This window comes from Strigops habroptila, chromosome 5 (genome assembly GCF_004027225.2).
Source record: "Strigops habroptila isolate Jane chromosome 5, bStrHab1.2.pri, whole genome shotgun sequence".
In the NCBI taxonomy this organism is placed as follows: domain Eukaryota; kingdom Metazoa; phylum Chordata; class Aves; order Psittaciformes; family Psittacidae; genus Strigops; species Strigops habroptila.
Window position 1 is genome coordinate 55,197,967 of NC_044281.2, and position 144,179 is coordinate 55,342,145.

General features: G+C 44.5%; 1 protein-coding gene across 3 annotated transcripts; it reads right to left on the reverse strand.

Annotated features, from left to right (window-relative positions):
• Positions 1 to 9,616: 9,616 nt before the first annotated feature.
• On the reverse strand, positions 9,617 to 78,869 carry GLI2 (GLI family zinc finger 2). 3 transcript variants are annotated; one of them, XM_030487423.1, is made up of 12 exons: positions 78,768 to 78,869; positions 52,030 to 52,232; positions 50,133 to 50,327; positions 39,422 to 39,623; positions 36,891 to 37,104; positions 35,179 to 35,292; positions 31,643 to 31,774; positions 27,848 to 27,997; positions 24,044 to 24,208; positions 19,303 to 19,584; positions 15,857 to 16,193; positions 9,617 to 14,823 (listed from the first exon to the last, which is right to left on the reverse strand). In XM_030487423.1, exons 1-12 carry the CDS (start codon positions 78,824 to 78,826, stop codon positions 12,467 to 12,469), a joined length of 4,410 nt encoding a protein of 1,469 aa, XP_030343283.1. In that variant the 5' UTR covers positions 78,827 to 78,869; the 3' UTR covers positions 9,617 to 12,466. The 3 variants fall into 3 exon arrangements, with proteins under 3 accessions (XP_030343283.1, XP_030343284.1, XP_030343285.1); XM_030487424.1 differs by having other exon boundaries at positions 12,331 to 14,823; positions 50,133 to 50,324; XM_030487425.1 differs by lacking the exon at positions 35,179 to 35,292 and having other exon boundaries at positions 12,331 to 14,823.
• Between the last annotated feature and the right edge of the window lie 65,310 nt (positions 78,870 to 144,179).

Here is a 144,179-nt window from a genome sequence, read left to right on the forward strand (position 1 = left end):
TCTTGCAGTGGAAATTTGAACAAGACCCAAGCGGAGCTGAGGCGCAGCAGCTGAGACAGTTAAGCAATAGTCCTACACACAGGAAACGTTCGCATAATGGTGGATGTAAGTTCCAAGAAGCTTTAGTATCTGACTGCTGGGTTTGTGCCCCTCCACCTCTTGTTTCGTTTTTCATTCAATTCCATGTTGTTCATGTCTCTTAATAGGGCATCTTTCATTATCATTATCCCTAATAGTGGTTTATTGTATTAGTTACAGTTAATTTAAATGTTACCGAAGCATTGAAAACAGATTGCAGATGTTTTGAAACAGATGTTATTTTAATGTTAAAACAAAATCATGAATATTTATGGATCATTATTGCCTGGGTTGAATTAGGCTCTTTAAATAGTAATGTATGGGCTTAACGTCTTTTGAAGGAAATACTCCAAAAAAGGTGAATGGAAAAACAGTGTCATATGGAGACATGTAAATCATTTCTTCTGGCAATACTGAGTTTTCCTTTACGAACAGTCAAAATTAATTACTGTTATATTACTAGTCCAGGTACTGTTCTTGTTCTATAACTGTAGTTAACATACGACAAATTTTTTTTAGAAACACCTTTCCAGCTCTCTATTTCATAGAGAAGGGGCCCACCAGCTCTGTGCAAGCAGACCTAAAGCCCTAGGAATATTTTGAGGCGGAGTCATCTGTATTAAAGCAAAATAAGGTGAAGATGATGCAAGCATACAGCTCACTTGGTGTCAGTCTTTCCTACAGAAACACAAAGTGAGTTTGTTAATGCCACATGCAGGCTGTCTCTGTTTGAGTCATATTTCTTTCTTTATGGAGATGAAGTTAGTCTTTAAAGCATCAGCTCAAAATGGCCTTTCATTCATTACAAAGTTATTTAGTTACGGGTAGGTAACTCTAAATGACATTTCTACATCTTGCACTTTATTAGTTGATCCTAGCTGCTAAATGACATGGAGAGATCAGCAGACTATGGCAGGGGAGTTCAGTGTGTTTTGGCCAATTTTGGATGGGATCCAACCTTCTGGAGTTGAAAATTTGCCTCTGAGATGATGAGCTTCTGTACCTTCCTCTGGGAAAGCTTGGGGGCAGGGAGGGAGAAGAGGAAAGAAAAAAGAAAGTACAGAAATAAGGTGAAAAATATAAAAAGTCTAAACACAGGGATGATTCCCCTCTCTGTAAAGAGACAAGCAAGCGCTTCTGCTGCCTTTGACAAGTTGTGTACTATTTAAGAGAGGAACAGCCTGACAGTTAGCTTGTCAGCACTGACTTGGGGGGTGATGCTGGAGTGGAAAGCAATGGGACATGTAGCCACCACCCATCTTACTGCGCTTTGCTTGTGTCTGCTGGGAAGATGTGCTCTAACCTGCAGCATTGAACATTTTTCTTTTTACCCCCTGCTCCAAATTTATTGCTTTGGAGGAAAGCCTGAGTCGTCCTGAAGCTGGCAGAACTCCTTGTCTACAGGCACAAAATCCCAGAGCAGATGGCCACACTTTTTGGCTAACTGCAGTGGCAGTTGTTGAGCATTAGGGTCTGTAATCTCATCCAGGAACATCTGAACAGCCTCCTTTGCTTCTCCCTCAGCTGAGGGGAGTGAGCATCACCCACACTGCTTGGGCTGACGTCAATCATAACATTGCTCTGCTGCCACAGTGCACAGCAGGGTTTTGCCCTGAGGCCTCATAATCTGCACTATCAGGAAAGGACAGCAGTAATATACAAGACTTTTCAGCTTCCATAGCGTGATCCAGGTATAGGGATCACATCGCATTTTGCTACCGACCTGAGAGGTGACATATGGCAGCCACAACTGCTGGGTTAGCTTGGTGGCTGAGGGACAGCCACCATCCCTGCAGGGCTTGGTTGTGTTGAGGTCCATGGAACTCTACCAATCGACTGCATTGAGGCACCTTGCAGGCTCACAGAAATGTTAGATTTTATTTTTTTTGATTTCTAGAAACTGGCCAAGGAGGTTTTCTATTGCAGTCTCATCTCTTGATTTTAAAAGCGATACAGAGAAATAACACACATCCAAGCGGAGAGGTGTTCTTTCAACAGGTTGAACTTGCACTTCCACTGCTTTCATGTCCTGAGGATCATGGAAAGTCTGGTACAGTACATTACATTCAGTAGGCTGCCAGAAAGGGAGTTCATTTAGTTTGATGACAGATTAATACTGATTCACAAATTAATTTTGTCTCTTTGTATATCAAGGGTGTCCGCAACTTATTTAATTTGTAATAAATATATAATTATAGAAATGAATGAGCTATCAAGATTTTTAAAGTATGATCCATCAATGTTGGCATGACTTGTAATACTGGTCATTATAAATAAAATGGGTCTTTTGCAATATGGAATACAATTTTCCCTGTAGTTTGTCTCATTATTTTCTGACATGTGGGTTAATATTAAATTACAATGCCTTAATTTTCAAATCAGGCTCAATTTGTAAATAAGAGGTTAATAAATAACCTTTCCAGCTGGAGGCCTTATTGTGACTTCATTAAAATAAACTTTTTTAATTGAGATATTTGCCTCTTGGTTGAAGCCTTGATGGTACCAGCATTGTCTCATTCTGTACCTTGCAAAACAAAAAAGACACTTGCATGGCTGCCAGAAAACCCTATCCAAAAAGTCATCGTGCCTCCAATATATTCATATGGTCTTTTAGATGTCCCACATAACTGGGTTATACCCTGACTTCCTCCATCTCCTGCTTCTTGACATACACAGAGCATACATCGAGCTGTTCTTCATTGTATGTGACCTTGAGCACACTGAAGGCTGCAGGTGGTTGGAGCCTGCTGTCATATATTGTGCTGTACTTCTTAGTGGTCTTTCAGGAAAGCTCTGACGCCTCCATTGAAGGCACCTCCAACCGGTGGTGTTTGGGCCCTGAACATAAACTAAGCTGTTTTGTGCTTTTCCCATTGCTGCTTGACAAGCTTGGACAAAGGGCATTTCCCTTGTAGCTGAAAGGAAAGCAACGTAATTAATATACAATTTTATTAAGAAAAAACCAACCTCAAGATAACAGCTCTAAGATACAGTAGGAAAACTCAAATAATTTTAAACAACTGGAATAATTCTAAACATCACTTAACAATGTGGTTTTTCCTGTTACAGTGAGAGATGATGCTAATCTAAAAGGCCCTCAGACCCTGACTTTTTTTCGAAGAAAAAAACCAACCTCGAGATAACAGCTCTAAGATATACAGTAGGAAAACTCAAAATCTCCCAACCCACTCTTCAAGGAAGCATGAAGTTGCTCTGTGAGACAGAAATTGAACTAAGGAGCTTGTAACAGCAAATATAGGTAATTTGAAACAGCAAATTTTCAGGCCTGAGCATTTGAGAAACTATTTCCAGAAGAGACCAGTGTGTTCATGTCTCTTTGCTTTGACCAGGTCAGATCCACATCTTTCAACACTGGCGCATAAGAAGCAGCCTTAGTCCCATGAGTGCTGTCTCTCTGTGCTTTCTTCAGCTGTGAGCAATGGTAGGCTCAAAATTTGGTGTCTTGAGAAAAAACAAACCACCACCAGAAGAAACATACAGCTCAGGACTCGCATCAAGCCTTTTTCTGGCTTAATTATATGAGCCAGGTTTAGGAAATGCTCCTAGCTGACAATGTGGTGACAAAACCCCTGGAGGGGGTCTGGTTTTGCTGACAGGGGAGAAGTTTTGCCAGATTGAAAGAGTTCAGCAGTGTGAGGAGCAGAGGGTGTGTAACAGGGAGTGTGAACAGCAGCCCTCTGCAGAGGACAGGTAGCTACAACGTGCAGGAGGAGCTCAACCTGCCATAGGCCATCAGCCACCCTGGAGAAGATAGAAAGGGATGATCATTTGCGAAGCAAGTGGGAACCTCGAGGTAACAGTCCTGTTGGCAGAGTGTCTCAACGGTTGGACCTCTACTCCATCCTTATACTCACCTTTCTCCTTCATAGTGCTGTTAAAATATGGTCTTTCCACGTTTCACCTGTTTTTCGATTCTTCATACAGCCAAAGCACTCTTGTCAGATACTCAAATGTGACTGGATGGCCATGTGGTAATATAGCTAATGAGACAAATTATGCCACCTCACTTGCTAGAGGAGAATCTTCTTCAGTTTTCAGCCTGATACCCACTTTGGTTCATTTGAGGATTTTTTTTTGCTAATGGGATTAGTTTTTGTTTGATCTAATAGAGAGCACTAGTGCATGTACACAGGACCAAGTTTACAATTCCAAACCTGATGGTTCTGTCATTATTTTTGTTCAAAAAAAAGCAATGCAGCAATGTCTGTCTTTAGTAGTAGTTAAGATGTTTGATATATCTTAAAATTAAAAAAAACTTCTCCCCACCATTTATGGGGTTTATTCTGAGGAGAAAAGACCTGCTTTGTTCACCAGTTGTTCTCCAAAATGAACCATTTCTGAGCCCTGCTGAACCTGTAGAAACATCTGTAGACCAGTGCTTTGCCTGAAATACCTTCAGCACTGAAACAAGGGCTGGGAAAGATGTTTTACCTCAGCTAATCTAATTGCAACACAGTACAATACTTTGTGTGTTAGCTGGAATAATTTTAAACAACACTTAACAATGTGGTTTTTCCTGTTACAGGGAGAGATGATGCTAATCTAAAAGGCCCTCAGACCCTGACTTTATTTCACACCTTCATCTTTTGGGAGATCTGCTCAATCCCAGCTTCTTACAAGTGGAACAACTTTGTAGGAAGAGCAGGGGTGCAAAACCGCTTCTTGTGGGCTCCTTAGAGACTTGACTTTTCCGGTACTGATTCACCCATGATGAAGCCAGCACAGCTCTCTGCATACTAATTGTTTTTTATAAAAAAAACAACATAAATGACAGCTAAAAAACATAAATGACAGCTAAAACATTAATGAAGAAATGTACTGATAATATTTTAGCTGAAAATACTTTTGATGTCACATTTACAAGACTACTTGAGAAGTCATGTCTCAGCCCCATGCTCTTCTAAATTCACGGTTTAGATCTGAAAGGTTTTTAGGCTAAACTGTTGATGTGCTACTAATATGTGTTAAATTTGGGGAAGGCCTTTTGAATGGGATCAAATTTTAAATTTCTCCTCTAATTTGGGCAGTGTCAGGCCATTTTTTGGAAGTGCTCAATGGCCACAAAGCTGGTTCTCGTCTCTAAGAAAAGCCTTCTCAACTAATTCAGTGGCATTGGTGATTTCAACACCTAGACCACTGCTGATCTGTTCAAAATGCTCCCACTTACTTTCAGTTAGTGACAGAAATGCTGGGATTTCTTTTTTTTTTTTTTTTCCAATTAAGTAGAAACCTTCACCTGGCTCAGCCCCAGTTTCAATTCCCCGAAAACATTTTTCATGTTCACTGACAAATCTCCTGACATTGCTAAGACAAGCGATCATTTCCTGAGAGCTCCTCAAGCAAGGTGAGACCTGTTCCGTTCTTGGATGGCTGCTAACAAGGGAAACTCACTGGCCTGCAGGAAGTGATTAGGATCACCATTTGGAGCACCCTTCTCAGCCTGTGCTGGTGTTGCAGGGGTGCAGCCTCTTGGACTGCAGAGCAAAACCTGTTTTCTCCTCCTTAAGATCTCTCAGATACAGTAACACCGCCCACTTTTGGTGTGCCTGAAGTGATGTTTAATCCTTTGTGCACTTCATGTAGCACTATTGAATTTCACTTATCGTCATTATTGATGAGTGACACAGAGGTTAAATGATTCGCATCAAGACATTTAGCTCAAAAAAAAAAAAAAAAAGAAAAAATTAATACATCACTTCTCAGTCAGTTGAGACACTTCATTCAGATGCCAGTCAGATGGGTAACTGCAACAGGCAGGTACCTTCTCAGAGGGCTGCTATGCCAGCCAGGAAATGGGGCCAATAAAGCCACCTGGAGATTACCAGGCTCTTGCTATATGATAACAGTGTTCAGAAAGGGAGAAGCACGTTAGTTTCCTGCAGCTTGGCTGAGGTGCAGAGGCTGGGAGCGCCTTTGCTCTGAGGTCTACAGCCAAGGGCAGGATGCTGGTGTTGCCAAAGGGTGGGGCAGCCCACCTACAGACTGTGGGCCTGGGGCTGCTTCGCCTTTTCAGTCTTGTTGAGTATCAATCAGCCCCAATGGCGCACCTTGGTCGCTGTCGCTGCCGTGGTTATTTCCATCTGGGCAGGTGACTGAAGCCCTTCATGCACCATACAACTGCTGTGCCACCAGTCACGCTGCCTTTTCAGGTGATGGCTGCTTGAGTGACTGGTCAACTGAGCAGTGGGCAAAAGAGGTAACAGATAAAAATGGTGCTTTTGTTCCCAAAAATCCTCTATGTGAAGCTCTACAGAGCTAAACTCTTCAAAAATAGATCTCTCATAGTCACATAAACATCACTATTTTGTTTTGTTTTCATCATGGCCAGTAACCCCTCATGGTCCCTGAAATTTTGCAGGTGGGAGACGCACTGGGAGACACAAAGCCATGAAGAAAGTTAGCCTTGCTTTGTGCAGAGTTTTGCTTCCTTCCCTGCCACTCTCATTTCATCTGACCTATTTTAACTACTACCACCACACTGTAGCATGAACCTTGGAACTTTGGCCAACATCCAGCTGTGAAATATGTGCTCTTCTTCTACCTGATTCCCTCTGCAGGTGTCAGGAAAGCTGTTCCTCATGCTCTAGCATCAAAAAGTATAACTGTCTGTCTGTCAAACCCTGGCAGAGAGGATGTTTGTATGCGCAGAGCGCTCTGAGGTCTTTCCCAAAGACGAACAGAAAAGTCATAGCGACAGGGGAGAGAAAAGGTATTTGTGAAGGTTGTCTTTACTATAGGCTTTCTGTAGAGTGAATGGAGAGACAAAGAAAAGGGAGATTCCTTTAGAAGACATTCAGAGCATCAGACCCAGCCTCTGCTTTGATGTCCTTCCTTAAACATCCTTTCTTTATGGAAACTAGCCTGAGCTGTACTTTATAAGAGTTAAGACTAGCCAGAGCAACCTAGACCAAAGATTAATGAAGCCCTATGCCCTGTTTCCTGGAGCAAGAGCTGCCTTTTGGGGGGTGTTGCCATGCCTGCTGCTTCTTGCTGATACAGCCCTTTAAATGATGGTAAAGGTGTGATGGCAAAATAGCCTCCAACCGACAGACATAGCAGCCAGAGTTTGCTTTTCAGTAAGCCATTGATACTTAAAGAGGCATTTCCAGCACATGCACTGTAGTTGAGTGCAGCAGCTCTTTCAAAGTTGACAGCAGACAGGCCACCTTGCCCCCTACAGATCTGCCCAACAGGCCATAGCAGGGCAAATGGAAATAGGGAGGAGAAGGGACCTGCATAATGAATCAGTGGTGCTAGTGCAATTGAAGGAAGCTACAGTAGTCACAAACCTTCAGCATGTGTGAAAGCATCACTTTGTTCTTTTTTTTATTTTTATTTTTACAGCAAACATATTTAATATAGCCATTTTAAGTTTTACATGAAACATAACTCAAGGAGAAATAAGCATATTGGCCACAACATAGGTTGTTTTGTAGCTTCTAGATTTCTGAAGTGTTAGGTCATTTTACTTACAAGTTAAATAGCTGTCTGCAAGAGGCCTTGGTTGGTCATAAATTGTCCTTCCAATAATATAAAACACACCATTTATTTACAACACGTATGCTCTTCCGAGTAGATCCAACAGCTCGTAAAGAACAGACCTCCTATGTCATCCCTACTGAGACCACTGCAATAAAGAAACATTGGAATGGCCCTGTGCAATCAGATCCAGCAACAGTAGCTTTTATGGGCTCTTTCTCCCCTCCAGGAAAACCTGAGATATTAGTGCGATATTAAAGAGCTGTGATGGTTTTACCCATAGTGGGATCTTAATCCTCCTATGCTCCCACTGGTTTTGGGAGTGGAGTGAGGTTAACACTCACTGAAGAGGGCCAGAATCAGCCCTGTTAGGATGGTTTGCTTTCATAAGGGATATGATTGTTTAAAAAGAAGGTTAATTGAATATTATGCAGCTTCCACAGTAGTATAAACTCCAATCCCTGCCTTATAAACAACATTTGCTGCAGAAGGGTTATTACCTGCTAACAATTGGAGCAATGAGCCTTTTGATCCCTCTGTATTCCAGGATGGCCAAGCAGTGAAAATGGATGTGCTGGTACCTGACCTTGTGTGGGCTCTTAAGAAATCCTAGCCCAGTTTAAGTAATAAATATGTTCGTACACAGGCAGAGGTACGCCCTGATCGAACTCTGAAGTGAAATACCTCCTAAAAGCAGCTTTTGATCTAGATTAGAAACCCACTTTAAGTGTTTAAAGTAGAAAAGCAGTAGGAGCTGATCCGAGTCCCCAAAGCCTTTTGTCAACAGAAAAGCTCTGAACAATTTCCTTTTAATAATATTACTGCATTTTTTAATGTGATTTCTGTAGGTTTTGGACAGTACAGAGGGGTGTGATATTTATCCAATGGATTTGCAGACTAACAGGATCATTAACACATTAATCAACATCTTGTTCACTGGCTCAACCTCAGACAGTGCTGAGGGTGACTAGGTTGATGCGAAATTCACAGCAGCATGAGATTCATCTCACCCTGCTGGTGAAGGTATCTAATCTAAACTGGCTATATGGTGTCTCTGTGCAATGTCTTGCAGAGGAAAAGTCACCCCATCCTATGTGTCTAAACAGGAAAGATTAATTCCGTCTTGGGATATGCCAACCTTTTGCCATGGATTATGAGAGAAATCTGATGATAGGGTGAGGATTTGTCCCAGACTCACCTGATTCTACCAAACAACTCAGCAGAAATCCTGCATGGAGGAAAGTGAAGACATCTCCTTCAGTAACTTCTGCATGAAACTGCTGGTTCCTTTGCACCAGGTGTCCATGGCTGATTCACTGGCCAACTGCTTTGCTCAACAGCTGTCTTCATTCCAAGCTCATTGCTCTGCCCACGAGGATCACCTCTGAACAACTTCCCCACCCTCTCTTAAAGCTGTAGCCCTATCTACACCAACCCACTTCTACGAAACCAAGTTGAAAATCAGTCACTTGAAACTACAAACTCTTGCTCACAACCAATCTTGATCACAACCAATGTATCTGTTGCTCACTGTATCACCGCTTCCCGTTACATACATAACGGACAGATTCATTTCTCCTTTCTCCAAATCCAATATTCAACTTGTAGCTGTCATGGCCCATCACAGCTCTGCTGATCTGTCCTATTTCTGTCTCCTTTTGGACACTGATCAAGATGGTCAGCAGCCATTTTACCATGAATCTTCTGGCTGCCAAATTTCTCCAGCCCTTGCTTTAAGCCCTTCTCCTGTGCTGTCCTTGCTGCACTGTCATCCTCAGCCTCACTGCCTCTCTTTCTGCACCTCTATCTCATTGTTGACTGGAAGCTCTTCAAGGCAAGACTGTTGCACATCCGTGCAGTGACTCACATACTAGCCCCATCAGCTCCTCACCAGCTGTTCCTAAGCATCACCAGAGTCCAACTGTGTTGGTGTGATGACAGACCAAGACCAATCACCATTACCAACAAAAAGCAGTAACAACAGACACAAGGAATTATGAAAAAAATTACTTTTTAATGTACAAAAGGTTTATATACAGGTTCAGCATGTTACCTCCATTCTTATGATGTAGAAAACAGCTAAAAATGTTCTTAAGATACAAATTTGACAGAACAATTCACCTACAGTACTTTTGGTAATGATGTCTTCTATACATAATATATACAGTGCTGGAATGGTTATTTTAATACTTTTTCAGTAAATGAAGGAAGACCACCACTGGAAAGTCTGAGAAATCTCAGGTCATTGGAGATTTGGTTTTGCTTTTGTATTTGATCTTTCGCTAATGAGATATCTGTGAAGAGGGACTCAGTAGCCATCATTGCCCTATGCAGCTGTTGAAAAAAATCAGATTAGCAGTTGAAGGACACACAAAAGCCTGATCCATCTCAGCACAAGGGATGCACAGTTGTACTCCAAGCATCCAGGACAACATACAATGTCCTAAAATATGTACTGCCCTCTTTTCATAAATGCAAAAGCAAGGGCAAGGTCAGTAACTGCAGGAGAATATATACAGCAGACTATAAAACAATCCCTTCAGACACAGCTTTCATGAGAGACACAAACAAACAGCCAGGCACCTTGCTTCGCTTTCCTGTCCTCATGCACCCTGGACATCAGCAAGAGCCATGGGGGCCTTGAGGGGTGAAGGGCAGTGGTGAGAGTGACCTGTGTGCACCCTCTGCGTTTGGGATGAGGACGGTGAGATTGCAGGATGCAGAGCAGCACCTCCCTGCAACAGCCGTACCCAGGGCTACCTGGCAGCAGCGCCGTCCCAGCCCACCACTGCCAAGCATGATTGCTGGTGTACTGTTATCACAAAGTTTGCCTGGAGGTAACACATGGCATTTTCATGCCAGCCCCTGGAAATGCTTCGAAGAGCGAGCCTGACATCAGTTTGTGCAGAAGGAAAACAGCAACACCAGAAAGCACCTCTATAGAGCTGTCCCTGTCCTGTGCAGGGGGCAGAGGCAGACGCAAGTGAGAACATCACACACATATGGGAGGAGGAGGGGAGACAAGAAGGAGAAAGTGAAGCTTGTCTAGTCAAACTCTGAGAACCTGGGGAGGGATGTCACACTTGTTCCCCGCCCTTCACCATACGTGATACGAAGCACTGGATGCTACGAAAGCAGGATGAGGAGAGCTGTCTGTCCAACGCAGTCAGAAGTTAAGCAAAGCCTCCTGCCCAAGCACATGCACCCCACCATCTATACCCTTTTGTCTAATGACAGTAAAAATAAATAATGCAACTAAGAAAGTTTTAATTCAGTGTCAGATAGGACAGGTCTGGAAACAGCTGATCATTATTACAAGCAGTTATATTTTGGTGGAAGATTTGGCTTTGGGAGGTCCTGCTCCTCCCATCTCTTCCCCAAGGACATTTCCAGGAGATTTTCACTGACCAAACTACTATTTTGACTCAAATACCTGTTTTGAGATTATCCAGATGTTTGCTTACACTGTAGACTGCAGGTGCAGTGCTACATGGAACAAGGCTGGGTACAAAGAGTATATATATACTGTAGCACAAAGCACTAGCCAAACTAATGTCCCAGGCTTTCCCCATGGCATAGTTTTTGGATAAAGCAGCTCTTTTGATGCTGACCAAAACTGTGGGACATGTTAATGTAGCACTGGGTGCATGCCAGCAAGTGTCCTTGTAGGGCAGGGTGTATTAGCTCATGCTTGGCCTTGCATCAGCGCGGCCATGCGCCTGTTGCGTGTATGGAGCCCAGTCAGAGCCCTGCATGGAGTATATTACACAGATGAACCCTGGACAGATAAACCAGCTCCCACAATGCTGCCACAGTGCAGACCGAGCTGAAACGATCATAAAATTCTCTCCATCACCATCGCTTTTGTACGTGAGCACCTCAACATGGAAAACCCAACAGAAAGCGAAGCCATTGCAAAGCTGCACAGGGATATGGTAATGCATGCTTCAGAGATCTGACATTAAAGATGCATGTGGGGCCCCCGCAGAAAGTCACTGTGCTCAGAAGGCGCAAAGTTATGCGTGTGTGTCAGTCTGCACGCCGGAGCCTTCTTGCCACGGGGGGATTATTTCCCAGTGATTGCTGTTCCCAGGCCTCTGCTCCACTCTGCACATGAGATAAACCATATTGTAAACACATCTGATCAAAGAGTGCATTCACCTTTTATGTGTCTCATCAATGTGTCTTTCCAGTGTTTTCTCAGAAACACCACTATGTTTTTATAAATGTACATTTTATATACGCTTCTGGCAATACACTATATTTGATTTTTAAAGGAAGAGAGGCCTCGGCTACTTAACAAGAAAGCATGGTAAGGCACTTTGCTGAGAAGCTGTTTGGAATCAACGCTCTTTGCAAGGTACAAAGGTATTTACGGTATAAAACAATACTGCTGGCAGAGGGCTTGTTTGAAGACGTAACTAAACCCTACTCTCATCAGAGCAGAATACGTAGTATGGCTTTTACTCTGATCAAAACCACATCCTCCCATTTCTTTCTGGGGCGGGTTGAAAACGTGAGTTTTTGCAAACATAACTAACGGAAAATGGTGGCGAGTGCTATTTACAGGGCTGCCGGGGAGGGAGGGTTTCATCTCTAACCACGCTTATGCTGTCTCCTAGCTTGGTGGTGATACCGTTCAGTGCTCTGGGAAACCAAGCCAAAAAATAATACTAGAGGTGCACCCTTGTGGTGCTGAACTGCCTGGATATAGTTTGCATACTTCTGTACAGAGACTTTAAAAAAGAATTATTTTGAACCACTTTAATGTATTTAATACTTATAAAAAAAATCTATGCTATTGAAACAGATTATTTTTGAAAAGCACATTCATAAAACTGCTTCACGCAGAGCCCCTCAGATAGCACTAAGGCTTTGTGCTTTACTGTTATGACATCATGTTTAGAAATTTACTCTCTTCTGCCAGCGTGGTTAGCATGGAGCTCATATCGCCTATTGCCATATTGCTTATTCCCGTGGGTATGGTCGGCAGTGTCAGAGAGTTTCGTGGAGTCGTCAGGCGAGAGGAGTTCTGGGAGAGGTTCTGCAGGATGCTGGGGCTCAGGGTTCCTGACATCAGGCTCGAATGGTCCCCATCGTCCATGATGGCATCAAAATCTATCTGGGGTGGTTCAAGACCTTGTGAGTCCACAGTACTGGACACCTGGTTCGCACCCGGGGAAGGCAGAGTGGCCGGCTTGCTGTTCAATGCACACTGCTGCTGTCTGACTCGGCAGTCCGTGTGATTATCGAAGCTGCTGTTCTGTTCGTACATGTGGATTTGACCATAATAGTACATCAAATTGTTTTCCCTTGCGCCATCTGTGCACTGCTGGGCTGGTGCTGACAACACGTCGCTGGTTCTTTTGTGCATGGCCTCTGCTGCCTCCTGGCCCGGGCTCACGGTGTTTGTAGGGTGGGGAGTTCTCATGTAGCCCAGCTGCTGGACGGTGCGGAGGCCTCGGGATCTGTTTGCTGGGCTGGGCTCGGGTGGAGGATGAGGCTGGACCATGCCGGGTGCATACGCCTGTGCCACTGAGCCCATCATGCTCTGCTGAGGCTCAAAGCTGGGCTGGTTGGAGGTCATGACGGGCTGATGAAAGGCCTCCTGAGCCATGGGGAAGTTCAGGTGGGTCGCCTGAGATGAGTAGTTCTGCTGACTCGGTTCGTGCATGACCTGGCCCAGCATTGTGCGCTCGCTGTTGCTGCCAACCATTAAAGAAGGGTCAGTTGCCATGTCCATTTGCTGAGGGTGAAGGTGGGGTCCAGACTTTGCTGCCATGCTACTACAAGAAGGAGCGATCTGATTTGGGTTGCCACTAATTGCACTGGGGCTCAGCATCTGATGAGGTTGGTTATACCCAGTGTGCAAGCCCAGATCAGGGTTCATACCAGTGCCTAGGCTCATTGGCTGCTGTCGCAGCTGCATACAGTTTAGCCTTTGCCCGTCCATGCCCACATTTCTTTGCATAAAGCTCTGCTGTGTTATGTTCATACTGTTCTCTGGCAACTGCATCTGCTGCTGGTTGTAGTTCTGGTACTGACCAAAGTTCTGCTTCTGCTGGATCACTGCTAAGTTCCCTTGTGAAAACTGTTGCTTTGACTGATTAGACATCATATCAACTGTACCTGAGCTGACTTCATTCCACTGGACCGGCATGTTATTTTTATTCATGTCTGAGGAAGTGTCAAAACTCATGGGACACTCTGCCATCATGGGTCCCAAGTGGCTCATGCTCACCTCAGCCACAGCCATCCTGCGCTGGCCAGGCAAGGCTGGAGGCTGCAGCTTCCCGCTTCCCTGGAAGCTCTGCATCTCGTTGCTGTACCCCATGGAAGTGCTCTCAGCTGCCATCCCATTGCTCTGGGATTTGATGTACTGCACCACGTCATCTGGCAGCATAATGTCGTCATCTCCAACAGGCGCCTCCGCCTCCCCAGACATAGCCTCCATGGCGATGTTTTCACTGATGCTCAGTGGCCGGGGCGAGTAGGTGTGCCGGGGCACGCTCCCATCCGAGCGCCCGTAGCTCTGGAGGCCAAAATTCCTCCTGTCTGCAGGGTGTGGAGGATGGAAGGGGTTCATGCTGTTGGTGCTGTTGAAGCGATGAACTCGTGCGAGGGCCTGGGGGTCTCCAGCAGGTCTCCTCACCGGGTCACTTGCCCGCCTTGTGCAGTTGCCCGCCACCTCGTGGGGAAATGCAGTAGCTGATGGGTAGCCATAGGTGTTACCATCGCTGCAACGCCTGGGTCCTGGCGGGAGGCGGACGGAGGGCAAGGTGGGGTCTGGTCCATCCATAAGTGAGATCCTGTTCTTCAGGGTCATTCTCTCCATGTTTGGCAGGGGAGTTGGAGGAGGGCCCCCAGTGGCAGCTGCATACTTGGCTTTCAGCCTGTAGTGCTGAGCTGGTGTGAGGTTCAGCAGACCTGGCATGCCGCTGCACTGGCTTGCCTCGCTCGACCGACGGGAGGCATCTGTTGAAATCGGGTCATAGGAGTCAGGAGAGCTTGTGTTATTGGGACGGTGCCCGAGCTGTGAAGCCTCGCTGGAACGGCGGCTGGAGAAGTATGGAGAGATCCCTGATGATCTGCGGCTGACAGTGTAGGCGGAGCTGATGGTGCTTGTTGTGCTATCACGGCGCTCGTTGAGTTGGTTCAGCATCGTAACCTCATTGACAGACAGCTCCATTATTCTGGGATTAGGCAGTGTAGCAGAAGAATCACCACTATTTTCTAGAATGGAGCCTGAGAGAAAGGTTACAGGGAAGGAAAAGGTTCAGTTAGCTGAGAAATTTCACTTGGTAGTATTCTTAGTGTCAAATACAGACATACAAAGCCACCTCCAAATATTTTATGGGAATGATAGTGAATTTCTTTTGCTGCCAGTGAATTCAAAGCTTCTTCTCCAGCATTGCGTCCATGTACAAAGAGCAAGAAGACTGAGGGAGAAGATAAGAAGTCCCTGCTGCAGAGTCTTTGCAATGTGTACCCCACTGATACTCAGCTGCGGAGAAAGTGCCTCCACACGGGCTTCTCTTAGTAGAAAAATGTAGGACTGGTGTGACAGAGCCACAGGGACTGCACATAGCTACAACCACAGCTGCACAGCAGTCAGGGATAGGAGGCTGAGAGCCCAAAAGTTGACATTCAAAGGCTCTTCCCAGAGTACACCAAGAAGCTCCAATATACTAAGCCCCAAGGTTTAGTATAACCCAGGCCCTATGCCTTGGGACTTCTTGGCAAAGTTAGAGGAGCACTGAAGGGATCATAAAAATGCCTTTATCAGGAATCATCAGGCAATGGGAAACTAGCATTTGAAGCTGTAGGCAACAGCCAGGAGCTCTCAAAGTGACAAAAGGCCTGTCAGAGCAAGATCAGGGATGGAGGACTTGTCTGGATTGCTGCCGTGCTCCAGCAGTCTCCCAGGAGGCACATTGGCCCTGGGGGAACTGTTACTGCTGGAACAAACCCAAACAGTCTTGCGGCTGCTACTAGGACAGTGAGGACAGATGTGGCTGTGTCCTGGGCAAGCTAAGAAACAAGGACACCAACACCTCTGCCTCCGTTCATAGCTCTGTAGCACTCAGCATCTGGGCTTCTGTTGCACATCACCAGATAGCTGTGCTTACACCCAAGCTCTGCATTTTACCTGACACCTCTATCCAGCAAGGGCTGACTCAGAGGCAATAAGAAATGATCCTCCTCCAGGGCAGACTCTTGGTTATGAAACCTGAGTCAGACTCTGGAGGGTTCCTACAACACATAGCCCAGGGCTTACCGTTTCCTGAGATGGGAGGCAGCTTGGTGTTTCTGGCTTGTGGAGCTGGGCTCACCCATGAGCAGGAATCCTTAACTGTCTTGAGTTTCTCTTTCTTCAGCTGTTCAAGTCGTTGCATCGTTGTCATGTGTTTCCTTAGGTGCAGGCTGACTGTCGAATTACCAGATGAGACTGTTGAGTCCACAACAGGAGCATTGTCATCCAATGCTGTCAGATCTCCCAGACTTCCCCCACTATGCATGTTCATTTCTACTCCACTGTCATTGTTGTTGGTGCTGCCAAGGGGTGACGGTTCACTGCTGCATGACGACTGGCCACCAGGACTGGACTGACACATCTTGGGGAAGGAAAAGAGAGGAAGTTGGGGAGGTGGAAACATGGATGGAAAGAAATCAGGAGCCCAACATCCCCAGCAGGCTCCACATGCTGGGCCCTATCCCAGGCTCTCCCCTCTCTTGTTACCCTTCCCTGCTGCAGGATCTCAGCTCTACCAGAGGGCAGGGGCACCTTCCTGGGGGGAGGAGGGCAGGGCAGCACCCCACAGCTGGAAAAACTACGGTGGGTTCAACTGGAGGATGGAGAGAATCCAAATGCTGCTGTTCCAAAAGATTAAGGACAGATGAATCTTGAAGAAAATCAGCACGTTACCTGGTTGTGCAAGGTATATTGCAGCAAGCAACGGCTTATCTAACATAAGATCAAGGCCTAAGTATTTCAGACACAACATATTTCTGTCTTTAAAATACCCTAACATATAATTAGGTTAGCTGACAAACTTCCCAGCCAGATAAAAACCTGATTCACTGTTTGCAAACTCCCACTTGCAGATTAGGCAGATAAGCACCATAAATATTTATTTCATTTACATTAGGAATTGCATATCACATTGAGTAGTTTATTTGCAGCAGACACTAAATGGTCTGAACTTGCTGCTACCAGACAGGATGCCTTGGCTTCTCTGCTCCAGGCCCATGCTCCAGCAAAAATGGGAGTGCTGGAAAGGCAACGTACTTTGCCCCAGGCCAAAGTGGGAGTGCAGGGTGATGCAGTGTTTTACTTTGCTCTGTAGCAGCCCTTATGGGCAGGGCTGACTGGCTCTGATGGCCTCACTGCCCTTAAATCGGGATGATAGAGATTGCAATCCCAGGATTTAATAGCAAGTTGTGATGCTGGAAGAAAGCTGTCAAAGGAAATCCTCAGGCACTGTGTCCTCCCCCTTTCTGCACTCAAGCAAATATCCCCTGCCCCTCCCCATTGCTCCGCATGCCTCTGCCTGCACCCTGCGAGGGTTAGCTGGAGACAGGAGGTCTGCAGGAGACCGTGCTTTATACAGCTATTTTAATACAAAGGATTTCTTTGCTCACCTTAGTACCGACTGTCCTTAGGAAGGTAGAGTAAGGAAGGGTAAGTGGGAATAAAGAACAGGTTGTTAGGACAAAGACAGCAGAAACAGAAAGGACCATGTTAGTAAAAGGAGGAAGAGGGGAGTGCAGAATACAACACACATTGCCAATATTCCCCCCCTCTCCTGTACCCCACCTTCCCTGCCTTCCCCTTTTTGGGGCCCAGATAAAAAACCCTAGGAGAGACTTCCCACCCACCTCTATGTGTCTGGGATGAGACCCAAAGATGAGTCAAAACAATGGGCCTCGGAGTGATGGGAACCAGTGAAACATCTCACCCCTCCCACCACCCTGACCTTAACCAGGAAGCAGGAGTTGGACATGGGCCTGCCAGGTCAGACGCTGCCCGTTAGATGTGCACAAGTGAAGCACGCAGCACTGGATGGGGAGAGCGGACAGGATATCTGACCCATGGCCCTGCCGCCAGAGAGACTGCTTGGCTGCAACCCCGGGAGCACAGAGCCCCAGGAAAACAACCTCACACCTTCGGGAGAAACAGGGTAGGGAGCCGTGATTGTGTCCATGTTTTCATAGGAAAAAAACCAAAAAAACACATGGAGAAAGAGTATTGGAGAGAGGTCATTCTGTCCAGTGGTTCTCACACTCAATTTTTGTAACCCAACACAGAGCCTCATCACAGTAAAACTGTTCCTTCAGTCATTTAGAGACACTTTGGATGTGAAAATCCACAACTCCTTCCCAACTGAAACATGCTGCTCATTAGTAATTTGTCCAACAACACATCCCTTAACATTTTTGAGAAAAATCTTTGTAGCTTCAGGGCATGTTGTTTCATAGGAATAACAATCTTTTATCCTGGATTCAAATCAACAAAATATGTGCTTTGGAGCTCAGAGTCCTTTCAGCAATAGTGAGAAGTCTGGGGACTATGGGAACACCCTCCTTTGCAGGTGAAGGTCTTTACTGCTTCATCCAGACCATAACCTGCCCTACTGTAAGCTGGTGCAGCAGACCAGAACTTTTGGGTATGAAGGTGAAGAAAAACATCAAAAGGCAAAAGTGACCTGTGTGCTGCAATGATCCATCTCCTCCACCAACCAGTGGTGTGCTGAGGAGCAGGTGGGCTCCCTGTATGGGGTGGAAGAGACTTGAATGTGTTTGGATCCATTACTGTACACACCTCATTAGGACCTTCGACCACACAATTGCCTACTAAGGAGGTGCTGTAATGGCCAGGAGGCTGACAAATGGTCTTTGCTTCAGCTGATGGCCACTCATGGGGCTGTAAAGCATGATGACGGCTGCCTGCAAGCCTGTACTCTGTGGGCCACAGCATTGCTCCCATGTTTAATCCTGGTTTCACTTCTCTGCCCCATTATCCCACTACAATTTTCTGTGGCAGTTGGGAGTCATGTGTTCCTGTACACTACAGTACTCCTGTACTTAGAGCAATCTGCTCTAGCTGACCTTGCTGGAGTAGGGAGGTTGGATTAGACAATCACAAGAGGTCCCTGCTAACCCTAGAGATTCTTTGTTTCTGAGTACGGAATTGAAATTGCTTTAAGATCCCAACAAAAGTAAGCCAGCTACTTTTATCCCCACTGGCTTCATCAGACAGCCCACAACAAAGCTGTGCCAGGAAAACTGCTGTGCAGTAGCAACCTGGAAAGAAAAACAGTGAAGGATACAGGGAGGAGGAGAAAAGGGACTGCTTAAGCCAGGAATTCTGCTTCAACTGTTGCTCAATTTAAAATGATGAGGTAGGTAACGCGTAAAGCTCACTTGACCACAACACTCTTGAGTTTTACCAACTTTAACAGCACAGGGAGGCCAAGCTCAACACTGGGCAGCACATGGCCCCCACGACTACAAGAGCGGGAATTTGTGATGATGGGTAGGAAGGCACAAAATGTACTGGACTGTTCTCTGACTTGCAGCTTCATCTCTGGACATGAACTCTAGGCTGTTGGCAGGTGAAGGGAAACTGCCCGGAGAGGTAAATGGCATGCAAATGCTTCATGCCCTCATTGTGTTGGAGAAACTAGGGGCCACATCATTTCTGCCAAGAGCAACTGCTCTTACCACAGAATTCTCCGTCTTTATTGTTTTGACTTGTAAGCAATCCTCCATGCTCCTTGTGGTGCTGTTGGCCTCGGGGCTCTCCTCTGAAACCTTGCTGCTCTGCTTGGCACTTGCCTCGTTGTCCCCATTTTCCTTGAGTGGAGGTGGCCTCGGGTGAACATCGTTGCGCTGCTTCTTCGTGACGTGGGCATCAGGCCCGTGCACGGTCTTGACGTGTTTCCTGAGGGAACTAGGATCTGTGTATCGCTTTGTGCAGCCAGGGATTTTACAGACGTAGGGTTTCTGTCAATATAAGCAAATCTTGAGTTATATTTAGAACACGTCCAAATATTCCAGCGTATGGGCCAAGCAAATACAATGAGCATAGCAGCTGGCAGCAGCAAAATGTGGAGCATCTGCTCTGCAGGATTCTGTAAGACTGGGATCTCTAAGATGTGATATATGGACTGCTGCTGATCCACACAGACCTGGCCAGTCATTTTATGTTGGCTAAACACCTTGTTTTCAGTTTCTGGATTAAAAGACAGCTAAGAATTCATGAAATATTTTCCTAATATTACTTTCCCATGTATGTGTTTGCTTGGGTGGCCACAGGAATGTTTCCTGATTATGGATGGGAGGGAGGTGATGTAGGGGACTGGGCATAACGCATTCTCTCTGCTAAGGTGGGGTCTACACTGAGAAAATGTGTGAGATCTTCTGGCTGATGGAATTCCAGGGAAACCAAGCCAGACTGGATTCACACTACCCAATCTATCATACCACTCCAGCACCTGTCACCTTGAAATCTGTTATTGTGCAAAACAAACCACAGGCATGGAATGCATTTTTCAGACGATAGCACTCTAGTCCCGAAATCATGAATCATTGATTGCCACAGGAAAACAAGGCTGAAGCCACGCTTCTGAAAACAGAAGTCAGCAAACAGATACTTTTCTTCTTTTACATTTTTTTTTTTTTGGAGTTTCCAATTCCAAAGTGTATTAGTGCTGCAGTTGTTTGAGCTGGTGCTGCTGCGCTGGAAGCTCTGAATTCATGACAAGTTCTGCTTTCAGCCTCACAGCTACTCCAAGTATTTTTCTGCCAATGCACTAGGATAGGTCCATGAAAAAAAACGGATGTTTTTTGAAGGCTACCCAAAATGACCATTCCTATTCTCTTTTTTTATCTGTTCTGTAATTTCATCCAGAAGCTTAAGTGTAAAAATACAAAGGATTATATATTGTTTGGAGAAAGCCAGCATCATCACATGAAAAACATTGGAAATCTGGTTTTTATTCAATAACATGCTTCATGACTGATCTTGGCACATCACTTGAACAAACTAAATCCTCATAACACTCCACTGACGTAAATATTAAATATATTTTAAAGCTGGGTATACCAAAGCATAGAAGGTAAGACAGTTCATTTATGAATCTCATGCAACCTTTTGGACAATGAATTATAGAAATATTATTGCTCCTATTAAAACCAATTCTAAAGAACAGAACCCTCATCACACATGCTAAAAAACTCTACATAAAATAGGTCAAGAATACTTTAGAAAGATCCTTTAAGCACAAAATTTCTGATTTTTCAGACACTGGTAATCAGGGTAACACAATCACTGTTGCCTGGACAGCAGACACTCTGCCTACATTACCATCCTCTTCATCAGGCCATAGCTCCTGCAAGTGAACTGAGCACAACTGCTGTTTTATTGGGATGCCTTCATATATCCCCTGAGTTATCCAGGTTTTGACATCTAATGCAGTGTATGCCCTAGTGAAGTTAACAATTTGGATATCTCAGATGCCTTCGTCCTACTCCCATACACCTACAGCATGATACTTCTTGGGCTGGGAGAACTGGAGGCACTCAGCAAAAATGAATTTCTGCTATTTTACCCATGTTTAGCTTGAATTGGAGAAAATGTCACTCTGAGTCTTTGGCTGGCTATGAATTTGTGCCACTCTTTTGTGTATGCACTGGAGACCGGTCATGAGAGGAAAGCCCTTTTCCCAGGAGAAGCTTTGAAGGTATCCCCTGAAGGGATTCGAATAGTCACTGAAAGCTTAAAATGAAATAGCACATAGGAAATTTCAGCAATCAAACAAAAGCCAGTGTGGTAATATATGACAAGCCTCGAACTGCAGCATGTTTGGACCATACACCTACATCCTATTACAGAATGATGGAGACAAATACAGGGAACCTGGAACTTCCCCCTTAGAGGACTCATGAATGACTAACTCTGGAACTGTGGTGTATCCCATGTAAACACTGCAAGCTGATGGAAATATTTAGTAGGTAGTTAGGAACCGTGATAGAGTTACTGATGGGTAATGAGAAATATTCACGGCCACAAACTCCTGCTTTGCATCCATGTGGTTTTGTGAGCCAAGGTCTCAGTGCAGTTTGCTAACCCACTTGTCATGGCCACAGCCGATTGCAGGACTCTCACCTGGGACTGCTGCCCAATGCAATAAGCTTTGCCATGAGGGATGCCATCTGTTGTAAAGGATCATTTTGTATGTTACTCAAAAAAAGGATGTCAAATATATGGCCCAGAGAACCATTACACACAGCATACAGATATCCCACAAGTCTTGAGGCATGCCTGTGTTGCATATAGGAGGGTTGAACAGCAGCAGTTCAGGAGTGAGCATGACTGCAAAATGTAAGATCATGCAGTGCCACGTAGTTCTTGCGGTAAGGCTCAGCTGATCTTGTACAAATCCTCCACTAGTGGCTATGCTGTTTCTGCATTTGAGAAGGCTTTGGCATCCTCCGGGGAAAGCAACAGCTGAGGATGAAATCTCTATCTGTCACTTGAGTCTTTAATATGTGTTGCTGGATGCAGCCTGTGCCAAGTTCAGCACGTTAGATCAGGGTCCACCATAGACAAGGAATTGGCTGCTCCTCCTACAGCCTCACCTTCTTGCACAATGGGAACACAAAGAAGCAGACCTTCAACTGTGTCCAAGCTCTGCTCAGAAAAAGTAAGGAGTCATCCCAAATCTAGTGCAGCTCCTGATCTGGATCACTTGGGAAACTGATCCCATCAAAGAAATGACGTTTAATACTACAGCCAAAGCCAAAATTCTGCATGTAGGGACATGGGGACACCAGGTGGCCCAACAAGAAGTGAAACTCTGGCCTGCCTAGGAAGAATCCTGGAAAAGCTCTAGGGAGCCATGCTCAAGTGATCTATGGGCAAAAACCAGCTCACGTACTGCTTCAGTGTGCAGAAACTGGTCAGAGTGAGTCTCTATCCAGCACTGAAAGTTGTACCAGTAGGCTTGATCCATCCACATGAGAATCCTTAAGGATGGAAGAGAGATGTAAAATTGATTTAAGGACAGGAAAAAATGCTGCAGTAATGGGAATCTTCAGTGGCTTGATTGACTTACTTAGCTTATGAGAAAGAAGATGGAGAGTGACTTAACATTGTAGTGTTATGAGGTGGAAATGGCAATGATGAGAGGGACATTGGATCCAGCACTGGAGGAAGGCAGAGAAAGCATCCAGGGCTGGAAAACAAGCAATTTATAATACCTGAAGTGTGATATTAAATCACAACTGCGTACCTTTCAGGGGAAGACGCATTAACAGAGAGCAAATGCTGTTTTAGTCGAACACCAGTTACTGGGATTGAAGGTTGCTGAGTGAACGGGAGGTTGCACACTTTGTTGGTCCCTCCTGGCCTCAAGGTTGGTGTAGCCTTAAATCAGTCCTAAATTACCCAGTGCCAGTGTGGATATGAATTAATTTTAACCTGTGTGCTGCTGGGGAAGTGGCTTACTGGTGAAGGACAATTCTGACGTTTGGGTTCATACTCAAACCAATTAAAATAACACTGGGATCTGGGTCATTCGTTGGGTACGTCTCAGCATCACACAGCATGGAAGGGTATCCTAGACTTTGAGTTCTTCTTGTGACTCTAACAGAATCTCTGAAACCTAAAGACCTTTGGTTATCACTGGTTTCCTGTTATGCCAGATATAGAAATACTTCCAACAAGTCCTTTGTAGACACAGCACCACTTTAAAAAGCTGTCATCCGTGTCAATTGCGTTTCATTCTCCAATAGTCTGTATTTAACTGTTGCAAATTAGGCTACACACTGAATTCGTCATGGCTGCAAACACTATTAGAACTTTGGAGTGTTGTTTTTTCTTCCCCTGTCAGCTAATTAGTAGTAATATAAATTTCAATTGTTGGCTGTGGTTGATTGCAACAGACCATCACATGCGCTACAATAAAGGCAATTTCCTCTGCTCCGCAGCTACTAATAGTAAGTCTTAATTAGCCAAGGTTAACAAAGCATTGCATTGTGCTCTATCATTGTACATCAAACGATGGAGGGAGTATTATTTCCAGAGCCTCAGGATCCAGGGTAGCAGTTATACTACTGCAAGTCTGCTCCACAATAATATTAAACACCACATGCACAACTGTACAATCCTATTTGCACTATTAAAAATTATAAATTTGGAAAATTCATGTTTTAATTTCCAAAGCCAATTAAAAAGTTTGCATACTTTAACATCTGTTTATGATTTCAAACATGGCTTTCATAAATATAAAGCTAACGTGGTCTGGCTCTCCAGCAAAATAAATCCCATTAAAAAATAAGAAAAAACTCTCATTACAGTAGGTTTTTTTTCACCTGAGTCCAGCATGTAAAGTGTATATTTATTGTCAGCAAAATAAAAAAACCCCAACCCTCCGCTGAGCTGCGGTGAGCCCAGGCTTACCTCATTGGAATGTGTCCTGTTCTGGTGCTTGGCTCTGTCCGAGGCATTGGAAAAGGCTTTATTGCAGCCTTCGTGTTCACAGACATAGGGTTTTTCTCCAGTGTGGGACCTCAGGTGTGTCTTTAAGTTCTCCAGGCGGGAATAGGCTTTGGAGCAACCCTCAAACTAAAATAAAAAAACGTAAGAGGAGTGATTAATTAACCAGAAAAATTTTATTTTCCCCCTGCTTAAACCCTTCTCGTCTGTTTCTCATTCTTTCTTTCTTCGTTCCCTTTAAAGGACTTGTGTTTTAGGGAACAACATTCACTTTGTTGGGAGAACTCGCTTCCCTAGGCTGGCTGAGAGTTTCAGCAGTGAGTCATATTTAAGGTGCTGCTCCTTGTTGGGTACCCACCTGACATTTCAACAAGAGACTCTTTTTTCCAGAAGGGTTGAACACCCCTCCACTCCTACAAGGGCTCTCTTAGCCCCTCCTGCCATCTGTCTGCAGCTAACACACTCAGAAACAGAGGACCTCTCCCTCCCACCAGACAACTGACAGCTTCTTGATAGTGTGACCAGCCTTGCAACCTCACTAGCACCAGCACTAGAAAGGCCAGACCATTCTCTAACACACAAGCAGAAATCTAGCAAGATTTGAAGTTTCCCGAATTAGAGCTTGGATCTACCCTTGGAGGATGCTGTGGTCATTTGGTCTGACATTACCAGTTTAAAACCCAAGACTCTCAGTCTTGAAGACAAATGATATTTGGATGACAGAACAGGCCAGGAAGCTTCCGACTGGAAGGAACCCAACTGCCCACAAAATGAGAAGGAGCAGCTTAGGAGACATGGTGAGGCTTTGGGTGATGTAAGTCCTGCCACCCTCCACTCTGGCTGGGCTGAAGGCTTCTGCCTGCACCTGACCTGTCTGCAGCATGGGAGGGTTTCACCTCAAACCAGGAAAGCCATCTTAAACACTTTCTGACCAAACAAGTGGGAACTTACAAACACTGGAAGAAGTTATAAGAAATGCAAGGCTCTCTTCCAGCTAAATGCTGCACTCACTGTTCAGCTGGGAGCATTGGAAAGTTGCACTTCCTATGCAAGCACCTTAAAACACACTTTAAACTTCAACAAGTAGTTTCTTCTGTTGTAATGTATGCAAGCCTCAAGGTATTGCATTTTAGTCAGATCAGTCAAATGTGTCTGCAAGTTCAGTCCACATGTGACAGGACTTCACATAGCTATGTTTGAGTCTTGGCCAGTGAAGAAACTGGCGTCATAGCAGGACAGGTCATGAAAAGTGTCTGATTACCCTGTTGGCAGCTGTGTGGTTCTATGGGTCCAGAGATCTGGCCCTTTTGGGCAGAGGTCACAGGCAGGTGCATGCAATAGCAACAGTACCTGTCTCTTTGTGCTCCACGGGCATAGGACTCATCTGCACCGCTAAGGCGTAAGGCAGACATGCAGCCCATGAAACCCATTAAGCATGTGGGCACAGGCTGATCCCATATAACTTTGTTGTGCTGGAAAAGAAGTAGGGTTACTTAAGCTTCATTTTAAGGTCTAAAATAGGGATGGTGGACTTAAAGCAAATTTGCTCCACTTTCTTGAGATATCCAGTTGGGTTCAATGACAGTAGGAGCATCCTGCAAGAGCTGATTTCTTCCACAGCTTTGTCAGGATGGGATGGATCCAGTATCCCTTCTTCAGATGACTTTCATTAGCCCATTTGGCCCACAGAACATGCCACAGCTTTGAGGTAGTATAGTATATCCCTTTCTTCTCTTGCCCTGTACAAAGAGTCCTTTACAACTCAAGTTGCTTACAGTTATTGAAATACATAATTCCACTTGCTGGAAAACAAAGGGAACTCAGCATGAGGCAACTTATGCGTCCATTCTCATTTTGCTAGATGCTGACATAAAAATGCACAGTTATTAAGACAAAAAGTGCAGAGGCCACATTTTCAAGTAAGATCCTCTCAGCAAAGTACCCTGTGCACGTTCAAATCAGTCGTTCCCACTCTTATGTGTGCATTTGATTATGTCAGTGGGAGTTCTGGCTGTCATCTGTTGAAATAATCCTTGACAAAATCCCAGGCTGCCATTGGGCTGATCTGTAGCTTTATGCACACCACAAACTTCTTGTCTGAAATAAACGGCACTTTGAAAAAAATCACTGACAGACTTGGACGAAGAATGCTCTGCCACAGAAGGGCACCGTCTACAGAGCTGCCATGTACTCCAGGCAATTGGAAACCAGTGGTGCTCCAGTTTGGGGAGAGTTGCTTCAACATAGTGCATGTGGAAGGACTGCAGTTCTCCAGGAGGCAGAGGATGACTTGAGACTCAAACACACACAGCCTTGTCATTGCTCCAGTGTGACACAGCTGAGGCTTGAAAGAGGCAGGATTGTGCAGCAGTGCCTTTTCCTGCTCCATTACAGCACTCAAGAGGATGCAGTCCCTGCTGCTTTTTGTCTTCTGAGTCCCTCTACCAGCAATGGCAGGGCTAGACTTTATCTCACTGCTTACTTTGTAGCACACCAATGATCAATATCCCTTGATACTTTTAAGGAAGATTGGTAACAAAAGACATAGCCCTCTGCCCCAGGGAGTTTATATTCTAAATTAAATGAACACAAGGCTGGAAGACTGATAAAGGAATCATGCAGCAAGCAAATCATACACATCCTAATATTTGTAAGCAGGAGCTGGGGCAGAGCCAGGGAGGGAGCAGGGCTGGAAGTGACTAATGGAGAAGAAGAGGAGGAAGATATGGGAGGAGGGCTCAAACATCTGCTGAGCAGAAAGACAGGCTCATCCCTGAGACTCTGGGGAGCAGAACAGCATAATGCTGACAGCAGAGGAGGTATGAAAAACTGGCAGGAGGAGAAGGCAGGAAGCAGAGGATATCAACAGACAGGGATGGACCTTCAGGAGGAAAAAGGGCAGAAGCATATACGAAAAGAGATGGTGAACACTTCAGCCACTAAACTCCACAGCTTGCTTCTCTTTTGTGTCCCCCATCAGGCATCCTTGGCTGCCCCATGTCAGCCAGGAGTGGGGTGGGAGACTCCATGTGTGAGGACAGATAAGGGCTTTAATATCTTGAGGTCGAGGTGGAGATGAGCCCTGCTCTCCCATGTGCTAGATGAATGGTACCTACAGGGCTGAGATACAAAATAGCACCTCATGCTTCTTCTCAGGTAGTGTTTAACACCAGGTGCAGTACTTCTTGCATGCAGAAGGTCTGGGGACTGAGCTCCTCTTGGGGTTTAAGCACCCAAGGGTTGACCTCACCTCTGGATTAAGAAAGCAGAGGCAGGAGATGTTGGTCCAGCATTCCAGGCTGGAAATAGGCTTGTGAGAACACTTGAGCACATGAATGAGGGAAACTTGCAGCCCCAGCAGCAGTGCTGGGTGATTCTGAGTTAGACATGACTAGGATTAGGTGGCTCGCCCCAGTGTGGTGTAACTGGATTTCCTTCTTGGACATAAGCAATTAAATTGGCTGCTTTTCCACCTTAAGTGACTTGTCTTGAGTCACTCTGGATCTCTCAGGTGAACCCATTTTTGCCAACTAACATCTTGACCACCCTCCTTCACCACTTTTCCTGTCCCCAGGGTGTAACCTGCAAGTAGCTATAACCCTCTCGCAGACCCAGACCACTGCACTGGCCCTGAGCATGGTGCTAGCAGGTACCTTGGGAGAGCCCTGCTTGCAGCCATGCCTGTGTCTGCACACACATTTTTGTGACCACCGAAGTCTAAGGTCCACTTGCCAAGCTGAGATGCACTATGTGTCCCTGCCAGCTCACCGTGCACTTGTGTGGCTTCTCTCCGGTGTGCCTTCGCATGTGCACCACCAACATGTACTGAGCCTTGAAGGGCTTCTGCTCCCGTGTGCAGTCCTGCCAGCGGCAGACAAACTCCTTCTTCTCCCCATGGATGTGATCGTTGTTGATGTGCTGGTAAGAGAGAAGGGAGAAGTAGGTCACTCCTAGAAAAGCTGATGCCAGCAAAGCACTCACAGTACAATGAAAGCCTCCACAGTGCTTGTGGTCCAGCACTGCACCTGGGTCCCAGGTGCACAGATAATACCAGGGACACAGGAGTCAGCTCTGCAGTCTGGTGTGTCCTGCAGGAGAAGGTGCACAGCACCCAGCACACCGGGCACTGGGTCCAAAGCAGCTATGAACAGGAAGTTCACAAAAACAATGGGGACCCATAGTGCCAGGGAACGAGAAGCCCTCTTGATGTCTCTGGGGCTGCCTGATGCCACTGCTGGGGAGGATGACCGAGTCATTTTTGTCTCTGCTGAACCTTCCTGTGCCACATTTATGCAGCTTGGACCCTTTCCTGGGGTGCTGCTGGAGCATGGGGGAGAGGAGGAGACAAGCTTCAGTTGGACTCATGATCTTAAAGGTCTTTTTCAACCTAAATGACTCTATGGTTCTAAACCTGCTTGTGTGTCAGCCCATACGCCGGCCCTAAGACATCCACCTGCTGCCCAGCACTGGCGGCTGGCAGGAAATGACAACATCTGCGAGCTATGCGCCAAGGAAAGCTCGGCAGCCTCAATTACAGCTAATTACTTGGGTCCCTGAAATCCTGTGCTGGGGTGTTGAAAAGCCAATCCCAGAACGGTGCCTTCCTCCATCCTGGGAGGAAGATGAGAGACACTTTTTCCCAGCCCAGGGCAGATGAAGCCCTGCTGAAAATAAACAGAGCCGGAGACGAGCCCATTAGCAGCACTGTTCCCGCGGCAGCCCTGTCTATCTGAATGGGGTCTTGCTGCCAAAAATAATGCCTGTCCTCGCTCCTGTGTTTTCAGCAGACATTCGCTGACAGGAAATCCTAAAATAAACCACTTTGGGTTTGGGTTTTGGTTTTTTTTCTTTTTTGTGCTGAGATTTTTTTCCAGCCCCTGCCTTCATCTCCCTGGCCAAGGCCAGGCACACATGTTGTGGCTTAGGATGAGACTTTCTTGGGGTGGCGAGGCAGCATGAGGACACAAAACCACATTAAAACAGAATCACTGACCTTCATGGTCCCAGCCGAATCCAGCCCTAGTATTTTGTGTGCTGTGGCACAATCCTGGGGACGGGGACCTGCTGCCTGGGGCACCAGGCCTACCCAGGGACAAGAGAAGGTGCAAGGTGATCAGCTGGTTCATCAGGCACCACGGGTAAACACCTGAGAGCCAAAGCTGCATGACGGGAGGGTCAGGGGAGGCTGGGTTTGGAGCCCAGCTGCCTACAGGTCTGGTTTTATAACATAACATTGGTGCGAGATTTTAGCCTCAGATGGTGGAAATCTGGTGAACTCCCCAGGAGACCGTGGACACACTAAACCACATCCACACCAGACTGGGAAGACACATCTCCTGTCTCTGCGTGGGAGTCAGTCTGACTTGCAACCAAGACTACACATGGCAATGCTAGCAGTTGGGGAGTACACAGGCTCACTGTTTGGTCTTGTTTGGGCCAAAGGAAGACACATTTGTGGGAGGGGGACTGCAGCCTCCCTTCAGGCTGATTAACCCACTGGGCAACATCTGCTTCCCATCACACAGTGGAGGAGCAGTTGCACAACTTACCACTCTTCAGCTATGGCTCCATAGACCCCATCAAACCCCCACCTGGCTGGAGGCTTTGCTTAGGTTTCTCTCAAATTAAGTGTGACCTTCGAGGCTGGGAGAAGCAGTGCGGCTTGCAAAAATAGGTCCTCACTCCTGCTGCTCCCTGTTGACACTCGCTTTTCTTACAAACACGTTGCCCACTGTATATGGAGAATGGACCTTCCACACCCAGGTATTTTGCTCTGCAGACAAACTAGTTTTTCCATGCATGGTGGGATGCCACCTTCTCAGAAGTTGGCCCATGACATCTGTATTTCATTTTCATGTATATTTTGGGCATCCCAAATCCACAACCCCATGTTGCTAGTAATCATAGTACAGAAGCTTCTGTTTTTATAACTTTCCAAATTTAGGAAAATCTTAGACATTCTTTCAAATATTTTTCTTTGGGTTTTCTCTGGAAATAAATTGTGCTGAGCTGCCTGGATCTGCCCTGCACTTTGCTCTGGGCAGAGTTAAAGAGTTTTTCTTATGTCTGAGAGGAAAACGCACAAATACTGCTGAACAAATATGAGCCCAGCCCATCTGACAGGGCTGCTGTGGTTTAACCCCAGAAAAGCAATGCCCTGTGGCATTCAGTATGCAACCCATTAAGCACCTTATCACTCATTTGGTCCTGAAAACCATTTCCAAATCTGTCTGTACTCAAGGACTTGTTGCACTGAACCAGTGACTTCTGGCAGAGGTGGGCAGGTGGTAGCCTTACATGGAAGAAGAGCACATGCCCCAAATTATCATTTAGAATGTGGCCGCTCTGGGCTAAGATAATGTTTGTGTGCAGAGCTTGGGGAAATGGAGACTAATGCCTACTTGGTGGTGTCTAAACATGACTAAAATGAAGATATATTAAAGAGGGTGAGAGCACACACAAGCCCTCAGGAAGAAGGCTACACATGAGCTGCGCACAGGTGGCCCCTAGCAGGCTTGGAGCCTGGCTGAGGCAAGGAGCAGAAGGCTGAAGGGAAAGGAGAAGGTAGCAGATCCTGTCACAAAATTTCCTCATTCCAAGATTTTGCTGCAAGCAGCAGCGTTGCTGGGACTGGTAAATTCCCAGCAGCTCTGGGCTGCCTTCAAACAAATGGGGCTTACAGCACAGACCCAAAATGAGGATTGGGAGGGTGCTGGGCTGGTGGCAGGATGGGGCTCAGACACAGATCATGTCTGATTTTACAGGCACTCACTCAGAGTTTGACTGATTTGTTGCCCCAGAAACCAAAGGAATCCAAACGGTGGATTCCCAGGTGAATGAGAGCACACAAAAGGTTCTTGGCATTAATTAGAACTGAAAATCTGATTAATGACTTGGTCTGGGGATCCTTCAGAAAGCAGTTCTGACACTGGTTTGCAGACATCGTTGTGATTACAGAAGCCCTATTTCCCAATTTTTTAAAAAATCAACCCACTTTCTATATTTTGTGCCCTGATACAGAGTCTGGAGCACGTCTCCAAACTCTGGAAGTGCTCTATTTTTGTGGGAGAGATGAGCTGAGCAGGTTAAGTGCCCCCAGGTGATATGGCTCCACAGTTCATGTCACAGCAGCATAAAAGACTTTCACGGCTTAGACAAGGACTAAGGACAGTATGGGCAATCCCTGACCCACAGCTAGTGTAGGTGCATGGGGAGGCTCAGCAAATACAGTCAGCAAAGAGGGAAGGGCGCAGGCCCCTTCCCCATTTTCTGATCAGGTCCTCTGCACAGAGCCTTCTGTCACTGGGTTGTGCACGAGGGAGACGAAACTGCAGGCTCAGCAGCTGAGAAGAGAGCACATCAAATAATCTATGAAAGGCTTCTTGCAGCTAAACTCGGGAGCAGTGACCTGCTTTGGCAGTGTTTACACACCGTATCTCTGATTTGCACCTTTAGTAGCTCCCAGAGTGAGCTCTGGCTGTACAGCAGCTAGTGATAAAAAATGAGGACAAGTGCACAGAAACCCAAATTTATCACTGGGGTTTCCTCCCAACCATTACTCACATGGACGAGCTGCTCTTGAGTGTCATATTCCTTTGTGCACCCTTCCCAGTGACAGTTCGTCTCATAAATAACCTCAGGCTCCTGTTTACATTCATCCTTATCTAGATCTTCTTTCAGGTCTGTCAGATGCTCCTGCAAGACACAACGGTGCATTGTATAAGGCGAACTTCTTTCATCTGAATTCCTCCGTCACTCATAGATTACAGGGCAGGTATCAACTGATCACAAAACTTTGCTCATTGTGGCAACATAACATCCTTGATTACTGTGAAATAATGAGTAACAGAGATTTGGTAGAAATGGATCAGAGTTAATGACAAGATGTGAAACACCCTGAAGCCGTGGTCTCGGCAGTGCCTGGCTCCAGCCAGGTAGTGGGCAGTCCCAGGAAAGTCTTTTGACCTTTGTGTTCTTTGCTGGAGCAAAACTTCTAATCTGGGGGGCAATGGGGAAATACGAGCATGAAGAAACCACAGAGCAGTCAGAGCTTCATGGTTACCACACTCACCTGACATGGGTTGGAGAGAGAGGTTTCTGTTTTCTGCATCTCTGAATAGATGAGAAAATTATACCTAATTCTTATCCCAAGATTTATGCCTGCAGAGTGCTCCACAGGGTAAAAGTGGTGAGCCCTCAAAGCACTCCTCTGAGACAGGGAAATTTGGGAAGCTTGAGCAAGACCCAGTGAAGAATGGGTTGCAGAGCAGAGCTCTGGGGGCTCTGGACTTATAAATGAGTTGCTTTAATGCTGGGCAGGCTGTGAGCTCTCTCCATAGCTTCTCTGTCTAGCCAGCTCCTCAGTGCTAAATGAAGCACTGAAGATTTTTGTTATGGCTGCTCTGAGGATTAAAGCATGGGCAACTACACCGTAGTATAACGTACAATGTAATTAGTACAATTCAGAGGTAAGGACAACTGTTGGCTCTGCACGCATCAGACACTTCCACTACTGTCAAGCAATCAGCATCCAATATTGGCTTAGTAATTTAGCAATACAAAACCCTGCAGATTTTGACCCCCTTCATTCCTTTTCCTCCCAATTACTACTACTGCTTATCACAGAGCATCCTGCCTCCAGGATGTGACTGACCATATCAGACGTTGTTCCTCATGATCTGCTGCTCCAGTTGGCCCCGTAAGTGTGTAGACGCAGCTAGACCTGTTTCAAACTGCTTCTGACCTGCCCAAACAGACCTATCTGGTTACCATCTCCCTCCCCACCAACACCTTTGCAATGCCTACTGAGGGGCTGCCATGACTTAATGGCATTATATGACTTGGGAAGTGAGAGGTACTGTACAAAAGTTCAACAATTTTCATTAAATAGCTCATGACATACATGCCAGCTGTTACTTTTCAATTCACAGGTTAAGATATGGAGACAAAGAGATATGTTTTAATTAGCTCTTAATTTAAAAAAAAAATAAAAAAAATGTAAGGTGGCTCTTGGGGCAGGAAACTAGTAATTTACAGAAAGACTTCTGGAGATTCAAACTGTATCAAAGCCCAGAGCAATAGCCTGAGAAAGTTCAAACAGTAATATTTTTTTTTTCCCCCCAGCAATTCCTATTTGGTTGAGCTGTGAACATTATTTGAACATTATTTTTGTTGAAACGTTTCTCTCCAGGTAAAGTGTGGTCCCTGGAAAAGAGAAATTTTCTGCTAAAGATCTTGTTTTGTTAAAATTTTTATACTTTCTTTTGGAAAAATGGTATTGAAACAGTTTGAATTTGTTGAAGAGGATTGTGTAGTTTCATTTCTGTCAAGCTCAACATTAATCTGAATCTGTACAGGAGCTATTGTGGTATCACAAGAGCACACTAACTCAGGTTTCTCATGCCTGGTGCTCCACCGTGTTCCACAAATCTTGTCTGGATTGCATTTTTTATAGCACAAGCCATCATGGGAGGTACTGTCTGGCCAAGGATTTTAAACACCCAAACCACAACTCACATGAGTCGTTTCCAGTACAGCGTTTCCAAAACAAAATACACACATGCATGCTTTTTTGGGAACGGATGAGCTTTATCCTCTGCAAAAAATGTATCAGTCAATAATTAACTGACTATAACTCAACTTTTCAGCACAGCAGAACAGGAATCCTCAAATTTAACAAGTTGCTATTGCTTAGACCAACTGAAGAGGAGACACCCACTACGTTCAGTCTTTTAACCTGTCCTCCTTGCCAAGAATGGGCTGTCTCTTACAAGGTGCTTTCCAGTAATTTCCCAGCCGATACCGAAATGCTGCAAGACGTGAAGCCTACGTTTCCCTTGGGGTATTACTTCACAGACTTCTCGTTAGGATCTATTTGACTATATCCTTCTCTTAATTTCACCTTGCTATTCTAATCAAACTTCCTTGCACCACTTTAAACTACTCCCTCCCTTCTTTCAGCATTTATTTCACATCTGACCCAGTGGATGAAACTCTGGGGCAAGGCTGCAGGGGTGGGCCAGGCTGACATTACCCAAGCACTCCCTGAGGTGGGGCACATGCCTCTTCATGTTAGAGTAGAGAACAGAGGACGACAGCCAGTGAAGAAGCAGCTGTCTGTCCCACGGCTCTTCTGCTATAGATGCTTTGAGAAAGCAAGTGATGGCTTTCAAATCTTTTTTAATTTGCTGCAAGAAATAAACATGTGGCCCTATTAGCCTGGGTGGTGACCAGATTGTTTTTACAGGACATGTGTTTTTGCAGTAGTATGTAGATGCACTCCTAAACTCAAAGCTCCAGAGAGGTGCCTCTTTGCCCTGATCGTGCTGACTACAGCATGTTTATCTTTCCCTGATATGCTATCTTCATCAATTTTACCAGCCCCCTGATGACTGCACACGTTGCTGTCCCCATGCATCATGCTGAGACCTGCTCCTGAACCAGGGCAGAAGGAGAAATTTGTCATCAACTCTTCCATTCACTTGACAATAACACGGCCTAATATTTCATGAAAATGAAGTGCCCAGAGCACTCCTGATAGTTTACAGTTGTGATAAAGGACAGTCAGATGGATACTGTCAGCCATTAAACAGTTTGCAATCACAGAGCTCCGGAAAGAAAGCAAAGGCCTTTGGGCCCTTCTTGGTGTCAAATGTTGTGTCACCAGTGTAAAGGATGTTTCTAGGAGCAATTCCTTGTTGAATCAAGAGGTCATCCCATTTTTTGCAAGCTTTCTACCTACATGCAAGATTCCCTCATAATCTGTGTTTGCTCAGAGACACTAATGCTGCTTGCTTTGCAGCACGGTAACCTCGGACATCATTTTTAAACTATCACACTTGAATTATTTCCTCTCTCCTTTTTTTCTACTTGAGCACAGCAACAGCAAGCTGAGTCCCAAGCACCCATTGAATGCTTCACTCAGCTTTGCACTGTATATTCCTGGGCTCTATGCTCCAAGAGACACCCCACCTGCCTGGCAGACTTTGATGCCTTGCTCCCACCTGCAGCAAAAAGTGACAAAAGCATCATTCCCAAAGACAACAAGACCCAGCAACTCATAGCTTCAGCCCCACGACGTCTTGCACTGGGAAGGTTACCTGTGTGGTTGGGGATGCTGGGGGCAAGCCCTCGACTTCAGTCTTTACTTTGCTGCGCTTGTTAATTACTGGATTGACTGTGCTGCTCACAGCTGACTCGCTGCTCTGTTTGCTCTAGGAAAGAAAACCAGGCAAGATATGACATCAGCGTTTTGGATGAGAGACAGACTGCAGCCCATCTCCTCATTAAAAATTCACTTAAAAATCAGTCAAGGTTGAACCTCAGGAGTGGCTGGGGACAACAGAGTATTGGCCTGCTGGCCCGGGTTTCACATGAAAATTAGCCCATGTGGGTTTGTGCAAGGCAGAGAGATGGAAAAGAGGGAAGAGTCAAGAGCAGCATCAGCTTGGTCTCGCCGCTGCTGCTCCATTTCAGAGAGATCCAGTCCCTGCCAAAGCCTTCAAAACCTTATTCAACCTCCACCAAAGCCATGATTTTATTTCCCAATATGATGAAATGATTTGTTGAGAAAATGAATTCCTGGGGGCAGAGAGGAGCTCTGGTTACATGCGAGGGCTTTGGCATGCTGGGTGCATGAAAGGCTATGTGTATATTTTACTAAGCTCTTAAAAAATCAGAACAACTTCAGGAGAAAAAACATCCCATTCTATGTGCATAAAATTGGAACATTAACATTTTAAATACACTCTTGTTAATTACTCAAGATTTGTCCTGCAAGTTATTAAACAGAGGCAAAACTCCTGCCAGCCACATTATTTTGGTAGCCAGTTTCGAAGAAGAAAACAAAGCCAATCAATCAAATAACCTTCAATAACAAACAGAGTTTGCAGCACAGCAGCCATGAGAAACCCTAAAACAATAAACCAGTCTGAAAAGTTCAGTATGATACAAGTAAAAGAGCAATTTGAAATGGGTGTGAAATGAGGTGAAATAAGTCTCTGGGGAGAAAAGCAATTGCAATTCAAACTTCCAAGGAATGAAAATGGGAAAGAAAAATGATTAAAAATGTGCTAGACATTTTCACTAGGCCTGTGCATGTGAAGGGCTTGTGCATACATGCATATGCCTGTGTGAACTCACATGTAATTGCCAGGACACCTTTGACATGTAGGATTTTGTACACGTCATAGCATTCCTAGTTTTCAAAAGCTGGCCCCTGGTTTTGCAAATCTTAACAGTAAAACCCAAAAGCAGGGATACCCCAAGAGAGAAGCTATTGAAGAAGATGGAATGATAAATGAAAAGGTTAGACATCCTAGGTAGGATGCACTTTGTTAAAGAGGAAAGAAATAAGGTGTGGAATATGGTTCACATCTGTAGAAAAAAGGAAGGAAGGATTGATTAAGGAACTGATGAAGCTTGGTTCACAGTGCTCAGGTGCTTATTTGGCAAAACACTCCAGCATGTGCTGATTTCCCTCGATTTCAATAGCACATAACATGTATTCAAGAAGATTTGCTGCCTGAGATGACCGTGCATACATTGTCAATGCTTTGATGAATCAAGGCCTTTGTTTCTTGCATGGGTAGGTACATGTATGTGCAAGGAAAGGAGGTGGGTGCAAAATTTGGCTGTGACTAATCCAGAAACGCTTTGCCAGGAGGAAGAAAAAGCAATGTAAAAGGAGAGCATGAGTAAAAAGAGAGAGGGTAGAACTCCCAAAGCCACCATGAAGGGCTCATCCCACAGAGGACATGCCTCCATTTCTCTGTGTGCCATTCAAATAGAGAGCCAGGACAGTCGTCCCTACCTGGCTGGAGTCAGAGATGCAGTTGCTATTGCTGCTGATCTGTGCTGGTGGTGGGTTGACAGAGATGACCGCCATGTGCTGCCGTGGGGCGAAGGTTGGGGATGGCTGGATCAGGGGAGGAGTGTGTCCAAAGGCTGAGCTCAGGCCTCTCTGCTGAGTCAGGATCTGCTGGTACGTCACGGGGTTAATAGGGTGGGGGAAGCTGAATGCCGGGCTGCAGCAACAAGAGGAGGAAAAATGATGAGGAATTATTTTAAACAGTATTTATCACATTAGCTAGCAACTGATTCAAGTTTGGCTTCCTGGAGGCTCCAGAAGACGGGCTGCAATGCCCCAGCTAGGTGCCTTCAATGACACAACAAGCCTGACAGCCTACTTTACTGTAAAGACAGGATTTATGCCATGTGTGCCTCAGCAAACTTGTGAATCATTTTGACCCATGTATCAGACTGATTGTAATTTCTTCCTATGTCTAAAAACAGCCAAAGCCCTTGGCAGCAACTGCAGAAGAGATGGGACTTGGACACACCTGGCTTTGCAACCCCCAAGGCTCCCAGGTTTTCCCAGGGAAGACCTATTCTGCAGACTCGCAACCTTAGGGTTATGTTTCCCTGGATATAAAAAACTAGCATCACCTGGCTCACCTGGCACAGATCACAGCAGGGATGAATAACTATCCATTTAACATTGTCCAAAACCATGCAACTTACTCTGCATTAAGGTGAGGGGAGTGTTGGCTCAGGGGACTGCTGAAGTATGTCACCCTTCGTATGTAGGCCACTGGCTCATCTCCAATCTAGGTCAACGGTGACCAGACACACAACCAGCTCCTGGCTGCTTGGAAGCTAACTGGGAGCAACAGGTCTGAGCCAGGATGCAGCAGTCAACAGCATTAAAAATGAGACTCTACTTCTGGAAAGAAGGGGTTCACTCCCAGGACTAAGTCCCCTTGGCAGAGATGGAGAAGCACAGAAGATGCTCTGTTCTCTATACTCTAGGCACGTGATGCACAAACCACAGACTCTCAGCCCAAAAATTGTATATTTGCCACCTTTAAGAGGTGGCCACCCTGAACCTTTACCCTCACGATGTTTTCTCTCTCATCACTAACGCTGCACTTGGTGTGCATTCTCAGAGAATGGGACCATAATTAGCAATATGCTTCATTTCCGATTTTGCTTTTAAGGAAAATACTTATTGCTTGTGACCATACAATTAGTATTTCTGTTCCAAACCAGTTAATGACAACTTGACCAAAAGAATAAAGGGCAAAAATCACTACAGTGTAAAAGAGCTCTGGGAGTTAAAAATGCACTGAAGCAAATGAGGTGTGATGACAGGCTGCTGCACAGATTTGTTATGTTACAGCAAAGTCTAAAAATGACTTTCTGAAGTGCCACTAGGATCTGGGTCTGAGAAGGTGAGAAAGGATTTCATTCCTGCCACTAAGACATTGTTAAAATAATAACAAAAAAGTCTTTTCACCCCAAATTTCTGACAGTTCTCCTGTTATACATGTAACCCATTTTACAATTCCTGACATTCAAGATACACCTTTAGAACACTGAGAAGAGTTTAAAATTCTTTAGTATTACTTGATTATTCCCTCAGAGGCCAGTAACTGACCATTGCATTCTACTGATTTGTTGAAAATACCTGATGCTACCCTGAAAAGTTTAAAATCTGATTATAAGACACAATAGGTATGCCCGGTTAATGACAACAGGTGAAAAGACTAGAAAAACACAATTACCAGACAAGGAGCTGTAATTTAAGTTAGCATTATGTTTGATTTCACAGTCAATTTCTAAATGATGCTGCTGGATAAAGTAACTTATAAAATTAATGTTACAGTTACTAATGGCAGTATCTCTGGTTTTCCCTACAAATTTTAGGAGTGCATGATCTTTATAAACCGTTGTTTTGCAACATCAGTGTTAATTAAATCTAACATTTTTAACAGTGAAGTAATAAAAAGAATAATAACATTGTGAAACTTGGGTGAAGCAATCATGGCAGGAATTGACAACAGTGAGCTGCCTAGTGTAAGTGCTTTTTAATTAAGATCTGAACAAAACTTCACTCAAGGGCTTAGATTTTTTTTAAATATGTTTTTAGAATTAGGCTTTTCAGTCTGCCCGGACAACATTTTTTTTAAGAATGTGGGCCAATAATTTGGAGAATACTTTGGGGCAATCTCTTAAATCAGAAGGTTTCTTAACCAGTCCAACTGCTCAGAATGAGAATTTTGTTAGATGAATTTATTCTCTGTTTCTGCTTGCAGGGAGGCATGATCATACTGCAATTACTGAAACACGTTAACCAATAACCCCAATCGAGCAACTCCCCCCACATATGCCACGAGGTACCCTTCCACATGCAAAACCACATGGAGGCTTTGATTTAATACACTACACAGCCCCAGTGCACAAAAGCAAAGGTTGTGAGGAAGAGATCTCCCTTGCTGGAGGACCACCCCCCTTTCAGGAGGGTGGTTATGCATCTGAATGGAGCTTGTCCCAGAGCTTTACCTGATTGTCCCAGCAGATAAATGGCCGTAGGAGCCACTCGCCGCTGAACTGCTTCTGGAGTTGTTGATATACGCCACGAGAGAGTTTGGGGAGGTCCTGATCATCGTCTGGAGATCAATGCTGGCATCAGATAGCGGGGAGATAGACAGGGCTCGTTTTCGGCTTAATCTCGGTGTCACCCGTGGGCTGGAAAACCGGGACACTGTAGGAAAGGGATACTTTGTCAGAAAAAAGCAGCAGGCTGCTCCCTTCCTGCAGGGGGGGTGGGAGGTGCTGAGACCTGCTGCATTCGTGACTGCTGTGGGATGTTCAGGAGCCACCGGCAGCACAAGGACCAGCTGCACTTTGATGGGAAGTTTCCTCTCTGCTGGGCGCTGAATGACAAGAGGTCAGGCAGCACCATGAACGTCTGCTTGCTTCGCTCTCCTTGAGGGATAAACAGAAGCCTGTCCATCACCCCTTTTTATCATCACTAAATTAACTTAAAATCCAAAGGGAAAAGGCCCCACAAGGTTTCCATGAGTGCAGCCATCCCTGTTGACTCAGCAGCAGGAACAGCGGGCCAGAAGAGCCGCATGTCAGAGCTGGGGCGACCCTTGGAAATGGTGTATGTGCTTGTGTGCGGAGGGAGCGGAAACCAAATGAACACAGGCACAATGCTGAACATCCAATTAATGAAGGAGGCGAGGCTCCAGGAGCCCCGAAAGTAAATGAAGAGTTTTAAGAAAACCAATTTGGCAGCTCAGGCACAAAGTTCAAGCTCTCCCCCTCCAAGGGGACCTGCCAGTGCCTGGACCCTATTAGCAATTGTCAATCATTTGGGCATGAAATCATTTCCAACTCTGTCCCATGGCAAGTTACTACTGTACAAATTTGGCCTCCTCCTCATTTCAGCACTGCTAACTGGAACAAATGACTTCATCCAGAGGAAACTCTGCCCAGGCCTGAACCACCTGCAAATCTCTGGGGTGGCATGGACAGGAGGTGGGGATAGGTCATATCACAATGTTACCTGATACCAGGGTACCAGGTGCAAAGCCTGCCTGAGCCCTAGCCCTGTTTGGAATGGTTCATCCCTCCAAAGCAATGAAAGTAGTGTTTAGGTTGTCTATTTTTTAAAGAAGTATTTTTAAAGGTAAAATACACCACTCAGCCATGGGGCCGGCTGGTAACTCCCATCAGCCACTCTGGGGTGCAGGAGGGCTCAGCTGCTCCAGCTCCCTTCCTTGATGAGCACAGTGCTGTGTTACTACCTGGCTTTTCCAGCAGTGGTCCCTCCAGAAAGCTTGCTGTGAGTATATCCTATTAAACATGGCGAATAAAACAGCACCTTGCCCAGACAGGCAATATGAGCTATTTCCCTCTAGTTGGTTGGAGGGACTGATTTCGGTTGTGTATCACCAAATACAAGCCTGGTGCTTTGCAAGAGCATAAACTTTCAAACCTGACGACAGTGCTGGTATGTGAGAGGGTGAATGGGATGTATAAGGAGGTAAAATATACCCTGCCAGTGTGACCAAATAGTTCCTTGATTTGCGTTGGCTTGCAGAAGTTTGTGTCAACATTTCCCTGAGACCAGTGGCTGGGTTGCAGTCTCCCAGTCTCCACATGACTCACCCGTGTACCTAAGTGGCTCTGTTATTACCATGCCTGCGTGCTGTGTAATCAATGGGGTTTAGCACCACCGTTCCTTTATTACCCATAATGTCCCTTGTTGCACAACATAAGCGACTTGCCCAAGGTCCCACTGGAAGTCCAAGGCTAAGTTGGTACTTGAACCATGCACTCTTATGACTTTTGTCCTACACCTAATAAACTTCAAGAGTTGCTAGCTGCAATGCCTTTACTACAATACTGCAATATTGGGAATTTCACCTAGAAATGAGAATGCTACATATATACTGAATATGTTCTTTTCATAGTATTTTGTAAAGATACATTTTGCAGCCTCATGGGGTGTACAGATGCTAGAAAACAAGATTCAAGTATCAGGTAGAAAACAGAAAAAGCACACAATGGTCTATAAAAAAATCACCTCCTGAGTGTTAAAGCTGTTCCATGACTTGGAGGGATTAGCCTCAAACTTTCCTAATGCTTGTGGCTGGCAGACTCCAGCCCATTCTGCAGTGGTGAGTGGCACTTCTCCTGGGAGCTGGAAAAGGAGCAGCCGGTTTGTAGAGGCACTATGGACGCAAAATGAACATAAGCAAATGAACCACCCTCAGCAAAGGCTGATCCTGCCTAAAGACTGGAGTGGAGCATTCCCAAACCTCACATCTGGTTCATAAAATCTGGGCCCCGCCAGAGCCCTGGACCAAGCAACATGAGGATTGCTTGTGTCTAGATCACAATGGTCAAAACCTTGCTCTGTCTGCAACATACTAATGTATTAATGTAATTGATCTGAACTAATTACACTTTTTTTCTTCCTCCCCCACCCCCAGCCACATCTTGATTCAATACATGGGCCACAACCTATAAAGGCCTGGGTGCTGTTCCCAGTCCTACCCAGCCATTCCTCCTTGAGCAAGTTGCTGCTTCTTTCTGTGTTTCTATTTCCCAGCGTCATCTATTTAGATGAGTTCCTTTAGACAGGGTTTGTGTTTTATTATGTATGTATTGTATCAAGTGCAATGGGGTTCCATCTCAGCTGAGTTGTCAGTGTTTCTGTCTTACAAATAATATGCGTCTTTCCAGATAGAGATGCTGTTTTCTGCATTTGCATTCCCAGTCTCCTCCTCCTCTAACAGAAGGAAGCAGGCCAGACTTGACAGTCATATTTATCTCTGTTACTCCCACACCTCAAGGGAGATCTGTTTATTAATGTGCCACTTCCCTTGATAAATTACTAAATAGAAAGAAAAGCCTTGTACTCATTTCTTGCTGTTCCTTCCTATGATTTATGTCCACAGTGCTGGTTCAGCCATTGGTTGCCATTAATTTGCAGAGGGAAGAAGTCCTGATGTCCAACAGACACATGGGTTTTAGTAGTGTAACCAAAGTGGGTACCCCTCCCTGCTGCATACAGGTACATCATTTTTTTCCCACGTAAAACTCTGCTGGAAGCTGTCAGATTTGCAAGCTGGCCTGGGAATTCTCCAGCCCAAAACCAGTAATATGTATTGTTAGTGTCTGCTCTAATTTAGATCTTGCAAATACTGTGGGCTATCTGAAATGTTTGATAGCAGATCCAACAGGTCAGGCTCTTGCTTCACACAAAAGCTTCTTAGGTCTTGCAGGCTTCCAGAGAAAACTGGGACCTAAAATCGTGCCATGGATGAACAATTCCTCTCTTCTCAGTGACAGCCTATCCAAGGTGCCTGGGAAAGGAAGTGTCTGAGAAATGGAGAATGAGTTTAACCATAAGAAGAAGTGCTACTGATGCATTTAGGAAGAGGGAATCTTCTCAAAATTATTATTCAAAAGCAGATTGGTAGCATGGGGATCATTCTTGATAATAAAATTGGCCTGACCTGATCCCCTAATCTGAGGGTACTGAGCACAAGCATTAGATGATACTAGACAGCAGCAAAGATAAGCATTACTATAGCTGTATACATAGGCAAGGTCTTCAATATGGGTTGACTGACAGCCACTTGAATACGTAAGCAAAATTCTCTGTTGCCTGAGGTCCAGTGATGCTTCAAAGGAAAAACCACGTACGACTTCTTCAGCAGTGACTGTGCCCAGAGAAGTAAATGAAGGCAGGATCCATTTTTCAGATGCAGAGATGGAGACCCTCAGGAGGATTTATCACTAGAACTCCCTCTCTCATCTCCCCTTCAAAAATGCTGATTTATCAAAATGAACAGGGTTAGCTTCAAGACTTTTTTGATGTCTGCAAAATATGTTGGGGGAAGTTTCCAAACTGCCAGAGTACCCCCTTCTACACTCTTGAAAGAAAAAGACCTGGTACTTTTGTGTTGTTATCCTAAAAGATTTTTTTTTTTTTTTTCCAGATACCTAAAGTCAAATTTTTAAAAGTCACATAAAATTAGGAAATTATTTTCAAATTAGGAAATTATTTTCAAATTAATTCCACTCAGCCACCAGCATTTCAGTTTTTAAGATTAATTTCTCTATGCCTCTCTGCCTCAGATGGGAGACTTTTTTACCTTCAATTTCTTCCCCTTGAATGCTACTGAGAGATGGGAAAACTTTTTCTCACCCAGAAAAAAATGATGGGCCAAAGCCTGCACAAGGAAACAAGACAACTCCAAGAGATACTCTGTATCATTGCCTCTTCTGGTGTGTGATAATATTTCCAGCCCAGTACATATACAGCATGCCCAGGATGGTTGGTGGCTGTTCCTGCACCAATTTGCTCTGCTACATCTACCTCTCATTGTGAATGAACACCTATTTAAGCCAGCAGCTGCTTTCCATTGCATTCCGTGGGCTTTGGTAGATGGAATAACTTTGAATTTAAAAGCTGACCTAGCAACACCCTTGTTTGAGACATCTCATCTTTACTTTCAAACTAATTCTTTCCCATTTGGAAAAGATGTTACGTTTATGCACTCAGCTTTTGGACATACTAACAGCTTGGGTTTTATTTACTCGGCGTATATTAAACAAATTAGCTCCAAAAGGAAGAAACATTATTTTCTTTTCGTTTTTGCAAAGACTAAAGACACCTTCTTAGAAATCAAAACTGTTTCAGATTTCAAGAGACAACAAAAATATCTTTTGGGCTGAAATAAGAGTCAGGAAAGTCTAAGAAAAAAGACTGTCTCCTTCTCTCTCAGAGTTAGGAAGAGATTAAAGTGGAGAAATGAACTGGTGAATGGAAAAGTGCAATAAAGGTTGACCCAAAGTTCTGGGCACGGTGATAGTGTTGTGGATGGCAGTCCATGAAGGTAAATAAATTTACCATAAGCCTTTGCTCTTTGCTGCCTCTCCTTACAAAAAGTCAGTTCTGGATTCAGCTTACGGTGTTTTTAATGGTTTTGAACCCAGATACACTGACCATCAGAGGCACAGCTGTACATGCTAGAGAGTAAATATAACTACATATTTAAAGAAACCTTTTAAAACTGCCTGGAGTAACTTCTCAGCAGAAAAAACTTGACTTTATAGCAGCATTATCTTTGCAGGGTAAATGTAAATGCCACAGCTCACAACTGAAAAACATTGCTCTCCTGGGGGACTAAATATCCCATTTCTAAATGAACAAAAATTCAAAGCTGAATTTTCAAGTGACGCTGGCCGTGTCTACCAAATGTCCCTGCCTGGTCCTCCAGACACCCTACAGCGGGGAGGAAACTCCAGATTTCTTGTTAAAAAGATAAAAGTTTCCTTGACAGTTTCCTACAGTGTCTATGAATTGTCACATCCATGGGTTGCTCGGGAACTGGGATTTTCTTCCCAAATTTAGGTTTATCCACAACAGGCCAGCAATGAGCCAAATGGGCAGCTTTTACACAGTGGCAGCTTGTGGTCTGACTCCCCCAGCCATTCCACTGCTGTCGTGCTGAAGAGTGGGATCAGACTTTGGCTCGTGTGGGAGGCAGGAGTGGAGGCTCCTACTCTGACCACTCACCATGGCACTGGGCCATCAGAGGGCCATTACCAGAAATGGTTTTCCTGGAGGAAAATTTCAGACCTTGGATCACACTAGAAATAGTGGCAGCAAAGCCCTCCTGAAAGGAAATGCCAGGCACTCACTGGGAGCTCCTTCAAGGCTCCTTCAGGGCAAGGAAATCTCAGGCACCTCTTTATGGACAAGCATATTGCCACCATCTTGACTGCAGAAGGACATCAGGGGAAAATTGCTTCCAAAGGCCAAGCCTGTAAGGCATGTGGGCTGCAGATGGCTTGCCGCCTCCTTCTCACTGAAAGATGTCCCCTGGATCCCCTAGCCAAGCCCTGGAATAAATAAAGCGTTACCAAAATGACCCCTCTTCCTGACCACTCACCAAGAAAATTCTACTCAAAGCATACAGAAATATCGCCCTTCTCCAGTCGTAAGATTAAATCCAAGGGCAGCATAAAACCACAGGGTGATCCCTTTATCAATAAGCAGCAGCAACAAACTACAAACACTCTTCACATAACCAGTTCCTTATTCCCCTCTCCCCTTCTGCAGCAGCAAACACCTCTTACTTAGACTGCAGCAGATGCTAGACATTTGTACTGGCACCAGATGCTGTCCTGAGACCCTTTTTTCTTCCCTCCCTGGGCCTATCAACTTTGCAGTTCAAGGAATACTAATGCTTCCCTCAAATCCTTGCTGAAAGACAAGGCTGCATTCTTCTACTCCCAATCCACAAGGTAACTGTTTAGATGACCCAACTTGCATATGTAAATTGAATTCTTTAGAAACCAAAGTGCAGCAGAATTCCAAACAGAGCACTTATGGGATGCTCTGGGACTTTTTCTCTCTTCTGCACATATTTTTCTGGGGAGGAAAACAGCATTGCTGGCTAGAAATGGGTGGGAAATTGTTTCTCATTCTCTGAAACTTTTCTGAGATTTCAGCATGTTTCCATTCTGTGCTGGGACAAAGAAAACAAAACAAACCAAAAAACAAACCAAAAAAAGATACTTCAGAATTTTTAAGGAAGTGAATACAGGGTGCGCCGTCTGCCCAGAGTAGCCAACAGCTGGCTTGTTTGGGAAGTCATCTGTGATCCAGCATATCCAGCTTGCAACCCCCTAGCTGCTGGTCCCTTAAGACCCAAGCAGGCACTTCTTTTCTAGGTCACCGTGAGGCTCGGCTCTCTCCATCTATCCTGGTGGATCAATCATTTCACATAAACCTGCTGGAGGAGAGTCCTGAGCTCACCTCTCAGACACATGCCTGCCGACTATAATAACCACTGGGCTGCACTGCCAGCCCTGCTCCTTACGCTGATGGCTATTAAATCATTTACTTGAAGTAGAAAGGCTCCAACAACACTGACTGAAAGAGGCCATTGATGCTGAATGACTGTTTGATTTGGGGAAATAAAGTCCTGCTTGATGATTTGCCCATGTCCCAGGCAACTTTGCCAGCCACTGGCTTGTTGGCTGTGCTGGGCTGAACGAAACCTTTTCCCAGTTAAACTGATGGTTGTAAGACAAGACATTTGTGAGTGCCATGTTCCAGGCACGAAGAAACAGGTCAGGGTTTCTCCCTCTAGCTTCTGAACTGTATGAAAAGCCGTGACAGCACTGCAGGTTCATCCCTGCTGTTGGTAACTGTAAGGTTGCACAAACACATCTATACAGCCCTCCTGACCTGAGTGACCACCTCTGTGCAGCGCTGCTTGGACCTAAGTTGAACTTAAGACATCTTTCCCCCATTGTCTGATTCAGCACAGGCAACCCCATCACACTTTTGACACTGTGCAAACGGAAGTGATGGATTTAAAGACAACCTCTACTTCCCACTCTCACCATGAGAGTCTCATTCTGAAGATCTGGATCTTTTTCCTACAGCTGCCACTGCTCTGCTCACTGATCATTTTCTCTTTCTCTTTGGAGTCTCCAGTGATGAAGGAGGTTTGCTTTGTACAGTACTCTGACATCTTCTGTTGTACAGGGCTGTAACAGAACAAGCATCAAGCCACCTTGGATACATTCCCCTTGAGAGCAAAAGGCACCTCCTGAAGGGCTGTGGGTAATCACAGGAGCACTCGTGCTTCGGGAAAAAAAAATGTTGGATATACTAAACATGCTCAGAAAGTTATAGTCATCTCTAGGTTCATCTGTGCTCCTCACCAGTCTTTACTGCCCCAGGGATGCTCTTGTGCAACCATTCTGTCATCTGGAATAATCCACCATGTGGTATCCACTTCTAGAATAGAAATGCAAAAGATAGTTTTGATCTGGTGAATAGATCCTGTATAGTCTCAGAGGTGACTCATTTGCAATGTTGTGACATTAGAAAGCAGTTAACTTTTGATTTGAAAGTGTAGGCTTTCCAGAAAATGGATTTAAGCCTGGATTCAAACTCCATTCTTGGATTTAGAGTTCCTATTTGGACAACAGAATGACACATGACAGCTAACTGAAGGGTTATTTAGTCACCACTGGAACTGGCCTGAAGACCCCAGCAGTCTGCTGCACAAAACTTGGTCTACTTTTGTGGTATAAGTACTTCTAGCTGCACAGCGAAAACCCTGCCAAAGAGATGCAGCTCTGGTGCACTCTACCTCAATCGCCATTTAAACACTCAGCAGTCCTGATACATGGTCAGTACCAACAATCCAGCTGACCTTTATGTCCTATTACTTTTCCTGACCCTAGACACCTGATGGGATGAAAAAACCACTGACAAACATAAAGGCACTGAGAAATTCTCCAAGAAATGCAATTACAGCAACCAGAAGGGCCCAGGTACATGCCTGTGAAGAACTATCATACAGTCTAGGGCTCCCGTGGATCTGAAGATATTTGGAGGTGATGTGACACTGAATAGGCCAGTTTTAGTATATGCTTATCTGCTGCTTTTTCTTTTGCAGGTGCCAGAGTTACCACAGGTGTATGATAGTGCTGTGTGTGGTTTAACAGGAGTTACCTGCATTTTCAGCAAACTAATTCTTGTAAAGTTATTGTGTTCTAGAGCTCTCTGGGAAGAAGAGGGCTCTCTGGCAGACAGATGCTGAGGTGGTGACTCACTGGGATTTTATGCATGCTACTGATATTCTTGTCTCAGAAAAGCACCATAAGAAGATGCTTTATTAAATTAACTGTTCAACTATTTATTTACTTAAACCCTGCTGATTTAAATTTTTGAAATGACTTTCTAAAAAGAGAGGGAGACTCTGGTTCCTTATCCAGCATTTCAGAGCCATCCATTCTAGTTTCTGTCTTGAAATTGAACAATTCTCTCTTCAATCCAGCTGATGGATAAACCCAAACACATAGACCAGAGACTGGCACTGGGCTGCTGCTCGTTTTTGCATTCTTAGAAGGTAGCCTTCTAATGTCTCATTGTCACATCTTCGTGACATTTGAAAGTTTTCATCTCATGCAGAGCATGTGAAGGCCTGGAAAAGGCTTTCCAGCTACTCATCAACAAAGCTTGACCAAAAGATCAAAATAAATGCTTGGTGAGCCCTGTCTTTGCAGTGAATAATGGTTATGAGCTTGGCCACATGAAACCTGGACCTTTGATACATGATTCACTCTATTGCCATTTTCAGAAGGCAAACAGTAAGAAAATCTTCTGCCACGGAGAGTATCTCAGATGACTTCAGATAGACTGATCTTCAACAAACCAGAGGACGAGTATCTTGGTGTGCTGAGAGCCAGCCTATGTTAGCATCAAAACAGTTGTGTTTGCTTCCCTCACTGGCTGTTCATCTGGCGCTTTACTGAGGCGCTGCTGGTCAGAGATGGACTAATAAGGAGGAAAGGAGGAAGGAGTCTTGTTCATGAGCCCAAGGAGAACTTGGCAGTGCTGGTTTGCACCCATCTGCTATAACCACAGACATTAACCCTTTGGAGGGAAGGCAGAATGGACTTACTGACAACTGCTTTGTAGCAGAGAAGCCCAGTATATATTTTGGTGTCGGAGGCAGGACGATACCAAGGTGCATGCGCTCTCCCTTTCTGACTGGGATCTGGATTCACGAATAATCTAGGAATTGGCAGCAAAAATGACTATTCCAGTAAAACTTCCACAACAGCTGCAGACGAGAAATTGTTCGCGGTTTTTTTTTTTTTGTTAGAGATATCTATAAGCCCCCATCACTGAAGAGCCAGAACAGCTTTTATCATTCTAAACCAGTCACTTTACGGAACAGCAAGACCACAAAGTCTTTCATCTTGAAAGCTCAACAGCAGAAACTTTGAAGCAGTAATGAAACGATGCAGATCTCCACTCCAAAAATTATAATGGTCCACAGGCAAATCGGAAGGCAGCCCAGGAAACAGAAGCCAGGACCTGAAAATCGAGCCAAGTTTCTTGCAGCAAGAAATAATCCCCAAACTGCCCTCTGTAGTATCTGTGCAACCCCAGTTCTTATGAGATGTGCCATAAAGTGATAGCAAAGAAATTTCTAACAGCTCTGAAAATCATTTGGACCTCACATACGCTTCCAGATAGACTTTACCCATCTCGCTAGGGCAGCGGTCAGGCCGCAGGGGTGACTCAGCACTGCAGTGCCTAACGTGGTTTTATTTCTTCTTCATTTAGGCAGGAGCAATAACTTTCTAGGTTTAGAATGCCCTATACTAGCATAAATACCACATTCCTGCAATTTTTTTCTCCCACAGAATACTAACATATCCTCTCCATCGTGGCTCCCCATAAAGGTATTTTTTCTCCCTGGGGACTTGAGAGGTCCCAGCCAAGACGAGAGGTCCATCGTGCCACACAGCTATGCATGGAAATGGCCAGCCTTTGCCCTAGACACAAACCAGGCTAAACACAGGGTGAGATGGGGAGCCAGAGATGGAGTTTGCCCCCAGGTACGCTGTGGTCACCCATGGCCAAAACAGTGGGATGGCAGCAATGCCCTGGTCCCTGGGCCAGCCCATCTAACCATACAGCAGCCATGCTATCTTCCCAAAGAGGCCACAATGTATGTATTTTAAACTATGTATATTTTATACATATATATGGAACAAGGTGACCTTTTAAGCCAAAAATTATAGCGTAGCACCCATGGGTTTCAACAGAGCAGAGTTACCACTTATAGCAACCTCTACCTGGAGGACAGCCCCATCCACCTGCCCCAAAATTCCAGCCAGGCCAAGGAAGACACAGACCACTACTCACCATCGACAGGGCTGAGGTAATCATGGAGGTGGGCTGTGCTGGCTGCTCCCCCACTTTGCATCAGAAGGTCCCCATAGGGATTAGGGTGGCCGGCCATCAGCGTCATTTGGTGGTAGTAGTCTGCAGGGTTGGCTCCTGGTGGTGGTGGGGGCAGCCCAAAAAGACCTCGTTCCTTCAGGTGCTCGTGAGCTGCTGCTGGAGCCACAGGCAAGGAGAAAAACATGGGGAGAAGGTTCCCAGTGCAATGTTAGACCTCAGCGCTGACGTTGGCAGCCCTGTCTCCCCCCACGTCCCCCGCCAGCCCCGGCCGCACAGCTCCACGTAGGGCTCTTGTGACGTGCGGTTGGGCGTGCTTCTGCGGACAAAAGAAACTAAGCTGGGGCCTCTGCATTCCTCCATTTCCGCAAATTTATAAACAATCTCTCGTTCCCCCTTCTAATAATCCTCCAGTTCGGACACAGCCGGCACCCTGGGGAGGGGGGAGAGGGCCCAGCCTGCCGGCAGCAGTAACCCTGTCAGCATTAACATCCCTGCCTATTAGGAAGGAAAGACAAATGCAGCCCAGTTCCCGATAGCAGCGTGAGGAAATTAAAGCCAAGGTCTAATGCATAGAGCTAGGTTTAGTGTCTGGCAGCATAAAACCATTTTGGCTGCCAAAGCCAATTACGCTCACTTTCTCCCAGCTGTAATTTTTCAAACCTGCCTCCCCACCCGCTTGCCCCATTAACTTATTTACCACCGCCTTACAAAAAAAAAAAAAAAAAAAAAAAAAAAAAAAAAAAAAGAAAGAAAAGAATAAAAGTAAAAGAAAAAAGAAAAGCAACCCAAACCACAATGCCTCTTTTTCACAGCAAACAATGAAACTGGTTTTGGAAAGAGAGAGACGGGGCAGAGCACACGCACACCAGCCATCCGACCTCTCTGTGGCAGGCAGCTTGGAGTTCAGATGACGTTCTGTGGGAGGGAAGAAGACGTATGCATCTCCCCATCACTCTAGGGTTGTTTTTTTAGACATTGAAGATGGTTTTCTGTTGCCAGACTCTAAGCCGGGGGCCTTGTCACTCTCCTGTGTGCTTCGCTTTGTGGTGGAGAAGGGCCACTTGCCCCTGAAGCAGATCAGGAGCCAGGAGATGCTGGGGTTTGCTTGGTGTGCAGAAATGGGGTCCCAAACCCTGGCTGCTCCCTGGGCACTAAGCCTGCCGCCTGCAACTGTGTAATGAAGCACTTCTGATGAAGTAAGGCGTGACTTGCACCTCCCCAAGTGAAAGTAGAGTTGTGTGTTTTCCCCTTTCCCTGCTCGGCCATTTTTGCCCCCTGCTCCCCAACACAGGGTCTACCAGGGCTTGGAGAGCATCACCACCTCTGCATGCAACCAGCGCCAACTCCCCCCAAAACTGCTGCAGGGCAACTCAGGAATAAGGAGGAAGAAAGTATGGCTCCTTTCATTCACCCAGGAGCCATCCTGCCTCAAGACACAAAGCCAATAGGGGATAACCCAGACAGGATTGCCTCATCTTGGCAACATCAGTCCCAGCCAGGCCAGGCAGCTGGAGAGATGTGACCCTCCTTGGGGAAAGCAGGGCTCCCAGTAGAGACATAAGAGCAGGCAAGCTCATAAGAGAGCCGAGAGCGCTGTAGAAAGGAACGTACTTTAAGCAAAATATTTATAATATGATCCAGTGGTAATAGCTATTCTCACGCTCTGCTTTCTCAGTGCAATGATGCAAAACAAATGTGTAGTTAAAGGCGGGGGGGGAAGAGAAAAAAAGAAAGAGAGAGCTCTCCCACTTCAGAGAGCAGCTGCGGAGCCTTTGCAGCTGTAAATCCCCAGGGTTTGGGGGATTTCAGTGCTGGTGAGCTACAAAATTGCTTCAGTACCAGTAGCACAGTGTCTTACCGTCAGCGGGGCTGAGGCCCCTGGCAGCAGAGATGACGGAGAGCGTGGGACTGCCGTGGACGGAGCGGAGGTAGTGCTCCATGTGGGGTGCCACGTAGGGGTGCGGCGGGCTGAAGGGCGACTCGCCGGGCCCGGCGGGGTGTGGAGACAGGCGAATGAGGGAGATGTCAGAGATGACTGGGCTGCCACTCAAAGGAGGAGGCCTGGGAAGGAAAGAGAAACGCCGTCACTCACAACCATCCAGGTGACACGGCCACCTGCCACCCTCCTGCCTCCCACTCCACTGCCTTCGCCTGCGAGGGAGGAGTTCAGGCACATGGTGGGGAAAAACTCCCCTCTTGGCATACATATATGGAGCCCGAAGTCAGTGCAAGCTTCCTGTGGACCTGCACCCGTATTGCACTAAACATGTATTTGTGGAAGGTGGCTCTCCCCTGGGCTGCTGTGAAAAGGGGCAGTGCAGAGCACACCCCGTGCTAGAGATCTCCCTCCATCTCCTCCCATGGGGAGGCTGGCTGCACAAAGACGTTCGAGGCAAACCCGGTGTTTGCAAGCTCCTCGCTGCCCCTGGTATCCAGATGCTCAGTGCTGCCCCATGCAGAGCCCCAAACAGGGCTGCCTATGAGAGGATGTAAACGGTGCAAGAAGTACTTATATGATCTTGAAGCAAGCTGTGCTTTGCTTGGCCCAGCATGCATGGCTCAGCCAGTGCTGGCAGAGCAGCCCTCCCTGCCTGTGTCCATCACGGCTTGCACAAACCTCCTTGAGAGGTCGGCAGTACAGTTCAGAGGGCAAAAGTTCATGAGAGGTTTTATTGCATGCTTTCTGGGGGCCACCTTTGTTAAATCCTTCAGATCTTCCTCAGGCCAAGTGCTACCTGAGAAAGAAGTCAGTAAATGCTGAGGGATTCAGCAGGTAACAAAAAAAGAGTCACAGGCATGTTTTGGCACTTCAGCAGTTTTTGCAGAGTGAGCAAGGATGGAAGAGAAAGTGTGCGGACATCTCCCAGATATACCCTCCAGCCTTTTAGGTAAACCGCAGAGGGTGCAAAGAGAGCAGAAAAAGTTACATGTCCTGACCTGAGAAGCAGAAAATCTGAGCTAGATGCCAAAAGAGTCAGAGCTGTCATTAGGCAAAACAAAAGAGCAAAATCTGCTTTACATTAGCTCCCTCTGTACTCACAGACTGCTCGAAGTGGAGCTGGTGGCAGACACAGGTCACAGCAGGGGTGGTGTTTGTGCCTGGCTGGATGCTTTGGCAAAGCTGAGGGAGATAGATGTGCACCTCATGAGCTGCACCCCGTGCACAGGAGACCATGGGGATTCAGGGTTTTGGAGCTCAGGGATCTGGGATGTGAGCTGAGCTAAGGGACAGTATTACAAAGGTCCTTCCCTAAGAATATCCAAACACACCATTGGTGACTGCATGTAAGATCTGTGTCTCCACGCACAGACAACCACAAACATAAGGGTCTGAGCAGTTTAGACACGCCACCTGCACTTCAGGATCTCAGTCTCACCCTGCCTCATCAACACTTCAGGTGCGTTTTAAATTATTTGTAATACCTACCTATCGACAAAACCACACAGAAATGTAATACAAGCTTTGCAGACTTATTCAGCAGTTTACGAGCACGTTTGTCTTTGTTTGATCTTCTGTGTGTTTCTCTGTCTTTCTGATAAATTAGTAAACCTTGTGGCTTTTTGAACACTTTCTGCTGATGGGTAGTAAATTAAATGACTTTTAAAATATTTATAGTTCAAGGTAGTTTCCTGTAGCAGTACATTCTGTGGCTCACTGGTGTGAAATACAAGGCAGTGAAAACCTATCAGATGTAAAGGACTCGTGGAAATGCACACCCAGCGCAACACAAGTGCTTGTTGGACTCAGACTGAGGTTTTGCTAGAGTAGCACCCACCAGCATCAAGCCTGTTTTCTTTTATGGCACTGAAAGACAAACTTATGATGGCATGGCTACTTCAGACCTCACAACCTCCCCACCTGCATTGCCATGGCCTTTCATTGCCAAAATTATGGAGCGACCCAAGTCCCTCTCCAGTGCCTCTCGCCATGATGTCAGCCACTGCGGTGGCAAAGCTCGGGAAAGCTGCAGCCAAGGCCACCGGGGCTGGTTTTTGTCGAGGCTGCTAATAAAGGCAGCTGAGCCCAGAGCCGACCAATTTATTTCTACCGGGGAGGAGGGAGAAGTGAATCAAAGTCTCTGTTCCAGATTTAGTTTCAATTCATTTCTAATAATCTCCACCGCCTCATCTGGAAAAAATGAAACAGGATTAAAAAAAATGATGTCATTAAGAAAACATCTGACTAATTTTTCTTCTGATGAAGCCTTAATATAAGTGAGGGGGGATGTAAATTAAAAGCAGCCCCAATCTTCCTTGGGCCACAGAGCCTGCCTTAATACATAAGCCATGAAAGAAGTTTTCTTACATATACAATAAGTTCCCTCTTTCATCAGTACTCACAGCTTCTCCCAAAAGGGTTGTGAACTTCTCTGATGCAGTCTTGAAACTATGTATTACCAGGTTTATGAGCCTTCGGAGCCTCTGCTGATCAAACTGTGAGGCCGACATCTAAAATACGTATAACAATATGAAGGGTTTGCTGTTCATTTTCTCCATGCTAAATTGGGCAGAAATGCTGGAGCCCCTTAGAACAGGAAAACTCCACCCTGGCCAAAAAGGTAACACTGGGAAAGAGATCAAGAATTCACCCAAAATGCATCCAGCTGGAGATCCGGGTGGTGTTTTAATATGAAGCTGGCCCCGTGCATAAAGACTGGGGTGGAGAACAAGCTTCTCCTTACGGCTCTGCTTAAAGCCTCTCCTTGCCCCACCTCTCCACCTGTGGACTAGGACATAAGTGTTCTCAGCCAGGTCTGTCTCCTGTAAGCCCTCCCAGGTGGTGATCACCTCTCACCATTGTACATCTACAATTCCAGCAAAGCATCGCTCCATGCTGCAGCCTGTCCCAAAACTGTGGCTTCCAGTAGCTGTCTACCAGGAACGGCTCAGTTGGCCAGAGGGATGCTCTGCTCCTAACTCCCCAAATGTTTCATTTTTCCCCCCATTTTTTTTCCCCTTATGTCACTGGCATTATTTCCCATCTAATCCCCAAGGCCCATGTTGTGCCATTGCATTGGCACTCTGCAAATACACAGTGAGAGGCAGCCATAGGTTCACAGGTCTGCTCCTGGCAAAGGAGAACGATTAGCTGATGCTTTTTAGAGGAAGTGGCTTAAATAGATGAGAGATGAAGCGACACTGGGCAGCTCGACCCAACATGCAACTCACCTCCTGGGCAAGCATGCCCCAAACCCCACAGCAGGACAATCACCAGCTTGCTGTGGTGAATCAGCCTGTGGAATGGTGCCGTGCTGCCAGATCTGGGTTTCTCAGTGTGTCCATAGAATTTCCTGCTCAGACCTTTGCTATCCCTACATCACTCCTCACTCCTTCCCTGGATCCTGCAATGGCATAAGGAAAGCACCCCAGTGACTAGGGGAGAGCTGCTGGCTTTGCTGAAGCCAATGTTGTAAAAATCTCGCTGACTGCACTGGGATGAGGGATTTCACCTGACCACATATATTTCTGAAGAAACTGGGATTCTGGTTTTCAAATAGGCTAAGGGAATTGGGTGTCCAAACGCCATTAAATTTAATGGGAGCTGGGGGCCTGTTTTCCCTGCGGCTCTGTTGAGAAGCCCAGGCTCTATAATTAATGCTCAGGACTTATAGAGCAATTTGCATCTCTGACGAAGCACGTGAGCCTGGATTCATTTCTTCCCCCCACCCAGGAGAGGCTGTTCTTTCCCTGCTTTCTAACAGAGGGAGACACTACTGTGGGGGAGACATTACCTGATCCCATCTAAGGGCTGCAGAGCCTCCTGGTGATGCTAGGTGCATGCACACTGCTGACGGCCTTGCATAGCAGGCTTTTACTGGTGCAGTGGAAAACTCCCCTTGGAAAGCAGAAATCCTTGCACTATTTACCTGGCTCCAGCCCCCTGCAGAACAGGACTGTCAGGCAGTGGATACGCACAGCAGCGGAGGAGCACCACCAGCTCAAGGAGAGCTACTGGTGTTTGAAATGCGACACACACTGCTGGTTGGACACTAGGAGATTCTTGGTGGTTTCCCACGAACTGGTCACCCATTAACTGTCCTTCATCAGGAGAAAGAGATTTGCTTCATTTTCCTGCCGCCTGGGTTATGCTGAAAGGAGCTTGTCTGAAGCTCTATGGTCTCATCCCAAAGTCTTGGGGAAGATGCTGGTAGTTTTTCTTTGGAAAGCAAGGCAAAAAAGCTCAGCCCATAGTTTTCAGTGAGGCAGAGCAGCATGTCCCTGTGTGTGCCTTGGAGGCTGGCAGGCACTTGCCTCTGATGCCACTGCTCATAGGGGTGTGTATGCTGTGCTCAGTACATTGCATCTGGAAGTGGTACTGAGAAAGGATCCTCGTGGTCCCATGGTGGAGAAGCAGCATTGTCTCTGAGGAGATGGGCTGGGCTCCTGAGAAGGGAAATCTCTCAGGGATTGGCAAAACCAGTGCTGGCTGCTATGAATAGGGCCTTTGGGGTAACTTTTTCTCATCCTGCTCTCCCCCTGTGGTCATGCACCAGCAATCCCAAAATCTTGCATGGTAGAGATATGACACCATCTCCCTGCTGCTGCATGCGATGGAGCATGCAAGGAGCACCCAGCAATGAATGCAACAATAAAATAAGTTGCATCTTTCTGAAATAATCTCCATTGGTTAAATAAACCCCAGAAAAATGGGGACAATTAACCAGCACTAATGTCCCATGACTAGTCTAAATTAATACTTATGTGGTAAATATATTCATTTAGTGGAAAACAAAGGGCTGAATACTTTTCCATATGCTTAATGGAATATGGACACTTGCAGACAACTGTTTTGCTGTACAATAAAAAAACTGCATAGCTGCTACACAGAGATGGAAACTAAGAACAGAGCTGCTCATGTGGAGGGGTAACATAGCCTGGTACAGTTTTGGTATTGGAAAAAAGCTTTTAAAGCCAGCAATCCCATCTAAACTCCACATAAAAATCCTTGCTTTTGTTTTGTTTTAAATAAAACTTCCTGGCCTGGTTTTTGCAAGTCCTGTGTACTCAGAACACCACCCAATGCCTGCAGGAGATAGAGGAGAGGCATATGGATACCCGAAAAATGGACTGCACTCATGGCAGACACTCTAAGCATGAGATGCCAAAGCTATATCCAGCAGGAGACCTAAAATGCCCCAACATTCATGCTAAACAATTCAGTCTAAACAGCTCTCGACAGCCCCTCAACTTCACCTCTGTTTATTTCTGATTTAAAGTCCCTTACAACAGGAAGGGCGAGAGGTCGCGACACTTGTGCGGTACCCTCAGGATCAAACCCTATGAGGTCCCTCAAAACAAGGTACCTTTCAGAGGTCAAACCTGGGCCACGACTATCGAATTCACATGGCATTTGATCATTCACAAAGATCTCCTCCCCCTCTCATTTTCTTCGGCTCAGAGAGTGGAGGATGCGCTGGAAGGAGCAGCATGGAGCTGCCTTGCAGCTGCCTCTTCCCATCAGCCACTGCCAGAGGGTGCCAGACAGCCTGGTAATGAGGTGACAGGGAATCACCCACACTTCCCAGTTCTCTCAGCACTGCAATAAGTTGATGATTATCCAGTAAAGCGACCTGATGCTCAAATATAGCGCTATCAACTTGAAGATGCCAGCTTACATGTCCTGCTAGGAAGAGATCGGGATGGGGACCCAAGAGACATTACTGCTAACTCTCAGCCCTCCCCTGCTGGGATGCTCAGCACAAGTATTTTTATTTCTTTTTCCTGTATTTTCTCAGCTCTAAAATGGGGTTAATAATACAATTTCTTTTTCTTCTCCATACTCACAGAGATGAATATATAGAAAATCAGCACTACCTCTGCTAATTCAACAATTAATGGACTCACTTCTGAGAAGCTGTTATGGACACTGTGACGCTGGACAAAAATTGCTACAGCTTCTCTGCAGAAATTTAACAGGTGTGTTTCGAGCAGTTTCTGTTTTCTCCTTTCCCCTCAACTATGGCTTTGAGGCATGGAAATTATGAAAAATGAAAAAAGATATTTTAACAGTGAGGGCAAGTTCCTATTAGATAGGTTTATGGATGGAAGTGGTAAATTCAGCACTGCTGCAAGACTACAGCAAAACTAGATGTTTTTCTAAAAGATGGGTTCTAAGTGTACTGCAAGGTTTGGAGTTTTAATAGTAGGAAAGAGCAATTTCTCACACTGTAGAAATTAAAGAGGGAATCCTATGGCCAGTATCACACATGCCAAACCAGATAACTGAAGTTATCTGGTCTGACATCTTTGGGTCTTAAAAGACACAAATCTGAATATAAAATCCGTTATTTTTGGACTTGTGGTAGGGCACTGCTTTGAGAAGGGTTTACGTAGACACTATGAAAAAGCCCACTCTGCATCCAATGGCAGTGGTAGATGCCTAAATACCTTTAAAAGTCATACCTTACAGTCTAATCTTGTACCACTGAAGTAAAAGAAAACTCTGCCACCGATGGCAGGAGCAATCAGAACAGGTCTCCAATGTGTAAATTAGTCTCTTTTCCATCTGCAGCTTGGAAACAATATCATAACCTATTGGTGGAATCAATTTCTTAGCACAATTTTTTTCCATCCCTTAGAAAAACATATTCAAAACTTAATGAAACTTCTAGCATATGAGGTCAATTTCACATGTTTGCTTCAGGTAAGAAAAATGATGCTTTTACTTCAAATGTGAAAAAAAAGGTAAATATCTTCCATTTTTCCTTTCAAAAGACCATTCTGTTTTCAAACATACCTGACTTCAATCCTACATTTAAAATACTGAAGACCAAGAACAAATGGAACAAAAGATTTAATTTCACCTGATAGAGAGTGTTACTGTTTTTATCAATGAAATCAAAAGCATTTTGGTTTACATCTTGAAACTTTTTTTTTTTTTTCATCTAAATTCCACCAGAATTGTTGGAATTTAGATGAAAACTCACAGGCTGCTGGCAGCCTTAGTGGGGACAAGGGCAACATCTGGAGGAGGCAAGGCTGGGAGTGTGAGTACAAGAATTAGTCATCAGATTAGAAACTCTCCTAACCACGTATAGTTTCTTATTGTATTTATGCTGCATTTACCACAATGCAGGTCTATTTTGGCTGACACTTGTAGGCACAACTGCAACACAATAACAACAACAATATCAATATCTGCTTTTAAAAAGGAAGAAAAATGCAAATTTTTAATAAGTAAGGTTGCCCTTCATTATACAACACACAAAGAAGCAAGACATCAAAGGTGGAAATTAGAGTTGATACAGGACCTTCAAACCCAAATCAAATTAGTGTCTTGAGGAGAGATCTTTGATTTAAGCTTAATAGTGGTGATTTTTTCTTGGGTTGTTTTATACTTAATCAGCCACACAGCCCACTGTGCAGACATATGTTCCCAAAGCACATCAAAGCAAGTAAACATTCTGTTTCAGATCCTAATATCCTTTTTTATCCAATTATCTTACTTACATGATCTTTTAATTTAAGTTCTGAAAGCCCACCTTTTCACACAAGCTTTCCTTTAGCAACAGAGGTAGAAGCATGGCCAGCTGAGTCCTTGTGAGATACCCGCCAAAAAAACCCCACAACGAATAAATCAAAGCACAGCAGATGAGTCTCTAAGATAGTTTCTTGAGAGATTAACGATGAAAGCCTTCAGAGGAGAAGCGCATTTTAAGAAGGGGAACTTCAAGAAAGGTAGCTGAGGGGGAGAGAGGGAAGGAGAGTGAGAGAAAAGATATGAAAGAAAGCATGGATAAAAGCGTAAGAGCCAATGAAAGTAGTTCAGCAACAGACTGAAGGAGCAATGCAGACCTAGAGGCAATGTGAACCTCAGGTGGAAACCACCAGGCATGAGAACTTGATTCCGGTCATCACAAAATTCGAGAGCTGGGGTGTCAAATCACTGAGGGCTCAGGGCTGCGAGGGAACAAGGGCTGGGCAGTGGCATGGCAGGTGTGGAGGAGCAGGCAAGGTGGGAAGTGGTGGGGAATGAGGTGGGAGAGATGTAGATATGGACCAGATCCTGATGGCAGAGCTGAATAGGAAGCTGAGGGAGATCTAAGAGGATTCAGCTCTGGTTAGGGCATGTGTGAAATCGGTGTTGGAAAGATGTGTTGGATGTGACACAGCCGTTTCTCTGTATCTGACTGATTTCCCTTGGGACACATGTTCAGAATATTAGCACTTTCGAGTGAATACTTTGCTTGTAGCTGTGAAGACACTAGGCTTGGAAAACAAATGGGAAGTGTATGTGTGTGGGGAGGAAATCTGAATTTTTGATCCCTGCCTATCATCTTCTTGCCATGCTACTTTTGAGTGGGGGCTTTTGTCCCTTAAAAAGAAATAACATTCAAGTGCTACAGAAGGGTTTAACATTTTAAAGACTATTCCTGTAGTACTTCTGAAAAGTCCCTTTGCATGTTATGCCAGCACCAATCTGTTGTGGAGAGGGCAAGTCAGCGACAGCAACACCACAGAGCTCATGGAAGAGTCAGGCAAACCACAGAAAATGCTTATTCATTCATTACACTTTAAGTCTGTCTTGGCTCTATACCCGTCATATCCCAGAAAAGCAAAAAAGGACCATTCCTCTTCATCATGACTGTAATACAATCAACTGGCTGCAGCATTACTCTAACCAACATTAACTAACAGAGTCTGTGTCTGACATCTATAATTTCATGTTAACAAATTAGGTAGACTCCTGCATTTCCTGGTACCTTGAATGCCCAAGAAGCTCGTAACTTTTCTTTATATGCAAAATGTCAGGGAAAGGGCAAACAATGTTATGCCAGAAGACCACAGCCCAATCACTTGGTTGGAATGTGCTGTAAATCACAGGGTGAATGGAAAATGAATCTTTGTTCCAGGACAGTGACTTCCAGCATTAATGTTGCTGCTAATATGTTCCTTTTCTATTGGGCATGTCCTTTTTCCATGATCCAAGGTCTTATAACTTAAATCCCATAACTAAACAAGACACCAAGGAAGGAAAACCTACACCCAACTACTTATACAAAACCTGAAATGTCCTGCTTTTCTTTTCACAATTACAGGGGAAAACCATTGGTGTTCAGGCTTTAGAAAGAGGTTGTGCTTGCTCTAAGCAGCAGTAAGCTGTTGTAACCAACTGGAGTAACCACAAAACCATGGTTTACAAAGGTTTACAAAAAATAAAATGAAATGGGAACAGGTACAGCACAGATCTCTACAAAGCCTTTCTATACACAGCAGTCAGAGGAGCTCTTTAAGTAGAGGTGATTGTGATAGCTGCTGAGAAACACATCTTGCACATACATGTACACACGTGCCAGGTATGCTGCTGGCATGCTGCATGTGTACCTGCCTCTGGTGCATCACAGCACAAAGAGGTAAAAGATGTGCATTCCTATAAAAGCAAAGCTTTTAGTTGGGGCTCCCTGGGTTTTCTGCAGGAATTAATTTTACTGGCATTTGACACATCTTAAACAGCAACCGCACTCACAGTAACCTCCAAAGGGAAATATTCCTGAACAATATATAAAAAATACATTGATTTCTAATAATAACCATGTGCCCTAAATCTTCTTGCTGACAGGTTTAGTTGGACCAAAGGCCCTTTTTACATCTACTTCATGACAGTTCCCATCACTACATAAAGACTTTGAAGTGCCCTAACATGCACTAAAATGCGAGATAACCTACCAAACTGTCAATATTTCTTCACTTCTAAAAGGAAATGTTAATGGCACTCAGAGAGCTCAAGATGTAATGTAAGATCTGATCCAACAGGCTTGCTGATCTAACCATCCTTTCTTTTGCTACAAGTATGCTGAAAAGCAAGCAATTACATAGTGAAGAGCAGAACTAGGTAAAAGTTTTTCACTGATATGACTGGAAAAAAACATTTTTTATTCCAAACAAGCCTTTCTCTTGGAAGTGTCTGGAGTTTTCTGTACAAAATAAGAGAATTAACAATAAGTTAAGCTCTTCAATTTTAATTTCTTCTTTTTAACCTACCACTTTTTTTCTTTTCCTTTTTTTTATCATTAGAAAGAAAGTGAGCTAGAATGAAACATGGATGTTTTTAAAATCTGGACAACATTCGGCTGGGAGTTAATTTTCCACAAGAAAAGATGAACACAAATAATTCTTTCTCCAAATGACTGTGATAAACAACTGGCATTTCTCTATCAACTCTAGCCTGCAGTGTAAGACTGGGAAAGGCTCTATAGCAGGAGAAACTAAATGGAATAAACAGAAGCCCAGTCCGATGGTAAAACCCCAGCACTGCTCACTGCACTGTACAAATCCAACAGAATTCAAAGGAGCCAGGATGCTGCCCACACACCCGAAATCATCAGCTCGTTGTAAGAAAGGATGAGGTGTTTTATATCTCATCATCCATGTACCACCCAAAACCTTTCCTTCTAAAACTCTTTTGCTCCCAGATCCATTAGTGTCATTCTCTACAGCTGCTTTCCTATTCTTCATTTTGCAATGACACACAAAAATATAACATATTTATTAAGGAACGAATAGGAATCTGATGTTCCCCAGATGTTTACTGCTGAAAGTTTACTCTAGTGCTTTTTAGTCTGTGGTTTGCAAACCATGGGAATCACAAAACCTCTTTCAGGTGCTGTGAAAGACAACAAAAATAACCCTGCAAGCCTCCTGTTATTTGGGTCAAATTCACTGTACCATGTTTGACAACCCTGCTTGAAAATTTTTAGGCCACAGGCTGTAACAGCTTGAAAACCCCTCACTGACCCTATGCTTCCCAAAATCAACAAAAAATTGCATAAGAGACATTCTCAGAGTAATCAGTGACCAGCACCCCCATCCAACCAACACCCGCTGATGTCAGCTAGCACCACAGCACACACGTGTGACATACGCATTTTCGCTACACCAGCGCAGAGGTAACCCCATCTTCCATGTCAGCAGTGCCGTATACCCATGGCGACACCTCTCTCCCACTGCCATGCAAAGGGAGACCTGCAGACCTCATCTTTTCATTCTCTTATCTCATGCAGCTATTCCTTATGCAGACACATTTCTGTATACAAATCCCATTATACTTGACCCTCGGTTCACCCTGTTTCCATTACAACGCTGTAGACTCAACCAGACTTGCTCCAGTGCCAATTCTGTGCTGTCATTCCTTGCGCAGAGTGGTAATAAAGAAATCACTGTTTTAAGCTGACAAAGAACAGATTTCTTACTAAGTAAACACTGATGTTTTGGTAGGGAAATTAAGTTATAAAATTGTGTCTACAAAGGGAGACCATACAGATGGAGTTTGTTAAGAGACAGCAATACAGTCAACAGTGGTTAATTCAATTGCCTGCTACTTATCAGATTTTTATTTTTTTTTAAAAAAAAGGCTTATCCAGCTTTTGTAAATGCAAATGCAGAAAAACATTTCAAAGAGTCATTGTTGTCTTAGCTGGAGAGAGAAGCACACACGCACATGGCCTTTCGAGGCCCAAGAGCCCGAGGCCCAAGAGCCCGCCTTTGTGCATCTGCCATGGTTGTGTCAGGGTCCAGTGGGCCTGGTGCTTGCCAGCCTGGCAGGAGAGGAGGTCTGAGCACAGCACAGTTCATCACCATGCCACCACCCCCCAGTGATGTTTGCCCTTATGGCTGTGCTGTGGCCTCAGTTCCCCTGGCCACTTGCCTTTCTGCCTGGATAGTGCCCCACACCACTTTTAGATACCCCAAGCCTTCCTTCAGCTCGAATGAAAACTGGGCGCTAAGCTCAGCTGGGTAAGGGTAGGAAATTCAGTTGTTAGATGTCACATCTAATTCCCCAAAGTGCCAGGTTGATACCAAGTTACTGAAGCTGTTTCTCTCCTAAATACAGCAATGGCAGAGGCGCACACTTTATCCTTCCCTTTCCAGGGAACTGCAGCTGGGTTTGGGGTGCTGCCTGAAAAAAGTTTGGGGTTTTTTTTACAGCATCAGTGCTGGCAAAGGCCCTCAGTCATCATGCTCACACTAACAGTTCTGGTGATGGTCCATACTGCTGGACTGGGAGCAGAAACAGGAGGTTCCTCATCACACCAAACCCTCAAAAACCACCCTTCTTTCATCTCACCAGACACCAGTTTATGTTCCTGTTATGGCATCTAAGAGACACACTCTGCCAAGCCCTCAAACTATGCAGACCCAAAGAAGAGGCGGCTGCTGTCTTTGCATGGCCAGCTGCAGGTGCTCAACTCACATGTTATAGCCATTTCTTTCCACAACAGCAGCCAAAGTCTGTCTGAGATAGATAGTACTTTAGGTAGCCTGAATATAACCTCAATGAAAGCAGGTATGGTTTTGGGACAGTTTAAAATGACTTGAGAGTTGTGGGATTTTTTAAAAGCATTTTATCAGGAAAGGTAGAGAAAATAATTTATGGTTTTGCATAGGATAAAGTTCACTATGAGATTCAGCGTGTAGCATGATGTAAAGTCTCAGGCTAGCCAAAAGGTTTTAACATTGGGTGCTCTTTAAATGATGCACTTAGTAAAATGAGATGTGCTTAGGTTGGAACTATGTAAAAACATTTATTTTGTTAATATGAGGTAAAAATCTAAAAAAAGATATATTGCTGGGTAATTAAGTCACCAAGTGTTGTTCTATTTAAAATTCAAGAGAAGGGATATTAAACATACTCAAATTTTAATGAAAACATTTGCAGTGTCTTTAATAACTCAGCACAAAATTGTATTTAAATATTTCTCTCCAGTTTTGGAAAAAGCAAACACAGGGCCATTGTACTGTGGTCTGGGAATCAGAAAAACAGAACTGCTCAGGTGCAGTGGATTATTCTACCTGTTTAGACAACACAGTGATGAACAAACCAACCCTGGAAATCAAAGCTATGCTGAAATCCCAGCAGTGAGGTTTTCCATGTGGTAGCAGCTTTTTAAAGTCCCAACAGCCACCTTTTTGCAACTTTAAGTATCTTTTGCAGCCCAAACTGATTGCAGTGGGGTGTAAGCTCATACATGCTTTCATTGTGAGAGTAGACTGCTGATAGGATTTTGACATCTAAATACTTCTGGCTCAGAGTTTACTTTGAAAATATGACTTAAGGTCCTGCAGTTTGCATGTTTTGGGGTTTAATTTTTTTTAATTATGTCTCCTGCCTGATTTGTTAAAATAATCAAAGTAACAGGTGAAAATAAAGTGGATTTTAAAAACATTTTAAGGTTTAAATAATCCATAGTGTTACTAGTAAGCAAGGAAATTCAACTATCCAAAACTGAACTTCTAATAGTAACAATTCCCTTTTTGCACGTCACTTTACAGTGCAAATTTTAGAGCTGTTCATAACGTAATTGCAAAATAATTACTCTTACCCAGCACTGCAATACACATTTGGCACTCATGAATGCTGTAAGGATTAATACAACCATTCACACCTGCTATAAAAGAGCATCTAGCCAATAAGGAAAAATACAAGAATGCATAGGCCATTTTCTAAGCTCAGTCATGGAGTACTGAGGGACAGAGCAAGTGCAAGAAGAGTTATAAGGACCTATGGGTAGGAGACAAACTTCTAATTACACAAGTCCCACAAAGCAGGACAAAAAAGAACAACAAATGCCTCTTAAGTTACTGTACCCATGGATTTTAACTGGCATATTTGTCAAGCTCATGTAACACTCCCAATGATACCAGATTCCCTGCCTGCACTATCTCTGTCTTCTACCTTCATTCAGCCTTCAAGAAGAGATTCTAAAAGTCTCCAGTTTCATTTTAATTGAAGATTTGCTCCTAGACTCCAGAGGCTCTTTCATTTGAAACTCAAATGCAATCTGTGCAGACCATGATGCACTGTAGGCAAGGAGATTATCTCTTAGCCTAGCTTTCACCCACTGAGGATGATAACAGGAGGAAGAGATTAGACTGAGACCTTGCACTGGCAAGTAAGAAAGACTACACACACACATAGACACAAATCCTTACTACACTGGAAGTTCACAGATCACAGCAATTTTGCTGGTGAATGTGTGAACCACAAAATTGCCCTGCCTGGGAGAAAGCCATCAATGAACACAGAGCTGGTAGGGTTGGGGTTGAGTTTCTGAAAGGCAAAGCAATGAAATCAATCAGAGCAAACAGAACCTGGATAAAGGCCAGTTTGGCAATGTAGTCAAAAAACAAATGAAGGGATAGGAAACCACTGCATATAGTGCAAGATTTTGGGAGGAAGCATCATCTGCTCTTCAGCACAAGACACCTCCAGGAATTTTGTGTCTCTCAGTTTACGCTATTTCCTCACTGAGTCACCCTGGAAAGTTCACTCACTCAATCCACTGCACCAGTGCAACATACCTGAAGCAATGCGACACCCGCACACAAACCAATCCCAGGTTTCTGCTCACTATCCGTTCTTATAAAAACCCATCACGTAATTCACTAGAAATGCAAGCTCTGCTCTGCAGAGATCAAGCATGGAGAAACCAGGCTGATAGGATCCTGAGGTCCATCGGCACATCAGGACCTCAAGGGAAAGAAGTTACAGCTCAGAGCGCTCCTACCTTCTTCACATCTGGCAGGAGCCATCTCTTAAACAAACAAACAAACAAACAAACAACTCTTTGAAGAGTTTCTTATTCTTGCGGTAATGCTGCTCTGGGCTCTGACAGGATTCAAACCAGACGAAGTCTGGAGTCATACCAGGTTTAAATCTCACATGCCAAGAGAGGTCAAGACCTACCAAAGCCTTGAATAGATGACTTGCAAAGAAAATCCCAGGACATGGAGGAAGTGGTGTTGGTGAGAGAGTGCCTTTCCCTCTGACTCATTGGGCAATGCCATGTAACGATGCTCTGGTGAGGAATACGGAGTGGCTGTCATTCCTATCCACTAAAGCTCAAAAGTCCAGTGCATTTGCCTGCGGTAAAGGTCCTGTGGGACTCTTAAAAAGACATGGGTTGTAAAATACCCACCCTGGCTCAATTCCATTTTAGTCTTTTACATCGTGGTCATCTCATTGCTGTCTGCCCTGAGGGAAAGTTTGAACTTTCCTGACCTATCCTGAAAATTGGTTTAGTTATGTGTGCTCTCTTTTACAAAGATGGCTAGAAATTTATTTGGACTTTGGAAGTCTTCCATTTTATCAAGTGAATGAAGTGGTTTGGGGTCTGCTGACACTGATTTCACTATGAACATTTCTCTGTTTAGAGAATTCCGCTGGAAATAATATACAAACAGGTAATATCTATTTAAACATTGAAATGTACTGGATAAAACTTTGCAGATACCTCACTTTTCATCAGTTCCTGGTATTACTTCTTACAGAGAAACAGCTGGGCTGGAGGACTAGGGAAAAAGGGAAAAAGCTAGAAATAACTTTTATACGATTTCTCCCCTGAGAACCAACTGCAAAATCCTTCCCACTGGTCTACAGATAATTGACTTATTCACACTGGCCTGATCCCTACCATATACTAACTCTCATGCTTTACCCTGACCCCCAGAAGATGCCATCACAAAATGGGTGTCTCGTGACCAGAGTAAAAGAGCAGCAAAGACCACATTTTAGTTGCTTCCAAAGAACTGAAAATATCACTGGCTGCTTGAGGGTCTTTTCAAACAAGCAGGACCACCACACTGTCTGACCCAGGTGGCGATCAGTTACTCAAAGCAGCACCTCAATCACTGTTAATTCCTTGCAAACTTGCTCTTCCTAGGAAGCAAACACGAGGGCATTTTATTCACATGGTACCACAGCAGTTAGGCTTCTCAAAGTTGGCTTTTTTGTCACCAGTTCTGGGATCTCTGTGATGATGCTGGACTCACAGCAATATTATGCTGAAGTAACCACAGAGCTCTAGTCTCTCTTCATTAGGCCTTGACTTCCACTTTGCCAAAATTATCCAAAGAAACGTAACTGAAGCCCTTCATGAGAATACCAACAAATAATCCATTACCATAACAGGTCTGGAGTCAACTGCCAAGTCCATACTGACAGCAGAAAAATCTCTAATATAAACTATTTTTACAGCAGGAATATACAAGTGGGAGTTAGTAAACATTTCTATTTTATGGCATCTTCAGAAGAACACCTCTTTCCAGGACAGTATGTGAACATGCATTTAAGAGCCTCTGAAGTCAACAGATCTCAGCAGGTATTTCTAATTAAGCATATACTTGGGTGTTTTCCGTAATAGGGAGAGACTTAAAAACAGTTCTGTAGTCTAAATCACTTTCTGTATGTGCCTCTGCCACATCAGCTCGTAATTTATTTTCAAATATCTTCTACAAATATCTCTTTTCCTTTGCTAATCCCCATTAGATTGATCTTCCTTTCATTTACTGATTTGATGACAGAATGCGTTAATTCCTTCATCACCCCATCTTTCCACACCCTGGTTTTTGTCATCTACAATGCAGTTTTCTCTTGTACTGCACTTGAGTTGGGATGAAAGACAGCATATGAAATCAAGTGTTTTATCTCACAGTGAAGACAAATAGTCTCAAACAAGAATATGCATGTAAGAACATCGTCCTAATGCAGCTGTAAGCTTGAAACTTTCCTATTTTTAATGTATCAACCACACTCTGGTAGTCTGTCCTCTACCAGTGGTAATTTAGGATGTGTGGTTGCTCTGCGGGATCTTAAGAAGCTTTCAGATGAAGCACTTAATTAGCGGGTACCACATCCAGTAACCGGTTTGCAAATCAAAATCCATGTAAGTAGCTCCAGAACCAAGCTAGGAAAGACTGTTGTGAAGGGGCAAGAGAAGGAATAAGACAAATTCTTCTCCATGACGTTTTTACAGGATCAAAAGGAAAATATTTCAAAGGCCCTCATATTTAGGAACACACATTAATTTCCCAGAGAGACTTAAACTCATAAAGCAAAATGTGACTGCATTTCATACAGCCCTAACATACTGCTTTCAGGCACACCTGACTGCACCCAGGCACTATTATAAGTGCCTTAGGTACATGTGTGCAGGGTAGGGAGAGGTGTAAGAGAGTGATAAAATGAGTTGCGGCAGAAAGAAATACCTTTGCAGTGAGGAGGCTCCACCTGTATGATAGAAACACTGATGTACCGCTGCACTCGTAGAAAGGGTAAGGAGGTGGTGGTGGAGCCTAACTCACATTTAATCTAACAGCAGGCGCTCAGCAATGGGGAGACCATGGTAAAGGTCATTCTGCTGCGCAGAGAGCAGAAAAAGATAGCTCCTACCTCCCAGGCTCCTGACATGCTGTAAGGCGTGTGTGTCCCCAAGTATCAGCTTAAAAAAATCATCAAAAGCCTCGCAATCTCCTGGTTTCACTATCAGCTACCAGATCAATCATATCAAAACCCAACCCCATACACACCAATCAGGTGAGCGCAGGGAATGCCATGAACTTGCTCTGGAACTGGAGTCTGGCCAACTGATATCAACTAAGCCTTGAGTAAGTTTTTTCCATAGCATATCCGCCCACGAGATTTGCCATGTGCATGCTCCTATAACTGAGAGGATACAGGGCAGAAACCATCTCTATTGGTTCTACAGGAGCTGTATGACCTGGATGTGTATGCTGGACTCCAAGCATGCCCAAGTTACCTCATTAACACATTTTTATTTCTTAACTCCATTACAGCTATTTTCTGAATTTTTAGGTACTTAACTGCTTTACTATGGCTGGCTTTGGGGTCCTGAGTTTCAATGAAGGTTGAAACCTGAGTTTCAATGAACGTTGGGGGAGTTAGACATTAACTGAGATCCAGCATGTTTGGAAAACCCACTATGCCTTTGCATTACCAGCGCTTGACAAGCCAGCCCTAAGGGTCAACTTTATTCTGAAACCTACAACACCCGCTTTCAAAATAGTGTTGTTAGCCAGACCCAGTGCAGTGGGATTTACGATCTGAAATCATACACACACTTCTTAAAATCTGACCCTTGGGTAATGCTCTAAATTTTAGCTCTGTTAGTTGTCTATTTAATATCAATGGTGAAACATAAAAGAACAGGCATGAAAAGCCTCCAAGGGAAAAAACTGTGTAAAATCACAAATTCTCAAAATGGTCTGGCACACAGAGGAAAAACATACATACATGGTGTAGTGTCAAAGTCAGGGATCTAGAAAGCCCACTTAAACGCACACATTCCCACAGGAGTGCTCTGCAGATCTGAGATTTGCCAGAGTAACAGCACCTAGTTCTGCGCTCTGGTTTGTGCAGATGTGTGTGGACAGCGTTAGCTGCAGGCAGGGTATCCAGATCTCCAGTTCTGCCAAACAGGGTCCTTTCTTTATTAGGTTCCCCCTCCTCCCCCCCCCCGCCATCTGGGTGGTCTGAGAATCAGACCCAAAATACCTAGGATCCCTCGAACCACATGTTCTAATCCCAGAAGAGTTGACTCAGTCCTTCATCCTTCCAGGGTAAATTGACTTCTCTGCTCTCTGTTGCGTGGGGGGAACTTTTGGATGAGATTTGAAAATTTCCACTCTGTATGGACATAAAAAATCCTACATTTTTCTTCCAGTATCACAAGCCATCATTCCTGCCATTAGTTTTTCTCTCTCAGCACCTTATGTTATTTGCTTCCCATGGCCACTGGTAGCTGAGAACCCAGATTAACCAGCACCTGAAAAGTGATGTGCCACGGGCTTCATTTCACAAGCCAATGAGATAGATGGGTTTTGTCCATTTGTCTCCACATATACTGGAAGGATTTCAGAGAAACACAGTGAAAATGAGGAGGCTGAGCAGACTGATATTTGAGTATATGCTGCAGGCTGCAAGCTGTGGGGAGGAAGGATATGACAACATGCAGCAAGTATCTGGAGGCACGTGTTACACAAGGAGGTGTGTTAGGAGCAGAAGGATGAAACTCAGAGATAGAAATAAAGGAGGGTGGACTAGGAAGGTGAACTGCATGGAGAGGTTTTTATACTGAGAAAGGATTTGCTACAGGATAGAGTAAAAGGACAACCAGGAGATTGAAAGTGGGACAAGAAGACCTGAAAGGGGGAACATGCACACCCGTACAGGAGAAAGTGCGACACAGGAACAAACCGTTGCAACAGGTCTCATTGTCTCTTGTCCTCACGACTGTAAGAAGCTGCTGAGAGATAAAACACCATCTAGAGAGGGGATTTATTTAAGATTAAGAAAAAGGAGGGGCCAGGAGAGGCAGTGCTCCACATTTAGCTTAGAGAAAACTTGAGAACCAAATTCTTAACACTGGAGTTTAAAAGGGCAGGAGACTGGCACTGAACATTTATGCATTTTCACAGGATGCTGAAAGCAATGAAGAATGGGCAATACCATTGAGATAGTTTCTGAAAGACCCGTACTCTGTTTAGAAACTCTTTAGAAAACTGCGGGAGAATAGAGTTCAAATAAATTTTTCCTGAAGCACAAGCTTAACAGCGGATAAGATGGAAGCATGAAGTCACTTTTAATCTACTATAAAGTGAGGTAAGCAAAGGGATTATCACTTAAGACTTGCTGACATGAAGCTATGAGAATGACATTTAAAAGCAATGGTGGATTACAGAGTGACATCATATTAAACGAACACATGCCAGAGGTTTACATAAAAGACCTCGGAGATCAGGCTTTTGTTCTCAATACTAAAACCCTCTAGCCTATTTTACTCTTCTGGCGGTGGTTAGGCTAAAATAGAGCTGCAGTTTTCACAGAACCAGCAACTCGGTGGCCCAGATCTTCACTAAGTGCTAATGGGCACGACTCCATCTGAGCTCACCGAGGCCCCTCACTCCAGTGCGATGTCGCTGGCATTCAGCAACTGAAGATCGAGCCCAAATGTTTCTAACTATGATCTGTGTCTTACTGCATAGTTTAGTGACTCTGAAACCATGCACCTTCACTGTCCTTTGGGCTTCAGGTTTGAGTTTTTCCAACATATTCTGAAAGCTATTTAACTAAATGCACATGATGAAACTATTCTCCATTTAGGGAACATCACAGATGTACAGATCTCTCTCATAATGGAAAATGCTTGAAAGTTGTTAACAAGATCCAAAAGAGAAAGCTGTGGGTTTTCTGTTTGGTTGGGGGTTATTTTGTAGCATAATTTATCAGATTGGAAGAACCTACAGGAACATTCTATCCCTGGTGAGTGTTTTGAATTATGTCTGCCCCATTTTCAGAAGACCTGATCAGCCTGTCCTCCTACTGAGGTCAGACGTTAAGCGTGCATCTTCTCAGCTTCTGCACAGCTAGGTAGCGCTGTGTACTTCTTTCCTGATGCCTGGAAAAACACTACAAGCCCTTTCTGGGGAGCTGAACGAGTCACAGACCACCTAACTTTTCTTTGCTCTCAAAAAATCAGGAGAGTGAGTATTACTGTAATGGCATTTTAGAGATGGGAAAACTAAAGCATGGATGGAATTAAAGGAATTTTTACAGCTCTCAGGACAGCAGCAGCCCAGTATTTAATTTGTGGTCTCGTGGAGATGGAACAAGTGACCATTAAGTATTAATCCTGGTAGTTTTACAGTGAGATTGGTATCGATAGTCCCTCAAATCACCACGTCTTGTAGGTTACTAAAGAACCACCTAAAAGCAACACACTCCTGCTAATTACAGACCAGGGAGAGGTTTGAACCAACCTTCTGGAGGGGACCAGCCTCTGCAAACCATCGCTCACTCACACATTCTTATTTTCCTAAACAAATAAAAGAAGCATGTGGGAAAGAAGGGGACAGAATAAATTCGATGTGGGAGCCCCCAAACCTGTTTCCTAAATGAGCAATGTATCTGTTTGGTGAAAGTCGTAAAACTTTGCGAAACACATAAGAAGGCCTCTCTGAGCAGCTGTTTGCTTTGACTCCGGAGGGAGCTCGCTCTATCTGCAAAGCAGCGCAGTACCATCAATCATGACCTGCCAGAGATTTTCTACTCCAGTAGCAAAGTAAATATGAAAACTCACAGGTTTTATTGGTATGTACGTTCTGAGGCTCAACCGAGTGACTTCCTTGCTGCAGGAACAACCATTACCTGGGGTCCCATCCTAAACTACCTGATGGGATCATGGCTGCAGCCTCCTGGGAGCTGTATCCCATGGAGGTTAACCAAAGGCACTTCATGCACATCTGATAATGCATAGAAGCAGCTGCGCAGGCATGTGATGCAACCAGCTTCCCTCTGTCATCAGGTGTGGTCACGAATCCCCCTGGGTAGACGGGATGACTGAGAGGTCCCAGCATAAAATGGGGAGCACTGCAAAACTCCGACACCCCTTCATTGAGTGTGTTGGAAGTGAGATTTATCAAAGGATTTCTATCTGGCAAAACTGAGGAGGGGTGTTGTGTTTTTTTTAAATAGGAACAGCAAAAGGCACATCTGTGACAATAGCAAATTCCAGCTCTAAAAGCAAGAGACACTGGTGTTTCTCAAAGTGCAGTTATAAGATGATGATGATGATTTTTTGTATGGCTAAACAACATATTTTCCCTTAACCCCACTTGGCCTCCCTTGGCTGAATCTCACAAAAACAACAAAAGAAAGAGAAAACCAGCCTGAAACAGATATCCAACACGGAAAATCTTAGGTTCAACATTAAATTTTGCAAATTTGTAAACACTTGAAACATAGTCTTTTTATGACGGAAAGTTTACCAGTCACCTCACCTGGCTGTGAATTACCCTGCCTAAATAGCTCAGGAACATTGGAACAGATCCTGAAAAGGTATTCAGTAATTTTTAACATAGTAAAAAGAAAGGAAACTTCAACAAGGAGCGGTAATAGGATCAGATAAAGAAAAAAAGTGTAGGCTGAATATCAGGGAAAATCTGTAATATATTAAGATCTCAGGGAAATGGAGGAAGACCCATGATTAAACTAGATAAAATCCCTACCAGAGGGAAATTAAGGGCAACTTAACATTATTATGGAGATAGTCTTCGGTCCTCATGAAAGCCATGGAATTTGCGACTACCAGCTCTGGGTTTTGGTTTGGGTTTTTTACTATTCTATGCGTGGACAGAAGAGCAACAACAATATTTTGTTAATAAATAATGTCAGAACTGCATCCTGAAACGCCACCAGGATGTCGGTAGAAAAACAAGGCTGCTTTTGTTTGTTATGCTGCATAACGCCTAATGGGTCTTAACCACAGTTTAGGAGCTACTGTTAAAAAGCTTATTGCTGAGTCAAGCCTAGGCATGCTGTTTACAAGGGTTAGCCCTGAAGGCTCTTCCATTGGCAGGAATTTTAAGCTGAGCTAAGGAGTTTTTAGTTATTTTTGTTGTGCTTTAAAAAACAAGAGTTGAGAGTAGCTAAGCACACCCAAACGTGGGGAGTGGAAGGGAGCTATCAGTAATCACCTGCCATATCTGCCAGCAGCTTTCTTCTGTAGTCAAGGGCTTGATCTTGAAAAGCTGATGCTAAGACTGCCCTTGGCTTAAAGCAGATGGCGTTTCTTCAGGGACCAGGCCCCAGTGGAGTAAGCTTCTGTGAAGAAGCTTGCTAAAATACACAATATCCCCTTTGTTGGAAAAGGGCCTGTTCTAACTTATGAAGTGAATTTGTTTGGTTCAGCTTTGAACCTGCTGAAACATCCTGGCTGATGACTTTCATTCCAATAACACCGATCTATGTTTTGCCTACAACCACAAGCACAGAGTGAAATTCTGACAAATCAATAAAAGCTGCATGCAGAAAATGCATGTTACACCCACCACTGCTCTTCTACACACCCTGGGCCATTCTGTGCTATGGAAGAGGCAAGGATCCCAGGGAAAAACAGTACGTGGCTCTGTAACTTAATGCGTTATTGCAATGGTGTACAAAATGTGCCTGAATCTCCAAATTTATTTTTCTGTCATTTCTTAGCTTTTGAGAGCTGTAGTGTACAACCTTAATATTAAACAAATGTTGCTTTACGGAAGTGGTGCCTCATACAATTTAAATGTACTGATACAATTTCATTTATTATTTTTGCTCTAATCCTACACTCCTGAAGAAGATTTCATCCCATATTCAGTTTTACTCCATTCTGCATTACATCCTTCCAGTGTCCACTGGGCTGCAATCCTGCCTTTCCCCTACTCCTCCACATGACCACAAGCTCACAAGCATCAGAATCCAGGATGATGCCTTGATTACACAATATTCCTGTTGGTTTGAACAGCAGAGAGCTCAAGGATCATCCGAATGAGATATTTTATTTTGTTAGACAAGCCAAACAAGCACCATGATTCTGCCAAATTGTTCCTACTGCCAAAAAAGAGTCAAAAAATGAAAGATGTCCAAAAATGTATCACCAAATAAGTAAAAAAAAGTGAATTGTCCTAATGACAGGAGAAACACTGAAACACCCTGAAAAAAAAAATCATCTGGATGTATACTTCAAGGAAATACCAACATGGTTGGCTTCTGGACATATATAATAATTGCTCAGTGATTTGGAAGGAGACTCAAGTCCTGAAAATTATTTGTCATGCTGCTTAACAAGGAAATCACTGAGACATAAAAACTGACACAACAGTGAGCAGAAATACCAGAAATTTTTCAGGTCCCCATCTTGGCAAGTGGATCTTTTATTACTTGAGTTTTCTATATTCCCAAGAAAACAGTCTCACAGGTGGCCCTGCTCAAGAGAGCCCTGCAGATGAGTTCCCTCCGGTTAGGATAAAATCACGTATGTTCTCATTAGGCCACATGGAAACAGTGATGAAGGGGAATGCGCTGCCGTGTTGTATCGAGCAATCAGGAAACAAACCTTTGACATGATGCAGCAGGCAGATAATAAGACCCCATAGGTAACAACAAATGAGACTCCACTTAATTTGCTGTGCAATATTCATGTAATTAGATAAATTTGGTACTGGCAAGACAGCAGACAGCTAGAATATGGGCTTGATGAACTGGGGGGCTCTCTGTCAGGCACTGATCACATTAATCATAAAGTCAAAACTCAGTGGCACAATTTTTCTTCCAAACATTTGCCATAATCTTCTAAAGTGAAAATATGCATGTGCCTTTTTTATTTGAACAGAAGGATGGATTTCTGCACCATCAGGATGCAGTACAAAATTCCAGAGGCTCAACTGTGCCTGCAGAGTCCACCCAGCCTATTGAACAAGAGTCACACAACCAATAAGTATGTTCTAGCCCAGCTCTGCCACCATGTTCTGGATGATTTCATGTTGGACATTCTCCTGCCAGGAGGATGAGCGCTATATTATGACCTCCAGAGCAGAGACAGAAGGAGAAAAGAGTAAGACAAAAAAGAATTAGAATAAAAACTGAAGGAAAAAAGGGCAGGAGATGAGTTTAAGATGTTTGTAGATAAAATTGAAAGAGAAAAAATGTTTGAGAGACTAACTCCACAGCTGGTGAGAATTTTCCCAGTGTGGTTGTGCCATAGTCCAGGGCACTTAAAAAAGAGCCATACAGTAGTGGCATGCCCATGACCCATAAAAACCCCCAGAGTCAAGAAGCAATTGGCTGCTCAGCTTTGGTGCTTCACCAGCCACAGAGGCACCCTTCAGTGCAAAACCCAGATAGTTTCAAAGAAGACTATGTTTCCTCTTTCAAGATCAGCAACCAAGCTTTCTCTCCAGTACCTCACAGGTCATTTTTGTGAGAGGTGCTGCTAGGAAGGTGAAGGATCCCAAAGAAGAATGTCAATAGGCATTTGCCAACAACTATACCTAGATAATAAGCAGGACACTCTTGCTCTGCTGACATACAGATGTGATTACTGCTAAGACAGTGAATTGTTGATATTGGCACAGATGAACTGAAACCTGATCTGACAGCACGTACACTTGGCCAGGGCTGATCAGTTGGATAACCCCAATAAGATAAAATACTGGCTCACATTACTGGGGGATATGATTCACAGGTATATAGCACCAGCTGGCGAGCTCTTGGTTGTGTTTTGGAGAAGACCCTGTTTCATGACCCCATTGAAAAGACTTCTGTGGAGCCCCCGGGCAGATGCAGCGCGCTTGATCCTTCTCGCAGGGAGCAAAGGGGAGCACCAAGCAGGGCACACAAATAACCTGTGCCAAACATCTGAGCATCTGCCATCCTCTCTTCTAAATTCTGCTTTGAATGTTTCCCCTTTCAGAAGTCAGTATATGCTTTATCGGCCAGAGCTCTGGCTTATTCACTATCTCCCAGTATGGGGTTTTTTATTAATCTTTTTTCTACAATTTTTGGCTTGTACTTGCACACAAGACCAGAACTATTTCATTCAACCCCTTTAATCCCCCCCAAATTCCCATGATGGCAACATACTCTGTCTTTTCCCCTTTGCACACAGCATGAAAGGAGCTACTCTGCTCCTTTAAACATCCAGTCAAACTGACTGCCAGCCAAAAAGAAAACGACTTGTCTTCTGGTAGAATCCAGGGGAATGCCCTATCATTTTTTCCCTGAAGCATTTTGAAAGTGGAATAAAGCCTCGGTAGCTGTGGGACTCCACAGGTCTCCTGGCTGATGTTGTCTGTGTTACTTGCCTCCCAGGGACTGTTCCCTGCTCACACCTACCCAGAAAAAGTACAGCTTTACAAACAGCCCATGTAAAGCTGAGTGAGCACTGACCCTGGCCAGACAGTGAGGCCACAATGGGGCTCCAGGGGATCAAATAAGAGTTTTTTAAGTGATGAGCCCTATTTGCTCTTCTTTTGCTCTTGAAAAATGTTTCTGGCCCTTATGGGTTCCCCTCCACCAAGTACCCTGGGACCCATCCCTCAGATGATGGCTGAGCCCTGTGTTACTGCCACGGGTTGAGGGATTTTGGCATGGCTGTGGAACTGCCGACCCCAAAAGGCTGCTGCTTAACTCCCACTGGTATGGTGCATTTCAGGGACAAGGAGAAACCCTTCCTGTGGCATGGTCACTACCCCTGCTGGCTCCTTTCCCTGCCCTGATCAAAGCTAAAAGGAGCTGAACCCAGATCTCTGTATAAACGTGTCCTCCAAGGTGTCAAGAATTTTTGAGCTGCAATGTCCTGGATGAGGAGATTAACCATGATCCCCCCTCCTGACGTACAACCCCTGACCAGCACCCGTGCTTGCTGCCCATGAGCTGCCCTGGGAAGGAGAGGCTCTTGCGACGAGATCATCACCAAAACCTGGGATCCTGCCCCTCCAGAATGGACACAAACACCTGTATGAGGACCTGTCTCTTTGCCACATTTTAGAAAACACCACCCAGCCTGCTGGGCCACTGTCCAGTGAAATCAAACTGAATTACAGCATTCCTGGCAGCCTTTTACTGCCGTTCCCCCAGCCAGTGGGCAGGGAGGAATGGTACACAAGGTCTCCAAATGGAGGGAGCAGTGTCAGTCTTTGCCAAGATGGTGCCAGAAATGACCCAGGCACAGCATGATGAGAAACACCACAGGCACAAAAATGCAAGTCAAGCCTGTCCCAGGGATCTCAGCCGAGTAACGACACAGTAGCCCTGTACTCCCATCCCAATGCTATATAGCGCTTCTATAGGTTTTACAGAGCTGTAGAGCATTCCTGCCAAGCAGGTCAGTATGGTCACAGTTTGGGGACAGTAGGGTGGAGGGTAGCCAGCAGAGCCAGCCTGCAAGGAGGACAGCGAGTCCCGAGGACCTTAGCAGTGGGATTCAGCATACTGCGGGCAGCTGACATTTTTGCAAGGCACAGGAACAGAGGCGCAAGACTTACCCGTGGATAGCGTGGATAGAGTGAGGTTCGTAATGGTATCGTCCTTCCTGGTGGCGCATGTCAATTGGCAAAGGAGCGTGGAAGGCCGGAAAAATGTGCTGCGGCACTGTTGAGGGGAATAGAAGAAGAAAAAAAAAAAAAAGGACTTCAAAAACTTTTCCTTTCCTTTTAAAACAATTTCAAAGGCACTAAATCTCTATGAATTTCAGAGCGAAAGCAGTGCAAGACAAGGGGTCTTCATGATATCAGCGCTATCATACACCAGAGAAGTGGAATGAATAAATAATCAAAGTCATGCGGAGAAATCCTACATCTTCGACATAAAAGATCTCCAACAGGGTTTTTGACAAAGACAAGCAGCTAAGCGCTCTTTGAACTTGAGGAGATTATAGGAAGCACCAAGGAAAACTAGACTTGCAACGCAAATCAGACTCAACAGAGCCTGGCAGGATCCAGACCTGCACCGTCCCTCATGCCTAGAGTGGCAGCAAACACCTTTCCTGAAGGTCTGTACACACAGGTTGGAAATATTTACCTAAAAATGTAACAGCGAGAGCAGCGCTGATGCAGACCGTCTAGGCAGTTAGAAGAGGCTGAAAAGTGCCTACTGCGAGGTTCTGAGAGAGGAGCCCAAATTGCTCTCACTTGTAATCACTTGAGGCCCCATTTTTTATTCATTTGAGAAGCTTGTTTCATCTTTGATGGAAAGATAAAGTGGTCTCAAAAGGCAGAGAACACCTACATTGACTTATTAAATCTACAGGTTTTAATATTTATTATTGACCCCGAAAGTTAGCGGCGAGAATATTTGAGTGAATTGAGCTGATGGAAAATTCATCAGGTTATTTCTCCACACTACCCCCGACAACACTGCCTGGCTGCCTGGGCCTTTTCTGCTAAAATTACAGAAGGTAAAGAAATACAATTAGCATAGCCTCAATAATGATACCATACAATCGCCCTCTGAATAGAGCTCATCCTATCTGTAATGATGCCGCTTTCTAGATTTGTAGCAGCAGCCGGCTTCAAGGTGAAAAGCTGGTCTTGCTCTGCCTTTACAAACAGTCAGATGTTCATTAAAGATTGCTTGTTATTGTTGCAGGTCTCCCCATTCCCTTTCTGGCTTCTTGGCCTTTCTGTCTAACTGGAGACTAAAAGCAAAACAAAACCAACCTCCTATCTGAGCATTTCAAAACCAGATCTGTGCCCAGTATTTCACTGTGACTTGCCTCTGCAACAGGTAGCATCTCTCTGTAGAGTGGGGAAGCAGCATCCAAAACCAAAGCATCAAGGCTTGGGCCACGTCTCTTGCTGCTGCTCAGCAAACTCCAGTAAATGCCAACCTCTTTTTCTATGAAAGACTTAAAATTCAGCCTTTCGCATCTGTGACTCCAGGTGCAACAGAGCTATGCCGACTCCATCCATCGGGGCTCTGCTCCTTTTGGGTCCGTCGTGCAAAGCCTGCGTGAAATTCCCGTATAAGTCTTTCCTGGCATATCAGCAAGAGGATCTGATGCTCCTACTCCCATTGCAATGTACAATCCCTGAGCACAGCACAGCACAGGCGCGTCAGCCAGGCTGCCGGGAGAGGTGAGAGACTACACAAAAACAACCCTCCTGCCAACTCTGCTGAAAGGCGTTAAACTAAGGTAGTCAGTGTGGAAAGTATTTAAGGCTCCGCAGCAGACTTGCTCTCCGTGCTCCAGCAAAGGGCTGGCACCGCACACTACCTGGTACACTGGGAACATTTTAGCAGCTCGCCTAATGTCAGGACACAGTAGGATAACTGTTAACCACCTTCCCTGCTTCTGCTCCCCTCCTCTCCCAAAAGCAGCTTAGGGACTCAGTAAGCTTGCACCCTTTAGGATTTGCTTTGGCAGGGGGAAGATTCACCCTTTAACCGTCCTGGGTAGGAATGATCAGTTACATAAGGACACTTGTAAGGAGTCTTCATTTTAAGTGGCAGCCAGTGTTTTTCCAGGCTAGAAATGCAAGACTTCAGCCATTACATCCCACCCCCTGCTCATGCAGCAACACGCATCCTCTGATCTCCCCAAACCACGCTCAGCCTAAATCACTGCCAGGGCTGGCAGACAACTAAAGCTGCTGTCCTTCTCCCTGGAGACACTGCTGTCCCCTGGCCACAGCTACAGCCACAACACATAGCTGATGTGCAGACCAGAGGGTGTGGGGCAAACAGGTTTTACATCATCACATACCAAGCACGGTCACAAAATCAATTGTCCCTTCACAGACACCTGATGCCAGACAACACAAACATCTCTTCCAGCCTGAGCCCCTAGGCTGGGCTTCCAGCAGTGCCATACAAATAAACGCAAAAGAGCAGGGACTCTTCCTGTGGTCTTGGGATCAACCTGCACAGTCCACCTGGTGGCATCCCCATAGGTGAAGTTTTGCAACCTCCCAAAGCAGGGTGGCTATTCTGCCTGTAATGGGCAGGTCTAGGGCTGGGTTGACCCCCAAACAGCAGGGAAGCGTGAGTTGACATGGGGCATTGTGGTAGTGCTTTAATAATACAGAATGTCATACTCTAATCCTTAGGCCCATTCCCTTTACTAATAATGATGAAACTAAGAACAACAGGTTAACTGAATCTCTTAAAACCCAGGCCAGTTATGTTTTATTTTTTAACTGTGCATTTCTAAATGATTGATTGCTGAGAAAATATTGGAAATTTTTGTGCTAAAAGAGTCTTTCCCTGTCACTCAAGAGAGCTGGGAAAAAGAAAACATGGGGTGTTTGCTGCCTGGCCTCCTTTCCTAGCTATCTGTTGGCATAAAAATGACATCTGAAGAGAATTTCTCTCTCCTCACACTTCTGATTATTAATGGGAGAAAAATTTCCAAAAACTTCCTCCCTCCCACTGGCACTGTTGGTTTGTTTTTAGCAGTTCAACCTATTTGGACCATGGGAGGGTCTGCAATGCCTCTGCCTTGGGTGCCTGTTTCACTTTGCTGCTCTCATTTCCAGCCCCTCGATGTGCTCTGTGCTTTTGCTGCCTCTGAAGGCTTGTTTTTGGTGACATCCCTTTGAAATGTCCCACTTGAGGGCTTCCCCTTTTCTCCCCTGCCTGGGACCACCAGCCAAGCCTATGGGCTCCAGTGGCTGGTGCTGTTCCTTTTTATTCTCTTCCAGGTGCTTGGTCAGAAACAATGAATGGTTTTATAGGCAATCAACTACCAATTCATAAATGTCAGCCTGGCTCTGCTTCTTGTTCCCACCCCTCCCAAAGAGGACTGCGAGCTGGCAGCAGGACAGCAACATACACCATTAACAAAGATGGATGTTTTACACACACAAGTTAAAAAGACAAGTATATTCAATTACTTCAAGTAAGTCACAGTGATGTATTCCCGAATAGCCACGGGAAGGGCAATATGATGATTAGGGCAATGAATTTGCCAACTTTAATCTAATCAAGGCGATCTTTTATTTAGCATTATCTGCTTTGCAGTGGCAGAGGATTTACCAAATCCAAGCAATCTTTGCAGATTTAACCCCAAACCTGCCCAATTAGTGCTAATGATGATTGTTTTACACAGACGGAGGAAGGTTTTAGTAGGAGGCCCGGGGAAGGCTTTCCCCCAGGAAAAAGATGGGCCATGCCAAGCCATGTGGGACACAAAGGCATGACATGGCACTGCTAAAAGTCCCCTAGCACTGGAATAACAGATAAATATTTTCTCTGGCTCCTGTAGAAGGAAGAGAAAACCAAAGAACATATCAAAGCAGCACCCAAGGGGCAGGGATGATGGGAAAACAGGGTTTTTCGTACAGAAAAAACACAGCTCTTCATCAAGTCCATGGCATGCAGCTCTCAGAGTGAAGCACAGCAGCAGAGCAGCAAGGCGCAGCCGGGAGGCCCCACCTTCCACCCAGCCACTGCTCATGCAGGAATGTGTCTGCTCCGCCGCACCGTTTGATAAGGGGAAAGACGCTGCTACCTGTCCCCACTTGTCGGAGCTGATTTTCTGTCCAAGGTTTATGAGCAAGACACGGACCTCCCACTGCTGTATTCTCATTCTTGTCTATTCAGAGGCCAGCCAACCCTCTGGCTTCAAAGAGAAAAGATATGAAGCAGAAACTCAGGTTTAAAGGGGATGTCCCTTTGCCGAAAATCCCAGGAATCAGGGAGGGAGGCATCAGAAACAGGCATTTTTTGAGGATGATGCAGGCTTTTGATTATCTCCACAGGAAAACCCATGCTTCAAGAGAAACAGACTGCACGCATGGGTTGGTATAGCAAGCAAAGGAGCTGTTCTGACATCACTCACAGCAGCACCTCTTTTTGAGCCCCAAAAGGAGATTTAGGAACTGCCAAATGAGCTTTTTCTACTCCAAATACTTCAGCCTACACACGTGATTTGTAAAAAAAAAAACAAAAAACAAACAACAAAAAGGCAGCAGAAGAAAAGAAATCAGACCCCACACCACTGAATCCAGTTTCATTTGCAGTTCACTTTGACAACAGTTTGGAAAGCCCTTGGGAAAGGACTTAAAGGATGTCTTCTGCTCCCACTTGCAACTGGGGCGCTGTGGCAAGACTGGCTAGTGAGAACCCTGAGAAACCCTGCACACCCCATCTGTACTGGGCTTCCAGTGCTATATCTGAAATACGCATGAGCTGCCAGGCGGGCTAAAAATATGTGGGTTTCCCACAGACGTCCAAAAGTCTTCTGTAGGAACAAGCAGTCCAAGCTGTGAGTGGGCTTCTTTGCCATCAGAAATAGAGCATAGACATTCTGCAATCAATATGGAAAGTCGTTTGTTGAGGGGGGGTGGGGAAAAGTAAAAGATTGCTGTCTGGGTAATTCAGTACCTGTAGTGCTTTTCTCAACAAACTTGCAAAAACATCCACAAAAAAACCCCAAAACAACAAACTACCAAACAAAGCTACAAACAAAACCAACCAAACAACTAAACATTTTATAAAAGAGGAAACCCAAATACTGACTTCTTGAGATCTTTTTGACTGGATTTCTTATGGTTTTAGTGATGCATGGGTCTCAGCTTTCATAAAGGAATCACAAGCTACCTTGCAAAGTCTAACAAAGCTTCACCTCTACGAAGGTAGAGAGGCAAATATGCATCTGAAACACAACCTTTTGTTTTTTCACTCAAGCGGGGCTGAAACAGGGTAACGTAAAATAACTTGCCCAAGTCTGTGCAGTTAAACAAGAGCAGCTTCCCCAGCGAACCTCAACCGCAGCAGGCAGAAACTGCAACTTTATCTCTAAAAGGCTTCAGAGCCCCAGGGTATTGGATTGATTAGGATTAGTGGCAGAAAAACTTCCCAGAAAACAGCTCATGCGCTCCTGTCACTGCGGTGTCATTAGCAGCTCTGCACAAGCAGCTGACACAGAAAAAAAAAGGGAAGGGGCATCCCAGAAGGTGCTGGTGAGTGTTCACGAGTGGTTTCGCAGCAGCAGTGCTGTGCTGTCACAGACCACATCCCTGTTACTGGGATGGTGGGATGCTGTTTGAAGTGACACAGCAGCTTGCAACAGCTTCTGCTTGTTTTTTTTCTCAGGTCCAGCTTCTTTGAAAAGGATAATAGGAAAATAACTGCTGTCTGCACTAGACTCTACGTGGAAACCTCTAAGACATCAGAGGAGACATTTGCAAGTTTTCCCCATCTCTAAAGCAGAAGCTCTGCTCGCTGTCCACATTTTCTCCTGGATGTCTAAATCTTTCTCTTCTCAAGGACAAGGTTAAAAATACAACAAAAATGAAGTGTCATTCATTCAGTCATCACCTAGAGAAGCCCAAAGCATCAACTCAGAAATAAATTGTAGAAAACACTAATTTTGTTGTCATGCTTTTTAAGTCCCAATTTTACTCATTTACAGCGTACATTTTAAAGGGACACATTTTGGCATCCAACAACTGTGGTGGCAAACATCAGGTTTGTTCTGAAACAGTAAAGAGAGACTTGTGCTTTACCGCCCAGCCTTCTTTCAGTGATTTTCTTCATGTCAGAGCTCCCCTGGACTCAATGGGCTTCAGCGCATCCCCGGACACCCTTGGCATGCGAGCAGGGGAGGCAAATGCACCCTCGAACCACTGAGTGTGTGTGTGGCTACTTGACTCCCTTTGATAGTCTCTCCTGGGCGTTTCAGTGTTGTATTTGGACGGCCACCCCCCCAGCAAAGTGCTGCAGGGCTGTAGGTGTAGGCAAGAGAGATGTTTTTGTATTTGTGTGACATCCCCAGAATAATGATCTAGCTGTTTAAGTGAGTTGAGCGAATGAATGAACACAAGAAAAACATCTTTGCTGAAAGTGTAGCCAAAGTTAATGCACCATTAATAATGGCCCGGGTGAATTATTGGAAGAGATAATAGGCCTAGGGTCAGGGAAGGTCTGAGACAAAGAACGGGGAAAATTGGGTCACAGAAACATGACAGAGCAGATCACGCTGATGCGCCTGTGGGATTCTCCTCAGATGAAGTCATGTACCACCATGCAGAATATTAAGAGGGAAAACCATCCCCAGAAGCACCACTCAGATCAATATAGGGAGGAGGGGGAACAGACACACAAGGCTACAGTAGCTGCCTCTTAGCCCCCCACAAGCCCCCGTTTGAGAGCTTCATTTTAATGTTGTTTAGATACTTTGTAAAGTACACCGTGAGCTTACCTCAAAAAGGGATAATTATGTGGTTGCTAATTACACCAATCTGATGTTTTCTAAGCAGAGGGAGGTGGCAGTATCGTCCCTCCCTGAACGGCAGTGCCATGCGTTTCACAAAAAGCTGTCTCAGGTTCCTCAGAAAATCTGCTTTTCTGACTCCAAAATCAGAGAGACCAGCCGTGGAGCCGCAACCTCATCTCCTGCCCTGCCAGTTGCCTGACACTAAATTACCAACTAACCTTGCTTTGTCAGAATTTCCCTTCTTTAAAATGGAGATAATAATACCTCCTTACCTCAGAGGTTTGGTTAATGTTTATACAGCACTCTAAAAATGATGTGGTAATTAAGTGCTCAGTATTATTATATCAACGTGTATAATGATTCCAGCAGACAGCACTATAAACACGGCAGTACCACGCATGCTTTTCTTTTGTTTGGCTTGTTAGCATTTGTTTTGGTTTTCATACAGCATACTTCAATTACGACTGGTTAATTATTACGTTGTTTTATTACCTGCTAAGTGGCTTTGACAAAAATAACAGAGGACCTACGCAGGTAAAATAATAGCAAATATTCATTCTGGCCTGCTATGAACATTATAGCCAGGATAAATGGGAGGCAGGCTTCCACCAGCTCACCTGCAGGAGATCCCCTCTCCCACCCTGAGTATTACAGGCCACTTCGATACACCAGCTGTTTCCATCCAGAGGGATGGAGAACCAGTTTTCTCTTCTTCTAACATACCTAATGAAGAAAGACAGTGGTAGCCTGATTTACATAACTATTTTTTTCAGACAACATGTGTCAGAATGCTGGAGAAGACAATGCACTCAAGTATAACTTGTGGCTTGGGTAAGACAAGCCAAGCTTCTCCTTCAGGTAAGTAATGAAGAGCACACAACTAACTGCTGTGGGACAAACAGCTCAGGTAACAGTAAATACCTTGGAGGAGTGCTGGAAGAAGAAGGGGTCTTGCTGGGATGCAGATTTGTGAAAATTAAACAAGAAATAATAAAAAATACTTTTTTAATAAAAACTGCTTTTCGGCTATAAAATCACCAAAAAAAGCCTTGCAACAAGCATTACTGTACTGACACCTCAAAGCATCTGCAGGGCAGTCAGCATGACTCCACACTTGGAGAAATTGAGGTGCAGCGAGAAGCAGATGACAACACAGAGAAGGCTTGTTTCTCCATTTGCCTCTTCTCCAGCAGTTCTGCTGGAGCTCCTCACACGCACCCAACTTCCATGGAAAGACCTGGGAGCCATATGTTTCCCTGCCAGCCAGCAGAGAGACCACACGAGCTCTTTATAGGGACACAGATTTTGGCTGTCTGTGTGGATGTGGTACTTACTTTATGCAGAATAAAGCCCATTCCTGGAGTTACCCACATAACAAAGATGTTATAAAGCCCAAGAGACACAGTAAACATCTCAGTCACACTGCAGATGCAAGACTGCTCCTCTTCAGCATCCCAGAGGAAACCTCCTTGGGAGCCATCAACAACCATGCATCCTCTTCTGGACAGCCCAGATGAGTTTATCCTCTTACAAAGTTTATTCCACTGCTTCAGCTCAGGTGGAAGAAAAAAGAAAAAGTCTTTTGAAGATGCTGAGGGCTGCCATTAAGCAGCCCCCACCTAGGACACAGGCACTGCCAGCACATGGCAGGCAGAAATGTGATTCTGGTGGCTGCACAGCCAGGGAACACACTTCAGCCCAGCCACTGTTTTGCATTTGGGTACTACTGCTGAGCTGCAGGCTGCATCCAAAGCGGGGCAGGGAGGCAGACATCTGCGGAGCAAGCTGGCTCTTGCAACTGGGACGGGGGTGAGATTAGATCAGCAAGCTCCCCTCATGGCCCTGTGGCCAAATTGAGGCACAACTAAAGGAATTTGCCCATAAATTTGCCCCCCACCCCCAAGAAGGAGGTGAGGTGCTTAAATGAAATCAGGTCCTAAGGGAAGTAGGATATTTTTCTTCATCTTGATGTCTAACCCATCCTGAAGCTCCTGGCAGCTCTCCTTACCTCACTCCCATGCAGCACCTGACCGTTGTTAACGGTATTAAACCTGTCAGTATTTTCCTGGGCAAAAGAACTGGAACAATTCCAGTGAGGCTAAAAATGGCCTTTCCCTCTACATGGAAAATTTAGATTAAAAATCTAAGAGTTCATTGACATTTTCTACAAGAACAGTTGTCACTAAGAAATCAAACCCTGAAACACCTCAGTTGCTACCTACCATCTCCAAAACGCTGCATGAGGAGTTTTCTGCCTCAGCCAATAAAGGACTGGCGACAGCTGCTGTTAGCAGGGACAGGAGGATGCCAGGAAACCCTGCAATGTGATCCCATGCACTAGCTGGCTTTTTATCACACTGCAGGTGTGACAAAAAATGGGGCACTTTGCTTCTTAGTGAGAAAACAGGAATTTTCGGAAGCCTGTGGAGAGCCACACGGAAAGTTCTGGCTTTGCTCTTGTAAAACACGTTGTATCCAAAATTTTCAAAAACTTCAAAATGATGTTGGGAAGATGAATATATTCATGTCTATAGAAGTATTTTCAGACATTCAGGTGGACATCTGTGGATACAGGCAATGCATTATTTATTATTCTACAAGAATTCCTGGGGTCTTCAGATTACTGATACGTGGTAACCTTAAGGGGACAAATCATTATTTTTTTATACCTCTGGGAAGGGTAAATAACATGAAAGCAGAGCTCTCCTGCTGCCAGGGGGAAACCCACAAGCACGAGGAAGTCCTGCAGCAGGGTGCTTGAATACCAAAGCTCTGATGGCTTTCCAAAGAGCAATAATTAGAAAAGGCTCTTGATCAGCCTTGCTGCTAGCAGCCATGATCTTCAGTCCTAAATAGCCTGAGTTGGGGGAAAGTTTAAGGCAGAACAGTTTTCTGTTAGAAAACATTTTCCAGGAATCTGCAGCTGCTGTCAAAAGTGGCACAGAAGAGATCAAGATGGTTTATGATCTATTATATTTTAGACTACAAGAAGAACATGGAAGTGATGAACTTGAAATGCCTTGACTTTAATACAAAAATATCTGCCAACACTGGAAGTTTCTGAAAGAGATTGCTTAGAAATTTTGCTTCCTGGGAAATTAAAAAGAAAATAAAATTGCCTTTTTCTGCTAAGTACGTATTGAATCCTTCTTTGGGACACCATGAAATCTGAAACATCAGCAGCACGATGGCACATGGCAACCTGCTCCACTAACATGCTGCTGCTGGAGAAGTCACCCAGGTTTCAGTCTCTGAGCTGCATTGCACAGGGCTGCTGTCAAGGCCCCTTTGCTTCAAGGGCCAGAAGCATCAAAGGCTCATCACTAGATTCTCTGCAGGCACAGCAAACCTGCTGAAACATAAGCCACCAACATTCTGATGGAGATGGACAACAGGATGCTAATCCCATCTGGGACATGCCAGTCTGCCCTACCACTACCTGATCAGGAGTTTCTACCTCCACACTGAGGATTTCCAGAGTGAGGCTTTCCCACCAGTGCCAGCTTTACATTAGAAGGAAGACAAGCTATGACTACTGAACAGCAGAAAACAAACCCGAAAGGCCTAATGCAGCTTATTAATTCCACAGGTCTTGAGCTGTAAATGTTGAGAGTCTTGAAAATCACTTAATTGCCAGGCTGTCAGGCCAAGATGTATTTTGAGGATGCTGCCAATCTGACAGTTATTAACAAACAAAGAGGCCACAAGCCCCGACTGCACCAAGATCCTTGTTACTTCTACTCATGTGCCACCTCCCAACAGGAAGTACTTAATAAGAATAATAATATCCCAAAAGACCAACCTACGGCAGTGCAATTAAAAAGCTTTTCTGTCTCACTTTTAGGGGAGAAAAAAAAAGAGAGGGAAATTAAAATCAGACAGGAAATTCCACTAGAACAAGCTACCTTATGTCCTAATAACGCAGGATTGTACCAACTCCAGAAAGCAGAGGAGGGAAAGCAAAAAAGTGGGGGGAAGAGAAGGAGGAAAAAAAGGGGAAAAAAAAAAGAAAAAGAAAAGAAAAAGAGAGAAAAACAGCCCTCTAGACTGACTCAGATCTGAGGCTACATTGTGGTTAAGCTGTGGCTGCAATTGTAAAGGGAGAAAGGCAGCACAAGTGAATAAGAGACAGTTTGCTTTTCGAGCAAGTAGCTGTTCTATAATGTAACTCTTGCATGAGAGTGAGGCCACTGTCGCTTTGTCAAGAAAAGACACAGCCCGATAAGCTTGAAGGGCCAGATGGATCTTGGGGTTTGTTCTCCCAACAGCTGCTGCCAGAGAATGGAACGAAGAAAAAGAAACAACCACCAAAAAAAATCCCAGCCAGTGAGGAAGAAATCCCGGCATACAAGGGGCAGGCAGGGAGGTGGGGGCAGACCAGATGGTGGTTCAGCTTGTGCCTGCCTGGACCAGCAGCAGGACAAAAATCATGATGTCAAAAACTTCTATGCAAACTTATGGATCCCTCAAGAAAGACACGTTCACAGAAGAGAAAATGCCTACAGGTTTAAGAGGAGAAGTTTTCTCCAAGTTGTTATCATCCTGCTTCCTGGGAAGCCAGTAGCATCCTGGATTCAGCAATCGCCTGCACCTCCAGCTGATGCAGCAATTTCCAAAAGAAAAAAAACTGGGCCGAGGAGATTTGCTACTGACTGCTCTGGGACCAGGCCAATGAATGACAAACTCTTTCATTCCCATGTGTATTTCACGTTAAAGCTCATTTCACAGTGGGAGCCACATCACTTGAAACAGCTGGTGAAAAGAGACTGTGCGAACCTCAGCCGACTGCTGAGTGCCCCAAGTATTCTCCAGTATCCCCTGCCTCTCTCCTGTGGTCCCCAACAGAGACCTCCCAAGTCCTCAAGATGTTTCTTTTTCTGGGTATCCCAAAGAGAGAGAAATGCATTTGATGCACACGCAAATGAGGTCCTGATAGAGGACCTGCCTCCTGTGGCAGGGACCCTGGAGAGCACAGAACTGGAGTGCAAGTCCACAGGCAACCAAACATGCTGCTCTTACAGCTTCCGGAACTTGATTTTACATCTGAGCACACTTTTCCTTGCCTCTCAAAAGTGCAAATGTTTCACATTGCCTATAATACAATGCTATATTGTAATTTGACATTAGATGGAGACACTGTGGGACAAAGCACTAATTGGCATTTATGACCAGGAGGCAGCAGAAGCACCAGAGAACAGTGATGCCCTCAGTTGCATCCGATATGACCAAGCCCAGGGTATCTGCTGTTGACATGCAGAGGGATGGGGAAGTTCAGCAGCCTCAGATTGGAGACATGGCTGCTTAATCAACAAAGGGCAATACTAGTGAATGACAAAGGAGGGAGAGCACATTAGCTGTCGCACAGTGCTCTCTGCCCAACACTTCTTGATCCAACAGCAAGTCTAGCAGAGCCCTGATTGTCCGCTTTCTGCTCATGCAAATAAAAGCTATTGAGGAGTGTCATCCCAAGCTGCATCCCTAGGAGGAAGTCTACAGATGGGGATGTATTTAGCATTCAAATTGATCCTGCCTCCTGCCTCCAGCCATGCATTCACACCCCTCCCCGGAGGTGGCACTGGCACTCACGCAATCACACAGAGCCAGCTCAGGGAGTTCATCCAGTTGAAAACTAATCACCTAAAATTTTATTGCATGGGGTTTTGGCTGAACCAACTCCCTGAACCAGTTTACTATGAGATCGCTTGCGCACAAATCAGTGAAGACCTTTAGGCTGCTGTTCAGCAACCACTTCCAGCCCAGGCTGCCACTGAAAGCAGAAGTCCTGACCTCCCCTGGCCACTTGTCTCCCTGCCTGGCTGCAGGACTGACTGGACTGCAGAGTGCATCCTGCTGAAAGATAACTTACCCCTTCCCTTCAGCTGGGTGAGCTTCACTCACAGCCCAGCTTCCAGGTGCTGGTCTGGGGGAGCATGGCTGCTTCTGGTGTTGGCCCAACTACATGTATGGACAGCTAGGCTGACTGGCCATTGCAAACTAAATACATTTCCCCAAATACATCAGGTAGTGTACCATGAGCTGTTTGCTCAACACGTCGGGAAAACTTGTGAGAGCTGGAAAGCTGCCTTGCAGAAGAAAAACTCGCAAGCAGATGCCTAAATCCCATGAAAGCTCAGATGCCAGTGCCAACAAGAAAGGGCATGCCAGCCCGCCCTGAGCACAGACCTACCTGAACGGTCTCCTCCATCACAGGGCTGCCTGCTGCCATCACGGGGACACCCGTACTGATTCATGCTACAAAGGCTTTCTTAATCGTTCAAGACAAGGCTGTGCTTCACATGCAGTGCTGGCATTTGTAGCCTTTCCAATCCAAACCACAGGAGTGAGTTTGCTTTCTTTATGCATATTCTCCTCCAGGCACTAAAACAAACTGAAATCAAACTGTTCCTATAGGCAATGGCTTGAAAAATTTCCCCTTCATATGAAAGGTCTGTTTATATTATTTGTAAAATTTAACAAATCGAGTCTGGAAAAACCCTGTGGAGTCTGCTGTGCGTTTTGACCAAACTTCTTACTGGAAATGAAAGCAAAGATGTCTGCTTTCTACTAGTTATGATAAAATTGCAGGGCTGGGTATTTTTTTCTTGCACTTATACGCAGGTGATAAACATCTTGGTAGCCCTCAAAGTAGAGCGTCGGGAGCTTTCATGCTTCCGGACAGCAGTCCCTAGAGCACTCCTAGTCCACAAAGACTAAGACGATACTGCATGAGCTGGCTTTTAACCAAGCATAAGGCAGCCTGCTACTCTTAACTAAGCAGAAGGTCTGACGAGGAGAAGGGTGAGGAAGTTATCTGTTTTACCCAGCTGTGGTTTGGGTGCAGGCTAATAACTCCCATGTATCATCCTGCCTTACTATGAAAATTCTCGGACTGGTGTTAAAAATGGTCCCAGTGCAGTCTGCAGTGGATTCTCTGGACAGCTCATGCAAAGTGCTGGTTGTTAGCATGCTGCTTGTGTAATGAGGGTGCTTAAGACTGTAAGGGGTCTCTGGAAGGTCCTGAAGAGTGATTACAGTTCAGGAGACTCACCCACCTGGCAACACGCTGATTTATGGCCTGCTCAGTTAATAGCCCTGCTTAACACAGGAGTTTGTCGAGATTAAGTAATTGCCTGAAACAAAAAGTTTATTATCTTTAAGTCTCTCCTGATGAATGACTGGGTGTTGGAAGAATCATGTGAAAGATTATCTTTGATTCCCTCCCACTTTAATGAAAAAAAAAAAAAAAAGAAAAATAATAAGGTTTTAAAAGACAAGCTTTTCCAAAAGGAGTTTGAAGCTCACAACGTACACTGAAACACAGTTGCAGACAGTTACAAGCAGGAGGTTTCACATCTCAGATGCCATCTAATAAACAGCTCAAGTAATAACACAGTTCTGTGATGCATTTTTTGCCTAAGAACTGGAAATATTTTATAATCATCGATTAATACCACCACTTGAGAGATAACGAATCCTGTCACAGAATAATAAGATCAGGAATAACTCAGGATGCAAAGCCTGTTTTGTTTCCATACATCACGCAGTGGCCTTTCCCACCCTAGAAAAATCTGGAAAACTTCCAGTCTAGAAAACTCTGCAAATAACTGCAAAGTTAAAAGATGCTGCACGCTAACTTCTGCTACAAGTATTTCTCATCTCATTTCCAGATGCTTCGGGAAGGTTAATCAGCTACATTAAGGTCACACACTTACATTGCCTCATGAAACAGAGATCCAAAGAGCATCAGAGCACAAGGCTTTGTGACTCGCTTTGGTCCACCCGCACCCTGAGAAGAGATACCTGCCTGCTGAGCATCCCTTGCAGTGAGGCCCATGCTAGGAGATCACAAAATGCAATCCTCTCCTCCTTCATCCCCTGTTTCCTTTCTACCCCCGAATTTGCTCAGAGTTGGCACATGACTATGAGAGTTTAGACATGAAGGAAACAGGACTGACAAGAAACCCCTGTCTTTGTTGCAACCACTAAGTAACATTCCCACAGCCCCAGATGTCAGACATGCTGTCCCTCCTCACATCACTTCGAGGCCTTCCTGCAATAAAATGGGAATTAGCTCCAGCTTTTCCTAGCGCTTCTCATATTACCTTTTAATCCAAATACATATGGTTCAAGGAACACTGAGAGACTTGCATGAAAGGATGTACACCAAGAGAATGCAAACCCTGGAAAAAAAAGGATTAGACCTGCAAGGCTCCCTCAGCCCCTAACATGTGCCACCCCCAACTCCCCAGCATATTAATCAAGAGCCTGATGAGATTCCTTTTGAAATCCCCCAAAAGATTTCTGTAGACTTCAGTGGCTTTTGGATCAGGCTACAAACTCAGAATAAATCATAAACTGGCTGCATCTGCCAAGTTTATTTCTTTCTTTTCCAGGTTTCAGAACAAATCCATTTTACTGCTGGGAAAAAACAGAATGAAATAACTGACAAGAGTTCAAATATCCTGTATCACTCCCCATACTAATTCAGCCAGTCAATCTATCCCATAACTTTGGGAAGTGAAGCAGATTACTTTGGCAGATCAAACCACAAAACCTGTGCTGTTTCATTTATGTGCATTTTATTATTTAAGACAACCTGTGCAAACCTTTTTTTTGGGGTTAAAAATGACAATTTGGGGGAATAAAGTTAAGCAGCACAGTTTTAAACTTTGAGACTATGCTAGAATAAAGCAAAGGACATCTGCACTGAAGCAATCTAATGATTACCCACCCACCCCCACCCCCAATTCTGGAGACGCTCTCCTGTTAAAAAACACCTAAAGATGCACAAAAAAGAAAGGACTTTAAAATGTGACACAATCAAAAGAGTTTTGTAATAGCAGGTTCATTTTTAATGACACAAAGGACTCTGAAACAGGTCCCTGAAGCCTCATGTTTTGCATAAATTGGGATGGTTTTATTAATTTGTGGCCAATGCATTGCCTTTTTTTCTTTTTTTCTTTTTTTTTTTTTTTGTAAATTCTACCACTGATGGCAAATTCCCCACTTGTAAAAGACCATGTTTAATTGCCAAGTTGGGTGATTCTGCAGCATGTCCCTCTATTAGCATCTGTCCTCAGTGAGCAGAAAAAGGAGCTGTTTCCCCACTCTCAATTCAGAGCCAGGCTAATGTGCGCTGTTAGCTTCAAGCTAACTTGAGAGCTCGCAAAATGGGGAGCTTCCTACGGCAAACAGATTCAGACATCATTTAGGGGATTATTTATTTTTTCATCACCTGCTGAAAGCAACATTAGCACTGGCTTTGAGCTGGAAAGATGCTGTGCAACAGATATAGCATCATATTGGACTTTTCTCTCATTTTCAGTGTTATTCTGGCATAAAATCAACAACTGCAATGTAGCAACATCTGCAGAGCAGCACGGGACAGGAAAAGCAGCCAGACATCCTAGTAGGAGAGGCTTGGGGAAGACCCTTGGATTTGCTTTGACCCACTGCTTGGGGATTACTGTGCCATTTCACGAAGGGATCTATAAAACCATTCAGGTACTGGGCCTCTGCACTGGGGCAACAGCAGAAATGGGCATATTAAGTTCCTCAGAAATGCAGTCCCAGCACATCAAAACATCTGTGAACATGGTGTTTTACTGACAAGACGCTTCTAACTCTGAAACAGGTACTGCTATCAGGTTATTAGTATATGCACTTTACTTTGAAGCACATACTGTACTTCCTACAGTTTTACTCCTGGCTCTGGTATTTGTTTGGCTGTAGTTACTTCAATAATTTGTCTTCCCACTGCAAAATTCAGGCTGTAATATGCCCTTCCAGAGTGGTATGGGTATATGCACCCTTTCTCTGTGCTCCCTTTTACCATGCATTATGTTTTCAATAAGAAACTTTAAAGGGAAAAAAAAAAAAGTTTTCAATCCTGGTGATGTTAGATCTCAGTTTTTCCCATGAGAAAATCACTTAGCGCTTCTCTGACTCCAGGTGACTCACTGCTGTTACCCTGCTGAGGCTCCCTTACTCCCCTTGTGGTGTTTAACCCAGGCATGTAACTCGCCCCAGCAGTAGGCGTGTTGGCATTTGCTAATAGGCTTCCTGGGCTGTCACCTGGATGTGATGTGTGAGACAAAAGATTATGCGATGATTTCTGTTTACAGAGCAGTTATGATAAGCTGACATTTGCCTCTAGCTGTTGGGTTTGATAACTCAAATATGGCCTACATGAGTGCTCATCCTCTGAGCCAGTGACACTTGCTGAGAGTCATTTTAGAAGATCTTTTCCACATACCCTCTTGGAAATTACAAGTGGATTTCTAATGCATGTGAATGAGGCCGTATTGATAGCCAAGGAAGCTATGGTGCCTTAATCTCTGCCCTCATGTCATCACATGCCACACCACCTGAATCACCTTGCTGCCAGTGGCCAGTGCTCTCATGGAGGCTCAGTTTTGTGAGTAGACCCCAGTGTATCAGTATAAACTGGACATGTCCCTAGAATGGGGCAGCCATTGCTGGGAAGCACCATCAGCATCCTCAGTGGAGCAGCAAAACTCCAGCAGGAGATGTCTTTGAAAACTGAATGAGGATTTTCCCATTACCAACCCTGATTTCACAACTCTTCACTCATAGGCAAACACGCCTGCGTGTGCTTAAAAGAAGGGATGTGGGTCAGGGACTGGGGAGACAAAGAAATCACATTGCAAGACTGTTCCTCAGGGACCGAGAGTGCCAGGTAGGCACCAGCACCTTGAAACACTGCTGGGGCTGCTGGGAAGAGGAAAGAAAGAAAGTGCCTGGACAAACCTGTGCCGGCATGGCGCCTGTTGTCAAAGCCACAACTGCTTGAAGCAACGGCAAATCTAACCACACTGGTGGGTTTCACAGGACCCTATTACATTTCTCCAGGAATCAGCTGGTATCACAGTTCCTGCCATGTTCACTTACTAAAAAATGGGGAGAAGAAGAGGAGGAAGAAAAAAAGCAGGAGAAGCTATGATGTGAAGGGGAAGATACACTATTGTGGATACCTTTCTTAATTATTAATTAAACTACAATAGCCACAAATGGCTATGGCTATGTTTAATTATTCACATGCTTCCCTATAATATTTTCAGTTTTTCAGTTGACTGTGTGGGTACAAAGACATTCCAGATTACTGGGTTTTCTCCATTTCTCAAGGTGCATTCTCCTTTTATCTTCTCTTGACTTTGTGTTATCTAGTATCAATGTAAGACACATCCATAGCCCAAGAGTTGCCAAACACAGCTTTGCCAGTATATATAAGTGCTAATTATCATTAGTAAACTGCTGGGACCACAGCTCCCAGCCAAAAAGGGACCTCTGAAGTATAATCCAATTCACAGACACCTCTGTCACCTCTCCTGGCAAACATCATGGGTTGACATATGACTGGGAAACGCAGGCAGGCTGGTTAATACATTTTCCTTGACTCAAATGACTACTTAATTATATGAAAGAAATCTGTTAATAGTCAGGCACATAAATTCCTCCACTGTCAAATAATGCTTTGTTGTCAAATCAACGGTCACCTTCAACTACATGATGTTTCTTTTTTAATCAGCATGTGGTCCCAGGAAACAATTTATTAGCTGTAAGTCCAGTTTTGCTACACTTGCATACATCTGGTAATACCATAGCTTGCAAGAAGTTCCACTGAAATAATGTTGCTTCAGATGGGGCTGGATGGCACACTGGGGCTTTGGAAAGCAGCTCTCCATTCAGGAAAGAGACAATCTGCATCCTCGTGTTCACCACAGCACAGTTATTCCTCTGTTTTCATAGCCTAAACTTTGAAGGTACACGAAATAAGTATCTCAGCCCAGTCAGGTGGTAAGAAAGGCAGGACCAAGTCTCCATCCACCCATGTCAGGTACGTCACCAGTCCTCCACTCAGGATCAGGAGGAAAGGGTAATTCTGCTGCCTACATCAGGACACCTGAGACTGAAGCCATCATGACAGGAAGTACATTTGGGCTGCCATAGGGAAAAAGAGCAGGGAGATGATCTGCACTGGGAAGCGTCAGGACTGCTCCCACAGCAGCCTAAGTAAAGTCCTGTGACTTTGGCTCCCAGTGGAAACAAAAAGCCTGTTTTTATCACCTCACCTCATCCTGGGTCTATAGAGAAGTGAAAGGCGAACACAGTGACTGCTAATATCTTTAGCCACATTTACTGAAACCTTTTGACACCAAGGCTATTTTTATTAGGTAAGTGCACTATGCCTGTATCAGAATGCAAGTTTTATTGCTTACAGTTCAGCCTTGCAAAAAGCCTTTTCCAATCACTGTCTGCGGCAATGATAAGACTAATGACACAGGGAGAGGTTACAGTACCTCCTAGCACAGCCTGGCACTTAGAGCAGCTACACATACCCCACGCATTGCTAACCTCCCTCAGCCTCCACTCCCCTGCAAAGCTCTCCATGCACCCAGGCTGTGTTTTCAAACACCCAGCTTGGCCAGTTAGCTGGACATGTTGAAAGCATACACACAAAATGGGAATGAAACACAGGTCTACAGTTTTGTCTGGTTTTCTAAACCAATGCAATAAGCAGATTTTACTACTTAGAAGTGGACGGTACATTTGGAGTCATCGTCCTCCTTCTCCCAACTTCCTGACCAGCAGTTGTAATACCCAGCAATACCCAAGGGCCTCCAAGCAGCCCCACTAAGACAGACAAAGCTCATGGTGTCCCATCTGAGTACTGGCCATCTCCCAGAGAAGACCTCAAGGTCAGAAGACACACACCACAATACTCCAGAGTATTGTGGAGGCCAGACAATTTCCTACCTCGGCTCCTGAGCCAGAGACGTGCTTTTTGATTCAATAACTTTTGAGAGGTTTCTATTCCAAGCTGTGCTTCAGTTTCCCCACCATGAAAATAGAAAAAAAAGTTGCCCTTAATTTTACAAAAATCTTTTAATAACTATACCAATGCTTGCAAACGATTTCAAAGAGCTGGGACAGAAATCCATGCATAGATATAGAAAACCCTTACAGTTTCTTTTTTCTTTTAGTTACATGGAATTCCCTACCTGCCTTTTTATTGTTTTTATTCCTCGGAACTGTTGTCTCTTTAAAGCCAATAGTTTAGAGCGATACAATCTTAGTGCCTAACACCCTCAGAGCATTGCATGCAACACCATATTGAGAAACCAGGAACTTGAACAGATGCAGTCAGACCGCTCGCAGTGGGAGTTCAGAGACAAATAATTCAACCTTTCATCACTCTCTAATCCCAGGAAAGATATCAAGGTTAAACTACTGAGAAAAATACAGCGAGTGTTAAACAACATGGATTTCACTTTGGAAAGGCATAATTAGCCTGCTAGCCATGGTCACCCAGCTCAGGAATTTGAACCTACAGTAATTTCGCCCTTCACAAGGTGCATGACCCAAGTAGGTGCATTTGCCATCTGCAGCCGTGGCATGGGTTTGGTGTCAGCCACTCACTCTATAATTGGCTCTTTATTGTGAGTAACACGAAAGGCTCCAGGCAGTCCCCCCAGACCTTGCCCTTGATCTGGGTTAAGATACTTTGACCGATGATCCTTTATAATAAATGATATCCCCTGTTAAAGAATGCTGCCTTCAACAATATGGGCCTGCCCTCAGGAAATGGGAAAGGAATTTTCCTGTAAAGGCAGATTAAGGAAATTCCACGCAAATTTCATGCATTTTGAATAATCTTCTGAACTGTGACGAACCAGCTTCCCCTTGCAGGGATCCTGCTCCAAATCACTGTAGTTTGAAGACAAATTTAGCTGTTGTTTTCTTGGCGGCGAAGCCCACTGTTTTACTTGGACTTGGCATGCCCAGCTGAGCGTGGCACTCCGTGCGGCTTGTCCTTTGGGCTTGTCTGCCCAGCAGACAGAAAGCACCACTTGGGCACTTGTACACTCATGTGCAAGAACGGTTAAAGTTTAAAGTTTACACACAGCCCAATATAGCCCATTGAGTTGCGATGAGCTCCTGTGCAAGGACAAAAGAGGATTTCTTGCACCTATACCCCCAATCTTTGTCCCAGCAGGTAACAAAGAGGCAGTAAAACCTTCCCTCCTGGTACTGGCTTTCTTCCTCAGTTTTTGGGAGCTCATGATACTCTGGGTTTGGGATGGAATCATGCTCAGCAGCTGCATGACCCACACTGGTGGTGCCTGGTTAGAAGTAAGCCACCCACTAGTTGTTCTCCTCCTGGTCCCCTCCTCTGGGGCAGCTCTGAATGTCCTGCTCTCAATACTCTCCTTTTCCTTCATTTCTGGCCTCTCTACCATCTCCCTAAACACAATGACAAATGGGTGTTCCTTTTCTTCACCTCCAGTCCCCTCTCCAGCTCTTTCCCTAGGGGACTGCCAGCTCTGATGGTGTCAGCATTCTCCAGTCCCCCCATCAAACCCTTTCTCCATCTCTTAGGCACATCACTGCTGCTCCTTGGCACGTCTCCATCATCCTCAGCCACCACAAAGAGTTCCCCATCCTGCAGGCGCACCTTCCTTCCTGACACCTTTCCTCAGCACTTCTGAGCTCATACCTTGGGTGTTAACCTTCAGCCAAAGTCCTCACCAAGGCATGGTCATCTCACATCCTCCTGGTAACCACGGTCAAACCAGGAAGTAGCAAAGGAACGTCATCAACTTTAAAAATTTTAGTTTCCTAAAGAAAATGGTCCATTTAACAGGACATGGTAGTGTTAGCTGGACACAAGCGTTTCTTCCCCAGAGCAGTGTGTGGTGATAGGGAATCCCATAGGACCATAAGAATTTTAAAGCATTACACATTTTTTTAAATATCTATGTAATACAATTTATAAAAATTTTCACTGTTCCTCCATCAGTTTATATAAAAATATTTTCCTGATACTCATGAAAGTATCAGATCAGGAAACTTCTAGTTTACCAAAAAAAAAAAAAAAAAAGAGTCTTAGGAGTCTTTTACATGCAGCAATGTTAACGAGACTGCAGCCACAAGGAGTGAAAGCACAGGAGAACAGTGTTGTAGTGTATATGTCAGCCCTCGTGTATGCTTTCATCAAAGGAAGCAAATAAAATATTTTGCCAAGCTCCTGAAATCATATGATGTGAGGACAAACTCCTGCACAGCTTTACTTACTGGAAAATAAAAAAATGCAAGCAATTACCAGTTGTCATTACTAAAGATAAACTAGGTGATATTTGAAAGTGATGCTATTCTCCTAGCAATCAACATCACAATAAAAGTCAGGGGGACTGTCGTTCTGAAAAGGATAGCACTTCCTCGCTCTGAGTAAATAATTTATGATATTGAGATCTCTCACATGAAAAAGTTTTGGAAAAGCATATTGCAGTTAATGGCAAAGCGACCAACAACATGCTAGCAGTCTGATGTAAAGTCCATTGAAATCAATGGGAGTCTTTCCACCGACTTCATTGGGGTTTGGATCAGATCCTCCAGGAGAATAAGCTATTCTGCAATATCCATTATTATGGACCGCTTTGTCCTGGTAATTAGATGCCGGGAGAGCACAGCATGATTGTTTAAGGCACTGATCATTCACCCATGGAGACCTGTGTTCAGAGCGTGGGTGGGTCAAACTCAAAGAGGGGCTGCATATTCCCACTGACACCCGCCTACATTCCCAGCCCTGCTGCTGCCACCAGGTAGAAAGGATGGGTAAAGGCGAGAGAAGGCAGAGGTCGGAGCTGAGCTGGTAGAGATGTGCCAAGCACCTGCCCAAATATCTCTGTCTCCTGCTCTTCCTCCAACTCCTCCATTTTGCCCACGCACCATCATGCACACAAAATATTTTCAGGGAAAAAGTGGCTAGCCAGCAGGTTGGAGGTCTGCACAAAGCACCTCTGTATGGCCCCAGGCATTTTGCACGGTGTGCTGAGCGTCATCAGCGTTATTAACTATGCAGGGAACACGTCTCCGTGTTTGCATCTTGTTTCTAAAGCAAAACATACTGCTCCTTGGAGGATAAGCCTGAGGGAGGGACTGCAAGTCCCTTGCAACCAAAATACAAGCAGAAAGGGCAAGCCATGCAGAAAGGACTCCCACCACGAAGCTATATATTTGGCTCACTATGAATACGGGACTACACACCATTAGCAGCCAACAGAAAAGACGGTATAGCCTAAATTCTCAGAGAGCACCAGCAATTGCCAGGACATAACCAGAGGATCCATTTTCTAAGATTTGTCCTGCACCCATTTCTTGGGAAAAAAATCCAAATCCAAAAGCAACCCCCCTCCCTCCACCCAAGCAAACAAAGAAATCAAAAAACTCAACAGCAACCTATCTTAGCTGGTAGGAACCCACCAAAAACCAAGCAGCACCCAGACTTTTGAAAGCCACACATAGAAGCTGTTTATCTTACGGGGCAACAATCACACCACTTGAACCCTCCAGGTGTCTACACATAGTCTTCCTATAAAGACAGAAAGAAAGAGGAAGGACGAGAGGATCAGATTTGGTGGCCTGGCTCTCCTGGCAGAGCGAGGCTTTTCTCTCCTTGGATTATTCAGGAGGCCTGGAGAGACCTATTTCCTACTTCAGGCACTTAAAAGCAAGGAGCCTCAGCTCTGTCGGTCTGAGCTCTGCTCCTGTGATGAGGCTCAATGCAGAGAGTGAGCAGACCTACATCCATCAGTTTGCAAACAATCAAAACAAATCAAAACAAAAACCCCAAAGAAACAAGTAGGTTCAGCAAGTTGTGGCTGGGATGAAGACAGAACTAGCAACTACAGGTTGCTAGATCCCAGTCTCTTCCCATGCAAGACCTGCAAGCCACCAAATAACATGGAGAAGATACAGGCTAAGATGATTAAAGGTGTTCCCTTGCACAGCACAAAGCTAAGCTGTGGCACTCCTCGCTACAGGATGATGCTCACACCAAGACGATATACAATTTCAGAAAACAACTACAAATTCATCAAGACACATCCCATGATGCCACCTGCAATTCAGACAGTCCTCAAACTGGAAGATCTGCAAGGCTGTGAGAACACCTCTGGGAAGGTGCTTGCACACCTGCCCTGCAACTGAGCGCTTACCCCTGCCTGAAACCAGAGCCAGAAGTAGACAGACCTTGACCTCAGTCGAAGCTGATGCTGCTGCTCCTGTGCTGAGGTTTCATGGAGCCTCCCTCCCCTTGCACATTCAGCATGTTGCAAACCCTCAGTCCTGACCCCAAAGCAGCTCTTGGTCTGGGAACTGACTCTTTTGTACCAGCTGCAAGAGGGTCTGCTTCAATCCTTGATACTTTGACAAAGCTGACGGCCTCAGAAGCGCCCTAGCTCAGATGTAAAGCATGTGCACCATGCTCCAGCTATAATGCCTACTTAGCTCTCTGCCGCTGCAGGGCCATGAAAGTCCGGGATACAGAGTTTTGCCTCCACCACTCCCCATCTCAGATGTCATAGGATTTACAAAGAGAGGGTGGAAGCAGCCTACAAGAATAATTCAATCAATCAAATTAACTGAATGTGTTTGGATGAGCTTTGGTCATGTCAGCATGAAAATACGCCCACCCGTATCAGACTAGCACAGACCTGATGGAAGAAAAGCAAAGGCTGGTGCCAAGCACCACTGCTGAAGTGAGCCCCATGCAGCCAAAAATGCAGCTTCCCTCCCTACACTGCTCCGACATCTTAGAGATCTGCAAAAGCTATTTGCAGTGAGAGGCTTTCTTGTAAAACATAAATGAATACCAGCTGCCCAGACAGCCTCAGAGCACAGCCTCCCTCCTTGGATGGGCTGAGATCCCTTGGGAAGCTGACTGGGCTGGCGGGACATGCCTCGTCTGTCAGTCTGGAAGAGACATGTGGAGAGTGGGTGGTGACAAGGCAGCAGTGTTTTCCTCCTGAAGTGTCAGTTGGTATCAAACCAAGTGCTTTTCAACCTCAGAGGGGAAAAAAGTTGCTTTTTATCGTCCCTGATTTTTTAAAAAATATACCTCTTTCTAACCTGAAAACAAATCCCATTTTATTTTGCCCAAGAAGGAAGACTGATTCTTCCTCACTGGCCCAGAGGCCTGCCTTGGATGCGCCCATCCATCAGTCCCCATCTCAAGCACAAGATCATTCCTGCCCTGATGCTGGGCTCCGGCAGGGTCTGCCTCTGCATATCCCAGGGCTCTGGCTGGCTTGCTTTGCCCATTTCTTTCTCTCTTTTTTTTTTTTTCCAAATTTACCTTGGAAATAGTATTTCCTGGCAACATATTAATGCTCTTTTCAATGCTCAAAAGAAAATCCAAACAGCAGCACAGACCAGAAGCCAACTGCCTAAGCAACGAGAGCGATACCTGCTTTGCACCTAAATGTTTATAAGTTGGTAATACTCTCATTAATACTTAGTTTTATTTTACCTATGTGTTTTACCTGGTTAAATACTTAATTGGCCTTCCCCACTATAAAATGTCAGGGACTCTGTTTCACTCTTCTGGTGCTGAACATGACAGAACTGACTTTGATTTGTGAGGTTTTTTTCATGGCAGATGGACAAACACTAACACGCCATACAGCACTACTACACGATACGCTTGAAGCTGCTCTTCAAGACTTTCACAATTACAGTACAGCGGGACACCAGGCTTTTGAGCTTTCGGCTGGGGCTGAGCAAAGTCCATCCATGTCAAGGGCAGAAGCTCTAGGCACTGGGGTGCCATGGCTGTACAAGTGTATCACAGCGACCATGCAAGGGAGGGGTTGGATTTAAGCATTTGCCTGATGGGAGTTTTAACCTCCAAAATTATTTGCAGGTGTAAACGGCAGCAAGCAGCAGTCTACCACCCATGTTGTGAGAGCTGAATCCTCACAGCACCTGAAGGTTTTCCCGTGGGTAGGAAGTGGGGCAGGACTGAAGCAGCTCTGAATGGTTGGCTGGGATCACCAGCCACAAGCTAACCCAAACTAATGTTGCTCTGGGCAGAGCATGGCAGTGTGTAGTTTGGGGCTGGCTGCAATCCCGAGGTGCAGCTGACAGCCCAGCCGGTGGCCCCAGGGGAGGCAGGAGAAGGGCAGTGAGTACCCAGCCGCACCGGCAGGCTGTGAGCCCCAGAGGAGCTGCACGGCTGGAAGACACTTCCATCCCCTTGTGGCAGAGACCTCTACAACTCATCTCACTTGTGCCCTCAAACCATGATGAACTTGAGGTATCAGGAATGCTAATCACTGCTCAGCTGAACATTTCCCCATAATAACCTTTAATGACTCTGTAATTACTCTTTAAACCATTGACTTTGCAATCATTTTTTAATTCCCCTTTGCCACATCTCTCCCTGTGCTACCAAGCTGGAAGGCTGAACTGTAAGTGAATATTACCCTGCTAAGGCGAGGGTTGCACCATTACAACCCCGCTTAATGCAGGGGCTTTGAAAGAGTTGGGAGGGCAGGGGGAGGGGAGGGAGGAAACAAAAAGCACAGCAAGATTTTCCCCAAATTGGTTTCCCTCAAAACAAAGCCCTACCACTTTGCAAAGCTGCTAAAGGGAACGTTTGGAAAAAGCAGCAGAGATCCCTCAGCGACTTGCTCCACTAACTCTGCAAACAGACAGACTCATGTGCTGTGAACGCTAAGTTTCAGCTGAAATAAATATTAGAAACTATATAGTGATAATTCAGGGACAAGGCAAGTCCTTTGGTGAATGAACCCAACTGAATCTGCCCATTGGAAACCTGTATTTCGTTGGAGGGGGGATACAGAAGCAGTAAAAGAAACTTGAGTGTCCAAGACTCAGCATGAAGCCAGCACAAAGCAGGCAGGGACAGGCAGTTTCTTTTCAAGCCTTTGCCCCCATGAACAATGGCCCTATTGCAACCACCCTTTGCTTTTCTTCCCGTGATTAACATGCAGCCCATGTGGGAAGAATGGGAATTTATTCTGCAGTTGAGATTCCAGAGGTGCTATCGGGTCAGGTGGCTAATCGTTAAATCAAACTGCTGTCATCTTCATTCAGGTCCTGTCACCCGGGGCCGCGTTATTACTTGGGTTTATGCAAAATAAACAGCTTTGCTAAACATTCCTCTAAAAGAGGGTCAAATAAAGAAGGAAAGGAGGAGATACACCACTGGCATCAAGTAGATCCTGCATTCCCTCCCACCCCCGCTCCTGCTCTGTCCTGGGCTGATTAGATGGGGATGGGGGAAGGAAGGGTTTCTTCAAGTTTTGGGGCTTTTGTTTTTATCAGCAGGCCATTTTTCTCTTTTCTAATTCCACTCAAGGCTCCTTAGTAAGTACTGTTAACTTATTCTTGTCTGGGTCTGGCTAATTCAGTTTCTTTCTTGAACTACATAGACTTACAATTCTGTATTTTCTATAGGTGAACTCAGCCATAAGAAATCTCTTATAACCCCTCCATAAAAGACAATCTCTCAGAAGCTTCCTTCAAGACACATATAGAGATGCTTAATGCAAGGCGCTCAGAAGGAATGTTAATTGTGGTACCGCACACACACATTTTTGGACTATTGGGTTATTTAGAAATCCATGGCTTGCTGCTTCAACAGGTAGCTGAGAAGAGGTCTGCTGAAGTGTTCTCAGTCACTAACAGGCCAAGGTTCTTGTGAGGGAGTAGATGTGCTGACTAGTACATTGTGTCAGAGGTAAAACAGGGTGGCATTTTGCAGCAAGAGAAATGGCTTGTTCTACCTCCCTTGCATCACTTCCAGTTTGGTTTCAAAGAGCCAAATTTCAAGGATATCCAACTGCATAGATCCAAATACTGGCTCACCCCAGCCCCTCCCACCACAGAGCACCACAATCAAGGACCCTTCACAGAGACCATCTCAGCACCACGCTCGTGTAACGCAAAGGACCGTCCATTCTGCATGGCAGCCTGATCTCCCAAAAATAGCCAAGACACAATGCACAACTGTGATTGCAGAAGAGCAGAAATACTGCCCTAGGTGTAGGAGCAGCACGATACCCATTTGCATGAGGCTGTCTGCTGTTCCTGTCCTCAGACTGGCTGCAGTCAAAAAAAAAGAAAAAATCCAACAAAAAATCCCACCCTCATGATTAACATTCATCTGCCTTGAAAGAAACTTTTTAAAATATGTTTTTGTTCTCTGTGGCTTGTTGATCCCAGGCAAAAAGTCAAAACTGGGATTAAAACTGAAGGGCTGTAGCCAGGAGACTGTCACTTCTGGTTTCTCTTCCCTCAAGTATTAAAAAGTTACTTTTAATTAATGTTGTTTCAAGATGTCAAGCCTGGTGGAGCTGCTCCCAGCACCGTTTCCAAAGGCTGGTGAGTAAGGCGAGCACGCTCAGGCTCTTCCCATACCTCTCACAATCTGCCTTTTGCGGCACACGCTCCTCCCCAAAGTGGCGTACATCAGCCATCCCTGAGGCACAGTGCTGCCCATGACGCTGTGACAGGAATGCCCACGTGCACTCGCAGTGGGTCTGGCTTGGGTGGGTAAACACAGGTAAACTCCATCTTTGAAATGCACTCAGCCTGAGATGCCCCGGCGCAGGTTGAGCTCCATCATCTATTGCAAAAATATTTTCATTGCTTGAGCTCCCTGAGGGGGAGGCATTGATCCTTCCCGAGAGCTGAACGCCTGTTTCATGTATGAAGAAATCCCCTCCTAGCCCAAACATCAAAACATCTAAGCATGAGTCCAGCTTTGCAGAATTATGCCTGGTTATTCCTGGACTGTACACAAATTGGATGCTAAACACACACTGGGGTGTATGACTAACACATGTCGCTTCCTTCCTGCATGCTCTGGCAGCGAGTTCAATTGAAACAGGACTGTCTGAAAAATCCTGCCCCAGAAGGTCAGACACAGAGAGTGTCTCGGTCCTTCTGGAGTTTCACAAAGAATCTGGTATGAGGGAAAATTATGGCAAGCAAAAACTGAAGCAGAAGTTTGACCGCAACCCTGACCTCTGATTGAAAATGCCTCATTGGTAGTTCAACCACAGGCAGACAGACACGATTTCATCCAACTTTTTCACTCCTCTCACTGCATGGAGCTAGCTCGCTCTTTTGCTGGTCCTCAGGGGTATAAAACACTTTTTATCCACCCACGATAGCCAAGGTACGTATGCCACAACCACCAACTATGAATTTATTCAAGGTGTGCTTAGAACTTGGCAGGGCTAATAAAATGTGAAACAGTTTAAGGTGCCCTGGAACATTTTGAAATCATATGTTGGAGGAATCATATATCTGTTCAGGGGAAGGAGACAACGCCAGACGTGCCGGGGAGCTCCCCAAACAAAGACTTGGGTGAAATGGGAAGACCAAGACAAGGCTCCCCACTCCCCAAAGGGATGGTGAGACCCAAATCTTGAATTGCACTTTCCACTGCTACAGGAAAACTCAGTGTGTCGCGAGTGGAGAGGTCTGGTTGTCTGCTCTGCAGGCAGCCTGCCTGCAGCCATGGAGGGAGCCAGATCTGCCCTGCCATAGCCGGGCCAGCATCCCCCCGACACATGGGGCCACAGGGCTTTGAGGGGAACGTGAAAACCCTGATGCATTTGAGCCCAGGCTGTTTTCATCCCTCCTGTAAGCACATGAAGAGCACTGCTAGTGCTTCACAGATAAAAACGTGAATAATCTGGTCACCTTTCACCTTTGCATAACCTCCCTGGCTGAGGGATCAACAGCAAGAGCTGTCAGAGCAGCCAAATTCCCTTCCTTCTCCAGCGGGAAGTGAAAGGGCCGAATCTCACCAAGTGCACAGAAGCGACAGGAATTAATGCCAGCCAGTGAGCGGGAAGGCTGAGAGGCACCACTGCAAGACTGATGGCCCAAGAACAGAAAAGATTTGCTTTATGAGTAAAGGCCAGTGCGAAGTTTTTGCCATTAAAGACTTTCACAATATTACATTTTTTCCTCTATTTTGGAGGGCTTATACATCATGGGAAATACGCTGTATAAACTGTCTCCCATATAAGCCTATCCATTTGCAAGCAACTGACAGTGAGCAGTCAGAAAGCAAATTATTATAGTTCAAGCAAGCAAGCAAACAAACCCCTTCATTGCTCTGAAACAGGCAGCACAAGAGAACTTACCTCTATGCATATTATAGGAAGAAATGTTCACCAACCTGGGATCATCTCACTACACTGAACAGGAGGATTGGAGCCATGTGACCATGGTTAAAAAAAAAGGACAGAGAGAGGCAAAGGAGCAGGGTGGGGGGGAAACCCCAACACACACACACACGAGAGAGAGAGATCCCATTCATCTATAGATTGTTGAGGGTCGACATAATGAGTTCTGCAAACTGGACCAAGCAGCTGTGCAAGGCATTATTGCCAGTAAATAAATCACTTAGCAGGAGAAGAAAATGCATGTATAAATCTTCTGTGCTGGTAGCAGGCATGTTTCACTAGCAGCTACCTCCTGAATAACATGCCAAGAAAGCCAATAGAGAGAGTTTGTGAATGCACGTCCAAATCTTCTTAGCAAACTGTCATATTGATCTAGCACAGCCTAAGGAAGCCTAAGAAGACTCAAGGAGTTTGGGCAAATGCTTGTATTAGTGTTCTCTTCCTCTTAAGAGTTTGCTGAGACGGCACTTCAGTGTTTCCCAAGTAGTGCACCTCCGACCCTGGCAATCCATCAAGTGAATGCAAATTGCGGACCAGACAAAACCAGGCAAACAGCAATGCTGCTTAATAATAATGTACTCCCAAAGAGAAGGACTTCCTCTACAATGATTGCTGTGTACACATTTAAACTAAACACCCAAACTTCTTATTAGCCCCATCATGATTTGTGTTTTTGTTCCCTTTGAAATGCTCCAAAGTAAATGGTACAAGTTTACTCAAGGCTAACCTCAAACAGTAGGCTTTCTGAACTGTGCAAACGAACAAAAGTTGGGCTATATATAGATAGCTCACGTTTATTACAAGTCCCTTTTGAAAACCAACACCCAGCAAAGTAGAGCTAAGGAGCATGTTTAAAAAGAAAATAATCTTGGTAATCACCACGCTCTTCACATTCGGCCTGAATGGCCCTAATTTGGTGGGGATTGTCAGGACAATGCCGTGGGGCAGCTTCCCTAAAGGTCCATCTCCAGCCATGTCATTACCAGGAGTCAGATCAAATCAGAGGAGGGGGTTTTATTCTGATCTGTACAAGGTGTTCCTGCTGCCAACATTGTTTCACAGCTTTCCACACTCAGGGGAAGAAAAAAAAAAAAGAAGGAAAAAAACAGAAAAAGGGCTCTGGAATGCTTATTTATTCCCTGCATGTTAAGCACTGAAAGTGGTCCCACGAGCATGGGGTAGCCCAAAATATCACAGATCCAGGGGCTGACCTTCTGTGAAAGCACTTTTGATCCAGCTCTTAAGAAATGTGGTTATCACAGAGTGTTTGTTTTAAACTCCTGTTAATGGATTGGGCAGACCTACACTGAGAAACTCACTAAATTATACTTAACCTTGTTAATTTAGTTCAAGAACTAATAACTATATTCTAATGAGCTTTCCATTTGTTGCTTTTCACTTGGATTTGAAAAATCCCTTCTGTGCAATGGAAGTTTTCCTATCTGTTATAACGGGAACATTCCCAAAGTATCTAAGTGCTTAGGTTTGGCTTGACTTGGACCATCGCTACTGCATTTTTTAGATTAGAAAAGAAAAACACCGCCACACACATGCTCATATTTGTCATGGGTTCACGGTAAATGTGAATACACAGGAGAACAGAGCGTGTGCTGGCTGACACAGGCTGGCAGTAGTGGCCCTTGTTGGAGGGGACCAAAATCACTTTTCCATGGAGTCAGGCCAAACCTACCAATGAGTCACTGCCTTCAAAGACCCACTGCAAAATCTGTGTTGAAGCCTTCTAAGGCTACTGAGGCTGGACCTGCAGTAGCAAGTTGTCTCTTGTAAAAAACCCCACCCATACCCCCAAAATGCATTAGAAATCAATCTGTAGACGAATTAAAAAGTAAACAAACAGATTATGGTTTTACTTCCCATAATCTCAGCCATTTGAAGCTTATCCTGGAGCACTTTGGAAATCTTCAGTGGTGAGCGCTGATGCTACAGTACATTCAGTTGTCTGCAAAGTGGTGCCTGCTGGCACCTAGATACGCAAAAGTACAAAAATACTGACTCCGATACAGAGCAAGACTGATACACTGCAGCCACAGAACTGTAACCCTGTGGTGCAGATGAAAACACAGCAATGTACTCCACTGATGCCTGTGTTTAAGGACCGTCTAGGTATGATTGCCCCGTCTTGATCAGTCATACAAACTCACTGTAAGCATCACTGGAGCCAGACGTCATAACATTACTGCAGGGGCACTACCAGAGCCAAGAAAAAAACCCAGAAATTTGGCTTTGCAAGATGATTAGAGCTGATTTCTAAGCATCTGGGCCAAAAGCATCAGAGCTAGTTATGAAATAACAGGGCTTTGCCCAAGCAGATCCTGATGGTGGGTTTCAACATAATTTCTGCTCGTCTTTCCATCATGAATAATGAAAATGACAACCTGTTGGTGACTTTGAGAAATAAACATTACACCAGGAATAAACTATGATCAAATAGCCATCATAACTCAAGCATACAACAGAGCAGAAGAAAGAAGAGAACATTGATGGCCTTGCAATTGGCCCATTCTTTAGTCAACCCCAGTGTTACAGAGCTTCCTTGGGATGGGGCCACCAGTCTAGGCTGCTCCAGAAGCAACACCAGCATATTAGCTGGACCTGACCTGCACTAGTGAGCAAGTTATATTCTTAGTGGGAGTGGGCCAACATTCTTCTGGCCTTGACTTAATGGGTGTAAATGTGTTTACATGTCTTTGCTGCTGCTGCTACTATGTCCAAATACCACAGTTCCCAAGCAGGAAACCATTGATGACCATTCTAAGGCCCAGCTAGAATTAAGTTTGGCAAGGGATGTAAAAGATAACAGGAAAGGATTCTATAGATACGTAGCAAATAAAAGACAGGCTAGGGACAATGTAGGCTCTCTCCAGAAGCTATCAGGAGAACTGGCTACCATGGATTTGGAGAAGGCTGAGGTTCTTAATGACTTCTTTGCCTCAGTCTTCACCAGCAAATGCTCTGACCACACAACCCAAGTCTTGGAAAGCAAATGCAGGGACTGTGAGAACGAAGACCTTAGGCCCACTGTAGGAGAGGATCAGGTTCGAGACCATCTTAAGAACCTGAATGTGCACAAGTCCATGGGACCTGATGAAATCCATCCACGGGTCCTGAAGGAGCTGGCGAATGAAGTTGCTAAGCCACTGTCCATCATATTCGAAAAATCCTGGCAGTCAGGTGAAGTTCCCAATGACTGGAAGAAGGGTAATATAACCCCCATTTTCAAGAAGGGGAAGGTGGAAGACCCGGGGAACTACAGACCAGTCAGTCTCACCTCTGTGCCTGGCAAAATCTTGGAACAGTTTCTCCTGGAAAACATGCTAAGGCACATGAAAAACAATGAGGTGGTTGGTGACAGCCAACATGGCTTCACTAAGGGGAAATCCTGCCTGACCAATTTGGTGGCCTTCTATGATGGAGCCACGGAACTGATGGACAGCGGCAGAGCAGTTGATGTCATCTACCTGGACTTGTGCAAAGCATTCGACACTGTCCCGCATGACATCCTTGTCTCTAAATTGGAGAGACATCAATTTGATAGATGGACCACTCGGTGGATAAAAAACTGGCTCGATGGCCGCACGCAAAGAGTTGTGGTAAATGGCTCGATGTCCAGTTGGAAACCTGTAACGAGTGGTGTCCCTCAGGGATCGGTGTTGGGACCGGTCCTGTTCAACATCTTTGTCGGTGACATGGACAGTGGGATTGAGTGCGCCCTCAGCAAGTTTGCCGATGACACCAAGCTGTGTTGTTCGGTTGATACGCTGGAGGGAAGGGATGCCATCCAGAGGGACCTTGACACGCTTGTGAGGTGGGCCGATGCCAACCTTATGAAGTTTAACCAAGCCAAGTGCAAGGTCCTACACCTGGGTCGGGGCAACCCCAGGCACTGCTACAGGCTGGGCAGAGAAGAGATTCAGAGCAGCCCTGCAGAAAAGGACTTGGGGGTGTTGGTTGACGAAAAGCTTAACATGAGCCGGCAGTGTGCGCTCGCAGCCCAGAAAGCCAACCGCATCCTGGGCTGCATCAAAAGAAGCGTGACCAGCAGGTCGAAGGAGGTGATCCTGCCCCTCTACTCTGCTCTTGTGAGACCCCACTTGGAGTACTGTGTACAGTTCTGGTGTCCTCAACATAAAAAGGACATGGAGCTGTTGGAGCGAGTCCAGAGGAGGGCCACGAGGATGATAAGAGGGCTGGAGCACCTCCCATATGAAGACAGGCTGAGAAAGTTGGGGCTGTTCAGCCTGGAGAAGAGAAGGCTGCGTGGTGACCTCATAGCAGCCTTCCAGTATCTGAAGGGGGTCTACAAGGATGCTGGGGAGGGACTCTTCCTTAGGGACTGTAGTGGTAGGACAAGGGGTAATGGGTTCAAACTTAACCAGGGGAAGTTTAGACTAGATATAAGGAAGAAGTTCTTTACAGTGAGGGTGGTGAAGCACTGGAATGGGTTGCCCAGGGAGGTTGTGGATGCTCCATCCCTGGCAGTGTTCAAGGCCAGGTTGGACAGAGCCTTGAGCCACGTGGTTTAGGGCAAGGTGTCCCTGCCCATGGCAGGGGGGTTGGAACTAGATGATCTTAAGGTCCTTTCCAACCCTTACGATTCTATGATTCTATGATTCTATGAGTGTGTGAAAAATATAGAATACCCTGTTTATGGCATACCATTCAGTATTACTAGGAGCACAGCATTCAAATTGTCTAGGAGAGTGCCTTTACAGCAAGCCACACTCCAGATCCGTACCTTCTTCAGAGCAGGTTGAAGAGAGTAAAACAGAGCCTCACCACACTCACAGAAATATTTCAAGAGCATTTTAAGAGATTTTGAAAATCCTGTTTGAGACCTTCTCTCTTCAGAGAGCATGTGTCTCATGCTGTTGAAATATTCAGCATACCTGCTTCAAGAGAGACAACCTATACTGACAGAATCATAGAACGGTTTATGTTGCAAAGGACCTTAAAAGATCATCTAATCAACACCCCTGCCACAATCAGGGACATCTTACACTAGATTATTTTGCTCAAAGTCGCATCCAACTTGACCTTGAATACTTCAAGGGATGGGGCATCCAACAACTTCTCTGGGCAACTTGTTCCAGTGTCTCACTACCCTCACTGCAAAAAATGTCTTCCTAATGTCCAATCTAAACCTATTCATTTTCAGTTTAAAACTGTTGCACCTTGTCCTTGGTAAAAAGTCTTTGTCTATCTTTCTTATAAGCCCCCTTTAAGTGTTGAACAGCCACAATAAGATCTTTACAAAGCCTTCTCTTCTCCATGCTCGACAACCCCAACTCTCAGCCTGTCTTCATACGAGAGGTGTTCCAGCTCTCTGGTCACTTTCTCTTGCTTTGCAGGCCATAATATGGTTGGCTTTCTAGGCTGCAAGCACATGTTGACAGTTCATGGTCTAGCTTTTCATCCACCAGTAAGCCCCAAGTCCTTCTCTGCAGGGCTGCTCTCAATCCCTTCATCTCCCGTCCTCTATTTGTACCAGTGATCGCTCCCACCCAGGTGCAAGATGTTGCACTTGGCCTTGTTGAACCTCATGAGGTTGGCAATGACCCACCTCTCAAACGTGTCAAGGTCCCTCTGGATGGCATCCTTTCTCTCGAGCCTGTTGACCACACCACACAGCTTGGTCTCATCAGTAAACTTGCTGAGGGTGCGCTAGATCCCACTGTCTGTGTCACTAATTAAAATATTAAATAGCATTGGTCCCAGTAGGGACCCTTGAGGTACACCACTCAAGGGTAATAATAAAAATGCATTAAAATTAACAGTTCCATTTCATTTTGTTGATGTACCTCACTAAGAAGCCTCTGTTGCAGAACTAGTGTGGGCATCTGTCAATACCCCATCCTGGCACAACGATTTTGGGCTGCAAGGTGTCCAACAGACTGGTACTTCGTTTCTCTTTTTGACTTCAGTCACAGAATCATCAAAGCAGCTCAAAACTGCATCTCTAACATGGCTGCTGAACACTTCTTCTTTCTCATTCTAGGATCCAATGGTAATGCTGGTTCACTGACTGTACTTACGATTTCTTCACTTTATTAAAAGCCATTTACATCTGAGATAGGCAGGGATACCTGTATCTGATGCATGCTCATGCCTCCTTCAAAAGCCACAGCTGGCATTGCTCATGGACCATGCAGGACCCTCACAAGTACTTTTCTTCGGTAGCTCATGTGGTGGAGGTGGAAAGTGCAGGTTTGATCAAAACAGGGACAGAGGCCAAGGATGTGATTTGCATTTGAGAGTTTGTCCCTGCTTATCTTGTACCTGTTGGAAAAGCTCTGCCTGAACAATTAAACATTCTGAGCATAAAGAGACTTCACAAATCTTCTGTGAGGGAGATTAAAATGTTTGCACAAATTACAAATTAAATTCAATCTCTTCCCACATCTCAAAGTTTTAATTTTTGCCAACAGTCTAACGCATGGCTGTACTTAAGAAACACAAAGTAGATCTACAATACAAATTGCAGTGCATTCTTTATAAGTTAGTCTCTTTCTCAATACAAACTATTTGTTCTGTAACTACGAGACAATCTCATCCTTTTTCTCTCTCCCTCTTGTTTTGTTTTAGGTTGCTGCCTAGAAGTAGTGTCTGTGCAGAACTACCACAAAATTTTCCTATACGTCAGAGAAACCAAAGTCATAAACTGAATTTAAAACAAGGAAATAAACAAACAAAAGATAACCACCAAAGGAAAATGAAACAATGTGAACGTTATTATTTTTATTTTGGGTTTTAGAGGAGGCTTCCCGTGCCTGGGAAGGACAGGACCTTAGCATGGCATACTGAGCTTGGTTAAAGAAGCTGAGACATCAAAGCTAAGACAGTGCAACAAGGGCATAATAATGCAGGGAACAGTAAACACTCCAACTGCTGAGTGATTCACCTGTCTAGGCATTTCCACACCAGCACCAACCTGCAGCACCTTCCAGGTCCCAGCCACCAACTGAACTCGCTTGCACACAGATGTGAACAAAACCATAGCCAAATTGATATCCTCACTACAATTTATGATAATATTTAGAAGGATATCCCTTCAGTTGACACCAGCGGCACCACCACTGCACTCGATGCTTTGCCATTTCTGCAGTGAGTCCCACTGAGCAGAGCCTGGACTCGGAAGAGCCCTTTCAGGTGCTTTGCTGGGGCTTTGGGGGCTGAAGGTACCTGGCCACTGACAAAGGCTTTGGTATGAGTGGCAGAGTGATATTCTGGCTTCCTGGACTCCCCAGTGAAATACCCAAGAGTAATGAGCAATGGCTTGGTTACTTAACAAGCAAGGAGAGCTGGGCAGCTGCTCCAAGACACACACATTCCTCCCCCAAACCCCAAAAATTTGCATCGTGATTCAGGAGCAAAAGGTGATGAGCAGAACTGCAGTGTTGAGTGTTAGAGATTTGCCCCAGAGACTACTGAAGCCCTTAGTTGTGCAAGAAATGGGATGGTATTGGAAGCTAAACTAATGCAAAAGTCCCGTTTATATTTTGAATATATGAACAATGGCCGAGAATCAGGAGTTACACCTGAGTGAGGATTTCTGGGCTTGTCCCAGAACAGCTAATCACTATAGAAAAAATCCCACCTTACTTCATGTATGCAAATTGTACCTTAGAAAAACACATAGCTCTCATTATACCTTTCAACACACGTGCTGTTTATTTCTGCCAGCACCTGATGTTATGTTAAAGTGCACTCAGTTTCAAACTATCACTCTCTGGACCCCTACTACATAGCATGAATAGACAAAGCATGTAATTAGGGTCAAATTTCTATCTGATGGCCACTGAAAAAATTTTGTTTGTTTTGGAAGGAGGGGTAGGGAGGAAGTTTGGTTCAAAAACAATGTTTATTTTGAGCAGCCTGGGCGGGACTGAAAAGCATTTCAAGAGTAAAGAATATTTTCTTTGTTAAACTCTTTAAGCAAGCCTCATAGCAGTGAACTGATGATAGGGTAATATTCCTCACTGCTAATTATAAGCAATGTATTAAATTTCATTCAATAGTAAAGTAGCATAGAAATGCAATGAAAAAGCTACTGCGCAGCTAAAATACCCCAAGTCGTTAATGAAAAGTAGCTAAAATAACATACTGTTTTGGCCAAATCTGTGAACATAAAAGACACATTTATATCAGTGACGCATAGAAAAAAAAAAATTATGATGACAATACAATTTCTGTGGAATACTAAACAATTAATGGCAATAAAGTTTTCTGTACAGCTGGGAGAAACTTCTTATGGTCTCAGCTCCTACAAAGCATACCGCATGAGCTCTGATAAAGAGTCTCTATACAAGGGAAAAAAAGTCTCCGACAGCAAAGATTCTCCTAAGAATTATACACGCAAACTCTTGTGAATCAGAAAGCTCCTAAATACACACCACTAGTTCAGTTAAGTCAAATGACTGGCTCGATCCCTGGGCTGAAAGTTACCTTTATTGTCATTTAAAAAGCACAGCAATTTGTGTTGAGAAAATACTGATCTCTGAGAGGTGAATGCAAAGATTAAGAGGTAGCCCTGGCCTCTGGAAACTCGGGAGCTCAGAGGGATGTTCAGGGGATAAGTATTTCAGAGCAAAGTACAAAGACACTGCCGCTCATCTCACCCACAAAACCGTCTCCGAATAAATGTTGCTGGGTTGTCTCACAGGCATGCTGATTTCCAGCTACTGCTTAATGGCACTACTTGTTACTACTCAACAGGAATACTTATAACACAGTCTTGCCCCTTGAGACTTGAACTATTCAAGTTTAGATGGATTTCAAGATGTAGTTTTTCATGTTCTTTGTCCTTAGTATGCCACTCCAGATTGGTACTCATAATCCATTGATACAGAAGGCACTAACATGCAAATAAAATTATTTCTGCCAAACTGAGACAGCTTTCTATATGATTGTATATTAATAATAGAAAGTTGCATTCATGTGCAGTGGTAGGACTGTACTCCACAATTGCTTAAATCTTACAAATTCTCAGTGAGAAAATTCCTTTCTTCTTTTTGTCTGATGAAGAAATAGCAATAAAGTCTTTTCCTCCCCAAATTTGTCTGAAAGGTCTTTCCAGCTTGCCTTGGTAACCAGGAACACAATCCAAATTGTTCCCAATGCTCCTGTAGATCTAGTATCATGTTGCAAACAGGTCCTAGTCCAATGCTTACTGAAATCAACAGCTATAAACCGATATATGAACAGCTTTCCAAGGCACTGCATGTAAGTGTGTAAGCGTGGAAGCACAAAGTAGTAAACTATGGCCAAATGAGGAGCTAAATGTAGGACTCCCAGCACTTCCCAGTCATTCTGTTCTCATCACCAAGCAACTCCAGATGTTACATCGGAAAATAGTAAAAAGTGACCCCTTTTTGTAATATGGAAAAGCAAAGATACCACTGCAGCGAATCAGGAATATCAGGAACAGTGAGGAACTGGCACACAGGGAGCCACTGCAGCAAAGCGCCTGGCTGGGCACCGCTGAGCATCGGCTGCTTATGCTCCACAGGAAAGCACAGGTGAAATGGGGGGTTTCCACAGAACAAAAGGAGCAGACTGCTTGCATAGGCCATCCCACACAGACTGAAGGCCAGTGTGAATCTCCCATGCTGGAGGTCACAACCTGGTCCAGCTGCAGCAGTAGCCCAGCTACCAGCTCCACAGGCTGCCCCCACCATGTCCCACCATACTTTCGGCAACCTTGGTTCCTCTCACCAAGCATACCCATCCTGACTCTTCAATGTGAACCACTGTGAGCATGTAACTCGTGTTATTTTGCAGTGCTGCCATACCTTCTCAGGCTGTAGGCTACTCCAGCTGCAGTGCACTCTCAGAAAAGAAGGAACAGAAGTATTGATATAGTTCCATCAGAAGTGGATGTGCATTTAATTGTAAAGGGATAGCTACTTCACTGGAGCTTGGATTAGGGAGGTTACATCATGCCTAATTACACAGTGAGCTCCAGCATATGTAAACATGGCTCCCAAAAGTTTAATGTCAGATTTTCTTAGTTCCTTTTTATGAATTTAGGATGTTTTTTTCTCTGCAGCCGCCAAAATGCTAGCTGTTGACAAAGTAGCTGAAGTGCTACCAAAGCATCTTTCATGAGCTGACTGCATACATCTGAACAGATACATACCTCATTAATGTGCTATATTTCAAGCAAGAGAAAACAATGCATATCAAGAGACTATAAACCACAAGTACAAATGATCCAGGTCACCTATGATGAATATAACAAGTGTTACATGAAACATGACGCATGGGCTCTCTCTTCTTGAAAAGAAAAATAAAAAAGGAAAAGTAGAAGAGATGCAGAAGGGTTCCACCTTCTTATCTATTCCTCTCTTCTGAAAGCTGGTGGAGCCAAAGAGACTCTTCAGATTTTTCTTCCTTATTGTTGTGTACACAGGATGCTTTCCCCTCCCACCAGACACCTGTCCTGCAGGAACATCAAAAGAAACAGAGTTTGAATCCAGATTACTCTCTAACTCCAGGATTAAGCTGATGGCTAAGGTAGAGAAAAAGGCTTGATTTAGGAAGCAGAGGATCTGAGCATGAGTCTCCTGCCTAGTTATCCACTTCTGCATCCTTCTGAGATGAAATCACGTGAAAAGATATTTTTCTGGCGAGAATCTGGATTCCCCCAAACCAGAAACTCAGAAGCTTGACCTCAGGCAGAATTCCCTCCCCTCTTTTCCCAACACAGAGACCCCAGCCTTGGCGAGCTGCTGATACCAAAACATTTAACTAATTCTGCTGACTTAAAGTTAGGCAGTTAATTTAAGCCCCTTGTTGAAGCAAAGGTCGGGTAAGATTCAGTTCTGTGTGCTTTGCTTAATTTTGTACGCTGTTCTGAATAAAAGAGCAATCTGTAATTTCGATAAGTTTCCAGCCTGCAAGTACATCCTGAAAGGTGCAAGAGAAAAAAAGACCCAGTTCATAAATTACTATTATAGAAGGAATATACGACAAGCAATGCTCTCTGTATATTCATTAGCCCATGCCTTCTTTAGAAACTAAATCTTGAGAGATTTTATAATTCATGCCTTCATGCTCATCAAAATCTTTTTTATAGCAATCACTTTTGTGACAGATTCCCCCCTCCCTTCATTTGAAGTAAGCAGAGTTATGGAACAGTCACACTACAAAAATACCTGCAAAGTAGCAGCTGCCCAGGAAAAGGCCTAGATATAATATGACTGCTGATTTTTGAACTGCTATGCATGCTGTGTATGCCTGGAAACATAACAAATGTGCATGGCTTGGCTTGTAGCACCTAATTTGCAATAATATTGAAGTCCCCCACAATAACTCATTTACTCTTATAATAAATATATAAAAAAAGACAAATTGCTACATCGAACATGCATTTTCTTCACTGCAAGTAGCTGCTACCCCAGGGAGAAAGCCCTGTGCTGCTAACTAATAGTAAATCCTTTGGAAAATCATGTGTCATAATGATGGACAACCAGGGAAAGGGTATTAAATAGATTTAGAGGTTAGATACTCTAACAAGAACAAAAGAGGCCTTTTGCAAGCTAGTACCAATCAGAGCTGGCTCATTCGTATGATTAGCACCAAGCCCAAAGAAAGTTTCCATTACAAGACTAGACAAGAGGGAAAATTTAACCCAAAACCTTTCTAGGAAGACCAGTTTAGGATAGGTCAAGTCCCAAAAGATCAGGTAACTTTTTGGTTCTCAGAAGATATCATGGACTCTTCGAACTACATTTAGGCAGGGGTGATTTTGCTCCATCTTCTGTTTTATCCTTTGGCGTATCATTACGTGAAGCACATCTAAGCCAGCATGTATTACAATTATATGATCCCAACAAAAAATATTGACAGTCTGAAAACACATCTGATGGACAAAAAAGAGAAGAGAAAATGTGCATTATCTATAAACTGAGGCAATACAAGGTAACACCATTACTTGCTTCACCTTTAGAAAACTACTCATATAGATAAGTTTACCCACAAGGGTAATTTTTTGGCAGGAGGGAGATCTAAATACTTGTCTTCTGCAGAACTGTACAAAATAGAATGATCACATCCGGATCTAAACTTCAGATCCAGCCAGGATTTTGGCCTGAGTGGATTTCCACCAGCACTTTCTAATTAGATTTGATACACTGGGGGTGTGGGAACTTTAATTCATCATAAATGTCTCTAGTTTACTTCATTCAGAATCAAGGAACAGCCCAGTCTTGACAGAAACAAAGGGAGAGAGTCTTTTAATTTGTATTTTTGTGGACTCCTTTATATCTTTCATATCTGCAGAACATGCAGCTGTTCTCTGTCTGGCTCCAAGTTTCTTCCCCCAGAACATTTTCTATAATTTCTGATACATCAGCCCATAGTGATTTATTGCTATTTTGCAATCATTATCAGTTTACTATTTTAACCAATACACAATAAATCAAGAAGAAGAATGTTAGGTGGGCCCTCATAGTGTAGCTTTCATTCATTACCTGCAAAGATTATAGCCATTTCATAAAAACCAATATCAGAGAAAGAAGCTTATTGGCAAGTACCAGTGAAACTCATTTCATGCTTCAAAAGTTTGTGATTGGTCTGGTAAGAAAAAAACCTCAATTGTTGGAAATAATTTTTTCTTTTAAACCAGCAAACACCAAGACTGAGCTAAGTCAATTGTCTACTGCGCTTTCTACTCAAATGCAATGGAGACTATTCCATATCTGTCCTTGTAAAACCCACTGTGCTTACTATTCATGAACTGCTGGAGAGAGAGAGAGATACATAACAAGCAGGTCTCCAAAACATTATGCTTGCTGCTTCAGAGAGCTGTGGCACTCTGAAACCAGACTCTGGGAAAGTCAGTTGAATACCTGGCATAATGTTTCACACTCCCATGGGGGATAGTCATAAGGGGAACGACATAAGGACTATCAGTTTGGAAGTCGACTCAATATCAAAACCAAAAACCTCCCCCACATGATTTTGTGGAGAAAGCTGAATGAACTGGGCCAAATTCCCTTCATTAGTAATTGTCATTCCTGGATGTCTGCTGTCCTACTTAGTCCTGGGCTCCTCTCTAAACTGCTGGGAAACTTCTCAGGCTAGTTTTAGATACCTCCTCTCTCCACTCCTCAGAACACAATGAGTGTTATAAATCACAGTTCAGTGTCCTGATATAATGGCCTATTAACAAAGTCCACTCTCTAACTGGGTCAAACCCTGTGCCTACCTCTTTTGTCCAAAATGGAAGATTATGTCCAAAATGGAGATTAAAAAAACCATTCCTAGGTTTTTTTAATCTCGCACAAGTCTTACTGCTTGGACAAACCTATCTTTAGTAATCACAGGGTCTCAAAATCCAGCAGTTATCCTCTCAGTCATCTCTGTTGGAGAAGTATCAGTGGGGCTGTGAGTCCCACCAGGGAACTGTCGGGGTGCTCTGTTCGACTGACAGCAACCTCTCTTCCATGTTGTGCCCAGGGAGCTATAGGTATGGCTGGGAAGAGACAACTACCCACAGCCCTCTCCCCTGCTCTGGTATGGACAAGACCGCTTTACTTTGTGAAGGAAGGCAGTGTAGTTTCACAAACATGAATGGTGCTGTTAAACTGGGCTGCAGGGCCAGAGAAAATGTCCTGCCCCGATTTTGTCACCTGTACAAATGCAGCCAGGGAGAGTAAAGGCAGGGTTCATCTCTTGTGCATGTAACTTTTGTTAGCTCCCCTCCATTTGTGGAGTCTTCCAAAAGCAATTTTCCCAACCATTTTACAGTCCGTCCTCCTTATCAGATGAAGAACCCTCCAGATGTTCATCTGTATGTCAGTGGCTTAACCGGTTTAACATAGACTGTGTATCACACTTTAGGTCAGGTCAAGTTAACATATCTATCATGCCATATCAAGTGACATAACTAACTGTCAAATGACTAACTTAGCAGAACAAACTGTGGAGGTGGCAGACACTGAGCCTTGGCCTTCCAAAATCCCAAGCTGAGCTCCTAACCGGGCCAGCCACCTGCTCTCAGAAGCAGGAGCCTGCGTCCACAGCTTCGTTTGGACATGGAAGGGTCTGGGAGCAGCTCAGTCTCTTGGTGGACATTTAACAATGTGAGTAGAAGGTCAAGAAGTGGGAGACCTGCTCTCCAGCCCATCTCTGAATGTCATCTGACCTGAAGCTCCTCTGCAAGGGGGTCTCCCTTGCAGTACAGATATACTGGGAGGTCTCATTAGTTGCATGTTGGGGAAGCGCTTGGAGAACTGACATGCACAACTTTTAAAGTTCCCTTCCTGTTTTCTTCTTTTCCAAAGAGAATAGGCTCAGCTGCCTCCTCCTTAGCCTCCTCTCCACAGCCAGACTCTCAGGAGCAGGCATCAAAGTTGGGTTGCACAGAAAGCACAAACAAACACTGCTAATTTACACTTTAAGAGGCAGAAAAGAAACCTTTCCCTTCGACTTACCATTTGTTACACAAATGCCTTTCACCCTGTCACAGTTACTGGGAAAAAGCTGCTGAACTGAAGCCCTAGAGCTCCTGCACAAGGCTTCTTGTAGTCGCGTATGGACTGAACATCAAGTGGACGGCTGTGCACAAAGGTGTGGTTACCATGAATCATTTATTACCCCAGCTAAAGCTTTAGGAACAACATTCACTAATGTAAAAGATAACTTGACTCTGGGAATACTGCTGTCACGCTGGCTGCATATTTTACAAGGGGAAAAGATTCCTTTAGGTCTGTTTGTTGCATTAACCCTTTCAAGCCATCACTTTTACTGCAAGAATGGTTTGATCTTTTATTTTCCTTGCAAGCAGAGAATAACAAACAGCACCCTGAGTTTTTATTTAAGTTTCTACATGGTACACCTAACCATTTGAAAAGAGCTGGGGAGCCTGAAAAAATGTTGGAAAAGAAAGCTCTTGCCAAAACCAGGAGCAGCATATCTTTATTTCTGAGTGTAGCCAACTGTGCAGCTATCTTTAAAATATTTGAACCACACTGCATGATTATAAATAACAATACTGGAAACAGCATGTTCTGTCCTCTGTAGATCACCAGAACATAACTTCAGCCAAAATTTATCTAAGGGCAAATATAAATGCAAAGTAGGAAAAATTTACCTTATTCAACAAAAGCTATTACAATAATGATTCTCAAAGATGCTCAAGAATATTTCCTTAATCACCCCTGGTTAGTGGTTTGATGTAGAGAAGAAACTTGTGTACCAGTTAGTTCGCCAGCATGGCATAGGGGTACACACTACACCTTACCAGTGGAAGACCACTGCCAAACACACAGAATTTATGCTCTTCTACATACAGAGAGCAGCCAGGTAACTTCAATCTGAATGACCTTCACTTTACATTAAGAACACAAGAGACAGCTCCAATCACATGTCTCTTTCTGGAAGTCTGCACCAGGATTAATGCTGGATGGTTACCTGTCTCCATAAAGAGAAAAGAGCTTACAAATTTAAACACATAATAAACACAACACAACAGGCAAGCTAAATGATGCCCTTTCTGCCTCTAGCTGCAACTTCGTGGCCCTCCAAAAAGCCAGATTATTGTCATGGATGTTTCCAGAAGCTGGAGTATTTACTTGCACTTCTTTGGCCCACAGAAGTAGCACAAAGTGTGAGAGAGGAGCCCCTCTCACTGCTTTTCAGGGCTTCTTCTAGCAATAAGCAGAAACAAAGAAGCACCAAAAATAGAATTCATTAAACCTGTGCAGGGAGAAGAGCCTGGGTTGGGCTTTTTAAGCTGTTCTAAATACTCTTTAAACTGGGTTTAAATAGTCTTTAAGTATTTAATCCCATTTTTTAACATTCAACAATGTTAATCCAAATTCCTCCTCCCCCTGAGGAAGCGTCTCATGGGAGGTGCGTGGAATCAGCAAGGGAGAGGCGCACTCTGGGTATAGCCTGCACCTGGGCCGCTGGAGTTAGGAGCTGTTGGTGAAGGGTCCCCAAGTGTCAGCATTCGCTTCTGCTCAAAGGCATTTGGATTCACCAAGGGCAAGAGGGTCACCTGTCCTCAACTTCCCCAGTACTTGACACACATCCTTCTGAACACAAACAGGTTTTTCTAACCACGTTTGTTTATAAATACATATTTTAATTTTTTTTTTTACATATATAGATGTGTATATATGTGTGTCTATATATACACCTACTAGCATGTAAGAAAGGACTGAAAGACACAACTGTTTGTTTCTCTTGGTGAGAACATGATTTTCTCCACCATACTAATCTACCCCCTCAAACAGAATAACCTTTTTCTCAGCCACCAACCTGCCAGCCATCCAACCCTTAAGAGACAGTCCCTTAGAAACCTCTTTGTAATGTCTAATTGTTGAGCATCGCTAACTACTTCCTTCTCCTCTGGGGTTATCTGTCCTATGATGAAACATGCAGGCTTGGGCAGTGGGAAACTAAAGCCGCACACAACCCAGCTGCCCTATAGCACTCTGGCAAGCAACACTGGTAAGCCAGTTTTCTTAAGACTAAGCAGGAGAAGACCCATGGTGGAGGTAACTCTTCATTGGCAGAGTCCCTCCCCTCCCCCTGCAGCCACACCGAGCTCATTCCACACATCTATAATGAATCAGGCTCCAACTCATTAATAAAAAATGACAAGCCATCATCTCATTGAATCTTCCATGCTGGAACAGCATGCAGATAAAACCCCCAGCTCTCTCTCCTCAATTCCTCTGTGGCCCAGCAGCTAATGAGACTACGAGATGGACAGGACAAAGTGAGCTGCAATTGCACAGAACTTAACTTGCAAGAGAAGGGGAAATAACCTTTTCATTACAGTCATGAGACTTTAATTTTAATGCCTTTTCATTTTTTCCTCTCCGTACTAACAGAAAGGTAGGATCAGAGGCCTTGGTAGGGCCACCACCCAGGTTGTTGAGTTGTAGGAGTGTCACAAGACACAAAGGATTTGAGCTTTGCTATAGTAATGAGCTGTTTGGTGTTCAGATCCCAAGACAATGCGATTCAGAAGTGCAAGATTTCTAAGTGTTAGCAAAAATCAAATACTAGGAAAGTAAGATAAAATAAACAGCCTAAATGAGATTCACAGACACTGAACTCTCCCTAGGGAGTTTGCTGGTCACTTTGAGTCACAGACACTTAAGTCATGCCTCCTAACCTGCTCTCCATCTCCAGCATCTCTGACCCACTGATATGATGCTCACAAAGCCACAAATTAAACATTCTGAGTTTCCAAGCAAGATGAGAAGTAATAAAGAGGGATCAACAAAAGGAAATGGTAAGAACAAATTGCATTGTCTACTCGATATTAATAACTGTATCCAGCCACATCCTTATTTAATAACCTTGAGTTATACAGCAGAGGAAATACAAATTACAGATCACAATTTCATACATACACCACCAACTTTATTCTGTGTAGCATCCTTCATGGAAACTACAGCCCAAAATATTTTACACAATTAGAGAGGATAATAAACAGCAGAGAGGGAGAGAGGAGGAGAGAGCCAGTCCCACAGCACTGGGCAGGGAAAGTTTCTCACTGAGACATGGAAAGGGACAGGCAACAACAGGGAAAGGTCAGCAGTCTGATCAACAGTGGGAGGACACAAGAGGTGACCTATGGAGACAGCATGATCAGCGAGGGGTTGCCATGGAGGGGCTGTGATGTGTCCCTGCATCAACCCTCCATTTCTACCACCTGGCCCTGAACTGCTGCTTTTCCCTTCTGTCTAACTTTGGTTTTAATCCCTTTAATATGCACATGATGGAGACCTCCGTTACAGTGCTGTAGGTCTGTGGTTCAAACTCCACGGGTGGTTGCAAAGGAAACAAAAATATCATTTTTGGGCATAGTGGAACTGAGGTTTTCTATTAAGAAAACAAAGAAATTTTACTTTGGAAAACAAGGAAAAAAATGGTTTTTCTCACTAGATGTATAAGAAAATCTGTTCAAGAGCACCAAAAGAAATGCAAAAGTTTGGGCTGCTCAAACTATCTTGCTTTTATTAATACAGGCTTTAATTATATAATCACACATCATTGTTGTCCCCAGTGCCTTCATCTTAATCTTAAGGGAATCGCTTCAGACTAGGGCAGACGTCTGAGAAGGTATATAAAGGAAGAAAGTCATTAGAGAGATACAAGCAGGAGGTACAGCGCCGCACAAGCCATCAGAAGTAAAATATAGCTAAGTACTGGTGGGCAGCTGGGATTTTTAGCTCTAGGGTGATATATAACATTAGATCATAGTTATTTGTAATGTGATAGTGCTATCTAAAGCTCCAGTAAAAACCATCTCTGCCCCACTCTTTGCATGTGACGTGAGGAGATGACCCCAGTCCAAAAAGTCTGTAGTCTCAGCAGATGACAAAATAAAACTGAGGGATGGGGTGGAGTAGAATCATGATAATGCTGAGATAATGAGAACTAGTGATAAAAAGCTATGGTTAAAACATGCCAGCTGCTCCCTCATTCTCAGGACCCTGGATCCCAACTTAGCGATGCTACTGCTTATTCCGCCTAGGCCAAATACACAGATGATTCAACAGGAAGGCCAGAAACTGTCCGCATCCCGAACATCTTCAGCCAGCCCACCTCTACAGAAGGAATAATGAAGTCAGTTTTGCAAACAAAAGTTGTGCATCTGCCAGTTCCGACTGCAGATTGTACATTTCTGCAACACAACCAGACAACGGATAAAAAAGAATATCATGTTGTGCTGGGGTCAAGTAGTCTTTTCTCTCTTTCCCTTGTGTGCTGTAGACAGTGAAATTATGTTTGCTTTCTGGAAAATATTTATTTGTTTGAATAATAATAATTAAAAAAAGCCCAGACCCTTCACATTTAAATTAAAAAAAATTGCTAAGAATTAAGATCACCTCTTCAGGGGCACTTTTTATTTTTTGCTGTGAAGACTTATGTTTTTTGAGTGTGCAAAAATGCTGAGTTGACAGCGTGAACTGCCCACGAAACTCCCTGTGGGCTTCCCCCCCAAATAAAAAAGACGATTTAAGGAGTACGAGCTTTCCCACAAAGCAGAAGGATGTCATCAAAATGGAGAGGTTAGGCACTTAAAATGCAGGCCAAATAACAGTTCCTTTTCAATTTCACACACATACACAACAGGGTGTCCTTGCACAGACATTTAAAAACCAGGGGCTATAAACCAGTATCTCACGCCACGGATGAACAACCTGGCTTCTACCTACCTTTACTAGGATTTTTTTCATTTGCAACTACTATTTGCAGCCTAAATTGATATCAGTAAATAAATGTTTCCTGAATTATGCCTTAATGAATGATTACCTGTGGGCAAGCAGCTGTGGAGGAGTTCCTTACCTCAGAACCCAGGACCAGCACCTGCTTCCCCAAACTCAAAGGATGAACCCGGCTTTAACATCAAAGAGATGAGGCATAGGGATATTGGTGTCCGGGACCCAAAATACTGAGGGTCATATTAAAATGAGATTACATACACTCTTTTGTATATAAAAATATACTGACCTTTTGCTGAAATGTGATTCATGACTATAACGTTGCAAAGCCACTGCAGTTAACTTGATTTAAGTTTTGTGGCTCTCTGCACTGTAAGAAAACGTCACTCCCCTTGCACAGAGATGAAAATAGGAACACAAAGGATGGGGGGTTCTGAATTCCTCAGTGCTAATTTAACCAGCACTTCTTTCCTCCCCGCCCCTTGATGTTATTTGGGACTTAGTGTCATTCTTCAAGCAGTAGAAGAGTTGAACCACTGCTGTATGCTTTAAGAAAATCCCAGCCCTAATGACTTGTTCAAAACAACTGGAGTAGTTTGTGACAGACCCTATCTCTCTAGTCCTAGTTCAATGCTCCAATAGATAGACAGACAGATAAATAAATAAATCACTTTTCTCTAAGCCTGAGCAGTTTGTAGTGTTCCTGCAGCTGACCAGGGCAGTGAAGGAAGGCCATGCCACTGTGATCATGGGGATGCAGGCAGGGGGTGCTCCACCAGCCATCCCCAGGAGCCATGCTGTACACCCCACATACCAACAATATGAGGTTGGAGAGCCACTGACATGTGGATAACACCAGAAGTGATGGCTGCACCTCAGCCTGTGATGGGGAAAGGACCATACAAAGCTGGGGCAGAAGGGACGTGGCAGATCAGCCAGGGACGACTTACTCTGTGATCACTCATCTCCACTGAGCTGTGCTCCCTGGTGCTGGCAGTGGCAGGAGCAAAGTCTAGGAGCTACCACAGAGCACAGCAGCCCAAAGTTACCATCAAACACAGCTTCAAGGTTTCTAGGGAACACTGAAATGGCACATGCCTTGCTGGCCTCGGAGTCGGTGCTCACAAAAGCCAGCATAGGCTTTAAGTAGCTGAAATACCGTCCACCTGGCTGCCTGCATTTACTGACTTGGAATTGTTTATTAGTTTTGCCTTGAGAATTACAAATGATTGTGCACATTGAAAAAGTGCCAAAAACTACATGAGGATTGGGGAGGCACAGAAACAACCCTTCTATGCGTGGGCCAGCAGTCCTGCAGTGTGGCATAAATGTGCAGGGGAGAAAGGAGAGAAGAAAAAAGAAGAACTTCAGACAATTTCCCCCCCCTCTCAAATTCCACACTAGTGACACAAGGCGGGGGGGGGGGAAGAGAAAAAAAAGAAAAATCAAACAACCAGAGCTGCATTTTGTACACAGACTTCCTGGGTTTCAGCCTTTTGGACTCACTTACTTTACAAAATCAAGTTAGCTGAATGTGTTGTACGGTGGGAATTCAAAGCCCCTTCTTTACTCACTAAACTTGATCTGAGGCTCAACTTGACAATGTTGATAAATATGTTGCACTGAATTATTCATGTCTTTTCCCTCACCTTCCTCCTGCCTCTGCCTGGCAAATAGCAGCTGCTGCTGGTGCAAAGTTGTGAGCAAGGAGCAGAGAGACCTGCCCTGTACAAATACCTGCAGTAAATAAAAGATAAACAAGATATGTTGCATGGTGACATCTGCCGCTTCTCCTCCTCCTCCCTGTGCTGGGCTCTCAGCACAGCAGCCGCTTGAGGCTGGGGGTCTGGAGAGGAGGCTTGCAGGCTCTCCAGCTGGAAGCCACCATGCTGGGGTTTTGGCTGCAGCTGTGTCGAATAAACCACTTGGATAAGGATAGAAAACACCCCAGCACTAAAATATCTAAGAGCTAAGAAATTCTGCTGATGAGCATCAGGAGGAGATCAGTGGTTTACAATGTGAGCAACATTCCTTTAGCTACTCATCATCATCGTAATCATCATTATAAATCTTGGCAACCGGCAAAAAACATCCATTGTTTTTCCCTCATTTCTTTCCCCTCCAGATCTGCAGACTTAGTGACGAGGATATTTTGTTGTGGTTTAATCCTCAGTGGTTTATCCAGGCTACGTAGGGGACCACCTCTGATGAAGACACTTTGCTGCAGCAGTACAATATGAGCAGTTGTACGTAGTGGCCAAATGGGGAGAACCAGCAACTTCACTTCCATGCTGTCAAAGGGGCTGAAACTTACAGTTTCCAGGTTCTTCCTCTAATGCCTGACCTTAACCTCTCCAACCTTCAGTTTGCTCAATTGTACACTGCCACCACCAGTGTGCCCCAAACAGGGTTTATGTGGTTTCAGTAAAGCTTCTCTGCTCAGCTGCACAGAAATAGTATCTCATCTAAGGCCTTTATGCCACACCATACATCTTGCTCCAAAAGGCAAAACCATTAAGTCCAAAGGAAAATTAGAACCAAGTCACATCTACACATTCCCTGCATCTAGTCAGGCATCCACAGAGATTTCAAGCTGCTTGAAGAAAAATAAACCATGAAAATGTATGTATGCACACACACACTCAGAGTTTCTGGAGGGAGAAACTTTCATACTGGTGAGCAGTACTGTCGTGCCACAACTTAGTCATCACAACATCTGACCCTTGAGTCTGCAATGCTGAGATGATGCCACATTACTGGTAAATGAGGCCATACTGCAAGAGTTACACAAAAAAATACGTGCTGTGCTGTCAGGTTGCAACACTCAGGATACACTTGGACTTGCAGAGCAGTTGTGGGAAAGGCCTAGAAAAGCAAAGGTGCAACAAAGCTGCAGCAAAGTGCAATCCTTAATGCAATCTAAAGCCTCAAGAGCAGCACTGTCCCACTGAAAGGACATTCATTTGTTCACCTTCCCAGATTGAGACATTTCTGCTGCACAATTGTTTGGAAAAAGGCAAACGAAAAAGACTCCAGAAGTAACAGGACATCCCTGTAGTCGCTTTCAGTGTCTTAAAGACTCCCTCTACCACATCTATTGTGCTACTGTAACTAATACTCCACGCAGCTGCCAATTCAATCCTTATTAAAACGAACTGTGTGTGCTCATTTCTTGTAGGAACACTGGTGTCTGAATTCTGGGAACAACAGATATTTGGGAGGCTCTGTGGCTTGGGGCAAAGCGTGCCCTTTTTTTTTTTTTTTTTTTTTTGTCAGGACTGTGAATGGTTTTCCCCATTTATAGCCTTCAGACCTTTATTATGCTTGGGCTGCAACATATACCCAGCTCCACCTCCACCAGACCAAAGCTGCTACTTTACCTCTGAGTCACAGCAGGCAGAAACGTGTACCCTTCACTCCATACCTGGTCTGAGATAAACTTTCATTCGGTTCAGAGGCTGAAGATAGGCAAAGGGTGAGATATGAGACTTCTGGAGCTGGGTAGAGGAGCTGCTTGCTCCATGCACTCTCCGGTCTACACTGTGGACCTGGAGCACGCTGCAAGCCATGAAACTGGGGATGTCCAGGACTAATGGCCCACTCTTTACACCACTGATTGCTGTTCACTTTCCAACCCCCTGGTGCAAATGCACCACTTTCATTCTTTTCTCAGGGGGAGCTGTTCATCTGTAGCTGCGGGTGGCCAGGACAAGCTGCCTTTGGTTTGGATAGCAAGCTAAAGCGTGGAAGTTTGGCCTCAGGACAGGCTATATCTACACAGGGCTGGTGCAGATTTTTGCGTCTGGGCTGCTGAGGTTCAGCTACTGCTGCTATCTGAACAATGGATTTAAAAGCTAAACTCAGGGAATATACTACCTGGTAGTTGCTTAGTCATTAGATTTTGGCTTTCAGTTCATGTTCTTCTGGCCCAGTTTTGCCTGAAGTCCCAGTTTCTCTGGTCAGAAAATCCAGCTGGAGCTGTCATACCTGTCACCCATAGTGGATGCCAGAGCCCTTGCCAGGACAGAGCATGGGAGAGGGAGGTGCCCAAAACGCAGGGCCTTGAGACCTGCTTCATTCCCAAACCCATCAGTAATGGGATCTCTGGGTGCTTGGCTCCAGGCCATTCCCTTATTAAATACAATTACAAAGTGGTGCTTTTTCCACCAGTTGAAGTTTGTACTTGTTAGATCAGGAAAAAATATACATATTGAAACGCATTTCTCCTGATCTGACATGTCCAAACATTATCTATGCACCCAAACACACACACTCATACATATATTAGCCTACAATAGATACTTCCTTCCCCAGTGTTTAGACCCTGAAACCTGAGGATTTCCTCCTCAAGTTGTGTTTTATTTGGTCTAACCAACCATGAAGATAATCAGTTGCAATAAATGTATCCTGCAGAGCCTGGAAAAGGGAAGGTGGCATATTCAAGTATAAGGTATTTGTCAATATACTCCTCAGAGGTGGCTGGGAAATCAGGAGAATGTGCCACCCTCTAGGCACTTCTGGCCAGACTTGGATGCTCTTCTCCCTGCAAAACATCATCCCATACTGGGAACGCTCCTGCTAAATCAATACAGATATTCAGAAAGTAATTAGTCAGAGAGTAAGGGGATCTGAGTGTCCTCCCTTATAAACACTAGCTAGTTAATTTTCACAGTGTCCCTACAAAGACAGGCAAATATGATGACCATTATCTAAAATATATGACAAGAACATTACAATTATTAATCCCAGAGCCCGAAAAAGAATGGGAAAAGCCCCACCAAGGAGACATACATCAGCATTAGACTACCCCTACAGTTTAAATATTTTCTTAGCAAAACGCACAGGTGAACATTTACTTTACAAATGCCAAAAATAACTTTAAACTCTGTACAAAAAATTCTTACACTCTTTTAAAATACATGAACTTTCTTTGCAGTCCTCAGCATCCTCCTGTCCTCCCGTCCTCCACTCCTTCCCCTTGAGCACTTCTTGTGGAAGGGGATTGATAGGATACTGGAACAGCCCTTGAAAGACTTTGAAAGCCTGTTGTGGTGCTCCCAGGGCTCCCTCTATGCTATGTAAAAGCCACATAAAACAGAGCAGCAGTACCTCTGTGGCAAGACTTGGCATATCTCTGTGTACTGAATCAACATAATTATTTAGCATCCATCTCTCCTCATGTAATTTCTTTATCCAGCTATTGTGTTGCAAAGAATGAAAACCATGAAGAGCTCATCATCCATGCATCCTCCCTCCTGAGCTGTTTTTTATTTTGAAGTTAAAAATTTCCTGGTTGTGACAGAGGCAATCTGAAAATTGGAGACTGTGGGCCTCAGAAAAAGCCCAGTCAGAAGCAAAGGCGGCTGTCGAAGTTTCAATTTGTTAAAAAAAAAGGAAATTGGGATGGTCATCTGTAACATACTGCTCACTACTGCTTCCAAAGGTAAGAGATTTTGACACATGGCTCCTCAGGGGAACCTTTTGCCGTAAGAAATTAGTGTGGACAAGAATTTAGAAAAAGTAATGAAAAACCTGAGCATCTGTATGGATAACAACACTGGCAAACAATAAATAACCAAGTTAAGGATGAGCTTGGGAAAGGGAGAAGTTTAAATACTCCACTGCTTCTGAGGCAAGTTATTATGCATCTCTTTTCTTAAGGAGGTAGCTCAATATAGCAGATTGAACTGCTGAACCATACTTTTCTAAGCCTTAGAAGAACCAGGAAAATGAGGAAATTACATCCTCTGAAAAGTGAGGAGTTTTACCACGGAGAGAAGCCTAAGAGGAAATCACTGTTCCAAAGAGATCAATAAAGAAAAGCACAGATCTCACACTGGCAACTGCAAAAGCTCCTTCACAGCCATCCTCCTCCAATCATTCTCTCATAATCAGAGAACAGAGGACTAACTCAACTAACTCTTATCAAAACGAATTTGCTATTTGTTAAGAAAAGTACCTGAATAAAACAACTGGCAAGTTGCATGTTTGTACTTACAATGAAAATCTCACGAGGCAACTGCTCTAGGGCAGACCAGCTGTATTTTTCCTTGTAAAAATACTAACTGTACATGTGTAAAGGTCAATCGTCTAGGTGTATTTTGTATATCAAGAGCCCTGTATATAAATAGTGAACTCTTTGCAAGACAGGATTTTTTGCAGCCATTAAATGCAAATGGTTATTATGTGATCTCTCATAGAAATGAAATGAATATAATAAAAATAGTTTCACATGTGCATAATATGGCATACAGATGCTCCTTATACAACATGAAGAGCCGTTACAGTATAACTCATCTGCGATGATAATCGCTTCTTTCTTAAGGGATGGAATCCCGAGCAGAAATGCACATGTAATTGCATGCCTGCTTTTGCATATGCAACTGCTGTCGCTGCAAGCATAAATTAAATATGCCTATTGCTACATAAAAACCTAGTCATTTACAGATGTGAATTTCTCTCAAACTCTTTCCAACTTCTCCTTGACTATCTCACTGGACTTCTGGCTTGGGGCTAACAGAGTCCCCTTTTATGTTCTCCATTTATTTACTGCATTCCCAGCGTGGAAGAAGAAGGAAACAACCATACACAACTGCAAGCACCCCTACAAAATTGCAAAGGTGAAGAGCAAAATCAGCCAGGACCTTACAGCGTTTATTTTTCACACTGGCATCCCTATTCAGCCCAAATCTTGTGCTCAAATTCAACTTTAAGGACATGCTTAAATATCACTGAACTTCGTGAAGACAACAGCAAAGTGCACTGGAAGTAGAGCACTGATGCTTATCCCTATGATGCAGCTTGGTGGAAAAGGCACTTGGAGCCTACAGACAAGGAGCAAGGGGAAGCAGGACCACCTGCAGACAGCAAAGCACAGCCCTGCCTCCACCCTGAGAAAGATCAGTGGGAGGCTTTACCCCCACTTCTGCCCTGCTGGGCACTAGGAATGGGGCTGTGGTCATCTCTCCAAGCCACCCTGTGAACCAGAAAACTCCAGTTTCAAATGTGTGGTGTCTGGGCAGCAGCCAAGAGGTGAAACAGGGCAATCTGGAGAAAATGGGGGTAAAGAGCAAGACAAATCTGACCTTGAGGAACCCCGCTAACAGCAGAAAAGTTCCCCCACAACAGACAAAACTTTCTGTCACCATTTTAAGGCTGAAATGCTTTCAGACTGGTTCTTCTTCTAACTTGTTAGCCCCTCCTGGTCCTAGCAAGAGACATCAAGTATGCCTACAGCATGGAGCAGGACTGCTAGCCAGCGCACATACATACATACACATACGCACACATGGATCTCTGGCAAAATATTTCCAGTAGAAAAAAAAAGGCAGAATCTATCACTCTATTCTTGACATAGTGTAAAAGACATGCATAATACTGCATATTTAATCGCACTTTAAAAAAATCACCTATTGGATGTGCTGTCTAAAAAAGAAGGGAGAACAAAGCTGCTCATGCCTTTTAAGTAATGGAATGCTGAGAAATGGTGTTAAACAAAATTTGCTGATACATCCTTGCCAAAACTGCAATAATGATAAATCCACTGTAAAGAATAAAGTATCTGTTTGCAGGGGAGAAGTGGAAGAATCTGTGTTCAGAATTCCACTGGAAGCGTTTGAAATCCCACCCTTTAAATAGCATAGTTCGGTGCCAAACTTCACAAATCTGCTAGTAACCACTTGTAAAATTATCTGAGAATCAAACCAGCAACAAGTTTTGCTACCCATGGGTGTTGACTGTAACCATATGCAATAAATGTAAGTATGAAAAATAAGAATAACAAAGATTACATGAATGTTTAGTTATTGTTTTCTTCCCACCCTCCCTTAACCAGTGTTGTAAGAGCATAAAGACCTCAAAACATTTTCAGGAAGCTTCTGCAAGGTCAGGGTGTCCTTACAGCATTCACTAGGTCTGAAATATCATAAAGCAGTTTCCCTTGAGGAAATTTTTCTACACTAGTAGACGGACTTGCGAGTCCTTGGTTTTCTTCACAGATTTGCCAAAATAAGTTTTAACAAAGAGCAGCTTTTCTGCTTCCCCCTTTTATTTATGAGCAGAACATGAATACTTCTCTACCTCAAAGGACTTGATTTTCTAAATCACTTTGAAATCCTCAAAAGCTACTATAAAACCAGTTATCTTGACTGAGATCGGGACAGGAAAAAGGGTATAGAAAGAACCCTACTGTGTGAGTTTGATAGGACCATGTGTGTGACCTCCACAGTACGACATGGGATTTAGTGTCTCAGGGCATCACTCTCAAAGAAGTCAGTCTGACTGCCTGTCAGCAGCACTGAATCATTTGGGTTTGATTTTTTTGAAGTAACAATAGAAAGTGGAAAAAAAAAATAAAAATAATTGCAACAAAGCCATCATAATAAAAATCATTTGGAACTACAGAAATAATATTTTAACAACTGGGAAATAAGGGAAACCCACTTTGTAGCTTAACCGGATCAGTTCCATCTGTTATTTTAAGGGGTGAAGCCTGAACTGAGAAATCTGTGTCATACAGAGGCCGGCAGGTTTGTGAACTCTATCGGGAGTACTTACCAGAGTTGGTCTTAATCGTTTTCCAAGGCACAAAGCCGAGATCAAGATGAATCTGTTTCCCACATTGTTTCCTCCCAACAGGGTTGGATTTCAGATTTGCCTGGATTAGAGTAAAGCCACCGGAATTCCCCACCTGGACATTAAGAAGGTTGGAGGCCTTGATTTCAAAGGCGAGTGGTATGCACTAATTCCAGCCTGGCCCCACGGGACTACAACTTTCATTTCTCATCAGTGAATTGTCTTTGCTTTGTGCAAAACATTTTTTTTTTAAGAGAAGGAGGGAGATTTTATTACATCTTCCTCTTTACTATCATTTTCTTTCTGAACCAACATATTTTTAGCCTAAGTACTAATGAATTAAAAGCAGAATCATTAGTTCACCTTTTCCAGAGAAATTAATAACAGGGCTGAGATTTTTAAATCCCATACTGTTCTCTGCCTCACCCTGAATTTGCTCATATGTTCCTTTTTCACATTATCAGCTTGTGCTCAGTATCTGTGCTGAGCTGTGCTTTAGCCTCACTGTATGTTCCAATGGCAGTGACCAGAACCTGAACCATCTGCACCTTTATCCTACGAGTGCATTTACCCAAAGGTACAGACCTATTTCAGCTCAAGGCTGGAGCCTCTCAAAAGCCTCCTTGGTTAAAGAGAAGAATGGGGACCATTCTTTCACAAAGCCAAAAATGTTGCAGCATGCATAAATCCCTGCACAGAATCCTTTTCCCCTGTAGATGGGCTCAGACTGGACCAGCCACCTGGCATCCAATTTGCAAAGCACTGCCTATCCTCAGCTCCCTGGCAGGGGGATGGGTTCTGGTACCTTTCCTCCGTAACTTGCCCTACCTTCCTGAAGTCCTGAGCACAGACAGATGCACTGGCAAAAAAACCCAACCAACCAACCAACCAAAAAAACCCCCAACAAACTAAAAAAAAGAAAAGAACAAGGAGGAAACCATCATTTTCCTGTGTAGTCTGTGCTGGGAAGAGTTTTAGGTGCAGGAGAAGCCCTTCTGCTGAATATACTGTATTCTCTACTGGAGTAGTTCGTTGACGCAGATGAGGCTGGAGAGGCCTCTCTGAAATAACACAAATGTCAAGCTCTGACTAATAGGAGATTTTCTTTCAGGAGTCCTCCCATGAGAGGAAAGGGGGTTGCACCAAACCAACACCACCAAATCCATGCTTCTGCCACCACTTATTAGGACCAGTAAGATACCCTGATGTAAGTATGTCCCATGGGAGACAGGGACATGGTCTGGAAAAGTCCTATTGCTTGTCTTGGCAAACTCTAGCCCATCTCAATGTTTTATCCATTGAGATCCAGCTTGCATTAGCTCCCCAAGAAGGTTTATCCTGCCAAAAAATTTCCTGTTCCCTTTTCTGGTCAGTCAGGTTCAACTCATTTTAATAGACTTCATAGGAAAAGCTTTGGTTTTGACCCCTGCAAAGAATTACTTCTGATGAGAGAAACAGAAGCAAAGGCAGGAACAGCATTTACATCACCCACATGGCTGGGAGGAGAATTCAAACATTATCAACTTGAATCTGGAGGACAGAGATGGTTACACAAGTCATCTCAGATGAGCCCAAGATAAAACCTTTTCATTTCTCTCTGCTGAAGGCCAGGTGCTGCTGGCTCACTGGCAGGCAGAGGCAACAGGGCTTGGGACAGCTGGTGGAGTTACAACTTCCACAGCTGCTCCTGCTTTGCCTTGAATAAATTTATCCATTATCAATCCACTCCTGAGGCTCAACAATTTACAACAGGCATTTAAGCCATCACCCAGGTCCTTTTGCCTTAACCATCACTCTCTCAAGGGCAGCACTTCAGGATGCTGATGACTGACAAACTGCTCCGGCAGTTGCACAGCAGTGCAAAGCAAGCAACCAGCCAGCTGCAGTCCACTCATCGGCTGCCCCAAGCCATCCTAACCAGAGCTTTCGTTCACCTTGCAGGTTAAGAAAACAATTCCTGCAGTTAACATGAGAAAGCATCCATTTCCCCTTGTTTGGCTCCAAATAGCAGTCCTGTTTCATATCCATGAGGGCAATGAGACTTTAAACAAAATGCAGGACTGGATGTTATTACATACCACTGTAATACTGCAATTTGGAGAAAAATTCACATTCACAGGAAAAAGAACCACCATGTCCCCGGATTTAGAACAATAACTGAAAACAAAAACCACTGACTGCTTGTTCAGAAAAGCCAGGGGTTCGCCTCATTAGATTCAACCCTATGTGAAGTGCCACACAACAGGGTAATGAACCAAAGTGCTAAATAAGCAATCAAAATCAACTCACAATCAAAAAACCCTAAAAATCTTTACAATCTCTATGTGATTATGCTTGAAGTTTTTTGTAAGAACACATTTTTATCTATCTGACAGCATATGTTTTCAATACAGACATATTTGGGCCTGCATGTTGCTATTTTAGTGCTAACATTTACAAGCTTATTTGCTGAAGGCAATTTTTAAAGACATTTTGTCAGTGGCCAAGTCCAGCTCTCACTGAAGTTAACGGGAAGACTCCCACCGACCTCAATAGGAAACAGCTCAGACGATCAGGACTGGAGTTGGAGCTGCTAAAACTCAGTGAAATGCCACAAGTTGAGGACACAGCTCTTGGAGCAAACTGGGTAAGCCCAGAAAGAGAACTCAACCATAACATATAACAGGAGAATATCCATTAACAAGTATATTAGGATGTGGTGCCATGTAATTTCTTCCCTGGCTGTGCCAGTGTAACACATTCCTCTCCCATGCCACTGCTCACCATCAGCTTTTGCCAACGAGATGGTTTGTGAGGCTGAGCACTATTGCTTGTGCCCACTGAACCTGAATGTGAAAAAAAAATAAAAGAAAAAAAAATGCAGAGAAGAAAGGATGTTTTCAGCAATCCGGAGTGATCTTGCTGAAATTACAAGAATTATTCAGATTCCTAAAGTCAAGCACAGACAAAAACACCTGGAGAGTCCCAGCTTTACCCTCTTCTTTCAGATAATTATTTTCCTCTACTTCATAACAACTAAGAAAACTTTCTTTAATAGCTTCTAATATTGCCACCATGACTGTAACTGTACTTTCTTAATTTGAGTGAAGAAAGAGCTTGAAAAATTCCTTGCAGACAGTTTTTTTCCTCTTTTTCTTGTTATAAAGTCCACACATGCTACAAGGGCACAGGGGATGGAAAAAGTATTTAATTAGTATTTCCAGAAATATCCTCGCCTAACCCATAATGAGGTCGTGCCAGATCATAATCCTCCTCAAATACAAGAGACAAAGTGATTTCCTTTCATACAACATCCTTTTTTGGGTGCAGCATCAATAGCTCTTCTGTGGTTTCAAAGGGAAAATAAAATCAAGTCAGTCTGAGTGGGGGAAGTCCAGGAACACCTAATACATTTTCCTGCGAGATTAATTTGGCATGCCATACCTCAGTGAAAACACAGGTGAGATTTCATACAACCAGAAAGCTCTTTTTTAAAGAAAATAGAAGAAAAAACCACCCCCCACCTCCACAAAACCCCAAAACCACATCTCCAATCTCCAACTGAACCCCTTTGAATTGTCTGCTTAATAATATTTCTCTTAAATCAAGCAGGGCTGTGTTTGGGCTACCTGTGTCTGTTTTCTGTCCTTCCCACCTGCAGGAACTTAACCTCACTCCCGGGTGGAGCACTGCGGATGCTGCAGGTCCAGTGGCCCAGGGGTTGGCCAGATCAGCGCTGGTGTTGCCAGGGCTTGACTTACACCAAAGAGGTGCTAACAGCAGATACAAAGGCCCTGAGACCAACCTTCACATTACAAGGTCACCCCTCCTCCCTTAGTGCTTCCAGCAGCCACGGCACTGCTGGATGATGAAGACACTCCACAAAACCCCCCTGTCCCTCATACGCCTCATATGCCTCCTGGATACGGCATAGGGAGGAGCAGAGGCTCTGAAGCTCAGGAAACACTGAGGCCACATAGCCTATTCAGCTTACAACACACTTTAGAGGTTTTCATTACGTCTCTCTGCAACAAGCTGAATAGCTTGAACATGGCAAAAACACTAACTTGGAGGAAAGCTTCAAATCTTGTCTTGATGAAGACATCAAGAGCTTGAAACTCACCAGCTGCCATAGTGTCTTACCCCAATAATTATATAACCTGACTGTTACATTCAGGCAGAGAGCAAAGCTCAGGTGGATGCCTGGGTTTAGCTTGAAGCTGGTGATGGTTCATCAGGTTTTCCCCACTGGAGTAAGGGGCTAGAGAGTACAAAGCATTTTCTCTTTTAATACTCTGAAATTGAAATAAATCTGCTGTATTTGCCCTCTTCTGCAAGCACAACCATGTGTTATTTCACTATAGAAATGACCAGGCAAAACTGATTTACTGATCATCCACAGGAAGCCAGTGGTTCCCCACTCTGCTCTCCCATCCCCCCAAGTTTATTGTTGAGTTCTTGGAATATCAAGTACAGAGTGTGAAATAATTTAATGGTGGGGGGATTTTTCACCCTCCCTCTCTATCTCAATATGACTAAATTTATTGATTTTGGATTGCTGTAAATTATAATGTAATTATCCTGCTGCACAAGCAGCTTCCCATTCCAGAAATTAAAAAGCAATTCAGGTAAATGATCTTTAGCTATCATGGTGCATCCCTGCAGAACTCATTAAGTTGGGGGATTAGACAGCACACCAAAACTCTTACAGGGTGGGTGACATTGAAAACTATCATGTCTGAAAATACAGAACTTCCTTAGGAAGATAACAGGGGCAAAGCTGCTGGTGAGGCATTTTTTTTTCTTTCCTGACAACTCTGAAATGCTATCAACTTGTGCATCTCCCAGGATTTCTAATGCTCACTTATTGACCCTTTTTAAAATAAACACCCTTCCTTTGAGACAAGAATGCCATTAAGAGAGAAAATTTTGGAAATGAACAACTTCACACTGCCATCCATAGAACTTCATTATTTGATCCCATTGGATCTCAGGTAGAAAAGCAGCTCACGTGAGTTGGAGTCAGCAAGTACTTTCTGAGGTTGGAGGCTGCCAAGTGGCACAGAAGAAAGCTCATACCAGATTTCTAGCCAACTAAAGTTAATTTTCCAGCTTTTTCTGAAGAAAGCTCTATATGATGGAATCTCTAAAAGATTAGTCACTGATTGATGGTAGTCACAGAAGATATTTTGCCATATATGCCCTTTGCCACCACAACTGTTCTCAATCCCTCTGTCTTGCCCAAAAAGTTTTGCTTCCTAAAACTGCCTGCTCCCAATTCAATCAGTTAAGGCTGTCCTATACTGTTGTGATGCTGCAAAGCAGCCATCATCAAGCTTCACACTGAAGGCAGCTACAGTCCCTGGTAGATGAAAGGATACGTGTGTGCGTAGTTTGCACATCATTAAGTTCGTAAAATGCTTTGAGGATGAAATGTGCTACAGAAATATAACACGTTATTAAATTCCTTGGTGCCATTTCCTACATCTAAGTCTGCAGTGGTCTTCGATGGATTGTGCCTAAACCTGCTACTGCTTTTAGCTTCCTGGCTTTTTTTTTCCCCTTGCCCCAGGAGATTTGATGTTCCCCATAGAGCCGATGAATCTTTCACACCTTCTGGTCAGCCCTCGCAGCTGCTGTGCAGACATGGCACATGGGGAGTCCCTCCAGCTTGCAGGCTGCATGTGTGCAGCCTCTCCACTCATTTCCTCTGAAAGCAGAGGCTGCCGGATTTGAAAGACCCCTCTTGCTCACCCCGCTCTTCCCTAATGCAGCCGTTAATTAAAACTGAAGGCAGCTACTGCTTTTGAGTAGGACAGTGCAGATCCTTGGGATATTAGCCAAACACCACAGAGATTTATAAACTTGTCAGTGTGGCCAGGGTACTCAGAAAAGAAGCCAAAACTTTCAGTTTAAAAATCTCCTTCACCATCATAAATTTCAATTTTATCTGCAAGTTCTTCTCACTGTGAAAGTTCACTAGTTCTGTTATTTCACTTCTAGTAAGTACCACGTCCTAATATGGACATTTTTGCAGCATTCAGCTGAATTCTGAAGATATACGACATACCCTGGTAGTCTTTTCTCCTATTAAAAACAATCTATTAACTCAGAGTCTCGTGAAAGCCCAAATTGTAATATCTGATCTCTGTGTTTACCTGAGTGGGCTCAGCAATCCCTCTCCCCATCTCACCAACACGATTACACAACGAGCTACACCAGGAGCATGGGACATCAGTGCAAATCTCTGTTCTTTTTTGGGATGCACGCATACTTTTCAAATTTCCTAAAAGGAGATATTATTTGGTTTTGGCCAAGCATCTGAAACCACTCGCAGGCCACACACAAGTTACTGAGTAAGCAGACGACATCCTCTTCTCAAACCCTTGCCGACATAGATTTTGAAAACATGTACTTCAACCACCTCAGCAAATTGTTTCCCTAGTGCGTTGCTGCTGGGAGCCCAGCGCGTGCCCTCCCCTCCTCCTCCTCCTCGCCCCCCATTGGCTGCTTACAGCAAGAAGGACATTAGTGCTGGACTGAACCTGCTCTAGTTCTTTTATGTAGATTTAGACCGTATAATTTGATCACGACCACAGGCAGTTTTATTGCCCTGATTTATATGGAGCCTTGCAGGGGTTTGGTTGTTTCAGGGTTTTTTTTTTCCCCTTTTTTTGGTAAGAAAGAAAGATTCATAAAAGTCCTTTCCCTGCTCCAGCCTGAGGACAAGCTATGGGATCTCCGTGGCTTCCCATAAGGGTTCCCTTTCCCCTCACCATGGTCTTGGAGGGGGATGCACATACTGCTGGAGCTGGCTGAAGCTTCTCCTCAAGCACAAATCCTCCCCGTGGCACTCACTGTGTCACAGCACTTGATTTGTCTAGCCTGAGAGGATGGTCCAAGTGATGTCTGGGGTGATTGATGTTGCCACTCTCCTTACCCACCAGTGTGATACACTGACAGAAACCTCAGCATCTCTCCCTCTCTTGACCACTAACCATCCAGAAAATCTCCCAGGAAAGGCAACGAAAGGCATCTTTGACCAAGCCATCACTTTTAAAATCCAAATAGCAGGGGATGAAAATCCAGGCAGATCTGCCATGGAGCTAAGGGAGATGTGGCTGTTGGGCCAGGCATGTTGCTACCAACCATCTGCATTCCCAGGGCACACTAAACATGGGATCTATATTAGTATTCTCCAGCAGGCATCTGGCAGATATTAAATACCAGCCTCCCCGAAGAACTTGTTACCTCCTCATGCTTGACTGGGTGAATATAAGCAAGAACCATGCTTGTATCTGCTACCTGAAGAGCTAGATGAAGCCTATCTGAAACATGCCAAGATCCCATATCTGTCATTACCATACCAATTTCCTGAATAAAAATCCTGCCTGTATTTAATTTAATCTGTCCTCTGTCTCATTACGTGACCAGAACATGTTGTACTAACTACAAAGACAGGTCAGTATGTGACTCAAAACCTAATTTCTGCTACTTACCCAAAGGATTACTCCCTGGATGAGCACTATATTTTGGAATAAGAATAACAAAGTCCGCCAATGGTCGTGCCCTGTCACTGGCATGTGAAGAGCTAATTTTGCACTGGGCCATGGTCTTAGAGAAAGGGATCATCAGAAATCCAGTCATCTCAGCTTGATAACCTCATCTTCAAAACAAGCATGCTCTTTTTCCTAGCTTCTCTATCTTTTGTCTTTTTCTGCACCCAAATTCTATGGGTCTGTAACTTCTCTGCTCATATACTTCATGGCTTTTCCCTTTGCTACCAAATTCTCTTGAAGATTCCATAAAATGGTGTCTTTTGGCTCAAACTCTGCTCTTACACTTCTGGACAACAGCTTGTCAAAGGCCTTCCAATTCCTTTACACAATTAAACCTTCCTCCTGTGCACCGGCCCAGGCTACCTCTGCTGCTCTGTAAATCATC

Bases quoted from the DNA above. Each gene is read 5' to 3' on its own strand.
- GLI2 (XM_030487423.1), bottom strand. From the start codon at position 78,826: ATGCGCCACCAGGAAGGACGATACCATTACGAACCTCACTCTATCCAC. The intron at 39,624-50,132 runs GTGAGTAGTGGT...CCTTTCCTACAG, and splicing joins TTACCTCAGCCCTGTCGATG to TGTCCCGGTTTTCCAGCCCA. The intron at 31,775-35,178 runs GTAACCTTCCCA...TGTGTCTTGCAG, and splicing joins CAGCATCCCCAACCACACAG to GAGCATCTGACAGACCTGAA.